Source organism: Pongo pygmaeus, chromosome 3 (genome assembly GCF_028885625.2).
Source record: "Pongo pygmaeus isolate AG05252 chromosome 3, NHGRI_mPonPyg2-v2.0_pri, whole genome shotgun sequence".
Lineage (NCBI taxonomy): Eukaryota > Metazoa > Chordata > Mammalia > Primates > Hominidae > Pongo > Pongo pygmaeus.
Window position 1 is genome coordinate 158,314,053 of NC_072376.2, and position 131,248 is coordinate 158,445,300.

The 131,248-nt window shown below is 39.1% G+C and overlaps 1 protein-coding gene and 1 pseudogene across 4 annotated transcripts; both read left to right on the plus strand.

Moving 5' to 3' along the window:
- Window positions 1–15,961: 15,961 nt before the first annotated feature.
- LOC129035610 (nicotinamide/nicotinic acid mononucleotide adenylyltransferase 1-like) lies at window positions 15,962–17,059 on the plus strand (annotated as a pseudogene).
- A 28,000-nt stretch (window positions 17,060–45,059) lies between these two features.
- SMAD1 (SMAD family member 1) lies at window positions 45,060–121,537 on the plus strand. 4 transcript variants are annotated; one of them, XM_054485525.2, is made up of 7 exons: window positions 45,060–45,150; window positions 77,796–78,371; window positions 102,851–103,108; window positions 105,014–105,130; window positions 109,113–109,334; window positions 116,155–116,411; window positions 120,149–121,537. In XM_054485525.2, the coding sequence occupies exons 2-7, from the start codon at window positions 77,972–77,974 to the stop codon at window positions 120,290–120,292; spliced, it is 1,398 nt and encodes a 465-aa protein (XP_054341500.1). In that variant the 5' UTR covers window positions 45,060–45,150; window positions 77,796–77,971; the 3' UTR covers window positions 120,293–121,537. The 4 variants fall into 4 exon arrangements, with proteins under 4 accessions (XP_054341500.1, XP_054341495.1, XP_054341498.1 ...); XM_054485520.2 differs by lacking the exon at window positions 45,060–45,150 and adding an exon at window positions 46,217–46,235; XM_054485523.2 differs by lacking the exon at window positions 45,060–45,150 and adding an exon at window positions 66,536–66,550.
- Window positions 121,538–131,248: the final 9,711 nt, after the last annotated feature.

Genomic DNA, 131,248 nt, shown 5'->3' on the forward strand with positions numbered 1-131,248 from the left:
TAAAGTAACAAGAGTCATAGTGGTTATTGAATTTTAAGCGAAAGAAGTTTGCCTTTAAGAGGTCATAATAAAATGTGATATACTTTAAATAATGGAAATTTCATGGACTTTCTCAAACCAATTACTGAATTGGATCTTTTATTTTTACATGGGCACATGGAAACATTTCAAAGTAAAATACTAAATGTGACTTGTTTATCCAAAACAGCTTATAAAGAATTAATAAAAACAATGTGAAAACTTGTACAAAATGAAACAGCAAATTAAATTAATCCGGAAGACAAATACTATTCCCGTCTTATAGATTCTCCACACCAGATGTGATAAATACTAATCAGATGGCAATTGTGTGACAGTTATGATGAAAATTCCTAGGAGCTATTTTTAGCTTTTTTGCCAACTGAAAATCATCTTCCAATGACTTCATTCAACAAAGTGAAGGTCTGGACAATCCTAACCTGTTGTTGGACAACTGTCATTGTCAGTCTTAGGACAACACGTGGTGAAAGTGAAACATAAGGGTGCAAACATGACTTTAAAACATTAACAAATGTGTGTATGTGCCACATAAGGCTCATTCCTTTAATCTCATTAGTGTTGGGTAAAAGTTTTCTGTCCTTCCAGTTTATCTTATCAATGAACTGTTTCAAATATGTAGGCTGTTTGTGGCTGAATTGTGTCCCCCTATACAATTTTAATATATTGAAACTCTAACCCCAGTATCTCAGAATGTGGTTGTATTTGGAGATAAGGTCTTTATAGAGGTGACCAAGTTAAAATGAGGCTGTTAGCATGGGCCCTAAACTGATCTGACTCATATCCTTATAAAAAGAGAGTCGGTCATAAAAAGAGACACCAGGCATGTGCAGGCATCCTGAGGAAGGGCCATTCCAGAGGAAGGACCAGGTGAGGACACAGAAAGGTGTCCATGCAGAAGGTGACCATCTGCAAGCCACGGAGAGTGGCCTCAGAGGAAACTAAACTGCTGACATCTCGGTCTAGGACTTCCAAACCTATGAGAAAATAAATTTCTGTTGTTTCAGCCACCAAGTATGATAATTTATTATGGCAGTCCTAGCAAACTAATACATAAGCAACTTGGATTTTTCTTTAAACTCAATGTATCCAGATGGTCTGTCCCCTATAAGACTTTTTAAGCCTTGCATTTTAAGGATTCTAGCCTATATTTTTAAAGATTTGGAAGATAAAACCAAACTCAAATGAGAAGTAAAATGTTTATTTTAAAAAAATTGATACAGCCAATTATCCCATTTTAACTATAATCTGTACAGATGTTCTGGAACATTAAAAATACCTGATTTGAACATATATGATCTTGTCATTTTGTCATCTTTAAATTTATATGTTCAAAATTTACAAGAAAAAAACAAACAGCCCCATTAAAAAGTGGGCAAAGGACATGAACAGACACTTCTCCAAAGAAGACATACAATGCAGCCAACAATCATATGAAAAAAAGCTCAGTACCACTGATCATTAGAGAAATGCACATCAAAACCACAATGAGATACCATCTCACACCAGTCAGAATGGCTATTATAAAAAGTCAAAAAATAACAGATGCTTGGCTTGTTGCGGTGACTGATGCCTGTAATCTCAGCACTTCAGGAGGCCGAGGCAGGCAGATCACCTGAGGTCAGGAGTTCGAGACCAGCCTGGCCAACATCATGAAACCCCGTTTCTACTAAAAATACAAAAAAAAAAAAAAAAAAAAAAGAATTAGTTGGGCATGGTGGCATGCACTTGTAGTCCCAGCTATTCAGGAGGCTGAAGCAGGAGAATCACTTGAACCAGGGAGGCGGAGGTTGCAGTGAACTGAGATCACACCACTGCACTCCAGCCTGGGCAACAGAGCAAGACTTCTTCTCAAATAAATAAATAATAACAGATGCTGGTGAGGTTGTGGAGAAAAAGGAATGCTTTTACACTGTTGGTGGGAGTGTAAATTAGTTCAACCATTGTGGAAGACAGTGTGACAACTCCTCAAAGACCTAAAGACAGAAATTCCATTCAACCCAGCAATCCTATTACTGGGTATATACCTAAAGAAATATAAATCATTCTATTATAAAGACACACGGGCTGGGCGTGGTGGCCCACGCCTGTAATCCCAGCACTTTGGGAGGCCAAGGTGGGCAGATCACCAGAGGTCAGGAGTTCAAGACCAGCCTGGCCAACATGGTGAAGTCCTGTCTCTACTAAAAATAGAAAAATTAGTCTGGCATGGTTGTGGGTGCCTGTAATCCTAGCTACTCAGGAGGCTGAGTCAGGAGAATCACTTGAACCTGGGAGGCGGAGGTTGCAGTGAGCCAGGATCACGCCATTGCACTCCAGCCTGGGCAACAAGAGCGAAACTCTATCTCAAACAAACAAACCAAAACACAATAAAGACATGCATGTGTATGTTCATTGCAACACTATTCACAATAGCAAAAACATGGAACCAACCTAAATGCCCACCAATTATAGACTGGATAAAGAAAATGTGATACACATACATCAGGAAATACTACGCAGCCATAAAAAGGAACAAGATCATGTCCTTTGAAGAGACATGGTTAAAGCTGGAGGTCATTATCCTTAGCAAGCTAATGCAGGAACAGAAAACCAAAAACTGCATGTTCTCACTTATAAGTGGGAGCTAAACTATGAGAACTCATGGACACATAGAGGAGAATAACATACACTGGGGCCTACCGGAGGGTGGGGAGTGGAGGGAGGAAAAGGATTAGGAAAAATAATTAATGGATACTTGGCTTAATACCTGGGTGATGAGATAATCTGTACAACAAATCCCCAAGACACATGTTTACCTATGTAGCAAACCTGCACGTGTACCCTTAAACTAAAAATAAAAGTTAAAAAGTATATTAAAAATAAATTTATATGTTCAACAACAGAAGAAATCTGTTAAGTTACTAAAATGTGAAAATGACAAAGATGAATTATAAAATCAATAGAAATTGTTTTGACATAAAGCAAATTATAACAAAAGTTTCAAATCATACCAGAAGCCATAATTCATTAAGAAATATAGATCAATTTTTTCAAATTGGAATAATGAATAGGTTCTTGGATTGTTTGGAAACACAATTAATGAAGAGAATGATGCATAAAAGTACATTAACAAAACAATAAACTCTTTCCTGATTTCACAATATTCTTCTAATATCACGCAAGATAACATACAATTCATAATATTCTTCTAAACAAGTATATCAGTCTGCTATGGCAAGCTAGTTACTGAGTGTTGTCAATTCAAAGAGTATTTGAAATTAGTCATTCATTAGAAATCTTGAAATACCCTGAAATTTTACAGCATATGCATAAAAGAATCTGGATTGAGGTTTTCCTAAATTGAATGACAATTCTAAAAATTTATGAGGCAGCATGAATAACAAAAAGATGAATAAAACCTGCATATGCTTAGAAATTAAAAATAGGCTACTAAATAATGCTTCAAAGAAAAATACAAATTAAATTTAAAAATATTTAGAAATTAATTAAATTGAATATCAAAACTGGGACATATCAAAACTTGTAGAATGAGGTGAAAATGCACTTTCAGAGGGTATTGTAGAAAATAATGATCGATTGAAAGGTAATGTGATAAGTGTCCAACTAATAAGTTAAAAACAGAACAATATATGCCTGCAAGAACATAAGAATAAAGACAAGAGCAGAAATCAACAAATTAGAAAACAATTACAAATAGAACAGCAACGAAACCAAAGGTGGCTCTTCAAAAACATTTATTTAAAAAATCAATCTCTGCTAAGATTAAGGAGAAAGAGAGAGAGACAGAGAGAGAGAGAGAGAGAGAGAGAGAGAGAACATGCCCAAATGAACAATACTAGGATTGAAAAGGGATATAACCTCTGTTGTACCCATGGTTGTAATATTAAAGAGTATTATAACCAAGGTTATGCCAATTTAAATTTGAAAATAAAGACAAAATGCACAAAATCTTAGAAAAATAGATCCCAAAACCAACACAAAAAGAAATACTTGCCTATTACATATATGCGTGAATTTTATCAAAATTTATGAAATGAATAATTCCAATTAGAATTATTATCTTACAGAACTTATTATCTTATACCAGCTTATACAGAACTGTCAAAAGGAAAAATCTGGAAATGCATTTTATGGGGCAGTTTAACTTTGATCTTAAAACAAAAACATTGTACAAGAAAAGAAAATTATAGGTCAATCTAATTTAGGAACATGATGAGAAATTCTAAACAAAATATTAGCAAACTGAATCTAGCATATACAGAAAAATGAACTACATCATGACTAACTTGGGCATTTATCCCAGAAATGCAAGAGCAGTTTAATATTAGCAAACTCATGAATATCAGTTATCATATAAATATATTAAAGGAGAAAGACATGATAATTTTAACAGATGTAGAATAAGAACTTTATGAATGTGTATTTCATTTTTTATTTTAAAAACCCATCAAATTAGAAGCAGAAGATTTTTTTTACTCTGATACAGAATAACTACCAAAAGTTTGTATAATATATCATATTAGCCAGGCATTGTCATATGTGCTGTTGTCCCACCTACTAAGGAGGCTGAAGCAAGAGAATCTTCCTCCAGGCTTGAGCCTGGTAGTTCAAGTCCAGCCTGTGCAACATAGCAAGACCCCCATCTCTAAAAAATAAAATGAAATTACGTAATCAGGATAAACAGGAAAACATTCACTTTTACTCAATATTTTATTAAATATCGTAAGCCAGTACAAAGAGTCAAGAGAAAAACTAATAGATACAAAGATTGGAAAGGAAGGAACAAAAACGATCATTTTTCATAGATGTTACGTATACATAGAAAACCCAAAAGAATCTGTAGAAAAAATATTGGAAGTATGAGTTTGGCAAAGTGGTTGGGCAAAAGATGAATTCATAAAAATCAATTCATTTATATACACCAGCGACAAAGAGCAAACGGCCTCTAAATATCCATTTACAATTGCAACAACAAAAAAAATGTACTTCAGAGCAATCTCACAAAAAATATGAAAGACCTTTATGGATAAACTATAAAACATTACTGAAAGATGTAAAAGAAGAACTTGATAGAGAAAGATTCCATGTTCATGAAAAGGAAGACTCAATGCTCTAAATATGTCAGTACTCCCCAAACTGATCCACAGTTTTAATACAGCACAATTCAAATCTCAACAGTGTTTTTGGTGGAAATTCACAAACTAATTTTAAAAGGTGTACAGAATAGCAATGTGCCAAGAATTACAACACTTCTGATGAAGAGGAATAAGGTAGATGTACTTGCCTACTAAATATTAAAATATTTTAAAACTCTAGTAATTAAGATAGTATTGTCTTGGTGCAGGAAGACAAATTGACCAGTGGAACAGAACAGAGCTCAGGAATCAGACATCTGATGTATGGTAGAGGTTGTATTGTAGTTCTGTGGGGGAAAAGAAAAGATAAGCTGGTCAATAAACATGTGACGATAACTGGCTATCTCTAAAAGAAGTTGGATTCCCACTTCATTAGCCCTCTAGGGCTGTCATAACAAAATACCATAGACTGAGCAGCTTAAACAACAGATGTTTATTTTCTCACAGTTCTGGAGGCTGGAAGTCCGAGATCAGGGTGCTAGCAGGGCAGGGTTCTCGTAAAGCCTCCCTCCTTGACTCACGGATGGCTGCTTTTTTCCTGTGTTTTCACCTGGCCTCTTCTCTATACACATGCATCCCTGGTGTGTGTGCATCTCTCTCTTCTTAAAAGGCCAAAGTCCTATTGGATCAGGGTCCCACCCTAATAACCTCCTTTAACATTAATTACCTCCTTAAAGGCCCTATCTCCAAATATAATCACATTGAAGGTTAAAGCTTCAATATTAAAATTTTAGGGGGACATGATTCTGTCTATAAACCTACAATAGACCAGTAGAAATAAAAATCTATTCCAGATTGATCAAAGATTACATGTGAGAGACCAAACTTTAAAACTTACTACAAGTGGATGTAAGACATGAAACAACAGTTTCTGTACATTGGATATCAGGCAGCTCAAGAAAGCAATCCCTGAGAAAATGGAAATTTAGAAAGTAAGCCCTAGAATTGCTCCCAAATTAATGCTTAAAGGCAGCTTCCAGGCTGCAGTGCAGCAATGAGGATCTCAAACAGCCTGCAGGCTCCCGGTGTTAAGGGGACAGGGCTATGGATTCGGGGAAGCCAAGGCAGCAAGAATTTGTAGGACTGAGTAGCAGAAAAATTGTTGCACAGAGAAGAGATCTGCACAGACAGAGCTCCAGATACCTGCAGAGGGTTCCCCTTGAATCTTCAGTTAATTAATGATCAGTGAATGTATATGCTGAGAACTGGAGAATCACCAGCAAGGAGCAGGTGCAATAATCCCCAGAGATCACACAAAGGGCTATTGCAGTCAGAATGGAAAAACCTGTATTAGACAGGGCCATAGAGTACTCAGAAAGGCATTGCTTCACTAATGGGGCCAAATTAGCTCTAGACTAAAAGCTGCTCTGTTCCCACCTGAATGACCTTAAAAGCAAGCGTTGAAAATATCAAATTGTTTTCAAGTAGCTTAACTGCATCTCAGAACAAAGTTCAAGAATATGTAAAGGAATGAAGAAATGTCCTGCAAGGAACAATATGAAATTCACAATGTCTGACATCCAATCAAAATTGCCAGGCATGCAAAGAAGAATATGATCTATAATGAGGAGAAAAATCAGTCAAAAAAACAGACCCAATGAAATGGGTTACAGAATTAGCGGACAAGGATGTTAAAGGAGCTATAAAAAGTGTACTTCATATGTTCTGGAAGATAGAGGGCAACATGAGCATTTTAAGAAGAGACATGAAAGAAATTTAAAAAATTTTTTTTTAATTTTAAAAATTTGGGTCTTTTTAGACCCAAATAAAATTGCTAGAGATGAAAAATACAGTAATTAACAAGATCTGATGCTGTAGAAGAAAAGGCTAGTAAATTTGAAGTCATAGCAATGGAAACCATTCAAAATGAAACACACAGAGAGGAAAAAAGACAAAACAAACCAAAAAGCACAGTGCATCATTGAGTATGTGACAATGTGTAACTGGAGTTTCTGAAAGAGAAAAGAGGAAGGAAGGGTTGGGGGGCATAAAAAGAATGGAAAAAATAATGGCTGAAAACATTCTAAATTTCATGAAATTTCTTGACATTTTATTCCAAATTTAATTAACAAAGATCTAGTGGATTCTTTCTTCTTTTTCTTTTTTTGAGACAGAGTCTTGCTCTGTCATCCAGGCTGGAGTGCAGTGGCACGATCTCTGTTCGCTGCATCCTCCACCTCCTGGGTTCAAAAGATTCTCGTGCCTCAGCCTCCGGAGTAGCAGGGATTATTGGCATGTGCCACCATGCCCAGCTAATTTTTGTATTTTTTAGTAGAGATAGGGTTTCACCATGCTGACCAATCTGGTCTTGAACTCCTGACTTCAAGGGATCCTCCCACTTCAGCCTCCAAAAGTGCTGGGATTATAGGCGTGAGTCGTATGGGAAGTGGCAGGTATCTCCTACTTCTTCAAAACAGACTTCAGGTGAGTTAATTCCAGCTCACTGATGATTTTAGATCTCGAACTTCTCCGAGAGATCATCTCATCTAATTTCCTTGGCTTATACATTCAAGAACTGAGAATCAAGATATTAAATGACTTGTCCAAGGTCACATAAAATGTTAGTTACAGAATTGTCACTAGCACTTAAGTTCCTTGATTTCCAGTACTCTAGACTCTAGTACTCTAGAAGCACTCTAGGCTTTCCAGCCAATCAGAGGACAAAAAAATCCCTGTCTCTCTCTCTCTCTTTTTTTTTTTTTTTTTTTTACCCTGGGCCAACCATAGGGTACCCCCAATATACAAGTAAAATTCTCTGATCACATTACTCATTTCAGAGAATAGCCACGAAAATGTGAATTTGCTTAGAGGATAGCCTGGTTTTAACTGGCTATGAGGTTTGGTTGAGGATCAATGAGACAAAAGTCCCTAGCAGTGGCTCTGGGGACCTGGGACATTATCACAGGACTGTGAGGGCAAAACTATTTTCTCAATAATGCTAAGATGCTATTTGCCTTTAATGCTCCCTCTTTTGTAAATACACAGTGGAATGTTCCAGAGTCTACATGATGTGTGATATCATAGCAGATTGAACGTACAAGCAGCTATGAGACTATAGCCGTCTTCTATTGTCAGCCATTAGAAAATTTGCAAAAATGAAAAACAATGCCATTCTTCTATTTTTTTTGTTTTGGAAAAATAATTTTTTCATAAAATATGTTAACATGTAATGGGTTTGTTATTGCTGTTTTAAAATATATGAGAAATAAATATGTTAAAAGTTCCCTCAGTCTCCTAATTTAATAAATAGTGATAGGTATAGTCCATATAAATAAAAGTTTCTTGGAGTCCTTGATAATTTTTAACAGTGAAAAGGGATCCTGGCCAGTCGCGGTGGCTCACGCTTGTAATCCCAGCTCTTTGGGAGGCCGAGGCAGACTGATCACGAGGTCAGGAGTTCAAGACCAGCCTGACCAATATGGCAAAACCCCGTCTCTACTAAAAATACAAAAAACTAGTTGGGCGTGGTGGTGCGTACTTGTAGTCCCAGTTACTCGGGAGGCTGAGGCAGGAGAATGGCTTGAACCCGGGAGGCGGAGGTTCCAGTGAGCTGAGATGGTGCCACTGCACTCCAGCCTGGGCAACACAGCGAGACTCCATCTCAAAAAAAAAAAAAAAGGATCCTAAAACAAAGAAGTTTGAGAATGGCTATTATACCAGGTTTCCAAAATCATGCCGAAGAATTTATCTTTCACTCTCAGGCTCGTTACTGAAGAGTTTTGAGCAGGGAAGTGTCATAATCAGAGTCGGGCTTTAGTGAAGACTTGCCTGGCAATTTATGGATGGATAGACAATGAAGAAGGGAATGAAGGTAAAACAATCAGAAGGCTATAAAAGTGCAATTGAGAATTGGGGAGATAATGGACTAGACATGAGAAGGAGGCAAAACATGTAGCAGTGGAACTTATGGGAGAAACAGTGATGAGATTCAAGGGTCACTGGAGAGAAAAATGACCAATATGTTACCTAGGTGACCAAAAGAGTGGCAGTACCATTAACAAAAATAAAAAATCAAGTGGATGAGTTTTAAGTTTTGAGCTGTTAATGTTGAAGTAAAATTGTGAATATGACCTGCAGAGAGTTGGAAGTGTGGGACTAGAATTTAAGAAAGGTTAGTTCATGTTGGACAGATGGAGTTAGATGGTGTTTGAGGTTTGGGGAGCTGAAAAATTCACCAAAGAGATGGAGGGGGTGTGGGCTGGAGAAAGAGAGGGGGAACAAGAGACCCCATAGGATCAGTAGGGGAGGTGCCAATCCTAAATGTAGAATTAGCACTGCGATTTTGCAATGCCTCTGAAGCCAGGAGGAGTGCTTCTAGAAGGAGAAAGAAGAGTTAATAGTACCCAGAAGCCCGTAGGGGTAGGAGCTAAAATAATTTCTGTGATGTCTCAGGAATCTTCAAATATAATTTTATTGGAGTGGTGGATGTGAGTCAGATTTCAGAGGCCTAAGGAATGAGCGTGGGTTGGGAAACTCCAAAAAGAAATTTGACCATAAGAAAACAGAGTGAGAGAAAATGGTAACCAACCCAGAGAATGGATAAACTCTGAGGATGAAAACATGCAGGGAAAGAAAAAAAACAATCCTAGAAAAACTTACTCTTTGGAGTCAGAAAGACGAAGCCTGAAAAAGGGGAAGGATTGGTTTGTGCCCAGGAAAATGAGATTGGCTAGAATGGGGGGGGGGAAATAACAGGTAACGATATCCAAGGCAGCAGAAGGTGTCTAGGAACACCTTGGAAATATCAGGATCAGATATGCCCGGATTCCATTCCTCCCAAAAATAAAACATGAAAAGCTTATATGCATAGAAAACTCCTGGAGGTTTTATAATAGTAAACTCTCACAAGTGGTTTCCTCTGAAAAGTAGGACTCATGGAGATTTCCTTTATAGTAATAGTATAATAGTAAACTCTCACAAGTGGTTTCCTCTGAAAAGTAGGACTCATGGAGATTTCCTTTTTGTATGTATTCTTCTGTATAACTGGAGTTTGAAATTTTTAAGATCATGAATATGTGTTTATTTATAATTTAAAATATTCAAATTTTTAACAACCTGTGTCAAGTTCAAAATTTTAAACAATTTGATCTTGATGAATTGGAAGGAAAAATTGAAGAAGGTATCTCTTACTATATATGTACACTTTAGAATTTCTTCATGTGTATAAACTTATTTTATAATTTAAAAAATTATAAGAGAATATATTGTCATAAGGAAGAAAAATAAATAGTTGGCATTGTGTTCTATAACATTCACCTTTTAGTTCTGGGCAGGAAGATATAAAGTTGCTGCCCTCAGAGAGTAAAGAGACAGGATATGATGCAAAATAGCTTCTAAATCCCAGCCCAGTGTATAGAGTAAAAACATCGTGAGACAAATTAAAAGAATTAACTCTAAAACTATATCTAAAGACTTTAAGGTGCCTGTCATATGGTAGGCACTCAATAAATATTAGTTATTATGATTTGTCAAGTTATATTTATATTTAGTATATTATAAAATATAAATGTAGTAGCCTTAGGCCTCTAATAATTCCATTAATATTTATAGAACACAATGCCTGCACATGTGCCAGAGATGAGAAAAATGAATGAGATATTATCCTTTCCTTAAAAGCTAATTGGCAAACAAAACACAAAAAGATATATAGTAATGCAGGTCAGTGTATGCCATGTTCCAAATATGTGATCCAGACAAAAGTGGTTCTGCAATTTGAAGATCAGAAAAATCACAGAGGACAGGAGCAATTAGGAAAAGCTTGCAGAAATAAGACATGAATGGACCTTGGAGAATATGAAAGGAGAGAAAAGGGCATCCTGGGGGGAAAATGCAATGAACAGAGACTAGAAACAAAAAAGATGTGTGGTCTAAATATAATTTGTTATCCTGGATGGGATCCTGAAACAGCAAAAGGACTGTAGTATGAAAACTGATGTTTAGTCAAAAGTAATATACCGACATTGTTTTCTTAACTTTCACAAATGTATCATGATAATGTAAGATTTTAACATTAGGGGAAACTGGATAAAGAGTAGACATATAGGAACTCTCTGTACCAACTTCATATTTTTTTCTGTACATCTAAAAATTATTCCAAATTAAAGTTTATCTTTAAAACTGTGCATGGTAATTTCATGAACTAGTGAGTAAACAAATACAGCCAAAGCTCAGAATTTAGTTAGAAAGATAATGATAAATTAAGACAAACAGGTGGGTAAGTCCTAGATTGTAGAAGACTTTGAATGCCTGGCTAAAGATTTCTGATTTAATTCTGCAGTTTATGTAGTGTTATTGAAAGTAGAAGAACAATGAGGTGTTTGAACGAGAAAGGAGCCTTCAAATAGGTGGCCCAGAAAGTCTTATGTCACCATCATCATTGACTTTCATTTGTCCAACATCATGCTTTCTAAAAGCCACCACAAATGGCACACTAACATATTCTCATTCATATTTTCCTCAGTTATTAAAATGCTGATGTTCAGTAAAAATACCAGGTGGTGGGAGAGAAGCAAACAATGTAGCCCTCCCCTCATGAATAATGAAGCCCTATGTAATGATGACTTGGTCTCACTCAATATCCATAGTGCTAGAAGCAGACCTTTCTCTATGAAAAGTTAGTGTTGTCATGAGCTTCCACTTCTTTTACTGTCAGCCAAAAACAGTTCCCTGAAGGATATTGCTTCACCGTAGGAAAATCATTTAAAAGACCCTCCAAGTTGTGAAAATGTAAGGCACACAGACAATCTTTGCCTGTGAGAGTTTGTGTGTAGGTGTAGGTGTCCAAAATGAGCATGTGTTTGTTGCTTAACAACATCTGGCTTTCTCCTTTGCATGCAACAGGGAGATTCATTGTTGGGGTATGCCGAGGTAGTCCAGTGGCAGGAAGAGATGCTAAGACAGACCAAACAAGGATTTATGGAGAAGACTTGTGTGCTCCAGCATGACAAGAGGCTGGGATTGAGTTCTTTTCTAGCTTTGGCCCACTTGGCTTGGTGCTAAGCATTGAAGGGAAAAATAGATGAGTGTGTGAATGTGACCTAAAACAGATGCGGTCTCAGAGCTCCAGAGGGACACTGGCGGGGTGATGGGAAGAAGAGAGCTGAATCAGTAGAAGCATCACAGCAGCCACAAACAAATGTCCTGATATCAGAATGTGCGGGACCCATCTTTAACCTCATGTGACAGAGACCAAGCCAAGGCGTTAGTGGATTGTTCATACTTCCCAGCTTTCTCTCTCATCCTGGCTTTTTGCAGGACTGATCGCCTTTGAACTGAGTAAGTTCCTAGTGTTCTTACTTAAGCAGGCTGGCTGAGGGAGGCCTTAGGAAATAAGTGGACTTCCTGTCACTAAGGGCAGGTAATAAATTGAATAAATAAATGTGAGGCAATTGTGTTTGTATTCCAAGCTAGCAAAGTGGATCATTCCAGATACACTATTGATGTAAATTTCTACAAAGTGAGTCATTTCCCCTATGGTCTTTTTTAACATTTCTTAAATGTATTCCCACAACACCTGCAGTTCAGTGCACTGTTTTTGAGAATGTAAGAAGCAGAGTGCACAACCTACCTATGAGAAAAATGGACCCAGAGGATAGGAATGAGAGCTTCATGAAGAGGAAACCTGCATGTACTAGTCTGATTCTTTTTTCCACTTGTTTAGGACACACTACCATGCTGCCTGTTTGAAGCCATCTCACAGGATATTTGCAAGAGCCACTGGGATGTTAGTTCCATGAAAGGAAGAGTTCTGTGTTGCTTATTGACCTATACCAGGGCCTGGTAGATGCTCAGTAAATATTTACTGAACAAACCAATGAATCTAGTGAACTAAGGGACATCAGAATATCTAAATACTACAAACTAGGATTGAAGACTGATGATGGTTAATGTCTGTCCACTGAAAACACTATTAGGGAGGGAGAAATTTTCTGGGAGAAGATTGTCAGGAGGAAAGAATACATTAATACAAATACACAGGGGAGAAAGCTTCTGTAATGGAGAGTTCCAGTCTAAGTCCCTTTAAGCTAAATTGAGCCAAGAGCATTGCCTTACTGATGAGTATTCCTTTGTAGAGGAAATAGAGATCTTTGAGAAGTGGAAGTAAATCTCAATTTTCTGGGCCTAATGTCAGATATTCTAGCAGATTAAAGATGACAGACAAAGGAGATGACACCTTAAGATTTATTCCAGATTGTACATTTTCCTCCATTTGTGGGTTAGATTGTATATTTTTCTTCTTTTGTGGGTTGAGAAAGTAATAGAGAATGTAGGGAAATAAAGTTTCTGCTGTTCTCTCTATAATTTTAGGAGCTACACTATCTGGGAAGCTTGAGGTCTAACTAATCCTGTGATATCTAGACTAAGTGAGAAGCAATGGGTGGATCTCCAGGTAAAGGAAGATAGTAAGACGTATCTTGTCCAAGGGTTCTTGTGGCTGAGTATGCACTAACAGTTGATTACCCCAAAGAGTAACTGAAAGGGCCAGGGTAGCTCTACTTACTGGGAAAGAGGGACATTTTATACTTGATTTGAAATGTTTGTTATACTGTCAGGAAACTCTATTGTTACAGATTTTCTGGGACTCTATACTACATTTCCCCCTTTATTCTAATGTTGAGAGTGACCTAGTAAGTCAACTGTATCTTGCCATTTATAATTTGGGAAGAATTTAGAAAAGACACAGGGTCTCTCTGGTCTACAAAGTTTATACCTCATTCAGAAAAAATTGGAGGCACCCAGGCGCAGTGACTCACACCTGTAATCCCAGCACTTTGGGAAGTCAAAGAGGATGGATCACCTGAGGTCAGGAGTTTGAGACCAGCCTGGCCAACATGGCGAAACCTCATCTCTACTAAAAATACAAAAATTAGCTAGGTGTGGTGGCACATGCCTGTAATCCCAGCTACTTGGGAGGCGGAGGCAGGAAAATTGCTTGAATCCAGGAGACAGAGGTTGCAATGAGCTGAGATCGTACCACTGCACTGCAACCTGGGCAACAGAGTGAGACTCCAACTCAAAAAAAAAAAAAAAAGGAAAAGAAAAAGAAAAAATTCGAGGCTTTTCTGCAACAACAGGCATTTCTTTTCTCTCTTTTTTTTTTTTTTTTTTTTGTTGTTGTTGTTGTTGTTGAGACAGAGTCTTGCTCTGTCACCCAAGCTAGAGTATAGTGACATGATCATAGCTCACTATAGTCTCAAACTCCTGGACTCAAGCAATCTTCTTGCCTCAGCCTCCCAAACTGGTGGGATTATAGGTGTCAGCCACCACTCCTGGTCAACTATAGGAATTTCAAAGCACAGGAGTTTGAAAGACTGAAATAGCTATGAGCTTCAAAAATCATGTGTGGGAAAACAAACACAGTTAGAAAATTTACTTACTCAGGGCTGGGTTCTCACTACTGTAAAAAAGTAGCGGTAAAATTTAACAGGTAATAATGTTCTACAATTTCTGTGCATTTCCTTTTTAATGAAAGTACTATTTAGGTGTCTGCAAAGCAATTTTGCTAATAGAATAACAGGTAGTGAGATCATTTTATACAATTAGCATAACTGACATTAGGAAAATGTAGATGGCACCAAGTGCAGTGGCTCACACCTGTTATCCTAGCACTTTAGGATTGTTTGAGGCCAGGAGTTCAATGCCAGCCTGGCTAACACAGTGAGACTCCGCCTCTACAAAAATAAAGTAAAAAATTAGCTGGGCATGGTGGCACACGCCTGCAGCCCTAGCTACTCAGGAGGCTGAGGCAGGAGGATCACTTAAGCCCAGGAGTTCAAGGTTACAATGAGCTGTGATCATGCCACTGCACTCTAGCCTGGGCGACAGAGTGAGACCTTAAAGAAAGGAACACAGAGAAAGACAGAGAGAAAGAGAAAAGGAAAGAGGGAAGGAAGGAAGGAAGGAAGGAAGGAAGGAAGGAAGGAAGGAAGGAAGGAAGGAAGGAAGGAAAAGTAAGAATGACCCATAGTCATCTTATGCATGTCTTGCTCCAGATGTAGAATCAGTCATTTCTCCAAAATGTTTTAGTTTCTTTAAATGGGGAATGCTATTTAGAGGTCGCAATCTGGGTGTGAAAGATGTTCATTGCTATTGCATTGGTAATTGTTTTTAAAACTTTTTCTTCAGAAGAGGCAGGGAATATGTATTTTTAGACAAAGTACATCATGAGTTCATACTTATATTCTCAATTCAAAATTAAGGTTAAAGTAGTTTTAATTAAATTGTTTAAATTTGTATTTCTATTGCTTTTCTCTTAAGTGGAAAAGCTTGGTTGATGACAATGTTAAAGCAATTACTTCTTGTTACCCAGTCACATGTTGCTAATGATACGGATACATTCTGAGAAATGCATTGTTAGGTGATTTCATTGTTGTGTGAACATCATAGACTGTACTTACACAAACCCAGATGGTATAGCCTACTACACACCTAGGCTATATGCTGTAGCCTATTGTTCCTAGGCTATAAATCTATACAGAATGTTACTGTACTGAATACTGGAAAAGGTCCAGTAAAAATACAATAGGAAAGGTGTTCCCCTCACTGGCGTCCTGGACACGGGTTGTCTCCAGGAGCACTCAGGCCAGTGGACAGTGAGGGCACAAGTTACAATTTGGATATAAAACCATTTTTCTAGCCCACCTTGGAGAAGACTGTTGACACACTAATTGGAATGGTTCCAATAGTCTACTTTGCAAGACACTTCAGATTCAAAGAATTTCCTTTGTAAAAACAACAAGGGAGGCATCACAGTTTTCCATTTACATCAACAACTTCGAGTTCTTACCATGGAAAATTCAGAGAAGACCGAAGTGGTTCTCCTTGCTGTAGCTCCTTCAATCCTATCACCAACAAGCACCTCAGGTTGTTTGAGCTGGCCAAGGACTATATGAATGGAAGAGGAAGATATAGAGTTGTCAAAGGCATGATCTTTTCTGTTGGTGATGCTTATAAGAAGAAAGGACTCATTCCTGCCCTTCACCAGGTCATCATAGCTGAACTCGCCACCAAGAATTCCAAGTTAGTGGAAGTTGATACATGGGAAAGTCTTCAGAAAAAGTGGAAAGAGACTGTTACTTTGCTAACATGCCGTCGGAAGAAACTGGAGGCTAGTAACTGTGATCACCAGCAGAACTCACCTACACTAGAAAGGCCTGGATGGAAGAGGAAACGAACTGAACAAAGACAAGATTCTAGTCAAAAAAAATCCCTAGAGCCAAAACCAAAAGGTGCACCAAAGGTCAAGCTGCTGTGTGGGGCAGATTTACTGGAGTGCTTTGGTGTTCCTAATTTGTGGAAAAGTGAAGACATCACCCAAATTGTGGCTGACTATGGGCTCCTATGTATTACTCGGGCTGCAAATGATGCTCAGAAATTCATCCATGACTCTAATGTGCTATGGAAACACCACAGCAACATTCATGTGGTGAACGAATGGATCATTCATGATATCTCATCCACAAAAATCCGGAGAGCCCTTAGAAGGGTCCAGAGCGTTCACTAGTTGCTACCAGATCTTGTTCAAGAATACATCGAAAAGCATAATTTGTACAGCTCTGAGAGTGAAGACAGGAATGCTAGGGTTATCTTGGCCCCTTTGTAGAGAAATACTGCAGAAGCTAAGGCATAGAAATCCTACGGCATGATGTTTTGCACTTCCCTTTTGAGTATTTGAAACAATCTGGGTGTTAGTGACAGGGGAAAGAAATTGTGATCCTGTTGCTTCAACAAAAGCTTTAAAGTTTAATGAAAATCAGTGGTAAGGTAAAATCAGCATCTTTTTTTTTTTAATTTTTATCAGAAGGTGCTAAGGTGAATGTTTTCTGTATTTTTTTTTTTAAGACAGAGTTTCACTCCATCACCCAGGCTGGAGTACAGTGGCGTGATCTTGTCTCACTGCAACCTCTGCCTCCCAGGTTCAAGCAATTCTCATGCCTCAGCCTCCTGAGTAGCTGGGACTACAGGCATGTGCCACAATGCCTGGCTAATTTTTTGTATTTTTAGTAGAGATGGGGTTTCACCATGTTGGCCAGGCTGGTCTTGAACTCCTGACCTCAGATGATCTGCCCACCTCAGCCTCCCAAAGTGCTGGGATTATAGGGCATGAGCCACCACATCCAACCTGTTTGGTCTTTTTAAAAAAATATGTATATATAAATCTTTTTATCTTTCAAACAAAAGATTAGCAGCACACTAAACCCAGAAGAATTTTCTGTGAAACTAACTACAAATAAGAAGTCAGAAAGAACATCCTAGCTCTACCACATAAAAGAAGCAAAGTGTGAAGCGCAAAAGTTCATTTAAAATTCTAACTCTGGGCTTTTTGGCTTCCAAGATGGCTGAATAGGAACAGCTCCAGTCTACAGCTCCCAGCGTGAGCAATGCAGAAGACGGATGATTTCTGCATTTCCAACTGAGGTACCAGGTTCATCTCACTGGGGCTTGTTGGATAGTAGGTGCAGCCCATGAAGTGTGAGCAGAAGCAGAGTGGGGCATCGCCTCACCTGGGAAGTGCAAGGGATTGGGGAATTCCCTTTCCTAGCCAAGGGAAGCTGTGACAGACTGTACCTGGAAGATTGAGACACTCCCACCCTAATACTGAGCTTTTCCAATGGTCTTAGCAAACGGCGCACCAGGAGATTATATCCTGTACCTGGCTTGGCAGGTCCTACGCCCATGAAGCCTTGCTCACTGCTAGCACAGCAGTCTGAGATCCAACTGCAAGACAGCAGCAAGGCTGGGGGAGGGGCATCCTCCATTGCTGAGGCTTGAGTAAGTAAACAAAGTGGCCAGGAAGCTCGAACGGGACAGAGCCCACCACAGCTCAAGCAGGCCTGCCTGCCTCTATAGACTCCACCTCTGGGGGCAGGGCATAGCTGAACAAAAGGCAGCAGAAACTTCTGCAGACTTAAATTCCCTGTCTGACAGCTTTGAAGAGAGTAGTGGTTCTCCCAGCATGGAGTTTGAGATCTGAAAACGGACAGACTGCCTCCTCAAGTGGGTCCCTGACCCCCAAGTAGCCTAACTGGGAGACACCACCCAGTAGGGGCCGACTGACACCTCATACAGCCGGATGCCCCTCTGAGATGAAGCTTCCAGAGGAAGGAGATCAGGCAGCAACATTTGCTGTTCTGCAATATTTGCTGTTCTGCAGCCTCTGCTGGTGATACCCAGGCAAACAGGGCCTGGAGTGGACCTCCAGCAAACTCCAACAGACCTGCAGCTGAGGGTACTGACTGTTAGAAGGAAAACTAACAAACAGAAAGGACATCCACACCAAAATCCCATATGTACGTCACAATCATCAAAGACCAAAGGTGGATAAAACCACAAAGATGGGGAGAAACCAGAGCAGAGAAGCTGAAAATTCCAAAAATCAGAGCACCTCTTCTCCTCCAAAGGAACACAGCTCCTCACCAGCAATGGAACAAAACTGGACAGAGAATGACTTTGACGAGTTGAGAGAAGACTTCAGATGATCGGTAATAACAAACTTCTCCAAGCTAAAGGAGGATGTTTGAACCCATCACGAAGAAGCTAAAAACCTTGAAAAAACATTAGATGAATGGCTAACTAGAATAAACAGCATAGAGAAGACTTTAAATGACCTGATGGAGCTGAAAACCATGGCACAAGAACTACATGACGCATGCACAAGCTTCAGTAGCCAATTCGATCAAGTGGAAGAAAGGGTATCAGTGATTGAAGATCAAATGAATGAAATGAAGTGAGAAGAGAAGTTTAGAGAAAAAAAAGTAAAAGGAAATGAACAAAGACTCCAAGAAATATGGGACTATGTGAAAAGACCAAATCTACGTCTGATTGGTGTACATGAAAGTGATGGGGAGAATGGAACCAAGTGGGAAAACACTCTGCAGGATATTATCCAGGAGAACTTCCCCAACCTAGAAAGGCAGGCCAACATTCAAATTCAGGAAATACAGAGAATGCCACAAAGACACGCCTTGAGAAGAGCAACTCCAAGACACATAATTGTCAGATTCACCAAAGATGAAATGAAGGAAAAAATGTTAAGGGCAGCCAGAGAGAAAGGTTGGGTTACCCGCAAAGGGAAGCCCATCAGACTAACGCTGATCTCTCAGCAGAAACTCTACAAGCCAGAAGAGAGTGGGGACCAATATTCAACAACCCAGAATTTCATATCGAGCCAAACTAAGCTTCATAAGTGAAGGAGAAATAAAATCCTTTACAGAAAAGCAAATGCTGAGAGATTTTGTCACCACCAGGCCTGCCTTACAAGAGCTCCTGAAGGAAGCACAAAACATGGAAAGGAACAACCAGTACCAGCCACTGCAAAACCATGCCAAATTGTAAAAACCATCGATGCTATAAAGAAACTGCATCAACTAACGAGCAAAATAACCAGCTAACATCATAATGACAGGATCGAATTCACACATAACAATATTAACCTTAAATGTAAATGGGCTAAATGATCCAATTAAAAGACACAGACTGGCAAATTGGATAAAGGGTCAAGACCCATCAGTGTATTGTATTCAGGAGACCCATCTCATGTGCAGACACACATAGGCTCAAAATAAAGGGATGGAGGCAGATCTACCAAGCAAATGGAAAACAAAAAAAGCAGGGGTTGCAATCCTACTCTGTGATAAAACAGACTTTAAACCAACAAAGATCAAAAGTGACAAAGAAGGTCATTACATAATGGTAAAGGAATCAATTCAACAAGAAGAGCTAACTATCCTAAATATATATGCACCCAATACAGGAGCACCCAGATTCATAAAGCAAGTCCTTAGAGACCTACAAAGAGAATTAGACTCCCTCACAATAATAATGGGAGACTTTAACACCTCACTGTCAACATGAGACAGATCAACGAGACAGAAAGTTAGCAAGGATATCCAGGACTTGAACTCAGCTCTGTACCAAGCAGACCTAATAGACATCTACAGAACTCTCCACCCCAAATCAAAAGAATATACATTCTTCTCAGGACCACATTGCACTTGTTTCAAAATTGGCCACATACTTGGAAGTAAAGCACTCCTCAGCAAATGTAAAAGAACAGAAATTATAACAAACTGTCTCTCACACCACAGTGCAATCAAACTAGAACTCAGGATTAAGAAACTCACTCAAAACCACACAACTACATGGAAACTGAACAACCTGCTCCTGAATGACTACTGAGTACATAATGAAATGAAGGCAGAAATAAAGATGTTCTTTGAAACCAACGAGAACAAAGACACAACATACCAGAATCTCTGGGACACATTTAAAGCAGTGTGTAGAGGGAAATTTATAGCACTAAATGCCCACAAGAGAAAGCAGGAAAGATCTAAAATTGACACCCTAACATCACAATTAAGAGAACTAGAAAAGCAAGAGCAAACACATTCAAAAGCTAGTAGAAGACAAGAAATAACTAAGATCAGAGCAGAACTGAAGGAGATAGAGACACAAAAAACCCTTCAAAACATCAATGAATTCAGGAACTGGTTTTTTTGAAAAGATCAACAAAATTGATAGACCGCTAGCAAGACTAATAAAGAAGAAAAGAGAGAAGAATCAAATAGATGCAATAAAAAATGACAAAGGGGATATCATCACCGATCCCACAGAAATACAAACTACCATCAGAGAATACTATAAACACCTCTACGCAAATAAACTAGAAAATCCAGAAGAATTAGATAAATTCCTGGACACATACACCCTCCCAAGACTAAACCAAGAAGAGGTTGAATCCCTGAACAGACCAATAACAGGTTCTGAGATTGAGGCAATAATTAATAGCCTACCAACCAAAAAAAGTCCAGGACAAGATGGATTCACAGCTGAATTCTACCAGAGGTACAAATAGGAGCTGGTACCATTCCTTCTGAAACTATTCCAATCAATAGAAAAAGAGGGAATCCTCTCTAATTCATTTGATGAGGCCAGCATCATTCTGATACCAAAGCCTGGCAGAGACACAACAAAAAAAGAGAATTTTAGACCAATATCCCTGATGAACATCGATGTAAAAATTCTGGCAAACCAAATCCAGCAGCACATCAAAAAGTTTATCCACCACGATCAGGTTGGCTTCATCCCTGGGATGCAAGGCTGGTTCAACATACGCAAATCAATAAATGTAATCCATCATATACACAGAACCAAAGACAAAAACCACATGATTATCTCAATAGATGCAGAAAAGGCCTTTGACAAAATTCAACAGCCCTCCATGCTAAAAACTCTCAATAAACTAGGTATTGATGGGACATATCTCAAAATAATAAGAGCTATTTATGATGAACCCACAACCAATAACATACTGAATGGGCAAAAACTGGAAGCATTCCCTTTGAAAACTGGCACAAGACAGGGATGTCCTCTCTCTCCACTCCTATTCAACATAGTGTTGGAAGTTCTGGCCAGGGCAATCAGGCAGGATAAAGAAATAAAGGATATTCAGTTAGGAAAAGAAGTCAAATTGTCCCTATTTGCAGATGTCATGATTGTATATTTAGAAAACTCCATTGTCTCAGTCCAAAATCTCCTTAAGCTGTTAGGTAACTTCGGCAAAGTCTCAGGATGCAAAATCAATGTGCAAAAATCACAAGCATTCCTCTACACCAATAAAAGACAAACAGAGAGCCAAATCATGAGTGAACACACATTCACAATTGCTTCAAAGAGAATAAAATACCTAGGAATCCAACTTACAAGGGATGTGAAGGACCTCTTCAAGGAGAACTACAAACCACTGCCCAAAGAAATAAAAGAGGACACAAAGAAATAGAAGAACATTCCATGCTCATGGATTGGAAGAATCAATATCATGAAAATGGCCATGCTGCCCAAGGTAATTTATAGATTCAATGCCATCCCCATCAAGCTACCAATGACTTTCTTCACAGAATTGGAAAAAAACTACTTTAAAGTTCATATGGAACCAAAAAAGAGCCCACATTGCCAAGTCAATCCTAAGCCAAAAGAACAAAGCTGGAGGCATCATGCTACTTGACTTCAAACTATACTACAAGGCTACAGTAACCAAAACAGCATAGTACTGGTACCAAAATAGAGATATAGACCAATGGAACAGAACAGAGCCCTCAGAAATAATACCACACATCTACAACCATCTGACCTTTGACAAACCAGACAAAAACAAGAAACGGGGAAAGGATTCCCTATTTAATAAATGGTGCTGGGAAAACTGGCTAGCCATATGTAGAAAGCTGAAACTGGATCTCTTCCATACATTTTATACAAAAATTAATTCAAGATGGATTAAAGACTTAAATGTTAGACCTAAAACCATAAAAACCCTAGCAGAAAACCTAGGCAATACCATTCAGGACATAGGCATAGGCAAGGACCTCATGTCTAAAATACCAAAAGCAATGGCAAAAAAGCCAAAATAGACAAATGGGATCTAATTAAACTAAAGAGTTTCTGCACAGCAAAAGAAACTACCATCAGAGTGAACAGGCAACATACAGAATGGCAGAAAATTTTTACAATCTACCCATCTGACAAAGGGCTAATATCCAGAATCTACAAAGAACTTAAAAAAATTTACAAGAAAAAAATCAAAGAACCCCATCAAAAAGTGGGCAAAGGATATGAACAGACACTTCTCAAAAGAAGACATTTATGCAGCCAACAGACACATGAAAAAACGCTCATCATCACTGGCCATCAGAGAAATGCAAATCAAAACCACAATGAGATACCATCTCACACCAGTTAGAATGGCGATTATTAAAAAGTCAGGAAACAACAGGTGCTGGAGAGGATGTGGAGAAATAGGAATGCTTTTACACTGTTGGTGGGACTGTAAACTAGTTCAAGCATTGTGGAAGACAGTGTGGCAATTCCTCAAGGATGTAGAACTAGAAATACCATTTGACCCAGCCATCTCGTTACTGGGTATACACCCAAAGGATTATAAATCATGCTGCTATAAAGACAGATGTTTATTGCACGTATGTTTACTGCAGCACTGTTCACAATAGCAAAGACCTGGAACCAACCCAAATGTCCATCAATGATAGACTGGATTAAGAAAATGTGGCACATATACACCATGGAATACTGTGCAGCCATAAAAAATGATGAGCTCATGTCCTTTGTAGGGACATGGGTGAAGCTGGAAACCATCATTGTGAGCAAACTATCGCAAGGACAGAAAACCAAATACTGCATGTTCTCACTCATAGGTAGGAACTGAACAATGAGAACACTTGGACACAGGGTGGGGAACATCACACACCGGGGCCTGTCATGGGGTAGGGTTAGCAGGGAGGAATAGCATTAGGAGATACACCTAATGTAAATGATGAGTTAATGGGTGCAGCACACCAACATGGCAGATGTATACATATGTAACAAAACTGCACATTGTGCACATGTACCCTATAACTTAAAGTATAATAATAAAAAATAAAATAAAATTCTAACTTTGGTTATGAAGTGAATTGACATTTTATGCATGCCTGTTGGTGGGCAATCTGCAGCCAGGGTAGACAAAAGAAGGAATTCTTAACGTGGTGATCTTGTAAAATGCACCATTGATAAATCACCTCCAGTTACACCAAATAAAGACTGTGCATACTCCTGGCAGAAACATTGTACCAATAGTTAGTTCTCTGCCAATCAGAATTGCCAATTCAACTTTAGCAAGACCTATCTCCCTGCAGCTCCACCTTTGGAGGTAGGGAGTGAGGTCCAAGCCCTCATATGTTTAGAAACATACACAAGTATTTCTGATGCCCACCAGAGGTAGAGAGCTGCTGCCTTATGCTTTATACACATTCACTTAGCTTTGTTGTGGATCATGATCTCACTGTGTCACTCAGGCTGGAGTGCAGCGGCATGATCTTGGCTTACTGCAACCTCTGCCTCCCAGGTTCAAGCAATTCTCGTGTCTCAGCCTCCCAAGTAGTTGGGATTACAGAGGCAAGCCACCACACTGGGCTAATTTTTATATTTTTAGTAGAGATGGGGTTTCACCATGTTGGCCAGGCTGGTCTCGAACTCCTGACCTCAAGTGATCCACCCACCTTGGCCTCCCAAAGTGCTGGGATTATAGGCATGAGCCACCACGCCTGGCCATCATCTGCCCTCTATTTTCAAGAGCAACTTCAGAGATGACAGATTGCTACCTTGAATTGAGAGAACCACAGAGAATGAGGGGTCTCATTCAAGGAGTTAATAAGTCTGAATGTTCTTAGCCTTTATTGATAGCTTAATCAGCAGACCTGACTGGACTTCTCTTACACTGTCATGCCTTCCTACTTAGAAGTACCCGTGGCCTGCTCAGCTGTGACTCTACTGACCTCAGGACCTCACTGGTCAAGGCATGTAGGGACCCTTGCAGGAGCCTTGGTAATGGTGAAATGATCCTATCGTTACACTATCTATGGAGCAACGACTTTGTACAGAGAACAAGATGCTTGGCTTTTTCTCCCAGTGCCCAGGATGCTGCTGATGCGGCCGTGTAATAGCATAATTTTGGGTGTCCTCAAGGACAGAACTTCCCCTTGGAATGGAAGTTAGAACAATGTACTTCACAGGGGAATAAATATTAACGACAGCCATGATTTTCTTTAAGGAAGAAGAAAATATGCCATTGTTGGTTCCCTCTCGCATCATTTCCATAATTTGCTTTTGTACTGTGAATTTAGAGGAAATGAGTGATGCTGGTGTTTTGTTCTGCTTGTTTGTTTGATGCTGGGGTTTTATGTGTTGTACACTTTTTACCCCTTACATTGTGTCATTTAAATACAACAAACCTGCAGTAAAAGTCCTTTATTGGCATCTTCATTCAGATGAAAAATAAAATAAAATAGGAAAGATTTTTAAATGGTACACTTGTATAGGGCATTTACCATGAATAGAGCTTGCAGGACTGGAAATTGCTCTGTGTGAGTAGATGAGTGAGTGGTGGGTGAATGTGAAGGCCTAGGACATTACTCTACACTACTGTAGACTTTATAAACACTGCACACTTAGGCTACACTAAATTTATACAATAAAGGTTATCTTCAATGATAAATTAACCTTAGCTTACTGTAACTTTTCGATTTTATAAACTTTAAAATTTTTTAACTTTTGGATTATTTTGTAATCACTTAGCTTAAAATACAAACACATTGTACAATTGTACAAAAATATTTTCTTTCTTTATATTATTATTCCATAAACTTTTTATATTTTTAAATTTTTTGCTTTTTAAATTTTTTTTTGTTAAAAATTAAGACACAGACACACACATTAACCTAGGCCTGCACGGGATAAGGATCAGTATCGCTGCTTCCCACTGTCACATCTTGCCCCACTGGAAGATGACATGCATGGAGCTGTCACCTCCTATGATATCAATACCTTCTTCTGGAATACCTCCTGAAGGACCTGCCTGAGATTGCTTTATAGTTAACTTTTTTTTAATAAGTAGAAGAACTACACTCTAAAATAATGATAAAAAATATAGTATAGCAAACACATAAACCAGTAACATAGTCATTTGTTATCAAGTATTATGTACCACACATAATTGTATGTGCTATACTTTTATGCAACTGGCAGTACAGCCAGTTTGTTAACACCAGCATCACCACAAACAGGAGTAATGCATCATGCTATGACATTATGATGGCAACGTCACTAGGTGACAGGAATTCCTCAGCTCCCTTATAATCTTATGTGGGACCACCATCATATAGGCAGTCCATCATGGACCAAAACATCACTGTGTGTTGCATCATTGCACATTTTTATGATAATTTCAAATTTAAAATGCCAAATATTATTAATAATGATATGACTACTGAAAGTTTTCTTTTCTAGTTATTTTTGCCCTTCAATTATATTCCACGAAGGATTTACAGATTGTTGCTTTTTTTTTTTTTTTTTTTTTGAGATGGAGTCTCGCTCTGTCGCCCAGGCTGGAGTGCAGTGGTGCGATCTTGGCTCACTGCAACCTCCGCCCCTCCAGGTTTAAGCAATTCTCTGCCTCAGCCTCTGGAGTAGCTGGGATTACAGGTGTGTGCCACCATGCCCAGCTAACTTTTTGTATTTTTAGTAGAGACGGGGTTTCACCATCTTGGCCAGGCTGGTCTTGAACTCCTGAGCTCATGAACCACCTGCCTCAGCCTCCCAAAGTGCTGAGATTACAGGCGTGAGCCACCACTCCTGGCCTTTTTTTTTTTTTGAGATGGAGTCTCACTCTGTCGCCAGGCTGGAGTGCAGTGGTGCAATCTCAGCTCACTGCAACCTCTGCCTCCTGGGTTCAAGCAATTCTCCGGCTTCAGCCTCCCAAGTAGCTGGGACTACAGGTGCGCGCTACCACACCCAGCTAATTTTTTTGTATTTTTAGTAGAAATGAGGTTTCACTGTGTTAGCCAGGATGGTCTTGATCTCCTGACCTCGTGATCTGCCTGCATTTTTAAAGTCATTTGAAATAATTCCTTTCTGTATCACAAGCTTGATTAACAGGTTGATTTTTTTATTTTAGTTTGTATTGATTCTTTTACAAAATGACTTTCACTTTATAAGTAAGTAAAATATTTCCAGGGTTCAAAGTCAAATCCACAAAACACGGTATATTCAGAGAAATCTAGCTTCCATCCTGTTTTCTCTACCTTTCTTCCCCTCTGCCCTCTATGTAACTTTAAAACATTTTTTGTTTATCCTTCCATTATTGTTTTTTATGATCAAACATGTATATATTCATATCCCTCACCTTTTAAAAATAAATGATAAAATACAATACATATTTTTCTCTACTCAACTTTTTTCGCTTAACAATATATCCTGGCAATTACTCTCTGTAGCATATAGAAAACAGTCTTAACACTTTGTTATAGCTTCAAAGTACTCCATTGTGTTAATTCAGCTAGACCTCTAGGAATGGACAGTTGTGTTGTTTCCAGCCTGTGACAAAGCCAAGGTTTTTGAGAATGGAAGAATGACTAGTGTTTAATGAATCTGAGCCATGCAATAGAATAAAGACAGAAAAGTATTTATTAGATTTGGCAATACAAAGGTCAATGAAATTTTAACCAGGGAAAAACTGTATATACACAACCTACCCAGCAGTATGCAGTGGCCCTGCCTCAGCAAGAATAGTTTCAATGGCATGGAGCAGACAGAAATTGGATTTTAGTGGGTTATGGGATGAATGTGACTTATGAAAATGAAGACAGTGGGGGCCTAAACTACTTTTTCTGGAAGTGTCAATGAGAAGAGAAAAAGAAAATGGCTAAACCTAGCTACATATTTAGGAGCAAGAGGGGTTTTATTTTTGTGGCTCTGTTTTGTGTATTTATAAGCATGTGCATATGTGTTTATTTTTAGGATGCTTACTGTTTGGGGAAAGGAGCCAATGGAGAGAAAGAGTTGAGACTACAGGAAAAGAAAGGTTGTTGCTAGTGAAGAAATTGTGTGATTCTTCATTTTTTGAAGAGAAGACTCCTGAGGTCATTGGGAGTATGGTTGAAAAATATAAAGCTGTCCACCCTCTAACATCACTCTCTGTTACATTATCCTGTTTTATTGTCCTCATAGCTTAGATTTCACATCTTATATTGTGTTCCAGTGTTCACTGTTGCTCTCCTCAATTAAAATATCATTGCCAACTTAAAGTGGAAGCTTCTTGCTCACTGCAGTCATCCAGTGCCTAGAACTCTGCCCAGCACGCAGCAGGTACTCATTAAACATTAGCCAACTAAGTTAATATTGTTCTTTCACTGTCACCAGGACTTTCTATAGTAATGTTCCCATGTTTTTACTTATTATTTTATCTCCTGTGATTTCACACAAAGCATTCCAACTTAGCCATTGCTTTTGGGGACAATACAATCCATTTGAAATGGATACAATTTGAGCTTAAGCACCTTAAGAAGAAAACACAAACTTGGTTGGCTGTGGTGGCTCACCTACATCTGAATCCTTCTGGATTCTACCCAGCACTCTGGGAAGCCAAGGCTGGAGGATCGTTTGAGGCCAGGAGTTCAAGACCAGGAAGATCCTATCTCCATTAAAAAATACATATATATAGCAGGTTGTGGTGGCATGCACCTGCAGTCCTAGAACTACTAGGGAGGCTGAGATGGGAGGATGGCTCGAACTCAGGAGTTCGAGCCTGTAGTGAGCTGTGATGGCGCCACTTCACTCCAGCTTGGGAGACTGAGTAAGACCTCAAAACAAACAAACAAAAACAACTTCAGGAAGTGTTATTTAGGCAAAATGGAGCCTCCCTTGGTTAGCTGGGGAAAAAAGTGATCACCTTGTCTCAAATGGAAAGGCACAACATTAGCCTGTCTTTTGAAAGATGAGGTAACTTAGGGTATAAACTGATACAGAGTGGAATAATCTTTCGAAAAACCAGAAGAAGGGCATTTTCTCGTGACAGAGTGACTTTTTATGATCCACAGTTATTGCAAATAAATTGCAGCCTGTGGCTGTTCCACTATGGTAGTATCCGAGACTTATTAATTTAGAGGTAAAGTATTAGCAAGCAAATTTGGCCACAGATCTAAGGCCAAATGTTCCAGTCCACTTTTTAGATAATAAAGATAATATTTAGACTTTATCTCTCTGACTTCTGATTTTTGTTTGTTTGTTTTGTTTTTTTGGGACAGAGTCTGCCACCTAGGCTGGAGTGCCCTGGTGCAATCATAGCTCACTGTGGCCTTTAACTCTTGGGCTGAAGCGATCCTCCCGCCTTAGCCTCCCAAAGTGCTGGAATTAGAGGCATGAGCCACCGCACTGGGCCTGATTTCGGTCCTTATTTGCCTTCATACTTAGGAGAGCAAGCAGGTGTCATTTATTGACCATCCTCTAAAAACCCTCAATAGACAGTGTTCAAATATGTATAATTCAGCTGCATAGCCAATCCTTTCAGACTGATCATTATGGATCTTTTTTTTATTTAAAAAATTCTTCATCATAACTACTATAGTTGGATAACATTAAAGGAAGTCATACAAAGGAAGATTTTTCAAAGAAACATCTAAGGTACATGTTGCAACTCTAACTGATACATACCTTTGTTTCCTGTGCTTCTTTCTATATATCCTAAATACTGTCTTGGATGCAAGACCCCTTAAGTAGGTTCATGCTCACAAAACCTTGAGGCTTTCTTCTTAATTTCCAGCTCAGCTCCTAAAATCTTTCTTCTTATTGCCTTCTTTCAAGCCAAAACGAAAGCATTTTTTGTCGTTGTCAATGCTGTGCTTTTAAGTACCTGTTTATATTCTAAAAAAAGGGGGAAAGACCTATTTAGGAAGTCTCGGCTTTGAGAGTGAAAAGCCATTGACTCTTCCTTATAACCAGGAGGAGACAACATTCTGCTTTACCCTTTTCTCAGGATTAAATTTGGGAAGAAAAACTACTGTAAGGTTTTTTTTTACTACCTCAGTAAAATCATACCTTAGAAAAGCTAATGGTCTTAGCAACAGCTTGAGATCACAATTGTTTCAGATATAAAATTAAGAAGCTATTTCTGAATATATCTGAATCTTTCTAGATCAGAATATTTTAAAATAAAACCTTTTAAATGTCTAGAGCAGAAATTCACAATATTTTATGACTCTCCTAACTTACTACCAAGAAACAACTTGTACATTCTCTGCAGAAAGAATAAAACTCAATAGACTAGAGAGAGGAGGATTATTAAAACAACAAGTATTTCAAAAGATTACCTACCTATGTGTTAATAAGTCTCAACCAGTAAAGTCAGAAATAAGTGACAAACGTAGTAAGACAAAAAAAAAAAAAAGCCTTCAGTAGCAGGGACTCCCATTTACCTATCCAATATTCAGTGGTGTGCTGGTAAAAGTTTAACAACTGCCTCTCCACAAAAGGGGGCAGGGCCTTAATTTTCAGTGTTTGACAATTTTTGCAATGTAAATACTCCCCCCATGGCCAATTTCAGTCTACCAATGTGTTTCATGATAAGCTTGCAAAAAATCTGAAAATGTCACCTTCAGCTCTCACAGCCAGTACAAGTCATTTGGAGCAAACCACTGCATTCATCCTTTACCTTCTTTCTCACTTTGTCATTTTGTTGCTTGGATTAAAAATAATTTGCTTAGATTAAAAACCAAAAATGATATTTCCTAGCCATCCTTGCAAATAGGAAAAGCCACATGAGAGTTCTCACCAAGGATGCACAGGCAGATGTTGTAGTAGTGATGACAGCCTATCACACATGGTGGTGGTAGGTGGTGTCTTCCTTAAAGGGACTTCAGGCTTGGTCCATCCCTCTTGTCCTTGCCTGTTTATTTTTCCTGTCCAGAATAAAGAGGTGACTGGAGCTACAGTGGCCATTTTATAATCAACAATGAGGGAGAGGCAAAGGGAATCACAGAGACCTTGGCCTAACACCTCTGAGTCGATTACTTGGGGTTTTTAAAATTTACCTGACACACATTCAAACCCCTGGTTTGTGCCAGATATGGCCCTGAGCTACCCTACTGAACTGTCCCTGAAATTCCTTTTTCTGGTCTCTTTCTACAAGAGATGAAGTAAATCCTATCTTGCTTAAGCCACTGTTATTTAGGTTTTCTATTAAATGTAGCCAAAGCCAATCTTTCAGCATGGAAAACCTTGCCAATGGATGAAGGCCTAGTGAAGGGAAATTACTTTTGAAAGCAAAATTCCTCGACACATACACTCTCCCAAGACTAAACCAGGAAGAAGTTGAATCTCTGAATAGACCAATAACAGGAGCTGAAATTGTGGCAATAATCAATAGCTTACCAACCAAAGAGAGTCCAGGACCAGATGGATTCACAGCGGAATTCTACCAGAGGTACAAGTAGGAACTGGTACCATTCCTTCTGAAACTATTCCAATCAATAGAAAAAGAGGGAATCCTCCCTAACTCATTTTATGAAGCCAGCATCATCCTGATACCAAAGCCGGGCAGAGACACAACCAAAAAAGAGAATTTTAGACTAATATCCTTGATGAACATTGATGCAAAAATCCTCAATAAAATACTGGTAAACCAAATCCAGCAGCACATCAAAAAGCTTATCCACCATGATCAAGTGGGCTTCATCCCTGGGATGCAAGGCTGGTTCAATATACGCAAATCAATAAATGTAATCCAGCATATAAACAGAACCAAAGACAAAAACCACATGATTATCTCAATAGATGCAGAAAAGGCCTTTGACAAAATTCAACAACCCTTCATGCTAAAAACTCTCAATAAATTAGGAATTGATGGGACGTATCTCAAAATAATAAGAGCTATTTATCACAAACCCACAGCCAATATCATACTGAATGGGCAAAAACTGGAAGCATTCCCTTTGAAAACTGGCACAAGACAGGGATGCCCTCTCTCACCACTTCTATTCAACATAGTGTTGGAAGTTCTGGCCAGGGCAATTAGGCAGGAGAAGGAAATCAAGGGTATTCAATTAGGAAAAGAGGAAGTCAAATTGTCCCTGTTTGCCGATGACATGATAGTATATCTAGAAAACCCCATTGTCTCAGCCCAAAATCTCCTTAAGCTGATAAGCAACTTCAGCAAAGTCTCAGGATACAAAATCAATGTGCAAAAATCACAAGCATTCTTATACATCAATAACAGACAAACAGAGAGCCAAATCATGAGTGAACTCCCATTCACAATTGCTTCAAAGAGAATAAAATACCTAGGAATCCAACTTACAAGGGATGTGAAGGACCTCTTCAAGGAGAACTACAAACCACTGCTCAAGGAAATAAAAGAGGATACAAACAAATGGAAGAACATTCCATGCTCATGGGTAGGAAGAATCAATATCATGAAAATGGCCATCCTTCCCAAGGTAATTTACAGATTCAATGCCATCCCCATCAAGCTACCAATGACTTTCTTCACAGAATTGGAAAAAACTACTTCAAAGTTCATATGGAACCAAAAAAGAGCCCGCATCGCCAAGTCAATCCTAAGCCAAAAGAACAAAGCTGGAGGCATCACACTACCTGACTTCAAACTATACTATAAGGCTACAGTAACCAAAACAGCATGGTACTGGTACAAAAACAGAGATATAGATCAATGGAACAGAACAGAGCCGTCAGAAATAATGCCACATATCTACAAGTATCTGATCTTTGACAAACCTGACAAAAACAAGAAATGGGGAAAGGATTCCCTATTTAATAAATGGTGCTGGGAAAACTGGCTAGCCATATGTAGAAAGCTGAAACTGGATCCCTTCCTTACACCTTATACAAAAATCAATTCAAGATGGATTAAAGACTTAAATGTTAGACCTAAAACCATAAAAACTCTAGAAGAAAACCTAGGCATTACCATTCAGGACATAGGCATGGGCAAGGACTTCATGTTTAAAACACCAAAAGCAATGGCAACAAAAGCCAAAATTGACAAATGGGATCTAATTAAACTAAAGAGTTTCTGCACAGCAAAAGAAACTACCATCAGAGTGAACAGGCAACCTACAAAATGGGAGAAAATTTTCGCAACCTACTCATCTGACAAAGGGCTAATATCCAGAATCTACAATGAACTCCAACAAATTTACAAGAAAAAAACAAACAACCCCATCAAAAAGTGGGCGAAGGACATGAACAGACACTTCTCAAAAGAAGACATTTATGAAGCCAAAAAACACATGAAAAAATGCTCACCATCACTGGCCATCAGAGAAATGCAAATCAAAACCACAATGAGATACCATCTCACACCAGTTAGAATGGCAATCATTAAAAAGTCAGGAAACAACAGGTGCTGGAGAGGATGTGGAGAAATAGGAACACTTTTACACTGTTGGTGGGACTGTAAACTAGTTCAACCCTTGTGGAAGTCAGTGTGGTGATTCCTCAGGGATCTAGAACTAGAAATTCCATTCAACCCAGCCATCCCATTACTGGGTATATATCCAAAGGACTATAAATCATGCTGCTATAAAGACACATGCACACGTATGTTTATTGCCGCATTATTCACAATAGCAAAGACTTGGAACCAACCCAAATGTCCAACAATGATAGACTGGATTAAGAAAATGTGGCACATATACACAATGGAATACTATGCAGCCATAAAAAATGATGAGTTCATGTCCTTTGTAGGGACATGGATGAAATTGGAAATCATCATTCTCAGTAAACTATCGCAAGAACAAAAAACCAAACACCGCATATTCTCACTCATAGGTGGGAATTGAACAATGAGAACACATGGACACAGGAAGGGGAACATCACACTTCGGGGACTGTTGTGGGGTGGGGGGAGGGGGGAGGGATAGCATTGGGAGATATACCTAATGCTAGATGACGAGTTGGTGGGTGCAGCGCACCAGCATGGCACATGTATACATATGTAACTTACCTGCATATTGCGCACATGTACCATAAAACCTAAAGTATAATAATAATAATAAAAGAAAAAAAAAAACTTTAAAAAAGGGACTAACCCACTAATTGAGTCTACCTAAAATACTTCACTTAAGTACAACACTATGAATGTCCAGTGAAAAGAATATTGGCTACATTTGCTGAACACATATATATGCCATATACCTCATTAAGTACTTTAGAGGCATTAGCATACTCGCTGTGTGACCTTGGGAAGTCACGTAACATGTTGATGTTTCAGTTTTCTCATCTATAAAATGGAAATAGCATAGTCTCTATCTCATAGGATTGATTTGAAGAATAAAGGAGTTTATAACATATATGTAAGGTGCTCAAAACAATGTCTGGCAAATAGTAAACATAAGTGTTAGCTATTATTATCACTATTATTATTGTTCCTCACAAACTCTATTCAATAAACACTGATACTATCCATAGATAAGGAAGATGGCGTCTACCTTGTATGGAGATTTGAGACTGAAAGAGATGATGCCTCTCAGGTGTTTAGTATTGTGACAGGTAAATGCTCTGTCAACTCTAGCCATTATAAGTTTGATATGTAACAACACTTGAAAAAAGCTCTCATTTCAAATTTATTTCAGTACTTTTTGGGGAACAGGTGGTTTTCATTACATGGATAAGTTCTTTAGTGGTGACTTCTGAGATTTTGGGGCACCCATCACCTGAGCACTGTACACTGTACCCAATGTGTAGTCTTTTATCCCTCACTCCCACCTCCACCTTTCCCCGACAAGTCCCCAAAGTCCATTGTATCATTCTTACGTCTTTGCATCCTCATAGCTTAGCTCCCACTTATAAGTGAGAGTATACAACAATCGGTTTTCCATTCCTGAGTTATTTCACTTAGAATAATGGTCCCCAACTCCATCCAGGTTGCTGTGAATGGTGTTATTTTGTTCCTTTTTATGGCTGAGTAGTATACCATGGTATATATACAAACACACATATATATATATATCACTTTTTTTTTTGAGACAGAGTCTTGCTCTGTCACCCAGGCTGGAGTGCAGTGGTGCGATCTCGGCTCACTGGGCAACCTCTGCCTCTGGGTTCAAGCGATCCTTCCACCTCAGCCTCCCAAGTAGCTGAGATTACAGGTGCCTGCAACCATGCCCAGCTAATTTTAGTATTTTTAGTAGACACGTGGTTTCTCCATGTTGTGCAGGCTGATCTCAAACTCCTGACCTCAGGTGATCCACTCACCTCAGCTTCCCAAAGTGCTGGGATTACAGGGATGAGCCACCATGCCCAGCCCACATTATCTTTATCCACTGCTGTTTGATGGACATTTAGGCTGGTTCCATATTTTTGCAATTGCAAATTGTGCTGCTATAAACATGTATGTGCAAGTGTCTTGTTCATATAATGACTTCTTTTCCTCTGGGAAGATACCCAACAGTGGGGTTGCTGGATCAAATGATAGTTCTACTTTTAGTTCTTTAAGGAATCTCCATACTGTTTTCCATAGTAGTTGTACTAGTTTACATTCCCAATAACAGTGTAAAAGTGTTCCCTTTCACCACATCCATACCAACATCTATTATTTTTGATTTTTAAATTATGGCCATTCTTGCAGGAGTAAGATGGTATCTCGCTGTGGTTTTAATTTGCATCTCCCTGATAATTAGTGGTGTTGAGCATTTTTTTCATGTTTGTTGGTCATTTGTGTATCTTCTTTTGAGAATTGTCTATTTATATTTATGTCCTTAACCCACTTTTTGATGGGATTATTATTATTATTCTTTGCTGATTTCTTTGAGTTCCTTGTAGATTCTGGATATTAGTCCTTTGTTGGAGGCATAGTTTTCAAATATTTTCTCCCACTCTGTGGGTTGTCTGTTTACTCTGTTTTTGTTAGGTGAATTTAGGAGCAACATTTGAACAACATATATAAAATGATTGAATTAATAGAGATCAGATAAGTGAAGAGAATGCTGTTAGTCTATATCAGGAATCCAGTAGCATTAATATTCTCTGTGATGTTTTGGGGAATAAGGACATTGAGGTATTGAAGTTCCACGTTGCAGGAAAGTGAGTGAGGGAATAAAACATCCTCAAAGGTCTGTGTCTAAATACTACAAATACTTCCTGACTTCACTGACAATGTAGCACAAGACAATAATTCCATTAAGCAAAGAGTATAGAATGGCCCATGTATTAGTCTGTTCTCACACTGCTGTAAAGAACTACTTGAGACTGGGTAATTTATGAAGAAAAGTGGTTTAATTGACTCACAGTTCTGCAGGCTTAACAGGAAGCATGGCTAAGAGGTCTCAGGGAACTTATAATCATGGTAGAAGGTGAAGGGAAAGCAAGCCACATCTTACCATGGTAGAGCAGGAGAGAGAGAGCCTATAGGTGCTACACTTTTAAACCATCACATCTCATGTGAACTCACTCACTATTATGAGAACAGCATGGGGGAAATCTGCCCCCATGATTCAATCACCTCCTACCTGGTCTCTTCCCTGACATGTGGGGATTACAATTCAACATGAGATTTGGGTAGGGACACAGAGCCAAACAATATCATTCTGCCCCTGGCCCCTCCCAAATCTCATGTCCTTCTCACATTGCAAAATACAATTATCCCTTCTCCATAGTCCCCCAAAGTTTTAACTCGTTCCAGCATTAACTCAAAAGCTCAAGTCCAAAGTCTCATCTGAGACAAGGCAAGTCCCTTCTGCCTATAAGCCTGTAAAGTAAAAAAAAGTTAGTTACTTCCAAGATACAATGGGGATAGAGAAATTGTGTAAATGCTCCCATTCCAAATGGGAGAAATGGGCCAAAACAAAGGTGCTACAGGCCCCTATGCAAGTTCAAAACCCAGCAGGGCAGTCATTAAATCTTAAAACTCCAAAATAATCTCCTTTGACTCCATGTCTCACATCCAGGTTACATTGATGCAAGGGGTGGGCTTCCAAGTCCTTTGGCAGCTCCTGTGGCTCTGCAACTCCAATGCCTCTGTGGCTCTGCAGTGTACAGCCCCCTTTAGCTGCATTCACAGGCTGGCATTGAGTGCCTGCAGCTTTTCCAGGTGCACAGTGCAAGCAGTTGGTGAATCTACCATTCTGGGGTCTGGAAGATGACAACCCTCTTCTCACAGCTCTGCTAGGCAATGCCCCAGTAGGGACTCCATTTGAGGGCTCCAATCCCACATTTCCCCTCTGTACTGCCCTAGTAGAGGCTCTCCATAAGGACTCCGCCTTGGCAGCACACTTCTGCCCGGACATCCAGGCATTTCCGTACATTATCTGAAATCTAGGCAGAGGCTCCCAAAGCTCAGCTCTTGTCATCTATGCACCTGCAGGCCCAACACCACATGGAAGCTGTCAAAGCCTGGGCCTTGCACCCTCTGAAGCAACAGCCCAAGCTGTATCTTGGCCCCTTTTAGCCATGGCTGGAGCTGAAGGGGCTGGGTTGCAGGGCATCATGTCCCAAAGCGGCACAGAGCAGCAGGGCCCTGGGCATGGCCCACAAAACCTTTTTTCCCTCATAGGCCTCCAGGCCTGGAATGGGAGGGGCTGCTGCAAAGGTCTCTTACATGCCCTGGAGACATTTTCCCCATTGTCTTGGCTGTTAACATTTGGCTTTTCTTTACTTATGCAAATTTCTGCAGCCAGCTTGAATTTGTCCCCAGAAAATGGCTCTTTTTTTTTTTTCAACTATGTAGTCAGGCTGCAAAATTTCCAAACTTTTATGCTCTGTTTCCCTTTTAAACATAAGTTCCAATTTCAGACCATCTCTTTGTGAACACATATGACTGTATGCTGTGAGGAGCAGCCAGACCACATCTTGAGTGCTTTGCTGCTTAGAAATTTCTTCTGCCAGATACCTTAAATCATCTCTCTCAAGTTCAAAGTTCCATAGATCTCTACAGCAAGGGCACAATGCTATCAGTCTTTTAGCTAAAGAACAGCAAGAGTGACCTTTACTCTAGTTCCCAATAACTTTCTCATTTCTGTCTGAGATCAACTCAGCCTGGACTTCACTATCCATATCACTATTAGCATTTTGGTCAAAATCATTCAACAAGTCTCCATGAAGTTCCAAACTTTCCCACATCTTCCTGTCTTCTGTGTGCCAAATTGTTCCAACCTCTGCCCATTACCCAGTTCCAAAGTTGCCTCCACATTTTCAGGTATCTTTATAGTAATTCCCCACTTTCCTGGTACCAATTTTCTGTATTAGTCCATTCTCACACTGCTATAAAGAACTACCTGAGACTGAATAATTTATGAAGAAAAGAGGTTTAACTGACTCACAGTTCTGCAGGCTAAACAGGAAGCAAGGCTAGGAGGCCTCAGGAAACTTACAATTATGGTGGAAGTTGAAGGGGAAACCAAGCACGTCTTATTATTGTGGAGCAGGAGAGAGAGTGAAGGGGGGAGGTGCAACACTTTTAAACTATCACATCTCAGGAGAACTCACTCACTATCACAAGAACGGGGGAAATCTGTCCTCATGATCCAATCACCTCCCACCAGGTCACTCCCCTGACACGTGGGGATTACAATTCAACATGAGATTTGGGTGGGAACAGAGAGCCAAACCAAATCAACCCACAAATTTAAGAAGCTGGAAATATAAAGTTCTACTGTCATCATTATGTTTATCATAGAATTTTCACATGGAGCTTTGTAATGTATAGACCATTACAAAACTCTTAGGAAAAGGGCTGACAACTTTTTATTAATTCCTACAATTTATAATTAGATCTGAATTTCAGACTTGGGAGCAATAATGAGAACAATTACTAACTGTAATTAAGAAAAAATACCAATTTGTATTTGACCGCAACAGTTGTATTAGAGATTTATTCTTTCAGCAAATATTTGAGGGTCTGCCATGACAGGTCTGTGCAAACTTTGGGCTTGGAGACGGGAACACAAACTAGATATAGCTCTCACCCACATATTACTTAGAAGAGCAGTGGGGTTTTCTCACTGGATATTCAACAATTTGACTAAATACACTTATAATTACAGAGAGCTATGAGTTCTTTGGAGCAAAGGGTGTGATGAGAGAATAAAGGATTTCAACAACAACAACATTTTTTTCCGAGACAGAGTCTTGCTGTTTGGCCCAGGCTGGAGTACAGTGGCATCCTCACAGCTCACTGCAGACTTGACCTTCCAGGCTCAATCCATCCTCCTACCTTAGCCTCCTGAGTAACTGGGACTACAGGCATGTACCACCACACCTGGCTAATTTTTTGTATTTTTTGTAGAGATGGGGTTTCACCATGTTGCCCAGGCTGGTCTTGAACTCCTGACCCCCACCTCGGCCTCCCAAAGTGCTGGAATTACAGGCATCAGCCACCATGCCTGGCCAGCATTCCTTTTAATAAGGAAAATAACACACCAATGATCCTTGGCAGGCTCATTCCAGGAAAACTGAGTCACTTAAATTCCCTGAGGAAGCTGAACTATAAATCATTACATTTATTTTTCTATTGAGTAGAATCATCTCTTAAAACAGGTTTTTGGATTTACATTTTGCCTATATAAAATTTGCAGCCAATTTTAAGGGCTCGTCTTATTGTAAGTGATTAGTAGCTGATTTTTTCCTGATAAACTGATTACACAACATAATTAATTTGCCTTCAGTTCCTTAATATCTCCTTTTCTGGAAGGATCTTCTCCTCCTCTCTACCTCAGCCATCCGCTATCTCTGGTCACACCCCTACATCTTGGCATTGCTCAAAACTGCCCCAGCATCGTGATTTCAATTTCAAGTATCTCATTCCCAGACTGCTCCCCAGCTTTTGGGAAAGGCTCCCAACTCCAGTAACTCATAGACCCCACTAGGACCTTCACTCGGTGGATCCTATCATCTTTCCAACATTTCACATTACTATATGTTCTCGCCTTCCTCCTATCACAGACCCGACTGTCACTCCATTGCCTATACCTTCTGCTGTCTGATCACCTTTCCTTCCATGACATACACCTGCAAAACCCCAGCCCTAGTTAAACTCAGCTCTGTCCCCTTAGGTTAACCGAGGCTGGAGAAAAACCCACAGCCATGCTGACTGGTCTTACTTTAAATTCATAGCCACTAGGCTGGGTGTAGTGGCTCATGCCTGTAATCCCAGCACTTTGGGAGGCTGAGGCAAGTGGATCACCTGAGGTCAGGAGTTTGAGACCAGCCTGGCCAACATGGTGAAACCCCGTCTCTACTGAAAATACAAAAATTAGCCAGGCATGCTGGTGCATGCCTGTAATCCCACCTACTAGGGAGGCTGAGGCAGGAGAATCACTTGAACCTGGGAGGCAGAGGTTGCAGTGAGCTGGGATCATGACAATGCACCCCAGCCTGGGTGACTGAGCAAGACTCCGTCTCAAAAAATAAAAATAAAAAAATAAATGAATGGCCACTAACCTCAAATGGACACTTAATAGTAGCAATCTTACCACATTTCCACAGTTCATTCACTCTCAAACCCTCCCAGATGACTTAGATATTACTCCTCTCTCTTCCAACCTCCAGCATCTCTTCAATCCCACCATTCTCAGGAAACAGGTTCCCTGGCAATTTCACCAAGATGAGAGAGTGGTGAGAAGAGACCATCCCTGTGTTCTCACCTCTGCAAGCAAGCACCAGCTTGTGTGCATCTGGGTCCACACACTCTGCCTTCCCTTCAGTCACTAGCTTTTCCTATATCACTGCACTGTCCCCAACCCTGCTGCCCAGCTTTTCAGTGCATGTGTAAAGTAGACTCAGTTTCTAGGTCTTTACACTTGCTCTTTCTTTCTCTTGGGAGGTTGGGAACGCATCCCTCAGAGTGTGTACTGTGCTTCCTTTCCTTCCTTCAGGACCTCTTGCAGTGAGGTTTCCTCTGCCCCTTTAGAAATGGTCATCTCTCCCATTCTCAATCCCTCTTCCCGTTTTTTCCATCACCTGTACCACTGCCTAGCATATTTGTGTATTTATTTATTTATTTTTTGAGATGGAGTCTCGCTCTGTCGCCCAGGCTGGAGTGCAGTGGCACAATCTCAGCTCACTGCAACCTCTGCCTCCTGGGTTCAAGTGATTCTCCTGCCTCAGCCTCCCAAGTAGCTGGGACTACAGGCACATGCCACCATGCCCGGCTAATTTTTTTTTTTTTGTATTTTTAGTAGAGATGGGGTTTCACCATGCTGGCCAGGCTGGTTTTGAACTCCTGACCTTGTGATCCGCCCACCTCGGCCTCCCAAAGTGCTGGGATTACAGGCGTGAGCCACCACATCTGGCCGTGTATTTATTTATTATCTGTCTTCCTTAATGAGGGCAGGGATTTTTTTCTGCTTGCCACCATATCCCCTGCTAGAACAGTGCTTCATTTACTCATTCATTCAACAGGTATTTAATATGCTCCTGTTAAATACCAGGCACTGCTCAGGTGCTGAGGTTATAGCAATGAACACAGAAGACCAAAAATCTTGCTCTTTTGGCTAAATAATATGGAGACATTTGAGTGAAGGCTTGAGGGAGATGAAGGAGTGAGCCATGTGGACATCTGTGGGAAGAGCTGTCCAGGGAGTGCTATGGTTTGAACGCATTCCCCAAAGTTTATATATTGTAAACTTAATTCCCAATGCAACAGTGTTGAGAGGTGAGAACTTCAAGAGGTGATTACATCATGAGGGCTGTTAAGTTTAGGCTAAAGCTGCCTCCATATATATATATATATATATATATATTTTTTTTTTTTTTGAGACAGAGTTTTGCTCTTGTTGCCCAGGCTGGAGTACAATGGCATGATATTGGCTCACCGCAACCTCCGTTTCCCGGGTTCAACTGATTCTCCTGCCTCAGTCTCCCAAGTAGCTGGGATTACAGGCGTGGGCTACCACGCCCAGCCCATACATATTTTAAGTTAGGCCTAAAGGTTTCTCTGTACACAGCAAACTGTAACCTAACTGGATATGCAAACAGACTGTAACCAACTCTTGTACCAATCACAGAGTTTTGGTCAATCACAGGCAGCCAACTGTTCAAACTGTGTTAAAATAAGGCAAATATTTAGTTCTAACAAATCCAGTTTTTTCTGTACCTCACTCCATTTTCTGTCACTTTTCTTTCTCTGCCCATAAATATCATCTGACCCCGTGGCAGCCCCAGAGTTGCTCTGTTCTGGTTCTGGGGGCTGCTCAGTTCTCAAATTGCTCTTTGCTCAATTAAACTCTGTTAAATTTAATTTGCCTAAAGTTTTTCTTTTAACAGGGATCTGTCCTCATGAATGGATTAATGGCATTATGGGAGTGCGGTTTGGTATCTCAGGAGTGGATTGCTGATACAAGCAATCTACCCTCCCTCTCATGTTCTCTCTCTTGCCATGTGATGCCTTCTGCTATGTTGTGATGAAGGAAGAAGGCCCTCACCAGATGCAGCCCCTTGATTTTGGATTTCTCAGCCCCCAGAGCCATGAGCTAAATTAACTTCTATTGTGTATAAACTACCCAGCTGGTGGTTGTATTGGTCCATTTTCATACTGCTATGAAGAAATACCCAAGACTGGGTAATTTATAAAGAAAACGTGGTTTAGGGCTGGGTGTGGTGGCTCACGCCTGTAATCCCAGCACTTTGAGAGGCCAAGGCAGGCAGATCACCTGAGCTCAGGAGTTCGAGACCAGCCTGGCTAACACCACAAAACCCCGTCTCTACTAAAAAATACAAAAAAAGATTAGCCAGGCGTGGTGGTACGTGCCTGTAGTCCTAGCTACTTGGGAGGCCAAGGCAGGAGAATTGCTTGAACCCTGGAGGCGGAGGTTGCAGTGAGCCAAGGTTGCATCACTGCACTCCAGCCTGGGTGACAGAGTGAGATTCTGTCTCAAAAAAAAAAAAAAAAAAAGGTTTAATGGACTCACAGTTTCACATGGCTGGGGAAGCCTCACAATCATGGCAGAAGGTGAAGGAGCAGCAAAGGCACATCTTACGTGGCGGCTGGCAAGAGGGCGTGTGCAGGGAAACTGCCCTTTATAAAACCATCAGATTCTCATGAGACTTATTCACTATCATGAGAACAGCATGGGAAGAACCCACCCCCATGATTCGATTACCTCCCACCAGGTCCCTTCTATGACACATGGAGGTTATGGGAGCTACAGTTCAAGATGAGATTTGGGTGGGGACACATAGCCAAACTCTATCAGTGGTATTCTATTACAGCAACACAAAATGAACTCAGAAAGGGAGGGAACAGCTAGCACATAGATACTGAGGTGATAATGTGCCCAGATTGTTCCAGAAAAGTGAGGATGCCAGTGTGACTTGGGGAAGTGAGTAAGAGGAAGAGCAGAAGTGCAGGTCAGAGTGGTAAAGGAGGGGAAGGAAAGATTATGTACAGTCTTGTGCTTATTATGGGAACTTTTATTCTGAGTGAAATGAGGACCCAAGGGAGGATTTTAAAAAAATTTAATACAACGCTATTAATATACCGTCCATATTTAGGTTTTTATAATGGTCTCATCAATGTCCTTTTAAAAAGAATATCCAAATTTTTATTATCATTTAAAGAAATAACTTGCACAATGGGCAAAATCAAATTTTGCCGCATACATAATAATATTAACAGTTATCATTTAAGACTACTAGGACTGCACTAAGAAAGGCCATCTAGGCTGGGCGTGGTGGGTCATGCCTGTAATCCCAGAACTTTGGGAGGCTGAGACGGGTGGATCACTTGAGGCCGGGAGTTTGAGACCAGCCTGGCCAAAATGGTGAAACCCCGTCTCTACTACCCCGTCTACTGGGCATGGTGGTGTGTATCTGTAGTCCCAGCTACTCGAGAGGTTGAGGCAGGAGAATTGCTTGAACTCGGGAGGCAGAGGTTGCAGTAAGCCGAGATCGCGCCATTGCACTCCAGCCTGGGCGACCGAGCGAGACTCCGTCTCAAAATTAAATAAATAAATGCCATTTTTGATTTTTTTAAAAATTAACAACTTTAAAATGACAGTTTATAGCTCCCCCTCCCCATTCAGGATCCAATCAAGGTCATATACTGCATTTCATTGTCATGCTTTTTTTTTAATAGCTTGAGGTAAAATTCACATACCAAATGATTGACCCATTTAAAGTGTGCAATTTAATGGCTTTTGGTATATCCACAGAGTTCACATACCAAATGATTGACCCATTTAAAGTGTGCAATTTAATGGCTTTTGGTATATCCACAGAGTTCACATACCAAATGATTGACCCATTTAAAGTGTGCAATTTAATGGCTTTTGGTATATCCACAGAGTTGTGCAACCATCACCAAAAACTAGTTTTAGAACAATTTTGTCACCCCATAACCTTTAGCTGTCACTCCCCAGGTTCCTCATTTCCTCAACCCTATGCAAACCACCAATCTACTTTCTGTCTCCATAGCCTTGCCTACTCTGAGCATTTCACATATGTGGAAGAATACAGTGTGTGGTCTGTCTTCTTTCCCTTCACGTTTTGAAAGGTTATCCATGTAGCATGCATCAGTATCAGTACTTCATTCCTTTTTATGGCTGAATAATGTTCTCTTGTATGGGATACTTTATACTATTTATCAAGGGAGGGTTTTCAACAGAGGAGTGGCCTGATCCGAGTGGCATTTAACAAGGTTCACTTTCCTGTTGTTCTAAGGAGCAGAGAATGACCAACTGCGTCAAACGCTGCTTTCAGGGAAAATAAGATGAAGCCCAAGAATTGACCAGTAAGTGCTCAAATAGGTTAAGGGAAAAAGGAATTTAATTAGAAGACATATTCTGATATACATTGCTGGGAGTGATTTTTTTTTTTTTTTTTTTGCTTCATGTGATATTTATTCTTCAAAAAAAAAATCATTTTTTCTAAACGTAACTCAACATTATCGTAATTATGCAAGATTTTATGCAGCTTCAAGAGTTAGCCAAGAGAAAAGTTGACTCTTGCAAGAAGATATTTTCAATGTCTACGCAGATCGGGTAGGTAAGAGTTAAGTGCGGGGGAGTTGGCATCATCTGAAAGACTGTAGAAATTGGACCAAAAATGTGGAGTTCTAAAGCAGTATCTCCTTGTGGCATGTCATTATTTGGAGCAACAAGGTTACCTACTCGAATCACTGGATCCTGAGTTGACACAGAACGCATCTGTTGACTCAGGGTTTGTATAAGCACGTGCAGTATTTTACTAGGCTATCCAATTCTGGGTATGTACAACTTCTGGGGCCTGCAAATTATTGGAGAGTGAGTGAGGGGCAACGAAAACTAGACATAAAAGGGCGCGTCTCGAAAGATAACTGTCAACATGCACTCCACGTTTATAGAACGATTCGGTGGGTGCGGTGGAAGCGTTAATGAACATTTCAGAAAATAAACATATGGAACATCGAAATTCACTTGCAGATAATGGACTAAGTCCACTCCACCGGGACTAAAAAGGCAGGGTTAGGAAAGCCTGAACGCCGCCACACTGTTTTTTCTCCAGGAAGAAACGGGGCGTGGGGCTGCGGGTAGAAGGGGGTGGCTCCGGCCGCTCCCCCGCGCCGTCCTCCGGCCCTGGCCGCGCTGCGCTCACGCCCGCCGGGCCGGGAATTTGGAGAGGATCCCTGGTCGCGCGGCAGCGGCGGCGGCGCGCGGGTGAGCGGGTGAGCGTGTGAGCGGGCGGGCGGGCAGGCGAGTGCGCCGGGTATTGGCAGCCGAGGAGTGGAGGCTGGGCGGCTGCGACTCCCTGACGCCAGCGCGACCAGATCAATCCAGGCTCCAGGAGAAAGCAGGCGGGCGGGCGGAGAAAGGAGAGGCCGAGCGGCTCAACCCGGGCTGAGGCTCGGGGAGGGATCCTGGGAGCGGAGCGTGGCGCAGCGCCCGCCCGGCCGGCCGGACCCGGGCCGCGGGACCCCGCTCGCCCGGCCACTCGTGCGCCCGCGCGGACGGGCGCGCCGCCAACCCGGTAAAACGAAACAGACCCGAACCCAACTTTCCCTTCATGCCGCGTCCCAGCCCTCCCCTCGGCGCCCCGGGCTTTCCAGCGCCGCCGCCGCCGCCTCTGCACGCGTGGGGCCGCCGCGGTCGTGCTGGGCTGGGGGCGCGGGCGGCGGCGGGAAGGGGGCTCCTTCTGCGCGGGGCGGGCCGCGAGCCCCCCACCCCCCATGATGGCGCCTCCCGGCCGCTCGGAGGAGCGAACCTGCCACCGCGTCTTCTCGCGCCCAGCCCGCCGGGCTCCCCTGGTGTCTTTGTTGGGTCTTCTGCTGTGGGAAGCCCAGTTCCCGGGCCCCCGAGCCTCGGCTCCCGGGCCTGACCGCGCTGGGACCTCCCCGGCCGCGCTCCCCTTCCGCGCGCTCCTCACATCTCTCCACTGCTGCCGCCGGGCCGAGGCCCGTTCGCGCGGCCGGCGGACCCATTGTGTCCCGCGCCCCGGCGGGGCGACCCCTGCGGGAGCTGGAGGACGACCGCCGGCGCTGCTCTCCAAGGCGCCTGGTGGAGCGGGTCTCGCGGGCGGGGGACCCCGGCGCCCCGGGCCCCTCCACATCCCTCACGGGTTTTCTTCTCGGCCCCAGCGAGCCTCTTTGGGGTCGAGGTCAAGGAAAGTTCGCACCGAGATCCCTCTAATTTATTCAAAGGTTTGGCGGCGGCGCGTAATTTTTTCCCCCTCTTCCGCCTACACCCGCTGCGTCTCCTGGTGTCTCATTCCTTTCCCTTTACCGGAGTCGATTGCCTCACTGCATGTGTATTCGTGAGTTCGCGGTTGAACAACTGTTCCTTTACTCTGCTCCCTGTCTTTGTTATTGTTTATCGGGGTTGTTTCTGTAGGAAGGTGGGGGTGGTGGGCGTGAGAGACAGACGTGGGCTTGTTTTTCTAGTTGCTGAATCTGTATGAAGGCTTTAAAGGGAGAACGTTTTCTTGATGTGCTTTAGGAGGGAAGGAGGAACAAATGCCTGCCAGATCTCACAACTACAGTAGCTGAGCTTTTGTTTATTTTGAAGCGCATGCAATTTTTAAATACACGGTGCAAGATAACCAGTAAAGGCGCGTTCCTTCTGAAAATTGAGGCCGGTCTCAGAACCATCTCCTGAGAAAGCATCCTTTCGTGAGTGCTGAGACAACTGTCCTTTTTCTCTGCCCTCCCCCCCTCTTTTCTTTCCATTGTATCTGAAGTTTCAAAGTACGTGGAATGATACAGAAGTTGCATGATTTCTGTTACGTCTTCCTGTTGCTGAAACTCTCAGCCGCTAAATCTCAGAATGCCTCTATTTCAGAACATCTCTGGGTCTAATTGCCTGTTGCGGATAACTTGCCCACACCTCAGTAACACAATGAGAAAGCTTCCCTGCCCATGTTGATTTTTCAAATTGTTTGTAATTACTTTAAATTGTATTGAAGGTGGGTGAACTGTATTAAAAAAGAATCGGAGCAGAAGTGTTCACTGCCCCAGCATTTTCAATTGGTATAAATATTGTTGCATCAGTGTTATTCTGATGTAGGTGCCAGATCTAAATATGCTGTACTGATTAAAGTGTTTGTTCTGCCCTCTCCCACTCTCTTTCCCATTTGCAGTTATTTGCTATTTCTGTGCAGGTGGTGTATCATTGGTGTAATACTGCAGTTCTTAGGAAAGTGTAACTAGGGTCGTGAGAGATGATTTTTCTGGAGGTGGGTGATGCCAGAGCCTCTGGAGGATCCAGGCAGGATCGGGTTTCTTCTGAGGGTAGGGATTTGTCCTTGATTTAGTTGTGACCCCTACAACCGTAGGTATGTAACCAAATACATTTTACCTCTTGCGGTATCCTTTGGTTTTGTATCCTTGAAGAGCTGATGACCTTTGTGTTTTAGAGAAATTAAAATTTTTAGGCAATTAAAGACATTGACCTCTTACACTTCTTGGAATTTAATTTTATTTCTACTAAGTTCATTAAGGCATTAAGAGGAAGTTGTCACATTTTCTCAACTACGTTTATTACATTTATTAGTTAAAAACTAAATTTCACTTTAATTTTGATTTCTAGCAATTCTGGGTTAAATATAAAATCTAATAACCTAGTAGATTGGAAAAAGAAGTAACTTGGGTGTAATTAGACTAGCATGTTTAAGCTGCAGTAGCCTACATAATCAAGGCCAAGTGTGTGTGTATAAAAGATCTCATTTGTGTAGTCTTACAAGGCTAATGGAGGCATCACTGAGGCTTTATAAATAATGTAAGTTGGGTATAATGTAGAGTCTCCAGAGACGGCAGAGAAAGCGTCATTACCAGCCTTTTCAACCTGCTTGAGATCTTAAATTGATTTACAGCACTGAACTGGTGCAAAATGATACATCAGGATGACATGGGGTCAGCCTGTAAAAGTCTATGATGTCAGCCTATTAGTTCAGTCATCATAATTAAACCATATTACAGGAGTAGCTAAGCAGGAGTCTGGCGTTATACTTCAGATATGGGTGGTACATGGGTTTTGTTTATAGTGGAAAGGCTGAGATGGCCAGGGACACCAGTGTGCGTGAAAGAGGGAAAAGGCTTACAGAACTATGAATTTCTGTAGAAAAATTTAAGATAAATGCAGAGATATTCAGTCTGAATTGTATAAATAGCTTTTCATTTGGTAGAGGAAAAACAGATGCTTTAGGGATGCTGATAAGGACCTTTGCAGCTCTGATATGTGTACTGAATGCTTCATGTGAGTTTGAATTTAACTTGGCCTTAGGGACCTTCTAAAATATCAGTGGACCACATACTTAACTCTGATCCTTTTATTACCCCTGAATTTTCACTGTATTGATGTATCAACTGACATGTTATTTCTTTAACTAGTCAAACTTACCAGGCCTATACCAGAAACAAAGATATTTGAATTGAACATATAAACAGTTCAGGAAAAGAAGATCCTTGTTTTGCTTAAATTTCTGACAATCCTTATTTAGCTTATGGATTATCTAGGGCTCTGCTATCCTAGCCATAGTCACATGTAGCTTTTTTGAAATTTTATTTTATTCTATTTTTTTGAGACAGGGTCTCACTCTGTTACCCAGGCTGGAGTAGAGTGGCACGATCATGGCTCACTGCAGCCTCGACCTCCCAGGCCCAGGCAATCCTCCCACTTCAGCCTCCCAAGTTGCTGGGACTACAGGCACTGCCACCATGTCTGCCTGACTAATTTGTTTTTGTATTTCTTGTAGAGACAGGGTTTCATCATATTGCCCAGGCTGGTCTCGAACTCCTGGGCTCAAGCTGTTCTCCCGCCTCAGCCTCCCAAAGTGTTGGAGTTACAGGTGTGAGCCACTGCACTCGGTTACGTATAGCTATTTAAGTTTAAATTAAAATTAAATAAAAATTCATTTTCTCAGCACTAGCCACATTTCAAGTGCTTAGTAGCTGCTTGTGGTTAGTGGCTGCCATACTGGAAAGCGTGTATATAGAATAGTTCCATCATCACAGAAGGTTCTGCCAGCCAGTGCTGCCCCAGGACCTTTACCTCTTCTCACTTGTTACTTCTACTAGTGAGTTTGTGGAGTCAAAGATGGAAAGACATATATAAACTAATTTTCTCACTAACTAGCTGTTCTTTTTAAAATAAAACACAGTTTGGAAGGGACAGTTGAAGCTACTGGATAAAAGGAGTTTGACTTTTCTGTAGATCTTATTTATTATTAGTGTCATCGATTCTCATTTGGTTTAGAGCCTTAGAGAGGAGAAATAATTGTAGCTAACCTTTTTTTCTGAATTTTTACTGTATGTATGCCAGGCATTGTTTGTAATACCCATATCTCATTTAAGCCTCAAAACTTCCATAAGTACTGTTGTTGTCACATTTTACAGGTAAACTGAGGCCAGAATGATTCAGTATCTTGCTTCAGGCGGTACAGTGAATGATTATGATTTCTAATCTTACCTGGGATATGATCGAGGCAGTCCAACTCTAGAAACTCCATCTTAACTATGTTTTTTGGTCTTTCGTTCAGAAGACCCAAATCGTCATTGTTCTGCTGTGCTTTACTATGCCAGTATAGACATGACTTGGCTTGTGTTTTTTGTAGGTGTTTAAATAAATTTACCTTCTATTGTGGGTAAATTTATTCTGGGCTATCTTCTGTCGTCCTTTTGTAAGTGTTTAAGAAAGGAAAAATAATGCTCATGTAAGCAGCACATAATTTGAAGAATAAATCTGGCATGAAAATAATGCATTTCAAAGCCAAATTAGTTTTATCTCTGCTTTTCTGCGTAATTGTCACTTTCCTCTTGCATTTTCTTACATAATCACAAACTGATATTAAGTTAGGAGGAAAGTTGTAGTAATTCAGTTTGTCTGTCTTACCAAAATTAGTCTGTCTTCCCTGAGCTGTTAAACACTGTAAGAATAGTAATTGCAGATTCATTGAGGATTTTTAAAAAAACATTTCATATCTATTTTTATAAACGTTTACAAGGTCAGGGCTGTTGAAGAATCTGATGAAACTATGGATCTTGTATCTTCTTATTCCCACCTTCCTATCCCAAAATGCTTATATGCCATGGTGAATTAATGTGTACACTTAACTATCCAAATCTCATGGTCTTTCGGGTGAAATATGTCCATGGGACTGCCCTGCCAAGTGCTTTCATAAACATTAAGATTTGTAATTTCCTTTACAGAGAATAGAGATATTTAGTATTAAAAATTGCTTTAAAGATTTTCTGATCTGGTTGGTTCATATCAAGGTGAACAATCTGAAGTCCAGAGAAGGTAACTGACATCCAAAGTTACCTGTCTAGTGATTGGAAAAGGGAAAGCCAAGATCTGGACTCCTCTTAGCATTAAGTGCCCTTTTGTTTTTGGGTTTTTTTTTTCCCCCCTACCACACTCACTCTACTTCTGAGGCTTTGGTGTGAGTATATCCAGCGTAATTTAGGGAAGGGAGGAAAGAATTTTTTGGCCTGTTAGCGACTTTTTATACCTAACATTGTTTGAGCTAAGTAGAAATCAAATCTGACAACCAGAGAGAAATGCTTATTTTCTACATATTAAAATTGATTCTTTTTCATTCTGAAGATGGAAAAGAAAAGCCCTATATCTAATTTAATCAATGGGACCTTATTAGAAAATGGGAGATCCAAGATTTTACAAAGTTCAAATTAAAGCAGGCAACTCTGACATCTAGCAAAATATACGAATCTCCTCTTGACTCTCAAAAACAAATCACATTCCTAACCAAAAGCTAAAGTTTGGGGTATTTAGGGAATACTAGGGAGCTAGGGAGTCCTAGGGAGAGAGTTGGACAGGTCTGAGGAGAAAAAGGATAATTTAAATATAAAAAAGTGGAGAAAATCAGTTTTAAGTCATAGCATGTCTTTGAGGTTGATGAAATGTTCTGCTACTTCTATATGTGGTTTTACTCTTTGGTACCAAGATTTTAGGACATACTTTGATAATAAATAGGGGCATCTCCTCTTTGCCCCAATCTGAAACCTCTTGACCCTTTATTTTCCTTTCCTGCTGTTACCTGGTAGTACAAATATTCAGTCTAATCTGTTGATCTGTCATCTGATTTGCAGCAAAAATACCTGAAGTATTTTCATCACTCTGCTGTAGCCACCTTTAAAAAGAAAAGGAAAGAGAAGAAAAAGGCAGAGCCAAATAGTATTAATGTAATTGCTTAAAATCTAAATTAAAATACTCATCTTGCTGTGCGTTATTAAGATGGTGTCAGTTTTAGAGGTGCAGGGCTAGTCCTATATGCAAAACAGTAATGTCTATGGCTATTGTGGGCTGACTTGCAGAAATGAGCGGCTTCTCTAGAACATTCATTTGCATAAAGGAAACTATCTTTCATAAAAGAAAAGCCAAATGTTTCATAAGCAGTTTCACTCCAGTGACTATTTCAGAGTTTTAGTAATGTACTGGGAACTACAGTATTTGAACAGTTCAGCATCTTTATAATTTTTGTTATAAGCTAAAATCTGAACTTTAGAGAAGACTCTCTCTTGAAAATAAAGCATTAAATCCTCTAAGGTGTGAGGAAGTCCTTACCTGGTGATTCTCCCAGATCTCTTCTCTGTTCTTAGTGTTTGAAAAAGGAGCTTTTTTTTTTTTTTTTTATAAGAACCTAGGTTTGCAGTATAGATTGGTTTCTTAACAAAATTTTTTTTTTGAGACAGTAAGCCTGGATCTGAAGAAAGAACATACAGTTGTTAATTATGCATCTATATGCTTTTGAGTTCAGGATGTAAATGAATATTCACTAGGTCCTGTTTGAGAAGAGGAGGAGAGAGGGGTCTCTCTGTTGATTCAGAATATATTTTTATACGTAAGTTTTAATGCTTTATTTGTAGTTTCCCCTTAATTGCAGGGCTGCTGTACTGTGGATATTTTGCTCTACAATCTGAGATTGTTAGGATATAGTTACTCAAACTATTCATTTATTATCCTCTCCCTGTCTTTTTTTTTTTTTGTGGTTTCTTTGTGGTGTGCTTATGCAAAGTCGAAGTATTCCAGACCTTTATAGCTTTTTTTATTTTAGTTTCAAACACTGCAAGAAAAAAGGTGGGGGGGAGACTCTCTCAACTGTTACAATTAGGCATTAATTAAGCCATTATTCAGTTAACTAAATGCAAGATCTTTTGTTTGTTTAGATTGAAAAGAAACGTATCTTTTTAATGAAGGAGGGATATTAAATGGGCCCTTATTTGATCATTTTGCTGCAGTATTGTAATAAGTATATGCTTCATTTATTCCCTGAATATTTATTAGTTCTGAGGCTCGATAATTAGAGGGTACACAAACATGAAAAATTAAATGCAGCAACATTATAAGAGCCATTACAAGGTAGTATAGGAGTAAATTGTACAGACAGCTCACATCAGGACCACTGTGGCCTGGAAGGACATGTGAGTTTGCATAGGCAGAAGGAAGAGGGACATTATAGGCAGAGTAATGACATGAAAAACTAGGAGATAAGCATGAGTGTTGAGTATCTGTAGAGCAGCACTGTCCAATAGAATTTCTGCAGTGATGGAAATGTTCCACATCTGTGCTAATACAGTAGCTGTAGCCACACATGGAACAGCATTTTTTAAAAAATTAATTTATGTTTCAGTAGCCATATGTGGTTATCATATCAAATAGCACGGATCCAGAGGCAGTGAGCAGCCCTGCCTGACCTCAGTGGGTGTTCCTCATGGAGCCTAGTATGGTGGTGTGGAGGAGATGCTCAGAAACTTGAGTTCCAGTGAGAATTTTAGGGCCTTTCAGAGTGCCAGAATAAGGAAACACTGGGAAGTCACTGAAAGTGTTTGAACATGCAGTTTGCACTGGAGGGATAGAGCCCAGTGCCAGGAGATTAATAAGAAAGCTGTTGAGTTATGTATGAGATGATAAATCTCTGGTAAAGGTAGACATGGAAAGAAAAGGATTTTAAAAAAAAAAAAAATGAAGGCTTGGTGATTATGTGGCTATAAAGTAATGAGAAAGAGATGTTGGAGCTATATCCTTAAGTTTCTAACCTTGGTGGCTGGAAAACTAATAAAGATGTTACTTAAGAATAGGGAAGAGCTGGTTGTAGAAGGAATAAAAATTGTGCAAATGATAAATTAGACTTGATGTGTTAAATTTAAGGTGCGATATCTAAGTCAAAGTATGCTACAGGCAGGTAGGAGATAAGGTTTGGGAGGACTTGAAAGCTTTACGTTAGACTCTCTGCAGTCATCTACTGGGTATTCTGAGAGAACCACAAAGAGAGAAAGAACTGGTGGATTGAATCTTCCATTGGAGCCCACAGTTAGGAATTAATAGAAGGAAGAGGCTAATTTGAAGTAGACTATCTGAGAGGCTGTTTGACATAGACCAAAGAAGAAACTGGAAGAAAGGCATGGGGTCAGAGGAGTGGGAAAACCAGGAAGCCACTGGAAGAGAGATTCTAGAAGTAGGTTTGGAGGGAAAAATGTACAGTGTACAGTTCAGGGTGAAGGAGAAGAAGTCAGATCATCACGTGAATGCAATTTCAGAGAAGACTGAATACATTAAGAAGTGAGAAATAGAGTCTTATATTGCCTTAAGTGACTTGAATTTTAAGATGGATGAGACCTCTTCATATTTGAAGGTTGAGGGGAAGAAGTCAGTGGACAGAGAGCAATTGGAGGTGATGGAGTTAGCCATCTGGAGCACAAGTGACAAAATGTTGACCATGGTAAGGAGGGAGAGTTGTCTGAGAAAGAAACAGAATGGGGTCTGAGTGAGAGGAAAGCATGTGGCAGAGCTCCTGTGCAGTTTTGCTGATTTTCCTGTATTTAGTTGGAGGTAAGTCCTTTCACTGGGATGATGAGGAGGAAGATCAGCACATGGTAAGGGAAGAAGAACCACCGTAGGTAGTGTGCCAGGCAATCTATAGAGAAGTCAAATTCTAAACAATTGGGGGGAAACCTGGGGTGAAGTGTGGTGAGGCTGCTGTATAGGAGACTAGGTTAATTGTTACTTTTTGTTATCACTTTGTGGCCTGGTAGGCTTAGGGATAGCAAATGGGTTCAGAGATAAGGCTCCAGAGGCAGATTGCCTGGGTGTAAGACCCAGCCCCAACACTTACTTGTTTTATAAGAAACCTGATGAACTAAATGAATTGAGAAGAGGTAGGCAATGAGAATCTTGGTAATGAAGTAGTGAAATATCAAGTTTGGGAATTTGTAGATAGAGCATTTCCCTAACAATTCTAGATAAAGGTGTCTAAGAAAAGTATAGAAATTAAACTAACAGAAGAATCCCTTTAATGATTTTAAAGGTTATTTAAGTTAATTAAAACTTAAAAAAATAAGTATTATATTCTGAAGTTTTCTATGGCTTTTATTGCAGCATTCATTACGGTTAAAAACATTTCTTTTTTATTAAACCAATACATGCTTAATGCAGAAAGATTCTGCAGTGGATTCTTGTCATAGTGTTAGAAGGAAAGGGGAGATTGATTTATGCCATTGGGGGGAGGGTTATTAATAGCCAGCCACAGAGCCCTTCAAAATGTGGCTCCAAAGGCAGAAACAATAAAGGAAACTTTTTATAGTTTGATAGCATTTATTATGTGACCAAACATACTCAAAAACAAAACCTGAAAGACAGATAAAGAGATTTGCAACAAGATATTGTTCTTTGCAAGAAAGACTTATATCAATAGGAAGCACCACCCCAATAGAAAAATTGGTAATGGATGGGAACAAGCATTTCACAAACAAATGAAATGCCAACTGCTGACGGGAAGGTTCTGCGCCTGTAATCCCAGCTACTCTGGAGGCTGGGGCAAAAGGATCACTTAAACCCAGCAGTTCAAGGCTGCAGTGAGCTATGATTGTGTCACTGCACTCCAGTCTGGGCAACAGAGCGAGACTGTCTCAAGAAAAAGGAAAAAAGAAGTACAAACTACTAATGAACACACAATGTTTTGGTTATGTCCTGGATCAGACTCTTGATTGAAATGGGGATGATGTCTTCCTTTTTCCTGTATTTTGTTATTCTTTGTATACTAGGAAGTATCAGTCTGGGAAGACTGGGCTTTTCTCATTTAAGGAAAGGAAGCCCGAATTTCCCAGCCTCCTAGGAGAATCTGGAGTGTCAAGGAGGTACAAGATATATATAAAGTAGAGTTTTAAGAGGCAGGCACCCTGCTTCCCTCCATAACATGGTTTTTGTCCAGAAGTTTCCTTATTACAGTGTGAGGGGCTATCAGTTATACACAGTTTCTCAGTCACCTCGCGTAGATGGTGAATCTTGAAGACACCAGTGCTTCCTAGAGCATATTGAAATAGGCCCCTTTCTCTCCTACCTTAATTGCAGTATTAGATTTTATAGTGGCATTTACTCATTGATGTGAGATGCAATGATGGTCTTGAAGTATAATTTTGATTATTGAGATGGACGAGTTTATGAGGTATTAAATAAAGTGAGAAAAGTTCCCCTTGTAGTAAAACCTTATAATGTTTAAAAAAAACGTAAAAGTTAGGCATCAGTGTTTAATTTTACAAATTTTTTTTAAAGGGTAATAGAGGTCATGGGTTTTCTGTCAGTAGAAAACTCAAACTGTTTTTCCCTCTGCTCTCACACTACAACAGTCAACATAAAATACTTTTGTGACTGAATGTGTGTGGGTTTTTCCCTACACACCAAACACTGGCTGGGCTGAGTGTCTTCCAATTCAATTTTGACACTACCTGGAGATACCTCAGATCCCACAGATTGAGGGTTCAGTCCCACCCACCTCCAGCATAAGTCCAGGCTTCTGGAACTTCTGGCTGACCAGCTTCAAGTTGGGGCTCCTATGACTCCGCTCTTTGGATTCAATTAATTTGCTAGAATGGCTTACAGAGTTCGGGGAAACTTATATTTACTGATTTATTATAAAGGATATTAAAAAGGATACAGATGAAGAGATGCATAGGGCAAGGTGTGGAGGAAGGGGCATGGAGCTTCCATGCCTAACCTGGGTGTGCCATGCTTCAGGAACCTCTGCGTGTTCAGCTGTCCAGAAGCTCTCTGAACCTTGTCCTCTTGGTTTTTTATGGGGCTTCATTTTATAGGCATGATTGATTATACCATTGGCCACTGGTGATCAGCTTAACCTTCAGCCCCTTGCCCCCTCCCTTGAGGTTGGAGGGTGGGGCTGAAAGTCTCAATCCTCTAATCCTGCCACCATCCTAAAGCTAGTTAGGGGCTGCCAGCCAACAGTCAATCATTAGCATACAAAAAGACATCACTTTGGAGTCTCCAAGGATTTTAGGAGCTGTATGCCAGAAACAAGGTTGAAGCCCAAATATATATTTTACAGTACCGCAGGTTTAAAAGGCTATTCATATGCTGCCCGTAAAGGAATGAGTCTGCTGGTTATTGGTAGGATCCTTACCTTGCCACTAGACAGAGTCAGAATTTGTCTGCGTCTTCTGTCTTACCGTCTCCTTTCTTTTAAGTGACCTGCAAACATTTTAAAGTTGGATAAAAAAGGCTTTTAAATCTCACCTTCAGGCTCACAACTTGGCCCACTAGCATCCCCTGCCCATCGTTGAGTCCTTTCTGGGTGAGTTGTGACTGGGAGTACGGGCCCTTAAGTGATATGCATTGGTGAGACTTGTCACTCAAGCTCTTTGAGCTAAGTGGTAGAGGGAGGAGAAATGCCAGGAAAATCGGTCTTAATTTTATCAGAGACAGTAGTTTTTCATGAAAGAGAATAATGATACAGTGGATATTGCTGTAGAAGTTATACAGCTGGTTGTGTATAGCTTGCCATCTCATCTGTTGCAGCTTCCTGTTTTGCTTTTTGCCCATTGCTGGCTTTGCAGTCCAACATATTTAATAACAACCTCTTTATTTTTCATGTGTTTATGTTTGTGTGCTCAGGACTTCTATTTAGTTTATTCAGGCTTGAGGGAATATTTGATTAGTTTTAAGTGTTTTTCTGTTAACTGAACAAAATTAACTTGATTATCATTTAAATGTTGGCACAAAAACTGTATTTATAGCATTTATTCGCATTTATTTATAGCATATATTTGTTGAAGAGTTTTGTCAATTTGTGTGGGCTGAGATGTTCTGTATTCTAGAAAAGGCTCCTTTAAAAGGGGTGTGTCCTCACTGTGGAGTTCTCCTTTTTCGTTAAGCTGATATTAATCAATTCAGCAAGTATTACATGCATTCCTGCTGTGTGCATCCAGCACTGGACTATGTTTTGGGTGGGATAGAGAAAACTGTAAGTCATTTTCTGCCCTGAAGAAGCAATCTAATTGGTAAGAGGAGATTATGCATTTGAAGCTGTTTCACTTCAAAATCAAGGGATTGGGGAAAAAAGTCTGATGCATTTGGTAGAGCTTTTTGCCTCTGGCCCACTTCTACCTTAGTTTATTCTTTATTTAATAATTTTTTTTGAGATGGAGTCTCACCCTCTCGCCCAGGCTGGAGTGCAGTGGCGTGATCTCGGCTCACTACAACCTCCATCTCCCAGGCTCTAGTGATTCTCCTGCCTCAGCCTCCTGAGTAGCTGGGATTACAGGTGCCCGCCACCATGCCCAGCTAGTTTTTGTATTTTCAGTAGAGATGGGGTTTCACCATGTTGGCCAGGCTGGTCTTGAACTCCTGACCTTGTGACCCACCTGCCTCTCCCTCCCAAAGTGCTGGGATTACAGGCGTGAGCCACCGCGCCTGGCCCTGGTTCATTCTTTCAGCAAGCTTTTGAGTGTCTGTATTTCTATTTATGCTTATGTTCATAGTATATCTCTTAGACAGCTTGATAAAGTTGGGGATAAGGAATTGTAAGTATAGGACCTGCACTGAGGATCTTCTAACTTTAAGGAACAATACAAACCTGCTTGTCTAGTCTAGCATCTGTTGTAATGCCTTTTATTACAATTACCTTATTAACTCTTTAGACTGAGTTCCTTGAGGGTATGGCCAGTGTCTTTATGATCTTTGTGTTAGCACAGTGCCTAGTGCAGTGGTTCTCCCTTGTCTACTCATCAAAATCATATGAACAGCTACCACCACAAAAATGCCTGGGCCCATCCTATTGAAGGGTTATGGTAAGGAAGCTTTTAAAAATATTGTTAATATCCAGCAATATTAAGAACGGTTGGGCTGGCACACAGTAGGTACTTGATGAATGAATTTTTTCATTTTGTTGTTTTTAGAATTACATCAGGAAATATGGTATGTTGTGAGTTCATTGTAGTTATGAACCATGTCTTTTATACTCTGTAGCACCCAGCGCTGTGTGATGCCAGTTGTGGGTGCTCAGACACACCAGTTAAGTTCTGAGGATTGACTGCTTTGCTTCCCCTTTTTTTCATTGAGGAGAACAGAGACAGAAAGGGTATGTGTGTTTGACATCTCTCCCTTTTTCCTCTGTGGAAGAATCAGCAGTTCTGTGAATCCCGGAGTCTGCAAATGAGTTATAGAAAGCTGTTGAGGCCTGAGGTGCTTAGATTGCAAAGAGAAAAGGAGAGGAAAAGTGGCAGAATAGAGCTGTGGCTTATCTGGCTATGTCAGAAAAATTTTTGGTTGTCACAAATTGGAGGGAGAGGCTGGAGGGTTGCAAATAGCTTCTAGTGGGTAGAGGCCAGGGATGCAGCCAAACATCCTGTAATGCTAAAGTTGAGGAACCCTGAAATAGAGGATAAAAAAAGGGGATCAGGAGACAGATGGGATAACTGAAGTGGTAGTGTCATGACCGTTTCTGCCACACCAGCACACGGTTTGTGTGCTTTATCTTCCCACTTTCCTTACCCCCTTACCACAAATCCTTCAGAGTACAGAGTACTATTTTTGCCATTATCTATAAGTAGCATTGTGACTTACAACTGTGTACTAGGTGTTGAAATTAATATCTTAGCATCTTATCTATGTTAAAATATACCTGAAAGATTCCTTTAAATTTTCTTTATCTCTACATCTACTTGATTGGAAAACTATTAACCTCAAGATAAAAAGAGCTAGCAGTTTTTGTTTTGTTTATGTTTTCAATAAAGGATCTTAAAATAATCAGTGGGAATGTAAAGAAAATTAATTTCTTTGTTTTTTTTTTTTTTTTTTTTTTTTACTAGACAGGGTCTTGCTGTGTTGCCTAGGCTGAAGGCTGGTGATCACAGCTAATTGTAACTTCGAACTCTTGGGCCCAAGTGATCCTCCTGCCTCAGCCTCCCAAGCAGCTGGGACTACAGGCGTGCACCAGAGTGCTTGGCTTTTTTTTTTTTTTTAAATAAAGGCTATGTTGCCCAGGCTGATCTCAAACTCCCAGCCTCAAGCAATCTTTCCACCTTGGCCTTCCAAAGTGCTGGGATTACAGGTGTGAGCCACTGCACCTGGGTCAAGAAGATGAATTTCTTAAAAGGAGTTTAATTTTAGTGTTCTACAGATTCATCATGAGAAAAGGATTATTAAGATTTGAACACATACAAGAGCTAATGGTGCCAATTTTCTGATGTCTTGTTGAATGATAGCTTATAACGTCTTATTCTAAGCTCTTTAGATTAAAGTGAATTTAATTTTGTCACTGCTGCCCTGATAAAACTCTTGTTTTTTTCATGTTCTGGGTAAGTGGGAAGATATCAAGAAGGAAAGCAATAGCAAAAACAAGAATAAATTAGAAAGGGACAGAAGGAGATGGAGGGAATTTTTTAAAACTATAAGCAAATCCTTGCCTGTTACTCTGCCTTATGCATCAAACCAAGGAGGGGACTACTGTGGAGAAGCAGTAGAGAGGTTACCTTGGCAGTTTCCTTAACTTTTTTTGTGCCTCAGTTTTTTCATCTATAAAATAGTACTTATTCTATAGGACTTGTGTAAGGATTAAGAGAGCTATTTAATTAAATTTAAAGTTCATTATGGTTGTGGTTGTGGTGATGAGGTTGATATAAGGATGATTTTTGATTGTTTTTGAATAAAGTTGACCCTTGACCAATAGGGGCTCGAACCGCATGAGTCCGCTTATACTCAGATTTTTTTCTCAACCAAAAGTGGATAGAAAATACAGTATTTGCAGAAGGTGAAAGCTGAATATGCAGAGGGCAAGCTTTTTCTTTATGCACGTGTTCCATAGGGCCCACTGAGACCTGTATGCAAGGATTTTGGTATTGGGTAGTGGGGTCTGGGAACAAGTGCCCCAGGTATACTGAGGGATGACTGTACTTCTGTTGAAATTTGATGGAGACCATGGATGCACTTTTATACAGTGTTTCCCATAAAACCACCTACCACTTTCTCCCTTTGAAGTTGATGGTGATAGTGATAAAAGTTTCTTGAGTTTTCAAACTAGTATGTTTCAGGTGTTCTGTAAAAGTCTGTTTTTTTTTGCCTATACTCTGAATTCCAAGAGAAAGAGTGATTTATGTGACATAAAATGTTTGCCTTTATGTTTTTATAATATACTAAAACACTATAGTTAACCATCATCCATTTACAGATTTTCCACAGCAATTTTTGAATCTTAAATAGGCATTTCTCTAGAATTTACTATGTTCTCAGGGCATATTGTAGCTTTATTAATAGTGTAAGCAAAATATAAATGATTAAAAGCTTTGATGAATCATAATACATTGTAGAAGCAATAGTTAATTACTAGTAAGACTGCTTTGGATTATCCGTTCCACTTTTCATACCCACTGAAACAGCTGGTTGATATTTGGACCATTTGGATTTCCACTGTAGGGTAAGTAACACAGAGCTCAGGATGCGTGGAAGATGTCACTGTAGCACAGACTGTAGGTCACTCTGTCTGCATGTATGTTTCTCCTTAGATGAAAAGCCTCAACAGGCGGCGGTCCTGTGACTCTTATCATAGTCTACCATATAATATGGTTCTCCCATCTCTCCCACACACACTTCATAACGATAAGCTTGATGGTGATGGGAACTGTGTTATACTCATTTTCTTTCTACTGCATCTTTATGTTGGTGATAAGGGCTTAAAAATTTGTTTAGTTAAATACTGGATTAATAGAAATGAAAGCCGTCTTAGTAGCTGAGCATGTAAAGGAGGAGAACTTGGGTTCTGAAGTCTTCTGAGAATATTGTCTTGGGTTTTTCCATTGTAATTGGTAAATAAATTACTTTAGGGAAGTCAGCAGATAAGACTGTACTGAACGAGTGATCAGAGGTAGAAAGGACTAGATTCATGGGCACAGGTCTCACCTAATTCTGTAGGTGATGCTTGCTTATGTCTAAAGCATTATTTCTCTAAAACCAGTGAAAAAGTTTGCATTTGCTTCTTTTAGCTCTTAGGTGGACGGAGCTCTCACATTCTGGAAGAGGGGGTTGCTGCTATTTGTACAGTTTCTCCTCCGAGGTGGCCAAGTGAATGTTTGCAATTCCAGTCCAGTTTTTGGCAGATTGAAAAAGTCTGTCATTGATTGTCATACGAGAGTGAAATCTGGCCGATGTCAATGTTTGTTTCAGTGGTTAGATAAACTTTGATTTTTAGAAGTTATTCTTTCAAATAACAGATTTCTGTAATGGAAAAAGGACAGGACCAAATTGCTTGTGAAGATATTTGAATAATATAGAACATTTTTATTTTAGTAACAAATTCATGCATTGAAAAATTTGATGGATATTTGAATAGTTAATAGAAAGGGGAGTAAGGGTCTAAAATGGGAGGGAAACTTACTTTTTTGCTGTAATATGCCATTTTGTGAAGTGGAATTTTTTGATTATGTGCCTGAATCCTTAATAAAAGAGTACATTTCATTCGTATCCATATCATATTAACCCAGAATAGGGTCATGTATTTTACCAAAATACATTTCTCTGAAAATCCTATGCAGATACACTTTCAATTATTTTTTTTCCTTTATGAGAAGATATATCTTGCCACCTGTTGGTCATAATGCTGTCTTCTAGAGCCATGTAGAAATAACTCTCTTAGCTACTGTCAGTTTTTATTTATTTTTGTTATTGTGGTTTTAACTTTGAAAACAGCAGTTGGTTAAAAGTAAAAGTAGTTGGCTCTCCTGCACTCCCTTGTACCCAGCTCACTCCTAAAGGTAACTACTTGTTCAGTTTCGTTTATTTTTTTCTAGGCCTTTAAAAATGCACATGTATATACATAGACAGTTTTTGTTTCTATTTGTGTTTTTAAAAAGAGATCATCCTATAGATACTTTTTACCACTTCTTACTGAACAGTTGTGGTATGGTTTTCTTTTCATGGTAGTGTTGTACACGAAAGTCCATCTGCTTTTTCTTATTTTGTTAACAGTTACATCATAGTCAAATGTATCATAATTTATTTAATCATTCCATTATTGTTAGGCACCTGGGTTATTTAGAACACGAATATACTTGAACATAGATCTTTGTGTGTGTTTATCTGAGGGAGCTATTTCCCCTGTGGCTCTCAAGCCGTGGCTGGTTTCTCCCATAAACCTTTTACCTCTTATTGCCACCTTCAGACCATTCTTCTACCATCCTCTATAAAAAACACCCAACTTCGACTATCATGTAAAATTATACCACTCATTACCCTTCCTTGTTAGTCATTTTCTGCCCCACTGCCCATATCATTCACTCTAATTCCTACAAGATTTAACTCCTAGTTGTTATTCCCTTTATACTATGGGTTGAGTCACCCTAATCTGAAAATTCAAAATGCTCCAAGATCCAAAACTTTTTGAGGACTGATATGGCACCACAAGTGGAAAATTGTGCACCTGACTTCATCTGACAGGTCACAGTCAAAACTTTTTTGTGCACAAAATTATTAAAATTATTTTATAAAATTGGCCAGGCATGGTGGTTCATGCCAGTAATCCCAACCCTTTGGGAGGCTGAAGCAGTGGATCACTTAGCCCAGAAGTTCGAGACCAGCTTGGGCAATGTGGCAAAACCCTGTCACTAATAAAAATCCAAAAATTAGCCAGGCAAGATGGCACTTGCCGGTAGTCCCAGCTATTCAGGAGGCTGAGGTGGGAGGATCACTTGAACCTGGGAGGTCTAGGCTGCAGTGAGCCATGCCACTGCACTCCAGCCTGGGCAACAGAGCAAGACCATGTCTCAAGAAAAAAAGAAAAATTTCAGCCTGTGTGCATAAGGTGTAGATGAAACATACATAAATTTTATGTTTAGGCTTGGGTCCCATCCCCAAGATATCTCATTGTGTATATTCAGAATATTCCAACATCCAAAAATATCTGGAATCTGAAACACCATCTGGTCCCAAGCATTTCAGATAAGGGATACTCAACCTGTATTCCTGTACAGGAATTATGGACATTTAGTCCATAATTCTTGGACTACTTCTCCTCCAGTGGCCTTGTCGTTGGTCCTACCTCAGATATTCAATCTCTGGGTAGAAAGATTCCATAAAAAAAGAAAAAAAAAATCTCGCTCAGTCTTACAGTCCCCGTAATATGGGATTTCATACTTCTAAAAATTAAACAATTCTCCAACCTTACAGTTAATTATTTTCTTTATATAAGTAGTAAAGTATTATTTGTTCATGTCTGTACTTTGAGAATATATCCAGAATCTGACAACTTCTGCCACGCTGGTTGAAATCCTTATCATCTTGTACCTTAACAATTGCCGTAGCTTCCTAACTGGTCTCCCTACCCACCACTCCCTACTTCCATTCCTGTGTCTTTCAGTATGTTCTCAACCCAGCAAGCCACAGTAATTCTATTAAACTCTAAGTTGGATGATGGCTCTCCTCTGCTCAGATCTCCCAGTGTTTCCATCTCAATTTGGGTCAAAAGCTCTGAAGTCTCTGTGGGTCCTGCACATACCCTCCCCTGTGACCTCTCTGGCCTCATCTCTCATTTCTCTCCCCTCACTTAATCCATTCCAGCCTCAGTGAGGACTCCTTGCCATTCCTTGAACATCTCAGGATCATTCTTGCCAAATGGCTCAAATGGCTTTTGCAATTGCCCTTCTCTCTGCTTGGAATGCCCTTCCCCAGATAATTCCTTTTCAGGGGGCTGTTCAGATATCACATTCACAACAAGGCTTTCCTTGACCACCAGAATGTAGGCCCCACCAAGGCACAGGAACAGACTTTGAAAAACTTTTTGCGTCTCTTTCAGTGCTGCGTTTCTAGTGCTTAGAATAGTGCCTGGCATGTGATAGCTGTTTGTTGAGTGAATTGAATAACTGTAGTGGTTACTAGTTTTTCTCTTTTTGTATGAAGTTAGAACTTCATTAAACAGACAAAAACTAGACTGTAAACCTCATTTTTTTGGATATGCAAAGTATTAAAATTAGCCTTATTTGTGAACCTGCTTTGTTAATCACTTTGTTTTTCAGCATGTTATAATTTTGAAGTAAGCCTTTCATATTTATGTTTAATCTGCATAACCCAGTGGATTGGGTGATGGTATCACAATTTTGTGGAAAAGCAAATTGAGGCTCAGAGTTGTTTTTTTCAAAGTACAGCTACTAAGTGGACAGCTGCAGTTCAAACCTATTCAAGTTAAGGACACTTGTTTTCTAATTTAGAAACCATCTTAAAATGACAAAAAAATAGGTAGAGGTTTTATTTGAAAGCATGGAGAATGTGCCCCAATTTCTCATTCTGGGTTTTGTCTGTCTTTTGTTTCCATTTTGAAAATATGTAAAATAAATGGTTAACTTTAAAATTCCTGACAATGACAGATCAACAAGTTTTATTTCTCTCACCTGTGGAGGAAGTGGCCTCCACCCAGTTTTACTGAATTAGGAGGGAAGTGATTTTTTCAAGTGATAAAAAGAAATAAAATTCCATGCTCTTCCCAGAGGAGGAGTTCAACAATTGGGAAAGTGGCGTGAGACCATATGTTGGTTTGTAAAAGGATATAACTTGTAAAGATGTTTCCTTTGATGCCTGTGATGAATATGGATGTGTTTCCCTTCTAGAGGGTCCTGATTAAATTATGCAATTAAGAGCTGAGCTGAAGGATCTAAATATAGGAAGAGAGTTCAGGCCGTCCTGCTTTGTGTCTGTCAGTTCACCCCTACAGATGTGCATGTTTGTTGTCATAAACAGCACCTGTGAGATCAGTGGAGAGAGAGAAATATGTTCCAAAACATGAAATACAGCAGGTTTTTTGTTTCTTTTTTTTTTTTTAAAGGGATAGTTTTTTCCTCCTGTAGTTGATTCCATTTTCATCTGTGAATTTGATATTTGGATTACTTTTTTGTTTTTAAACTTGACTGAGGGACTTTAGTATTAGTCAGTACTGGTTTAAAATATAGATCTACTACTTACCAGAATATGGTCTGGAGAAAGTTACTTTAACCTCTGAGTCTCAAGTTTATTAGTAAAATTGAGATAATGATTTCTACCTTGAAGGATTGGTGTGAGGAGTCAATGTAATAATGTTTGTAAAAAACAACCAGTATAATGCTTGTATAAGTTGGTAACTCAATTAAACAATTTCATTTATTAGCTACTGATGAATCATTCATAACTAGCCACTTACGGAAATCTACCACATTTAGCATTTTTTGTAGTCTAAAATTGCTATTTTAGGATAACTGACTCAAAGAGAATAGTTTTTTCTGAGAGACAACTACCGCAGACTTTTTCCTGGGGTAGTCAATAAAATTAAATCTTAAAATGTCTGTGGTCTTCATTCTTTCCTATGTTTGAGGAGTGAGCATTTGTAGGCCAGGAGTCTTTACAGTGTTTGAGTTGACATGAATGTGAATGGACTTTATCAGGGTGAGCTTATGGGGAGCTGGGTATCTTGAAAGGCTACCATGTCCTGAAGGACAGTATGCTATTACAAGCATGAATTTGGGAATGGGGGTTCAATGGGATTAAGGAATGTTGTACAACTTTTAGAGGAAATGGCAAGAAGATATAGAAAAGCCAACTTTGTTGAAGTTGGGGACAATAAGAAAACTTTCAGTTGCCTTAACTATGCAAGTAATCATCTAATCAGACAAAACAGATGTGACAGCTGCTATTTTATAGGGAATCTCTATGATTAAGAAAAATTAACCAGGTACTCTATTAGCAGCCTAGATTTGTCAGGATGGAAGGATTTGTGTATGCAGAACAGAACCAGAAATAACTCTTTTTAAAGAATTTTCTGATATAATGAAGATACGTTAATAGCATACTTGGCACACCTAAAATACATAAACTACAGTTATATCCTTAGAGACTCTTGTCATTGTGACATCCATAAGTTCCTTGCTTTCTTTTCATCAAGGAGATTTTACTTTTGAAATTGTTTGGCTGAAATTTCACAGCTTCAGTGAAATTACAAGTGGTAAGTAGTAAGCTGAAATTCAGTCTACATGGTATTCCTTTTCGATTCCTAAGATTTCTACTCACTTAACACTGTTGAGGGACCACATTGCATCTCTTGCTAGCATGTCACTTAAGTTGTACTGGAGAGACTGGAAGACTTGCTGTCAGTGTCTGCGCTTTAAAGGCAATAGTACCTGCATTATTGCATCACTATAAATAGGTTTTCATGAGCTGAACCTCTCTCTTACCTCCAACCCCCAATTTCTCCAGATTTAGAAAATCAATCTCCAGCAAAAATAAATTTTCAATGGGAAAAATGTCAAACTAGCTATTCTGCATCATCAGTCCCATGTTTGGAAGTAACCAGATCAAGGCTGAATAGTAAGAGGCTCAGTAAGATGGAACTTTACTTGTGGTGTTTGTGACGGTAGGACTCTCCTGCTGCTGTGAACTGAGAGCAGCAGAGTTCTGTGTTCTCTGTGGGTCTCCATATGGCTTTCTTGTGTAGGGATTTTGTTTAAATACATTTTTCCCCTAAGGACTAAAGCGAAATAGAGTTCATTATAGCCTTTTTAGCAATGAAGTTAAGCACTGTACTTTATGAAGTACGTTAGCATCAGTAAAGAGCAAGGCTTTATCCATTTTCATTTTTCTTTCTGTTCTAGGGGTTTTTTTCTCCCTTATTTTGCTTAGTGGTGAGTTTTATTTAGCTAAATTTGACTCATTTGAGATTGAGACAAATGTTGAAAGTTGAGGGCTAACTGCTGTTTTAAAACAGGAAAAAGGAATGCAGGCACTTCACCTGTTTCCTCCTCCAATACAAATACAGCAGGTCCTCAAACAACCTCATTTCATTCAATGCCATTTCCTTACAAAGTTGATGAGAAAAAACATTACCAGCCTAGGCCACTGTCTGTGTGGAGTTTGCACATTCTCCCCATGTCTGCTTGGGTTTTCTCTGGCTACTGTAGTTTCCTGCCATATCCCAAAGGTGTGCACGTTAGTTGAATTAGTATGTCTACATTGTCCCCATTGCAGTGAATGTAGGTGTGTGTGTGAGTGCCCCTGCCATGAAATGGTGTCCTGTCCAGGGATGGTTCCCACCTTGTACCCTAAGCTGCTGGGATCGGCTCGGGCCACTGCGACCCTGAATTGGACTAATTGGGTAAATAATTATCTTGTTTCTGTTCATCTTTCTTAAATGTATAAATGGCTCACATTTATTTCAGTGTTAATTTTAGAAGTGTTTTGGGTCTTAGAAGTTTGATGATGTTTTTGTGACCAGAAATGTCCTGAAGGAACTTAACTCTTGTTTATATAAATTAGCCGATGCTAAAATTAATTTTGTTTTACATCATTTCACTTAAAGCCACAGTTTGCAAGAACCAGTAAGGACTTTACTGTATCTGAAAACCTGGTTAGCTCCTAATTGGAGTAACTGGGTTAAAGAAGCATTTGAACATATTATTTGTTGAACTAGATCAAAGAACATTGCTACTTTAGGGTATTTTCTGGAACTGAAATAACTAGATCCATTTCTGTTTTTATATTCATTGTAATGGCATTGGACTTGTATAGCAAATTTTAACTTGTGTTTTGCCTGTCTGCCTTAACCTTAAGGGTAGATATTTATCATTTTCCTTAAGGAGCCGTGCAATAATCTTTCATGCTTTTTGTTAGGAACCATTTGCAGTTCCTACTGTCTACTACTTATCATTGTGTTCTACTTGTTCTAGAGTTCTGTCTCCACCTGTCTTCATTTTTAGGGGTACTATTTCTCTGTTTGGAAGTGTGAGCGGATGGCAGTTTCTGCCTCAGCCCTCTTGCTGGGCCATTGTCTCATGTGTGTTGTCTGCTGTTCCGCATTTAAGTAATAGTTATTTCAGCTTTATCAAAAGTTTGTAAGTTCCCAGTTCTTCTGGACTTCTGATTAATTCGGCCCGATTTTATTTAGGGCAAATGATTATGATCCCCTTTCCATTTTGTGAATTTTTCATCTTTTACCAATAAACCTCATTGCAATTCTTTGCTTACAAGATGGCTTGAAAGATGCAAGCAATGATGGATTGCTCTTTATTGTTTTAAAATATTTATTGGCCTTAAATTGCTGAAATAATATGGTTTTTGCAACCTTTGTGTTTTTATGCATTTTTAACCCTACATCTTTAGTATATAATCTTCTGTGAGTCTGTGGTTTCTCTAAGTGTCAGGAATTTTTCAGGTGTCTTTATTATCCTTTGGAATCATGATCTATTTGAACAATTCCATCTTTGTTCAGACTATACAGTTGACTTGAGTACCTAAGTGAAATGGAGCAGGTTAGAAAAAAGTAGTTTGTTTTAGAGTAATGAGAATTACATTACAGGTCCCCTGGCATGATCCCCTTTGACCTTTTTTGATGTTTTAATTTAAGCATCTCAAACAAGGCAAGAGTTGATCTCACCAGGCCTTGAATCCTATCCAAAATTGGATGTTAGGATAGATGGCACATACATTTCTGTAATACTAATGAATATTGCCAGTTAATATTGATCACTTTCTACAACATGTCTCTGAGATATCTTGCATCTCCATGGCATCTAATGAGGTGTATTGTGAAATAGTTTCATATATTAAAAATACTGGAAAATAATATAAAAAATTAGCCGGGTGTGGTGGTGGGCACCTGTGGTCCTAGCTGCTCTGGAGGCTGAGGCAGGAGAATGGTGTGAACCCAGGAAGCGGAGGTTGCAGTGAGCCGAGATTGTGCCACTGCACTCCAGCCTGGGCGACAGAGCAAGACTCCATCTCAAAAAAACAAAACGCTGAACTACAAAATTCGTGCAGTTTGCTTATGATCACTCTGAAGCCCACCATAGGTCTACTCTGGGAGCTCAAGTCTTACTTTTTCTGTGTATTCACAAGACCAGTCTATCTGTTTAAGGAGATATCTGGCGATGTAAGTCTGGAAATACGCACATAGGTGGTTTTGTTACTTGGAAATACTTGTTTCCAAAAAGAAAAAAAAAGGTCAAACAATTTTTGTTTTTTGATGCGGAGTCTCGATCTGTCACTCAGGCGGGAGTGCAATGGCACAATCTTGGCTTACTGCAACCTCCACCTCCCTGTTCGAGTGATTCTCTTGCCTTAGCCTCCCAAGTAGCTGGTTCTAAAGGTGTACACCACCATGCCCGGCTTATTTTTGTATTTTTAGTAGATACAGGGTTTCACCATGTTGGCCAGGCTGATCTTGAACTCTTGACAGGTGATCCCCCCTCCTCGGTCTCCCAAAGTGCTGGGATTATGGGTGTGAGCCACCACGCCTGGCCAATCAAACAGAATTTTTATAAAGTTGTCTTTAAAAAAGAGAAAAAAAAGTATCCAGCTGTTAAACATTTTCAAAGTGAAGTTAATCAATACCCTGTACTTTTAGTTCCTTAATTCTTTTGTTCTTTGTGCCATGATTTTTTACTGTTAGTTAAGAAAGAGTAATGAACCAAAGAACAAGAAGTAGGGGGAGAAAAGAGTTGCCTGCTTCATTTGACAATAGACCATTTATCTTCTGTTATTTGCCTTTCTAAAAGTACTGAGAGTTTTTGGATTTTTTTCTCCCAGTCACTTTTTGTAGCCTGTATTTTTTGTTTATTTTATTGAATAATACAATTATTCCCTCAGTATTTAATGGGAGCATTTATTTAGTCTGTTGAATTCCATACTGGTGCAAGAATTATAAAACAGCCTCTAGTCTGAAGCTGATACAGAGAGTGGTTGGACATTATTTGTCTCCTCATCTTTTTATTAAAGGTACTTGGGTTGTAACATTTGGTGGTTACTCCATCCTTTAAAAAACAATTATATCTTCATATACAAATTAGAGTAATTAAAAAAACTTTCTGTGGGAATTTGGGATCTGTAACATATTAAATGGAAGAGAGTGTATTTTGTTGATATTCACAGGAGTTGGATAATTTACTTGTTGCTTTACTAGATGAGGCCAAGGTGAAGAAAATGCCCATTTGTTCTGCAATTGGCTGATTAGGCTTCCTTTAAATGTAAAGAAAGTTACATAGCAGTTAAGAGTATTTTAACATTTTTTTCTTTTAATATTAAGGAATAACACATAAGCTGGAAAATTAAATAGCCATGTCGAGTAGTATAAGAGTATTTTTCTAATTTCACTTCTGGCATTTCTGATAGAAATCCTTCCCATGGGTGAGACTCGTTAGGAAAACTTTCTGAATTTAGAACACTGCTTTAAACTACATTATATATTTTTTTTTTACTTCTCAAACCAGATCACACTATAAATCCAACTTGATTTCTAAGTAGAGTATAGATGTGGCTTGAGATAATGAATTGATTTTTGTGGGTTTTTTTTTTTTTTTTTTGTAATTAACAAATATTTGCATCGAAAGCCTTTTTAAAAAAAAATCGAAAGTTACATTTTTTCATTAAAGAATGTTTGAAAAGTTTAGAAAAGGAGGAGAGAGACACATTACTAATCTTCCAAACCCAGTCGTGGTTAATATTTTCATTTATTTACATAGTTGTTCATGGTACATATAACCAATAATTTCATGTTCTGCTTACAGTTTTCCCCAAATTATTACGTAGTCTTTCTGAACATAATTTTTAAGGTCTGTATAATATTCCATTGAGTGGATGTATGCAGTTTACTTAGCTATTTTTCAATTATTAGATGTTTCTCTTTTTTTCCCTATTATAAATAATGCTCTGATGAAAATCTTTGTGCAACAACTATTTTCCCTTTCCGGTTCAGAATATTTCCTTAGAGTAAATTTCTGAAGATAAAGTTGCTGGAATAAAGATCTCAATATTTTTAAGGCTGCTGGGTTTTTTTTTTTACTAGATGAATACTTTTTTGTCAGTGTGAAATGTTTATATTTGGACAAGAGGGAAGGAAATCTGTTTGCTGACTCATGTTTTTATTTTGCACTTTAAACTGATAAGGCCACTTAGCTTTGGACATAAACTAAGGCAGGAAGTACAAAAAGGGGCAGAAAAAAAAGTAGTTGTCTTGCCAAGGCCATAGTACCATGGACTCATTTGAGTTCCTTATATGAGGTAGGTTACCTGTTTGACTTGTATATTAAAAAATGCTTAACTCAGGTAAAAATTAGTCATCAGCCTGCATTTTGTTTTGTCTGTGCATGTTTATATGCAAAGTGCTGTGATCCTTTCACTTTAATTTTTGTGAGTGGCCTCAAGACATTTACCACGTAACTGGCTTCTATAATGTTTGGATGCCCTTGGTTTAGAATTGTTTTTTTTTTTTTTTTTTTTTGCTCCCAGTATGAAGAAATCTTTCTGTATTGAAGATATTACCTTAGTTGTCTTTCTAAAATGTAGATCTAATCATGCTAATTCTCAGATTTAAAACCTTCCACTTGTCCATATAAGATTCTTCAGTCTTGCCCCTTCCTTCTTACCAGCCTTGTATCATCTCCAGCTGGATTAAACCCTAGCATTTCTATCATGTGTCTGTTGGAACAAGCCATTTGGAAAAGTGGTTTAAAAATTCTGGCTCTAGAGCCAGGCAAAATAGGTTCAGATCCAGGTTCTGCCACTTATAGCTGTCTACATAACTTTGGACAAGATACTTAACTATTCTATATTTTATTTTCCTTATATGTAAAATAAAGAAAATGATAGTATTTACTGTGAAGTAAATACTAAGGTATTGTTGCTAAGATTAAACTGGTTAATGGATAAACAGCAATGAACGGTGTTTGTCAAGTAATGAACACACAAAATGTTTGCTCTATTGTTTTGCAAAATTCTACTTATCCTTTAAGTCTGATGTTTTCTCTTGGAAAAAAATGTTCTGAAATCTCTGAAATTGTTCTTTCCTTTTCCGTTTTTATGTATTATTGTCTTAGTTTGTAGGCCGCTATAACAAAATACCATAAGACTGAGTGGCTTATAAACAACAGAAATTTATTTCTCAAAGTTATAGTAACTGGGAAATCCAAGATCAAGGTACCTGGATGGCCTCTTCTCACTGTAACCTCATGTGGTGGAAGGGAGGAGAGATCTCTCTGGGATCTCTTTTATGAGGGCACTAATTCCATTTATGGGAGCTCCGTCCTCATGACCTAATCACCTCCCAAAGGGCTCACCTTCTAATTCTATCACCTTTGGGGTTAGGATTTCAACATGTGAGTTCAGGGAGGGGATACAAATATTCAGACCAGGGTGTTGTTGATACTTGTTTTATAGCCTTTATCACATGATATTAGAGTTAGTTAATAGTAGGTAAATGCACAGCACATGGGCCTCCTCTTCGGTTATTCTTGTGCCCATGGGCAGTGGTATAATCATAGTATTTCTTCTGACTGAGTCCCTGGAAGGTCACCTAATAAAACATCTGAGCAAAGTCCTTTAGAATTAGCATGCAGGTTAGCAATTTGCTTTATGGGAGTTAGTTGTTTACACACTGGCTTTCCCAATGGATTGTGAGCTCCTCCAGTATGTTAGACATGTTTGGCTCTGTCTCCCCTGTGTCTAGCACTGTGCTAGGCATACTTAGCAGGTGCTTAATACAGCTTTGTTGAATGAATGTCGATTTGAATAGTTAAAACAAAAATCTGAAATGGTGGTTCTTACATACTACATTGCCCAACACCCTTGCCTTAAATAAATACCCCCAAGTGATTTTAGGGGTATTTGTTTAAATGTATTTGTTATTTATTTTAAAATAGCCCCAAGTTATTTTGATACAAACTTAGCCATTCTGTTTAAAAATTATTGCTTAAAATGTTAAAAAGCTGTTTTTGAAGAAGAGATGGACATATAGAATATGAAGAAATACACTCCCTCTATAAATTGTTCCTAGAAGCCTAGAAAAAAGTTATTGTTGTTTTGCAAAACTAACCTTTTAGTAAAAGGAAATTATCATATCAATAGGTACACTCTGACCAAGTGTGACTTTTGATAATAGCATAGTTTTGTTTTCTCTTTCCTTTAATGTTAAATGAAAATAATACCAACTTCAAAAAAACTAGTAAATTTGGGTGAACTCTTTAAAAAGGAAAACAGCGGACGCCCTGTAGCCTCCCAAATAGAGTTGACGCTCCATATTTGGCTTTCTAAGTTCTTCAGGGAGCTAAATTATTCATCAGGCATTTAGTGAGAATCAGCTATGTGCCAGGTACTATGCCAAGTTCCAAAGGTAAGAAAATAATAAGTTGGAGTCCTACATCATTTCCTGTAGTGAAGATGACAGATGTGTAGATTATCACAATGTAGCTATAGACATGCAGTTTGCCGTGACAGCTATTTATAATAATTATATTTTTTAATTTCTGAGGCTCACTAATGATTTCCCCGGTAATTTGTGCCTTCAGTTTTGCTAGGGATTTATCCAATTTTATTAGTATTTTCAAAGAATCAACTTTGATTTTATAGGTTTTCTTTAGTGTGCTTTAAATTTCTGCTTTCATTTTCTTCTACTTTCTTTGGATTTATTTTTCCTTTTAAAAAATATTTGGTGGGTATTAGAGTGTTAGTTTTCAGCTTTTTTCCTTTTCTAATGTATGCATTTAAGACTGTAAATTTCCCTCTGTGCCTTGTGCCACATCCTGCATTTTTGATGTGATATTTTTACAATCATTCAGTTAAAAATATTTTCTATTTCCGCTATAATTTCTTCTTGGACCCTTGTGTTATTTTAAAGTTTGGTTCTTTTCAATAACAATGTTTTTATTGATTTCTTAGTTATACTAAAATCAAAGAATATATTCTATATGATTTTAGTATTTTGATACAGATTCAGATTTGCTTTGTTGTTCATTATATGGTCAATTTCAGTAAGTATTCTTTGCGTATTTGAAAGTGTTATGAATTGTACAGTTGTTGAGTGCTGTGATAATATGTATATGAATTGGATCAAGTTTTTAAACACTTTTTTTTCTGTAACTATTGATTTTTGTTTGCTTGTTTTATTATTTACTATGTTAATCTCCCACTAGGATTGTGGGTTTGCCTGTCATTGTAATTGTTAGTCTTTTGCTTTATGAATTTGAGGCTGTTATTATTTACATGAAATTTGGAATTTAAAAACTACATGGTGGCTCAACTTGTCACTATAAAATGTCCTTTTTTTCTTTTTTGTCTTTAAAAATCTCTGGTGATACCTCTTACTTTTAAAGTCTATTTTATCTGAATGGGTAGCTATGCCAGCTTTTTGGGTAGAATATGCATAGTATATATTTGTCCACTCTTTTGCTTTCAATATTGTGTTCTTATATTTAATCTGTGTCTCTTTTAAGTACAATATAGTTAAATAGTGTTCCCCACAACTCTCTCTTAGTTGTCATATTTTAGTCATTTATATTTAAGTAATTGCTTATACTTTGGGATTATATCTAAATCTTAACTATTTTCTATTTGTCTCATCTGTTGTCTCCTTTTCATATGTTTTGCATTAATCATTTTTAAAATTTTTATTTGATTTTTAGAGACAGCTCTCACTCTGTCACTCAGGTTAGAGTGCAGTGGCACGATCATAACACCTATCATAACTCCTAGGCTCAAGCAGCCCTCCTGCCTCTGCCCCCTGAGTGGCTGAGACTACAGGCACATGCCACCTTGCTGGACTACTTTGTTACTTTTTGTAGAGATAGGGTCTTCCTGTGCTGCCCAGGCTACTCTGGAACTCCTAAAGCCATCCTCCTACCTTGGCTTCCCAGAGTGCTGGGATTACAGGCATGATCCACCACACTGGGCCAATCATATATATTTTTTTAATTCCATAATTTTAACCCATCTATTAGCTTGTTATAATTTTTAACTTATTCTCTCAGTTGTTGCTTTATTATGTATGACATGAATTCATAACTTATTGTACTAATAGTAAATTATACTTTACCATGGCCTGGATAACACAAGGACCTTAGAATGCTAACTTCATATATCTCTTTTTGCTGTTGCCATGCATTTTAATTGTACATATATTTTAAACATCACAAGACATTCCTATTGTTGTTTTGTGAAGTCAGTATTCATTTAAACTTACCCTTATTTCCCCTTCAGGAGCTCTTCCTCATTTCCTGCAGTTCTTTGCTTATTTCCAGTCTTTTTCCTTCTGCCTGAAGAATTCCTGTTAGTATTTCTTTTAGTGACAATCTGCTGTAAACGAGTTCTCTCAGATTTTGATTGTTGGAAAGCATCTTTATTTCACAATCATTTTTTGAATATGTTTTTCCTCTAAATGTAGAATTTTAAGTTACCAGCTATTTACATTTGGCACTAACGACATCATTTCATTGTCTTCTGGTTTCCATTGTTTATGCTGAAATGTCAGCTGTCAACCTGATTGTACTTACTTGAAGGTAATGTGCCTTTTTAAAGAGTTTTGTCTTAGGTTTTCAGGAATTTTACTGTAATATGACACATTGAAATTTGTGGATTTCTCTGTATGTATCCTTGGAAGGTGTAGGGCTTTGTGAATGTATGGTTAGATGTCTTGACAGTTTTGGAAAAATCCTTGGCTAGTATCTAAAAATATTGCTCTGTTACAGTCTTTCTTCTTTTCCTTTAAGACTACTTACGCAGTGCTAGACCTTTCTCTAGAGGCATTATGTCTCCTCAGTTCTTTATTTTTCATTTTTTCCCTCTCTTTGCATTAGTATGAGCATTTTTTACCAGTTTTCCTACTCACTAATCTTTTATTCTACTGTATCTAAACTGTTGTTAAGTTCATCCTATTTAAAGTCTCATTAGTTATATTTTTCAGTTCTAGAATTTTTATTTCATTCTTCTTTATGGATTCCAGTTCTCTGTTAAAATCTTCAATCTTGTTTTCTCTTTCCTTGACATATTAAGTAGTAATCATTAATACTTTAAAGTCTGTTTCTGGTAACTCCATTACCTGGGTCACCCGTTAGGTCTGTTTCTATTCTGTTTTGTTTTGCTCATTTGGTCCTGTTTCTTGGTATGCTTGATAACTTTTGGTTCATTGCTATACACTGTGAACTTAAAATTGTAGTGGCGAAGGTTGATGTTGTCTTCCTCTATAGAGAATTTGTTTTTCTTCTGGCAAGCTGTTAGAGAGCAATACCCATCGCCTAGACCAAGGCTAGGATTAAGATGATTCTAGGTTGGTTGTAAAGACTGTTCCATTTCATTTTTGCCCTTAGATTGGGGCATATTCCTCCAGGAGCTTCCATTGAAAGCTTAGACTATTTACCAGGGTTTCTCCTCAGCAGGTCCTCAACTCCATTTGTTGTTGTGTTGTTATTTTGGGGTTCCTCAGCACTATGAGGCTACTAGAAGCTCGTTTTTAGCCTCTTAGTTACCTCTTTCTGCCTGGCTCCTAGACCTTTTGCTGCTTATAGCATAGCTATTGGCAAATCCCTGGAAAGAGTGGTGACGAATATTCAGCTCACTTCATTGCATTTCCCCTTTCTCCAGGATCTTGGCCCCCTCAAGTCCTGAGTGCCTTGGTTCCTCTTTGATGCCTTTAAAAAGCTGGGCTTTTGTTTGTTTGTTTTCTGGCTTGTTTGTTTGGAAGGAGGTTGGTCTGATACGTGCTACTCCAGTTTAGCCAGGGTTTGTACAAAGTTAACCTCCTTAAGCTTTTTCACATTTTATGTTTTCATGTGCTAAAGAGTAAATAGAAAGTTTAAATGAGGCAACTTGGCTAAAGAATTTGGTACAGTATGTGTCCATGTGCTTTATTCCTTTTATGTCAATAAATAACAAAATTTTTAAAGCAGGAGATGTATTTCCTATCCTATTTGCCCTGTAGCCCATAGACACATAGGCTTGTTCACTGACCCATAGGCTTGTTCACTGAAGAAATACCCTAAAATATTACTACATTTATATAATAGGAATTTTCTTTTAGCCTAAGAAATATTTGTAGAACAAACCAAAAAACAGAGATATTAGACTAATATTATTTTTTTCTCCCTGTTGCTTTCAGTTTTTGTTGATTGAGGTGTTTTGAAATAAATTTTTAGAGGTTATAAATGAATCTAAATCTAAAATATTACAATATCTTTTGAGAGCTTGGACTTTTTGACTTTGTTGCTTTTATCCCAGAGCTTTTGCTAACAGTGGCTTACTTTTTAAACTGCTTCTCAGTCTACTCATCTGTAAAGTGGCAGCAATTGTATTACCTAACTCAAAGGATTGTGAAAAGCATTAAATGCTATATATTAGTCTGCTTTGGTTGCCGTAATAAAATATCATAGACTGGGTGGCTTAAATAACAGAAATATATTTTCTCTTTGTTCTGGAGTCTAGAAAGTCCAAGATCAAGGTTCTTGACAATACAGGCTCTGGTGAGGGCTCTCTTCCTGGCTTGCAGATGATCACCTTCTTGCAGTACCCTCAGTGTGTGTGCATAGAGGCTGGAGGAGGGAGATAGCAATCTTAAGATCACCAGTCCTGTCAGATTAGGGCCCCACCCTGATGACCTTATTTAACTTTAATTACTTTCTTAGAGGCTCCATCTCCAAATACAGTCATACTGAGAGTTAGGGCTTCCGCATGTGAATTTTAGGGGTCACAATGCAGTCCACAGCATACTGTATTACATAAAAGCACTTAAAATAGTACCTAGCACATGATTACTTAATAAATTTGGTTGTATGGTAAAGATGATTCTAACCATTCTTTTTTTCTTTTGTAGGTGCTGACTGGGTTACTTTTTTAAACACTAGGAATGGTAGTTTCTACTTTTCTGTACTTCAAACTAAGAAGTTAAAGAGACTTCTCTGTAAATAAACAAATTTCTTCTGCTGTCCTTTTGCATTTGGAGACGGCTTTATTTCACCATATCCAAGGAGTATAACTAGTGCTGTCATTATGAATGTGACAAGTTTATTTTCCTTTACGAGTCCAGCTGTGAAGAGACTTCTTGGGTGGAAACAGGGCGATGAAGAAGAAAAATGGGCAGAGAAAGCTGTTGATGCTTTGGTGAAAAAACTGAAGAAAAAGAAAGGTGCCATGGAGGAACTGGAAAAGGCCTTGAGCTGTCCAGGGCAACCGAGTAACTGTGTCACCATTCCCCGCTCTCTGGATGGCAGGCTGCAAGTCTCCCACCGGAAGGGACTGCCTCATGTCATTTACTGCCGTGTGTGGCGCTGGCCCGATCTTCAGAGCCACCATGAACTAAAACCACTGGAATGCTGTGAGTTTCCTTTTGGTTCCAAGCAGAAGGAGGTCTGCATCAATCCCTACCACTATAAGCGAGTAGAAAGCCCTGGTAAGTGAGTTATTTTATGTCGATGTGCTTTGTGTGCCCAGTACCGGATTTGTGTTGTTTAGAACATCAAAATAATCCCTTTCCTTGTTTTTAGTTGTAATTTAAAAATATTTGGGGAAACTTTGTGTGTGTGTCTGTGTGAATGCAAGAGAGAAGGCCTTTGAGTGTTTCATACATTTTAACAGCTTAGTCATCTCTAGTTAACATTATGTCTTGGGAGCAGGCTATGACAATTGTCATTGCAGTACTAATACCTCTAATTTTTAATAAGTTGTTTTCTTTCTAAATTTATTTTTTATGTCTCACATGGTTCTCTGCATTTCTCTAGATAAAATTAGCTATGAATTGTAATCTCAGGGAAGAAAATTAGGAAAGAAATGCATTATTGCTGTCTATATGCTTGAGGGAAGTACATCATGAGGGTAGTTGCCAGTGACTTAAACCATTTTGAACTTAAGAACAGCACTTTTTATCATCTCTGGCGGAATTTTGCTGTGGCATATTTCCTGTGGTGAATATGAAGGAATTATATCCTTCTATGGAATCATTTGATACTATTACTTTATAAAATATACCAAGTTTTTACATGTATAGTCTTTTGGGAGGGTACGGTAAAGGATATATTTTAAAATTTGTACGGTTTTGCCCTCAAGTTAGAATCTACGTTCTAGACAGTTGGATCATTGGAAAGTGATTAGATATTCAAGCACTTAAATGTTTCATTGTCGATTGGGACCAATTTTGTTGATGGATTGGCTGTTACTAGTTCCTGGGTTACTAAGGCTGTATATTAGAATCACATGGCTCTCCTCCCAGAAATCCTGATCCTGGGATAGCCTGGTAATCTTTGTTTCTAACAAGTACTTTAGGTGTTACTGATGTAGCTATTGGATTGGTGTTTGGGAATTACTAAACTAGATCATGTAATAACATGGTTTTCAAATAAAAGGCATTCTGTATTTTTGTGGAATATTTAAGACATATTTTTAAAAAAAGATTTTAAAGACCAATAGTATAACAAACATATTTGTATCCACTACTCATTTTAAGAAATAAAAGATTATGTGTAAACTGGAACCCCTGTTTTTGCTCCTCTGATTCTGCTCCCTTTGGTAACCACTGTTCTGAATCTGACGCTTATTATTCTCATGCATGTTTTTATACTGTTATTACATATGTATGAGTCCATGACAAAACGTAATATTTTATATATTTAAAAATGTTACATAATATTGGAGTTTCTTTGTACAACTTGTTTATGTTCATCCAACATTACGTTTTTGTGATTTCTAGGTTATATACTTTAGGATTACCTTGTTAAGTCCTGTGAAAAGCACTTTGGGAATTTATTGGAATTTCGTTGATTTCATTTGGGGAAGATTGGCATAGTATGCTCTTGAGCATAATATTATTTAGTGCACTTTTAAGTTTCTCCATACAGCTCCTGCACATACTAGATGTATTTCTAGATAACTGGTTTTTATTGTATCCTTTTAAAAGTTACATTTTGTTACAGTTGCTCTTGGCTAAGAGAGCATTGCCTTTTTTCTAACAACTGTGCTGAATTCTCCTTACCAGTTCCAATATAGACATTCTTTACTGCTTGTTATATCAGCTGTGATGCAGTGTTCTTTTTTCTAAACTCAGCACAGAGGTACATGTCCCTCTTCTAGCCAGAAATGGAAATGGAGCTAAGAGTTTTGGAGAGTAAAATGTAGTAGATAAGTAATATGTACCAGCAATATTATTTAGGCACATGATTTTTTTGATCCTCATAGTAACCTTAAAAAGTATTAATACATAGGGAAGATTTTAATTCTACTCCATATGCGATGAAACTGAGGCCCCTACAAATTAAGTGCCCTGTGTTAGAACTAGAAAATAGAGGCATTTGACATGAAAGCCAAAATTCACTATTTAAAAAACACTATGAATATGTCTTCTCCATCCATATTCCCCCTCACCCTGCGCTAACCTTCCAGCATTTCATCTTGCAATGCAGCAACTGCCTCCTGACTGGTCACCCCTTTCAGTCTATTGTCTACAGAAAGGTATCTTTTAAGATGCAGACATGATCCTTTTGTTGTCCTGCTTTTCCCTACTCTTGAGAAGTCCTGTAGAGAGGTCTGCACATTCTGGTCCTTGCCTCCCTTTCCAACTTCCTTTGTACTCTTGCATGCTTTGTGTGCTTGAGTTCTCTGGAAACATTCCATGCACGTTTCCTCTATCTGTACCTGTTTCTCCTCCCTCTTTGCCTAGCCCACTCTTATTTATCGTTCGTGTCTAGCACATGGTCATTACTTAATAAACTAAGTAATTGTGTGATGAGGTCAGTTTCATTGGGAAACCTTTCTTGATACCTCCTTCTTCACACATATCTCCCTACTCCGCTTGGGGAGGTTAGGTCTCATTTCCCATAGCAACCTGAATTTCTTTAGAATGTTCTTCACACTTGTAATGATTGTTCTGTTGGTCTTCTCTGCAAGATAGCAAATAAAGCTCCATGAGGGCAGGGACTATGTGTATTATTAACATCTCTATTTTTAGCAACAAGCATAATTTGATAAATTTTTGCTGTTAAATGATAATGCTGACTTTTAATTTAATATCGTCATTTGGCCATTTTTTTAGAGCTGAATTTTCAGTTTGTCTATACCTTTTGACCATCTTCTTCCCTTCTTTGGTCATATTATGGCTATTACACCTCTGATACAAGGTGAAAAGTTAAAACCAATACTGAGATGAATTTGTTACTCTTAACATATGTGCTAATAAAATAATGGGGAAGAGGTGGAAAACTGGCTTACATAGGCATTTTGAGACTCCACAAATGCCATTTCAGCCTCTCCTTTACCCAGGAATCTTGTAAGTCATGGATAGAATAGAACAATTCTGGAAAACATGGAGGCTGAGGCTAAGATCTATTTAATTTGAACATATCAAGATTTTATGTATATTTTTCACATTATGAAGTGACTGATGTGGGAATTGGAACAAAGGACTTTTTCCAGAGACCACTATGAAGCAGTCCCTGTACCTTCTGAAGAGAAACTCTACTAAATCAAAGTGCAAGAGGCAGCCAGATGTGGTGGTACATGCCTGTAGTCTCAGCTACTCAGGAGGCTGAGGTGGGAGGATCACTTGAGCCCCAGAGTTGAAGGCTGCAGCACATTATGATCGTGCCTGTAAATAGCCATTACGTTCTAGCCTGGGCAGTGTAGTGAGACTGTCTCAGAAAAATAAAGTTTAAAAAAAATGCAGCATAGTAAAACCCCATCTCTACTAAAAATACAAAAATAAGCCTGGCAAGGTGGGGGGCACTTGTAATCCCAGCTACTCGGGAGGCTAAGGCAGGAAAATCACTTGAACCTGAGAGGCGCAGGTTGTAGTGAGCCGAGATCATGCCATTGCACTCCAGCCTGGGGGACAAGAGTGAAACTCCATCTCAAAAAAAAAAAAAAAAAAGTGCAAGGGGACTTAGCCCCTCACACTGCCAGAATTGAAGCCCTCTATAAAGCCGTATGGAGTACACCTGGGTATTTTTTCTGTGAAATCAGAAAAAGGGGGTCTGGTATTCTAAGGTGCACATATACACAGCTCAACACTGAATTATTTTGAACTTTGTCACTGTTTTACCTCTGATGAAGTATCTCAAAGAACAGTTTAGCAGTTTAACATATTTAAGTCTCCCAAACTTGGTGTTTTCTGCTGAGGTCTCAATGACTCTTGAAAAAAACTCAACAATTGAGAATATTTAGGTTTAGGGTAGTGGTTTTCAAAGTGTCGTCCACAGATTAGTAGCATCAGCACCACCTTGGAACTTGTTAGAAAAGCTAATTATTATTTTTAAATTGACAAATAATTGTGTGTATTTGTGGAGTACAGTGTTATGTTTTGGTACATGTATACATTGTGGAATGATCAAATGAGGCTAATTAACATACCTGTCACCTCCCATGCGTATTTGCTTATTTCTTTCTTTTTCTTTTTTTCTCTTTTTTTACTGCCTATTCTCTGAACCCTTTTTTTTGTTTGGTTGTTGTTTTTTGTTTTTTTTTTTGAGGTAGAGTCTGGCTCTGTTGCCCAGGCTGGAGTGCAGAGGCACGATCTCGGCTCACTGCAACCTCCGCCTCCCAGGATCAAGAGATTCTCCTGCCTCAGCCTCCCGAGTAGCTGGGATTACAGACGTGCATCACCATGCCCAGCTAATTTTTGTGTTTTTAGTAAAGATGGGGTTTTACCATGTTGGCCACGCTGGTCTCGAATTCCTGACCTCAGGTGATCCACCTGCCTTGGCCTCCCAAAGTGCTGGGATTACAGGCGTGAGCCACTGAGCCCAGCTGAACCTTTTTTTTTTTTCACCATACTAATTTCTTTTTGGTGAGTACGTTTAAAATCCACCCCTAGCCTAAGCAACATAGCAAGACCCCGTCTTAATTTTTTTTTTTTTTTTTTTTTTTTTTTTAATTAACGAGGCATGGTGGCATGTGCCTATAGTCCTACCTATTCAGAAGCTAAGTCAGGAGGATCACTTGAGCCTAGGAGGTCAAACCTGTAGTGAGCTATCATCATGTCGCTGCACTCCAGCCTGGGTAAGAGAGAGACCCCGTATCAAAAAAAAAATAAATAAATAAATAAATAAAGAACACTTTTTTAGCAATTTTGAAATATACAATGTATTATTAACTATAGTCACCATGCTGTGCAATAGATCACCAAAACTTACTACTCCTAGCTTAAGGTTTGTACCCTTTAACCAGCATTTCCTCTTTCCGTGTTCACCCCGCCCTGCAGCCCCTGGTAAACACCATTCTAATTCTACACTCTACTTTTATGAGTCTGACTATTTTAGATTCCACATGTAGTAAGATTGTGCAGTATTTGTCTTTCTGTGCCTGGCTTATTTCACTTAACAATAATGTCCGCCAGGTGTCACAGTGACAATTTCCTTTTTAAGGCTGAATAGTATTTAATTTGAAAAAAAGTTCAACATAAGTAATCATCAGGGAAATGCAAAAACTGCAGTAAGATATACCTTTCACCTGTTAGAATGGCTCTTATCAAAAAGATGAAAGATATCAAGTGTTGGCAAGGATGTAGAGAAAGGGGACAGCCATTTTGGAAGACAGTATGGAAGTTCCTCAAAAAATTAAAAATAGAACTACCATATGATCCAGCAGTCTCACAACTGGGTATATGTCCAAAGGAGGTCAAATCAATGTGTCAAAGAGATGTCTGCACTACTAAGTTCACTGTGGCATTATTACAATAGCCAAGGTATGAAATTAACCTAAGTGCTCTTCAGTGGATGAATGTGTAGAAATGCAAATTCTTAAACCCTTCCACAGACCTACAATACTGAATCAGACTCTGGAGATGGGGACAGACATCTGTGTTGTAACAAGTTCTCCAAGTGAAAATGATACTGCAAAAGTTTGAGAACCACTGGTTTAAAGTATCCAGGCAAGTCATCAAGTCTGATTGTCTGGATGAAGTTGTCTTGAATTCAGAAGAGATGCTAATGAGCTAGTCTTTTAAATCTTCCAGCATTTTTAACTTTGCATGTTTGGATACAGATAGCAAATTGCTCTTTCCAGAGTTTTCCTTCTGATATTCATTAAGATTAGCCCTCTGACAAGATGGGATAAGTTGTCTTTAAGTGGGTGGGGAAGTTGGGGAGAAGTCTATGCTTTTGTTATTCGGCTCAGTGCAAGTTTTGGAATTGTTCTTCAGAGTGTACTATCTCTATCTCTTTGACAAAAGTAATATTACAGACTGGAGCAATTTTTGTTTTTCCTTAACCTATGCCATTTATTTTCTTATAAATAAAACAGTGTAAAACAGTGTAAAAAAATGGTAGTGGGGAAAAACAAATTTATGAAAACACTTTGCTACAACTTGTATTTATTATAGTTAACAATGACAAGTGTGCAAGGAGAAAAACCTTCCTTTTGTTGAAATTTGCTACTTTGGCCATTGCTGAAAAATAGATCTTTGGGAAAGTAGAAAATGTTAGGAATTTCTTTTTCTGCAAATGTGTGAGTACTTACAGGAAAGAGAAAGTTCGTGGAGCTTCTGAAGACTATGTCCCTGCTGATGATTTAACAGGTGGACTGTTTACTTGGACTTTTACTAGCCTTCAGAATCAGGGCTACTTAAATGTAGGGTTTATTTTTTCTTACCAGAGTAAATGCTGACAGTGGTTAAGCAAGCAATCTAACTGTGGTATTGAGAAGACCATTCAGTTGCTATCTTCTGCTATTAAAAATGTCTTAATGGAGACTACCTGCCATTGGCCTTTTTTTTTTTTTTAATGTTTTTCACATGGTTCTTGAAAATTATCTTCTGCACTTTGAACTTAATCAGCTTGAAAGGGCATATTAAATCTGAGCTTGAAATTCTGAGATTTCAGTTTTGATCTTTAAGGCATTAGCTTCCAGGTGCTTTCATTTTCAGCATGATGGCCGCCAGCTGTTTAAAATTCACGTAAAATCCTCTTCACCTGTTGACTGAATGCATGGTTTCACTCTTTGGCTGCCTCAGTCAGTGTGTAATTTGTGTCTTGGTAAATTTTACCTTGAAGAGAAAGTCTTAAAATTATAGAAATGGAGGACAGATTAGTTCTCACCAGGGACCAAGAAGAGGAAAGAGGGGAAGGGGAGTGGGTGTAGCCATAAAAGGGCAAAGTGAGGGATCCTTGGGGTGACAGAAATTTTCTGTATCTTGACTGTATCAATGTCAATATTTTGATTGTGATAATTTTATAATATTCTGTGATAGTCTAATATTCTGATTCTGTAAGTAGGATTTCTCTGTTATCCTTAAAACTGCATGTGAATCTACAATTACCTTGATTTAACAAATGGTTTTCTGTAAAAAAAAAAAAAAAAAAAAAAAAAAAAAAAAAAAAAGCAGCTAGTTCAGCTCACAGCTCACACTGGTGCTCTTTGTGCACTTTTCATTTTGTCACACAGAATATTAAAAAGACGAGAGGAAATGTAATAAAATTAATATTTTTAAAAAACAGGCTGGGCGTGGTGGCTCACGCCTGTAATCCCAACACTTTGGGAGGCCGAGGCGGGCGGATCACGAGGTCAGGAGATTGAGACCATCCTGGCTAACACGGTGAAACCCCATCTCTACTAAAAACACACAAAAAAAATTAGCCGGGCGAGGTAGCGGGCGTCTGTAGTCCCAGCTACTCGGGAGGCTGAGGCGGGAGAATGGCGTGAACCCGGGAGGCGGAGCTTGCAGTGAGCCGAGATCGCGCCACTGCACTCCAGCCAGGGTGACAGAGCAAGACTCTGTCTCAAAAAAAAAAATGGTCTGGGTGCAGTGGCTCAGGCCTGTAATCCCAGCACTTTGGGAGGCCGAGGTGGGCGGATCACCTTAGTTTGGGAGTTCGAGACTAGCCTGACCAACATGGAGAAACCCCATCTTTACTAAAAATACAAAATTAGCCCATGTGGTGGTACATGGCCTGTAATCCCAGCTCTCAGAGGCTGAGGCAGGAGAATCGCTTGAACCTGGGAGGTGGAGGTTGTGGTGAGCGAAGATCATGTCATTGCACTTCAGCCTGGGCATCAGAAGCGAAACTGTCTCCAAAAAAACAAATAGAAATCTTTAAAAAATGTCTCGCTTCACCACATTGTGAATGTGTTTTGTTTTGTTTTGTTTTGTTTAATTTGAAATGGAGTCTCGCCCTGTCACCCAGGCTGGAGTGCAATGGCATGATCTCAGCTCACTGCAACCTCTGCCTCCCGGGTTCAAACGATTCTCCTGCCTCAGCCTCCTGAGTAGCTGGGATTACAGACGCCCGCCACCAAGCCCAGCTAATTTTTGTATTTTTAGTAGAGACAGGGTTTCTCCATTTGGCCAGGCTGGTCTCGAACTCCTGACCTTGTGATCTGCCCGCCTCAGCCTCCCAAAGTGCTGGGATTACAGGCGTGAGCCACCGTGCCTGGCTGTGAATGTGTTTTTATATGACATGTCTGTGATAACAAAAAACTTCAGTCTAGTTGAAATTTTTTTTAAGTTTTTAAATATTTGGGATTAATTAGCAATAATATTAACTATAAAAATTAAAATAAGGCATTATGCCTTGTATTTCTGCATGTCTAAATTTCTTTTTATTCAGACATTTAAAGCACATGATAAACTAACTCCTCAGGAACTGTGCCTGCCCCAGAAGGTTAGCATGTAATTACAGCACTGTATTCTAAATTGAATAGAGGTGTGGACAGAGACTGCAACTAACTCTTACACACCCAGGAGTCACCACAGAAAAGCTTGCTCACTCTGACACATATAACACATGGTGTTGCAATCTCTGTGTTGATGGGATATATGTGTATGTTTCAGTGCAGAAAGGACTTAAATCAGTTTACAGGTGGACATACAATAAAATAGAAAAGAATTACTAATAAAATAGACCAGGGAAAACACAATGAAAGATCAAGACTGAGAAAAACTAGCATAAAGGTGTTCCATAGGAATTACTATCATACAAATATACTATGTGTATTTGTATAACTATAAACAAAAATATGTATAGTTATTATATGTTTGTAATCCTAGTTTGCATGTTTCTCATAATAGTTTTGGTGTGGGGGAGAGGTGTATGTATTAATAGCTTGGAAGTGAAGGAAGAAAGTTTTAAGAGTTAGGAGATAAAATCAGCTTTTGCGCTTGAAGTTTGGGTTCCGGGCAGAGCCACTGAGGCAGTTGCAGAGGCTTCTGGCAGGAGGGGTGCCTTAGGGTGGGGTGGGTGCCCCCTGGCTTTTGCAGTTGCTCTTCCACAGTCCTCTCAGGGCTTCATTCTTCAGTCTACATGGAAGTTCTTTTTTGGCTTTTTGTTTTGGTTTGGTTTTTTGAGACAAGATCTGGCCCTGTTGCCCAGGCTGGAGTGCAGTGGCGCAGTCATAGCTCACTGCAGCCTCAAACTCCTGACTTCAAGGGATCCTCCCACCTCAGCTTCTCAAAGTTCTGGGATTACAGGCATCAGCTACCATGCTCAGTCTGGAAGTTCTTTTTTGAAAAAGCACAAGGTCACTACTTAGATTTCTATCCACACAGCCTAGTGGACATGGAGATAAGACAGTGAACGCTTTCCAGGATTTTGTCATTGGCATTGGCTTATGGTTGATAATTTTATCATTTTCATCTATAATATTACTAGAAACAGATGAAATCATATAGTCATGAGTAGGATTTTATACCCAGATCTTTTAGTGGATTCCAGTGTTAAATCCTAGGCAAAATGTGAAGCTTGTTATTTTAATTTTTTTTTGTTCTGAGTAACTGTTCTTAAATGCATTGTTTGTGGCATTTGTTTTGGGTTATTAATTGATGAATAGATACTGTTTCAGCCATTACTATATGTTACTTTTACATAAACTGTAAAAGTACATAAGTTGTTATACATCGATGGAAGCAGACATTTAGACAACTACAATGTGATTTGTTTCTGGGCAGAATTTTTCTATCGCCAAATCTACTTTAATTTGAAATTTTAAGACAGTAGTCTATAGATCATACAAAGTACCTTTCTCATACTTTTGCTTTCCTGACGTTTATCTTCTGCTTTATTATTTTTCTTCTTATTCTATTTCTGCAATATTAGGTGGGCAAGAGAAGATATTTTCAGATCTTTCAGATTCATTTAAAGTGCAGCTGTCTTCCACCCTCCATTGCTAGTTCATAGAGCAGAAAGAACACCAGCCAGCCAGCAGCTGTTAAAGAGAAAACGAAAAAAAAAAGTAGCTGAAGAAAAACAGCAATTTTGAAAACCATAGAAAAATATTTGTCATATTTTAAATTAAAAGAAAAAAACCAGGCTAATATTTCCAAGACTAGCTTTGGGTGAAATAATAATTAAGACCTTCTGAATTGTGCTTTTTGGCTTATTATTCCCACATGTGGATCATCCTGAAACAATGATTTCTTGGAGGTTTGAGTAAGTTTTATATGTGGTTGAGTTTAGGAGGAGTCACAGGTGATTTGCCTCATGTGGGAGTGCTCTGTGGCCTTTCTGGATACTTGGAAAAAGGAGAGAAATAGAAGAGGGTGGTCAGCTTATGTAATGATCTCAGGCTGATTAATTTGGTTTTACTTTCAGCCTCTTTGGTGCTAGATATCAAAAGGCCAGAGAACAGACCAGAGATTGCTTTCTCTCAAATATATGTTCTATCCCCTTGCCATTTTCCCCTTAAAATGAAAATATTCTCCGTAAAGACTAAGCATCATGACTAATAAGCATGAATTAGCCAGATCATCAAACCTCTGCCCTGATATTTGGAAAAATGAGATTTGTTTGGGGAGGAGATGGGGAAACAACAAGGGTTTATTTGTTTTGAAGAAGCAGAGCTGGAGGATTTGGAGCAGCTGTAGGGTGGATACCATGAGCACTGTGGTAAAAATCTAAGAGGGCTTGCAGAATAGTAGAGCTAAAACCCCCACATTTTGTTAATTTGCCAGTTTGGCTGGGGATTGGTGTAGTTGTTTGATACTGGTGCTGAATCTAGTTTGAATGTCTGCATGCAGACTCGTTTCCCCTGGGTTTGGGCTGGGCTGGGTTGGGCTGAGCTGGGCTGAGCTGGGCCAGGCCTCCCCGTGTATGGGAGATGGAGAGATAATCGCTTGCTGCTTACCCACTCCACTTTTCTAATTATCATTGCCCTCAGTCCTCAACAGGATTTCTCTAGCACTGAAGCCTGACCATAATACTCAATTGCAGGTCTGCTCCACATAAAACTATGTAACTAGAGGTAAATGTAATTTCCTTGATAAAAGATCTAGGGTGTTGGAAACACGTTCTGTGGCTTAAATCAAGATTTAGGTCAACAAAGGAGTGTTTGGCAATTTTCCTCCAGTTCTCTAAATTGTAATGTTCATGCTCTGGAATCTTAGCAGGTTTTAAAAATGGAAGATCAGGTTTATATTCTGCTATATCACTACCCTGGTTCTAAAACAGCTCTCCAAGAGATACTGCTCTTCTTAGTTCTTTATTCTTTCGCATGAGAAAAGCCATTTTTTATCTAAATTGTGGCCTGGCGTGGTCTGGCTTATGTGGTCGCACATCACCTTCACTTGACTAATTGCCCAGTGGCCTGTCTGGGATGTTCAGTGAGAATAAAATAAAAGAAGAGTGATTTTATAAGGAGTATTTGGACAGCTTATTGTAAACTAAAAATAAACATATAAGTAACAGAGTGAAATTGCCTTATATGTTTTTGCCTTTGTTTCCCTGTAGTTTCCCTATTAGTTCTAGCTAGCTAGCTTTGTGGCAGATTTTGCAGTATTTTTTGTGTGTGACAATACCTTTCTTTGAGCACCTGAGAAGTTTACCCAGGGTATGGTGGTGTGCTTGACAGATATTTAAGTAAGATGATCAACGTGGGAGAAAAGTTGTAGATAAATGTCTATTCACATATAACTTACAGCTTTTAAATAGGAAAAATAATAGCTAATCTTAAAATGTTATTTAAGAGAAAAATGATGGGAGCATGTCACAAGGACCCAGAGGCCAGCTTGTGACAGATCTGAGACAATTTGATCAACAGAATAATTAAGGACAGAAGTGAATTACAAACCACTGGGAGAAAAACAGGAATCCATGCTGATGATGAATGGGGGAGAAGGAAAAGGCTCTTGCTCACTGTAGAATGCCATTGCCAACCAGTAAATGTGGAGTTCTTTAGGATATTCTGGACAATAAGGCCATTTAAAGGAGATATTTATTTCTCTTTAGTAGTTAAAATATGGTGGGAAGAATCTAGGGCTAGAAGGCCTGGACTGAATTTTGGCACTTGATAACTTTGACCTTGGGTTAGTCATTTGTCCTCTTTGAGCTTGTGTTTGCTAACCCATAAAATGGGGGAGTGGTTACATCTACTTTTCAGGTTGAGGATAAAGTTAATGCATGTGAAAAGGCTTTATGTACTAATGCATTCTTGAAACAATATGACTGAAATAGTGATACAAGGAACATCACTTCTGTGTATCTTTCTTAGAATAGAAACAAAATTTGTAATGTAAACAACTTTCCATTAAACAGATATTCAGAAAAGGAATGATATTATTAGAATAAAATATTAACAAAGTTAAAATAGTGACTTTTTATGCTTCCTGTGTGCTGGACACTGTGCTTATCACTTACCATCTATTCTCATTTAATCCTAACCACGACTGCCAGAAGATGGTACCAACGTGGCTACTGAAATGTAGAATTTGAGTAAATTTTTCATACAACTTGTATCTGCAAAGCCAGGATTCAAATTAAAGCCTAACTGCAAAATCCATGCTGCTAACCACTGTACTATACTGCTTCCCAAAAGAAGTCTTTTCTTTAATCAGTTTTCTCTCAACAAAAAGGAGGGGCATCCAGAGTTTTTGGTAGTAGAGAATGTAATCATATGTATACCAGCTGCATGAGTTTTGAGTTGCGAGTCTGCATCTGCCCTTGAAGTGTTTATGGAGGCTTCTGTTTATTTCCCGTTGATCAGTAATTTTTTTTTTTTTTCAAGACAGAATCCCACCCTGTCACCCTGGCTGTAGTGCAGTGGCGCAATCTCAGCTCACTGCACCTTCCACCCCTCCCCGCCCCGGCCCCGGCCCTGGGTTCAAGTGATTCTCCTGCCTTAGCCTACCGAGTGTCTGGGACTACAGGCATGCACCACCACTCCCAGCTAATTTTTCTGTGTGTGTACACACACACACACACACACACACACACACACACACGCGTATATATTTTATTTTATTTTTTTTGAAATGGAGTCTCAATCTGTCACCAGGGCTGGAGTGCAGTGGCACGATCTTGGCCCACTGCAACCTCCACCTCCTGGGTTTAAGTGATTCTCCTGCCTCAGCCTCCTGAGTAGCTGGGATTACAGGCGCCCGCCACTATGCCCAGCTAATTTTTTGTATTTTTAGTAGAGTCAGGATTCACTGTGTTGGCCAGGCTGGTCTCGAACTCCTAATCTCGTGATTTGCCCGCCTCAGCCTCCCAAAGTGCTGGGATTACAGGCGTAAGCCACTGCGCCCGGCCTAACTTTTGTATTTTTTAGTAGAGACGGGGGGGTTTCACTGTGTTGCCCAGGCTGGTCTCAAACTCCTGACCTCAAGTGATTCACCCACCTTGGCCTCCCAGAGTGGTAGGATTACAGGCGTGAGCTACCCCGCCTGACCATAATGTTCTTTATTAGATACCAAGTATGTCATTTTTGTGGAATATATTTAATTGTATCAAATATAAACTCAGAATGAGCTGAATATAATTAATTCAGCTGCAGTTACAAATCAAACAAAGATGTCTGGGTGACACCTAGGTTAATCATTTACATATCAGTCGTGCAATAGATGATTAGACACCATAGGCTAACTGCTCTTTGTGTAATGACTGCCTCTCACTGAGTGCTTATGGAACTTTGTTAAAACTAACTTGTGCAACATTGAGAGACACCATAGCACAGTGGCTAAGAACTTGGATTGCAGTGCCAGGCTCCCTAGGTTTGTATCCTGTCTCCCCTGGTTATTGGTGATACATTCTCTATCTCATTCTCTGTATCTCATTTTCCACTTTTATAAAGTAGGGGTAATGTAGTACCTAGGATCAGAGTTATTAAGAGGATTAAATGAGTTAATATCTGGTACAGCTTGGTATGTGTCACTTGGTACACACATATATAAGCACCATATTAAAAGAAAATCTGAGAAGTACTATTATTCCTATTTTACTATTAAAAGTGAGGTTTAAATAGTAAATTGCCCTAGTTAATCGGCTAGTAAATAAGCAGAATTTCCAATTTTGGAACTGAGAAACTAAAACCTGCTTCTGACTGTTACTATACTTCATGTGTGGCTTTTGAAGGTATTTTTTTTTCTCCTGATGTTTTTAGGTTATACCCTGAAGTTTTTTTCTACCTCTAACAACTTTCGAAGTCTCTAATAACATAGCACCTTCCTTCTGTTGGAAGTAAAGCAAATAAATACTTGGCAAAAGAAAGGAAACTACTAGGGTGAAAGTAGGAAGAAAAAAGACAGAGAGGGAACTAGGTTTGACAAACTGCTGTGTGCCACCATTCTTGATTCTCAGAGTGCTGTTAAGGGCTTGCTATCCCTTTGGGGAAACTGAGGTGAGAATTTATGCCACCTAAATTCATACAGCTAAGACCCTGGGCTATCTTGATCCCAAGCCAGTGCTTTTTCATGACAACGTACCTCTTGACCAAAAAAACTGGGCCCTATAAATTTTCTGTAAGCTTACTATAAAGCCATGCCAGCCTTTTCCATGTCATTTGGATTTATATCTGTATACTATCAAAGAATCAGGACCAACACTCTGTAGAGTTTTTTGTAAGTGAAAGAGATGATCTCTAGAAATTTGACTTAAGATGAGAAAAATTGAAGTTCAAGTTCCACAGCTACTTAGAGACATAGATAGAGCCAGACACCTAGCTCTCTTGCCAGTGCATGTAGTAACCATTTGTCTTCCTGTACCTAGGCTGTATTCACCCATAATTGCTGAAGGTTTTGACTTCTTATATCTGGGATGAGGTATAAGAATCTGCCTTTTTGAATAAGTATCTAATTCAGGTGCAAAGAGTCTGAGGGCCGAACTTTGAGAAAGACTGGTTTATATAAACCCACTTATACTAGACAGGTCAGGAATAGCAATACAATTTACAAACATACAATAATTGAAAAAACATTCATTCAGGACCTGTTAGGTGCCAGACACTGGCACCTATTTCCTTTCAAAAGAAAGAAAATCAGTTCTACCCACAAAGGCATTACAGTCCAGGTGAAGTAAAGTCAACTTAGCAATAAAATGTTGCAGATGCTACAATGAAAGTCTGTGTAGGGCACACTGAGGCACAGGGAGGAATTCTTTTCTACCAGGGGTGGGTAGAAAGACCAGGAAAGGCACCATGGGAGTGCTGTTAGAACTGAGACTTGGAAATATGGCCAAGTGAGCAAAGGTGCAGAAGTATGAAACTAGCAGATGAAAACTGCAAAAAGCCACAAAGGTAGGTTGGAGCAGGAATCTGAACTAGGTCATGGAGTCATAGCAGATGTTCTGTGGGTGCCCAGAGAAGGTATTTTTCAAGAAAATAATCTGTGGTATACAAAAAGAATTCATTGGCCTGGCATTATCTAGGAAATTGGATTCTCAGAAGTTGAGTTAGATTTAGGTGATTTTTAGGTAAATTTAGTGGCTTTTGTTTAATGCTTGATGATATTGTTGAATGAAATTCATTTCTCTATGTCAAATTATGTTCACATATTTGTCTTTTAATATATTTGTAGTTGAGTAACTATACTCCCAGAAAGTAAATACTACAGTGTTGCTACCTTTAGGCAAAGCTATCATACCTTTTAAAAAGATCTTGCCCCCCAAAAAACAAACAGAAGGATGGAAAAAGAATTTAAAAAACAACTTCCACAATCTCTTTCCAGTTTTATAGTACTGAGTGATTGTCTAGTGGTTATGAGCAGACCTTGATTCACATCCTGGCCCTCAGTTAGCAGCTGTGCGACCTTGCATGGGTTACTTAGCTAGGCTGAGCCTGATCCTTCACCTGTAAAACAGAGATAACTGCTGTGAGGATTTAGTGATAGACACTTTTCCCAATGGGCAAGGACAGTGTCTGTCCTCTTGACTCATACCTGCAGTGCCCTGCATGATGGAGGCATATATGGTACCCGGTGAACCTTATATTATAGACCCTCCATACTATCACCTCATCACCAATAAGCAGACAAAAAAAGTGCCACCACTCAGGGATTTAGGCTGTTATATATTTTCATTAAAATTTAACCTCTATTGAGGTTCCAAGAATCATTTCTTCAGCATAAAATTTCCCTGACATGTGCTGAGGTAAGGAATTTTATTTCATAAATGTGTATACTATTAATTTTAAGTGTTCTTACTCTTACCCTTTCTGGCACTTCCTATTTGAAGTGTCTCTGTTTAGAAGGTCACTGAACACATTCTACTGGGGACATCTGTCTCGTGTAGGCATCATATTGGGCACAGCTGCTCTGGCAGCTTGCCCTCCCTTTCTCACGAGAATTGCTGCAGCTGACTGGCTCTGGGGCCATTTTTCCCCTAGCCCTGGGCCTCCTTTCTGCTTGTAGGTGGCCTCACTGAAATGTCCTGAGATTCAACTTAGATGCCATCTGGAGCTGAGCTTTGGACATTACGAAGGTCCAGGTGTACATGAGCAGCATTCTCATCAATCAGAAGACTTGCAGAATTTAGAGCAGGAAGACCCTGTGGAAAGCAAGTTTCTTGCTCTTTTGTGTGAGGAAACTGAGTCCCTGAGACATAAAGTGATTGGCTCAAAGTCACAAAGGTAGTTACGGGAGTCAGAACTAGAACTAAGGTGTCTTGACTCTAACCTAAATGCCTTTTCCACCTTGTCAGAACTAGAAAGCATTTCTGTACTGCCAGGTAACAGGTAGCTTGTGTCTGTTACTTCTTCTTTTTTTTTTTTTTCCGTTACTTCTGTATGGGCAAACATACATCAGAACTCTCTTGTGTGTTTAAAAAAGAAAAAAGCTGCTTTCTCACGAACATTTGGTGGGTCACAGCCCACGTGGGGATTTGTCAGACTTTGTCTCATTACTAGACTACTTTACCACTGACAACTTGGTGATAGAATTTCAAGCAGTACTTCAAAATCTTAAAAAAGCTCTCACATCTAGAGTTTACAGGAATCCTTTCCAGAGCTCAGCCCCTCTCTACAATTTTAACTGTTCTTTTTCATTCTTTTCCTTGTACCTTAGCAACACCGAAAAGCTGAGTGTGATAGCAGAATCACAAATATCTCTGAAACTTTTGCTTCCTGAAACATTCTTAGTTGGGTTTCCCTGTTGACTGGAAAAGGGATTTTATTTTTAACAGAGATGCACAGTTTGAAAAGCAGAGTTAACGTCACTGAGAAAAGGCAGAAATCTGAAGATTTTTTTCTCCTGAGAGAAAAGGAAAAGAGATCAGGAAAAGAAGATAGCTTCAGCCTTTTAAAGACATAACACAATTAGACATTTTCAAATGAGTGGAGAGGATTGGTGAAATCACGTAGGGGCCTTTTTTCAGAATATATTTGAGAGGTTAGGGTGGGAGAAAAGATTTGGGTTTTTACCAGAGTTAGAGCTCCTAGGATACAAGAAGGGCATACATGGTCTGATTTTTAAATAACTCAGAAGAAATTCATGTGTACAAAGAAAGATGTTTTAACATTGGGCTTCTCTTTGAAAGCAGATTCTTATTCAAATTAACCAATAGGAGCAACCCTTAAAAGAGGGAAGTCCCACACTTCAGCCATATTTTGAAGTTACCAAGCAAGGGTCACCTTAGTGCACTAAGAAAATGGTTCCCCAGAAAAGTCTTATGTTCCCATATTTGTTTTCCATAAAATAGGAACAGCCTGAGACATAGAACAAGTCAGAGGGAAACACTGCTGACCCTCTCTCCCTTCCTATTGGTGACCTGAGTTGGGCCTGCAGTTTGCAAATCCTCATTCTTTAGGCTGGTAAATCTCTCATCCAAGAAATGAGAATTGCACAAAGAAAGTGTGCTTAAACATGAATAATTATCTGAATGTTTCTTTCCTTTTCACCTAATAGAAAACATATTTTAATTATTCTTTACTGAAATCTTGCTGAAATGAAAGGAGCATGAAGTGGGGGTAGAGTGAGAGACATCTGGGAGAGAACCACAGCATTGTCGTTCAGGATTCCACACAGGGAGAGAGGCCTGGGCCTTGTTATTTTACAGCAGCACGTGTGTGTAGGCTTAACCCAGCCTGACTAACTTCTATGTGTCTCCTCTCTGCAACATTAATACTTCTTTCTAGGGCTGGCAGCTGTTCCAGACCTGTCTCTTTACTTTCCTGAATTTAATTAGTCATTGCTTATAGTTAATGTGAACATTTACTGTCCAAGCCAGAAGGCTTGAAATTGACAAGAGTCACCTATTACTAATTACATCGGGCAACAGGTACAAATTGGGACTATCCCAGGCAAGCTAGAACTTACAGACACCCTACTTATACAGTCTCCAGGGTGGGTGTGGTGGCTCATGCCTGTAATCCCAGTGCTTTGAGAGGCTGAGGCAGGAGGATAGCTTGAGACTAGGAGTTTGAGACCAGCCTGGGCAACACAGTGAGACCCTGTCTCTACAAAAAATAAAAATTAACTGTGCATGGTGGCAGGCACCTGTAGTCCTAGCTGCTCAGGAGGCTGAGGCAGGAGGATCGCTTAAGCCCAGGAGTTTGAGGCTGAATTGCTCTATGATCATGCCTGTGAATAGCCACAGCACTGCAGCCTGGGCAACGTAGCAAGACCCCAGCTCTAAAAATAATAATAAAATTTGTTTTTAAAAAAGCAAATAAGAGAAGGAAATTTTTGTAAGTGCTGCTGTGGACCATGTGGTAGTAATTACCAGTTAGGAGATACATTGGAGAAGAAGCCTCATTTAATCTCATTGAAAATAGCAACAACTTGATAAATTTAACAAGAAATATACAAATCCTATATGTAGTGTTAGGAACTGAGTTGCGTGCCCCAGAATTGACATATTGAAGCCCTAACCCCAAGCACCATAGAATATGACTGTTTTTGGAGATAGGGCCTTTAAAAGAGGTAATTAAATTAAAATGAGACCATGAGCATGGGCCCTAATGCAGTCTGACTGGGGTCTTTATAAGAAGAGGGATGAAACATTCAGAGACCTCAGGAGAAAAGGCCATGTGAGTACACCCTGAGGAGGCAGCCGTCTGCAAGCCAAGAAGGGAAGCCTCAGGCAAACCAACCTGCCACCACTTTGACTTTGGATTTCCAGCCTTCACAGCAACAGTGAGAAAATAATTTTCTGTTGTTTAAGCCGCCAGTCTGTGGTATTGTGTTACAGCAGTGTTAGCAACTAATACAGACAATACTTGTAGAACACAAAGTAGGCTTGAATAGACCTTCCTACATCTTCAGAAGGGCATTTCAGCATCATCAAGATATTAATCTTTACTTAATTTATGAATATAATGTGACCTCAATGAAAGTATTAATAACTTTTTTTACTGGAGGTAAACAAGGTGATAACTAAGTCATATGGAAAGCTTAAGCATGCAAACAAAACACTTCTGAAAAGGAAGAACTGTGAGAGGGGCTGGCCCTATCAGATATTAAAATCTCTATAAAGCCTTTATAATTAAAACAGAGTGGTACTAGGGCACAGACTAGAACAGGATGAAGTGTAGTGGAATTAAATGTCTAAAAGTAGACTCGAACATTTATGGAACTTTTTTAAAGTGGCAACTCCAATCACTTGGTCAAAGATGGGCTTTTAATGAATGGTGTTGGGGTTAACTGGCTAACCATTTAGAGAAAGATAAAATTAGATCCATTCCTCGTACCACAAATAAAACTAAACTCCAAAGGGATCACAGAGCTAAATAAATTATGAAGCTTTATATGCACTAGAAGTATGCATGGATGAATTCCTCCTTATAATCTGGGTATAGGAGAAGGCTTTCTAGGACTCAGAAATAAATATACGATAAAATAATATGTTGATAAATGTGCCTACCAAAAAATATACATAAACAAAGTGAAAGGACAAATGATAGTCATGGTAAAATATCCACAACATATATCACAGGCTAGTATCTCTAGTATGTTGTTTTTTTTAATGAAGGATGAAAATACCAAAAATGGGCAAAAGGCATAAGCCAACAGTTCAAAGAAAAAGATAGAAAGGCACTCTCTGAAATACATGAAAAGATGAGATCAACTTTCACTATAAGAGAAATGTAAATTAAAATTGCACCAAAATGTCATTTCTCACCCATCAGGTTGTCAGGATTCAAAAGCTTGACAGACTCTATTCTGGAAGGTATGGGAAAAAGGCACTCCTATGTGACAGTGCAAAATGGTGCAACCATTGGAAAGGGGTACTTGGCAATAACAAAGTTATATATACATTTACCCATTCACCCAGCATTTCCACATCTAGGAATTTGCCCTGAAGATACACCTTTGACAATGCTACCATATATATGCACAGTCATTGCAGTATTACATTTTATGGTAAAATATTGTGAAGTACCTAAATGGCCAGATATGGGAGATTGTTAAATCAACTTTGGTGTTATTATCTGTCAAACCACATGAGGAAGACCTCTGTGCACTAATATGAAGTTGTTTCTCATATATAGGTGAAAAAAGCAGAGTGCAAAAGAGCATATATAGTAGGCTACCTTTCTTTTTAGCAGTTAAGACGAAATAAGAAAGCATCCATTTATCTGCTTGCTTTTTTTCAAGAAGAAACACAAGATAAGCCAGAAAAAAATGAAATTGATGACCCTAGGAGGATGTTAAAATTGGAGGACTAAGTTAGAAGGGATGTGGTAGGGAGTATATTGTTTTGACTTTAAAATCATGTTAATATTGTCTGTATTTAAAAAGTAAAATTAAATCAACAAGAATGAGAGAGGGGAACTCCTAAAACTAAGCGCAAACAGCAACAGATGTATTCAAATAAACTAACTGTGAAAGGGAGAAATTGAATAAAATTTCAAAGTAATAAAATAACACTGAAGAGAAGAGAGGGATGAATCCAAGTAGATTTTGAATGAATTTGAATGAATCCAAGTACTTAGTATACCAAAAAAAAAAAAAAAAATTAAAGAGAATAAACCCAAAACTTGTCTTAGTAGGTTTATTTTATAATTTCTGAAATTTTTTCCGTGTATCGTAGAATTAAGCACATTCATAAATACTTTGATGTTGGTAGCCAAGGTTCTCACTGTTGAAATAAGGAGATACAGATAGGAAACAGAGAAAGGCAAATGAAAACCCTGTGGAGTTGGCTTACACTTGGATGTAACAGCATAACCCAGTTTCCAGTACACACACGCACACACACAGGGCTTAGAATCAATGTGGCTCCAGTAGACATACAGAACACAGCCAAATCCCAGATTTTGGTTTCTAAATACTATTCCTCACTAAAGGGAACCAGAGATTGCTGGAGTGGCGGAAAGGGAAGGTAAGAGATAAGCCTGGAATGTCTTGTTCCAGAAATTAAGAAATACTCAAATAATTGGAACATGTTACAGAGGCACAGGGACTAGCTTGAACAGGCACCCAATGGCCAAATCTAAGACAATATGACCATCAAAATAGATATTTATAGATTATAGCTCATTGATTAAGAATCCATGAAGCCATACTGATAACTGTTATATATAGGCATATAGACACAAGAGATGGAAAAGCACGTCCTCATCTTAGAATTCTGACTAATAATGAAGGAATAATGGAGTTAAAGAAAATTCAGTTCACAACCATTATAGCAAAAATTTATTCAAGCAAAATGGATGCTAAATATAGGGGATAACGCTTGATAAGGAACGGGATATTTACACAGTCTCATGGTATCTCTTACTACTTATTAATTACAAAAGGAAAGATAGAAACTGTCTACGGTGGAAGAAATGCACAATACCTTAACCAAGTGATCAGGATTAAACCTCAAACAGGCAGACACATCGTGTGCTTCTGTGCGTATGAACTGAGAAGGGAATAATACCACTTATCTAGTAGTCCAACCAAAAATCTCAGAGTTTAATCATGGGCAAGCATTAGAGGGACCCAAATTGAGAAACAGTCTGTAAAATAACTGCCTGTATTCAAAAATGTCAGTAGCATGAAAGCAGGAAGGAAAAAAGACGCTGAAGAACTATTCCAGATTACAGGAGACTAAAGAAATATGACAACAAAGTACAATATGTGATTCTACCTTAGGTCCTGTATCAGGAAATTGCTACATAGGACATGGTTGAGACAGTTGACAGAGTTGGAATATGATTTTATATTAGATAAAATCATCAGTGTTAAATTTCCCAAGTTTGATAACAAATGTGTGTATGTAAGTTAATGTTCCTTTTGGGAGTTACTCTGAAATGCTATAGGGTAAAGGGACATGTATGTTACCTGCTCTCAGATAATTCAGAAGAAGTGTATTTGTGTTCTAGGGCTGGAGAATGGAGGAGAGAGAATGAGTAAGTTAATGCGGCAAGATGTTAAAAATTGGTGAATCTGGGTAAAGGGTATTTGAGTGTTCTTCGTACTGTTGCAGTTTTTCTGTAAGTTTGAAATTATTTCAAAATAAGTTAAATTTTTTAAAGTTCATAGAAGTTTTTATAACTGCCTCAAACTGGAAATAACCCAAGCGTTGAGTTGGTTTTTTTTTCCGCCAACCCAAGTATTTATCAGCAGAAGATAAAATTGTATCATCAGATAAATTGTAGTTTATATATATAACAAGATGCTACACACACAACATTGGATGAGTCTCACATTTTGAGGAATACATATGCAGATTATAAACTTGGGAAGCAGAAATACATTGCCCTTTGCTGTGGCTATCGCAAAGGCTAGTTCTTCCTCCCTGACTGCCCCCATCTGCAAGTAGTAGGAACAAGTAAGTCCCCAGTTCTAAAACTGTTAGGAAACAAGAGCTGCTAAAACAGATGCTCCGCTAAGTGTTAGGTTGGTGCAAAGTTGCTGCAGTTTTTGCCATTAAATGCAAAAACTGCAATTATTTTTGCACCAACCTTAATGGACTCTGTTCGTGTGTGTTGTGGGAGGGAGGGGTCCTCTGAAGGATAGAGGACATGAAGGATTGCTGTCTGGTGTTGCGTTTGTGGGGAGGGGTTTAGGGGCCAATGTTTCCCCTTTTTAAGGGTAAAAATCATAATTAAGACCATAGCTAGATGCCTGTAAAAGGCAAGTTGGGAAATCGTAACTCAAGTCACAGCAGCTAAAAGAAAAGGGAATGTTTGTCATTGCAAAGGTAATTGAAAGGTATTGGATTGTTTTGGAATATAAATTTTTATTGGCATTGGGGATCCCTTATCAGGAATGTTTCTTCAACAAAACAAAAGCATTTTATAGTTCAGATGACTATTGAAAAGTAGAAGAAGAATTTATGCTTTTAATGGTTTGGTTTGGGAAGATTCCATCACTGTACTAAAAAGAAAATACATTCATTATATACTCAAAAGATTTGTCCCTGAAGGATCAAATAGGGAAATAACAAATCTGATGCTATGGGATTATGTAGGAGTATAAAATATAGCACATGAGAAATTTTAATACTTTTTAAAAAACCTATTTTTATCTAAAAAGCAATTTTCAGCTCATAAAAAAGTGATAATCCAAGTGTTAAGAGCATTTTTACTGTAGAAATGATATAAATTATGCACAGATTCCCTGGAAAGCCCTCAAAAGTCTGCTAAATTCCTATTGCCACCAAATTTTGTTTCTTTGGGGATATATATTCTGATTCCTAACAACCAACAATAATCATAAGTTTTAAATCTCTCCTCTCTCCTCTCGTGCAGTTTATGAAATGGGTTGCTTTTCTCTTTGTAGCTGAGGCCACAGGAGCTGGAAGGATTGCAAAGGCCTTTATTAGAGCATCCATCTGGTGACCCTGGCAGGGAAACTTAGGATCTAACCCTAGGATCTGGCTAGGGCTCTGTAACTGACTGTTAGCCAGCCCTGCCTTTCTAGGATAATTATATTTATAGTGGCTTTGCCTCAGGAGGTTTCTGGAGGTTGATGACCATGCCAATTATTAACTCCTTAGGTTCCTAATATAGAACATTTAGGAGTGACAGGAGTCGTTTTCTTTGCTTCTCAACAGGTGCCTACCTATTGGGCTGCCTTTGTACCTTGAGTTTTCAGTTAGCAGAATGTGAATTGTATGACCTATTTCTTCCTTGACCTCACAGGTGGTGTTAAGGATTCTTGAAAAGTGGGTAAGATCCTTAGAAAAAAGATGTTCATAAAGTGTGACTCCTAGGACAGGATACAAGATAAATTCTGTCCCACAAAACACCTCATATTTTGTATAATTAACTGTATCTTCATGGCATTTGCGTTTTCTACGGTTCACTCATTTTACCTCTTCAGCTTTATTTACTATGCTGCTTTTTTGTGTTAAAGTGAACTAGTATGTCAGCTTGAAACACTTGTGGTGAATAATTCATATTGTTCAATAAGCATTAACTCTTAAATGTGAAGTCTTATCAGCCAGGGCTATGAAATATAATTGTCAGTGGTGATAAACAATTATGCTTTGGTTTTTAGTGAATGAAAAAATTAAGAATGAGGGAACCTTAACATTTTTAACCTAAAAGATTGTATTTTGCCAACTTTCCTTGGGCAATTTGTGAATGCTGCAAATCTCAGGCATATGTCATCAGTGATTCTAAAGGGATTGTATTTGTTCCTGCATTTGTTCTTGAGGGTAAAATAGCGTTTCATTTGAATGATGCTTTTGAGTTGGCAGCAGGACAGGGATCAGATAATTTGTTGTTGCTTACAGATTATGTTTTACTTTATTGTGATGTAATTATAGATCATAATTCTCATTTTTGTCCTTCTCTTTTTTCCCTTCCTTTTTCTAGTACTTCCTCCTGTGCTGGTTCCAAGACACAGCGAATATAATCCTCAGCACAGCCTCTTAGCTCAGTTCCGTAACTTAGGACAAAATGAGCCTCACATGCCACTCAACGCCACTTTTCCAGATTCTTTCCAGCAACCCAACAGCCACCCGTTTCCTCACTCTCCCAATAGCAGTTACCCAAACTCTCCTGGGAGCAGCAGCAGCACCTACCCTCACTCTCCCACCAGCTCAGACCCAGGAAGCCCTTTCCAGATGCCAGGTAGGTTGGAATGTTCAGTGATGTTCTGTGGTCATATCAGACAGTGTTATCACAGTGTCACGGAAAAGCTGGGTCAACCTGCAGTGGAGGGAGGTTTTCAGCCCTGGTATATGACAGTGCTCTCGCACTTTTAGGATACAACTTTTGGAGAAAGGAGACCTCATAATCAAGTAAGCAAATGTCTTATTTTACTTGTCAGGCACAGATGCTTGAATAAGCTATATTTTTCCCTTGTTTTTAAAAGGTTTTGAAACAGCTGCATCCTTCTGAGAGTGGCGTAATTGTTACAGTCTTTACTCTTGATAAAAAGAAAAATAGTGTGTTACACACATTTGCTGTTATGAGAACACAACCTCAATCAGCATCGTTCTCATACATGGAAAAAACTCCTGTTGTAAGTGCAACCTCAGAAAAAATATTTCCTGAGGGATCCCACCCCCTACTTAATTAAATTCATTTAAATGATGATGTAATCCCAAGAAACGTATACTTTAACAACAAAGGAATTACAACAGAAGTACTGGAAACCATCTGCTTGTTCAACTTAGCAAAGACAAAAAACAATTATCCTTTTTTTAGACATAACTAATGGTGTAATGGTTATCAAAATAAATGATTAATAAGGACATTATATATTTTTAAGTTACAGGTTAATGAACAAGCATCTCCAAAAAAAAAAAAAGAGTGCCAAATTTCTTGCCAGTAGACCTTAAGAAAGATACCCTAAACAAAAATATACAAATATACTTAACATCTATTAATGTTTTCGGAAGGGAAAATGACCGGGGAAGTGTGTTTATTGGGCTGCTTGAAATGTTTTTAAGTAAATTTGAATTCAACATCAGTGCTAGGCCTTCAAAAATTGAAAAGTGGTCCACATTTATATTGCTTCCTTTTATTTATGTATTTATTACCTTCTTTTATTTAAATCTTGTTTATTTCACATTGTTTTGTCTGTTTTTCACTCCAAAGCTGTTTGGGATGAGGGTTGGGAGATAGACTAGTTTAAAAATCAAAGTAACTGGTGACTTCCTGTCTACCTCTCTCCCTTCCTCCTCACCACTAACCTGTATGATGGGCAGCTTATGCTAGATGTATGATGACACATACGCTAGATGGACTCATGATAGCTAGTGAGGAGCTTGCTTTTGAATGGAAAAGGATTATTTGTGAGAAACCTATACCCTTTGTTTTATATTAAGAAAATGCAAGACTTGTGTTAGTGTTCTTTGTTTAAAAAATCATGTTTGCCTCTTATTTGCCAGAAGAAACATATATGTAAATTCTGAAATAGAAGATAGCTGTGATAAACTGATTCATTTTCTATTATTCTGTTACTAGAGATTTTAAAGCTAGTGATTATTTAAATGGGTAGGGAGAATGTGGTCCTAACAGATTCCCTAAAGTCATGGAAAATTAACAGTTCTAATCAGTAGGCTATAATGAAACTGGATAAATTTTCTAAAAGCCCATAGATTTAATGCAAAAGACCCTGAAGGTCCTTTTCTTAAGAAGTCCAGTGAAGCTTTCAGAGGTTTTCCATCTACCAGTGAAACTGAAATGCAGAGGTCCTCTCAAAGCAGATTATATTAAAGTGTGCTTAAAATACTCTTCTGATTGCTTTTAAACAGCGTGATCCTGGATAGGCAAACAGCTTCTGGAACTGGCATATAGTATAATACTTTTCCTCCCACTGAATTTTCACAAAAATGTATATGATTGTGGCATGGTTAATACTTTTCAGAAATTGTACGTCAGGACCAGTGCCTGTAGCCTTTAGTCTTTTAATGGGGAGATTGAAATGGCAACTTGATCTCTTGAGAATTTCAGTACAGAAGAGGATATGTGTTTTGAGTGTGTATGTTTACTAAGGGTTAAGAAATAACCTCTTTAAAACCTTTGTAGCTGATACGCCCCCACCTGCTTACCTGCCTCCTGAAGACCCCATGACCCAGGATGGCTCTCAGCCAATGGACACAAACATGATGGCGCCTCCCGTGCCCTCAGAAATCAACAGAGGAGGTAAAACTAATTGCTCCCTGTTCCCTTTCTTAGAGTCTAAAGTTTGTCCAGATGTTACTTTCTCTCACGAATTTTTATTAGTCTTTAAAAAGAGCTATTTGAGAAAAATAGAGCCCAATGTTAAGAGAAGCTCAGTAGAATTCCTGGATAACAAGTCTTTAATTTAAAGAACAAATACACTGACTTAACTAATGAAGACCTGAGAATAATTTTGCAGTTATCTGTTTAGATCTTTAATACTTAATAATTTTTAACTGATGATGAAAATTTTTTTTGTTTGTTTTTTTTTGAGACGGAGTTTTGCTCTGGTCACCCAGGCTGGAGTGCAATGGTGCGATCTTGGCTCACTGCAACCTCCATCTCCCAGGTTCAAGTGATTCTCCTGCCTCAGCCTCCTAAGTAACTGGGATTACAGGCGCACACCATCACGCCCGACTAATTTTTGTATTTTTAGTAGAGACAGGGTTTCACCATGTTGGCCAGGCTGGTCACGAATTCCTGACCTCAGGTGATCCGCCCACCTTGGCCTCCCAAAGTGCTGGGATTACAGGCGTGAGCCACCACACCCAGCCAAAAAGAGTATTTTTAAATGAACAAAATGGTATTTAGAAACAATAACAGTACTGAAGTAGAGTTTTCACTGGTGATTTCCAAAGTTGGAAGTTGGTATAACTGGGCTGTCCAAAGGCTTTCTTCTGTAATTAGGATAGATACTCATAAACCCCATCTATTTTTCAGCTCTTATGTATGTGTAACTACAACTGGAACAAACTAATAGAATTTCTTGCTATTTGTTTCTAACTTTGTTTAAAAGAAATTGAGGCACAAGTTTTTCCCCTTCTCAGCCTGAAGAACTTGCAAGCAGAAATGAAAATTTCTTTCCCCCTTTAGTTAAGGATGGGTCTTTGATTCCAGCGCTGTATATATCCTTAGCAGTGACCGAGTGGGGGATGCCATCATTCTTCCAGCTCTACATAGGCAAGTAGAATAGACTTAAGTGAGCAGAGAACTCAGGTAAATAAGTTTGGTAGACTCTCTGAGAATCTGTTAGAATCCACAGCCACCTTGGCAAATAAAACTGTTCCTAAATAACCTCTCATGAAGGAAAGTGCTTCGCTGCTGCAGTCAACACATGGCATGGGTCATGCAATTTATATAATGTTTATGCAAATTGAAGTTAAAGTGCAATTTGGTTACTAGGTATGTCTTGTTTCATTTTAGTGCTTTTTTATTAAAATAGGAGATACTTATTAAAATAGGAGTTGTTTATATTTTTAAGTACTTAAAATTGATTTTGTCTCTATGACACATTATACCGTGGTAACTGCATGTCATTATACATTTATCCAAACCCATAGGATGTACACCATGAGTGAACCCTGATGTAAACTGTAGACTTTGGTTGTAGGCCTGTTCGGTTCATCATTTACAACAAATGTGCCACTCTGGTGGGGGATATTAATAATGGGAGAGGCTAGGAAGGTGTGGGGGTAGGGGGCATATGGAAAATCACTCTATCTTACACTCAGTTTTGCTGTGAACCTAAAACTGCTTTAAACGTCGGTTTAAAAATTGGTGATGAAGGCTGGGCGCAGTGGCTCATGCCTATAATCCCTAGCACTTTGGGAGGCCGAGGCTGGTGGATCACCTGAGGTCAAGAGTTCAAGGCCAGCCTGGCCAACATGGTGAAACCCTGTCTCTACTACAGATAAAAAAATTAGCTGGGTGTGGTCGTGGGCCCCTGTTGTCCGAGCTACTTGGGAGGCTGAGGCAGGAGAATCATTTGAACCCAGGAGGCAGAGGTTGCAGTGAACAGAGATCACACCATTGCACTCCAGCCTGGGCAACAAGAGCAAAACTCAGTCTCAAAAAAAAAAAGAAAAAAAAAATGGGTGATAAACTCAAAGGACCTTTCTTGGATGTGCAGTGTCATAAATTGGAATGTACACCATTTTAATCATTATGATCTTTTACATCTTTTTTATTGCCTCTGTATTTTATGGTTGCTGATTATCTCTTGAACATCTTATCAAACATAATTCTGAGTCAATGAACACTCTGGTTGGGGGAAATAACCCCTATCTCACACATCTGTGGAATTTATATTTGGGGACCAGGATACCAGGAGAGAATAGGCACAGTACCACACTATTAGGAGCATGTGGACCCAGTAACTGTTATTACTAAACCCAAAATGTCTGATTTCAGGAAACAGATCTTTAAATTGCTTTAAGATTTTTTTCATTTAAATAGCTTTAATTTTTTTTCCTTTATAGTTTATAGTCAGTTAATATTTTCATGAGAAAGGAATGTTGGCCATTTTTTTCCTTCCCCCCCCCTTTTTTTTCAACTTCTTTTTAACCTTTGGTGATTTTACTAGAGCAGGGGTCAACAAACTACAGCCCACCGGCCAATTCAGCCTGCTATCTGTTTTTGTAAATAAAGCGTTATTGGACCACAGCTGTATTCATTCATTACATATTGTCTATGACTGCTTCTGTGTTACAAGGGCAGAATTGGATAGTTGTGATAAAGATTATACAGCCCGTAAAATCTTTCTGGCCTTTCACAGAAAAAATTTATCAACCTCTGACCTAGATGAATAGTATTTTGAAGTATCCTGATGGCTGATAAAAACCTTCTGTTAATAATGTTGCAGTCTGCTTTGAGATTTGGCACTTGTAAATCACTAAAGTTTTGCTCTTTGAATTATAGCAAATTGACGTGGTAGAGTTGCTTAGCAAGCAGGGAAGATAGTATATGTTTTTAGCTAACTACTTACATATGTAAAGCAACTAACTTATGTGTGGGTTTTTTCATGAGTATTTTCCTTGTGTGTGTGTGTGTGTGTGTGTGGTTGTTTCGTTTTGTTTTTTACCAAATTCTAAAGTAAAGTGCATTTAGTATTTGTGGAATTTGATGTTAAGAACACAGAGGTGCTTCTCCCTTAGCAGTTATAGTCTGGGCTTCTGATGTGGACTTTCTTTTTTTTCTTTCTTTTATTATTGTACACCCAAGACGTCATAAACCTCAGATCATTATATATTGGTATGCTGGAAATATATGGTTTGTATTCCTGGAATCTCTAAAGCAGTGGTACAAGAGGTTTTACTACAGAAGGAATTCATCTTTAAAACCTTTTAGTTGCAAATGTTTAGAACCATGTTCTGTTTGGAGATTTGTTAGTCTTAAGAGATTTGACTTAACAAGCTGCATCCTGTCAGTAAAGTTGGGTAATTTCCATTGTTGGCCCATTCTGGGAATGGAGAGACAAAACACACCTGCTCTGCATGACTTAAAGCAAATATAAGGAAGTTAGCATGAAATCTGGATGAGAAAGATATGATTCATTCTGTAAGAATGGCCAGCTGGCAAGATTTCTTCCTGAGTTTGAGAACTGGAGCAACACTGTAGCTGTGATAGTTATTGGCAACTTAATATGAGGTAAAGTAACTTCTTATCAATAATTAGAAACTGATTTTCATTGCTTTGAATAAGCATAGGCATACTTAGTCTTTGCCAAAAGTAATTCATTTTTATGCCAGTACCTTTGGCATATTTCCTATCTTCTATTGTTCTCTTCCCACTTATTTTTTCACTTGTCACTTGTTGTGTTTCTTTAGATGGTGAGCCAAAGTCTGTGGTAGGGGTGATTTCCATTTCTGCATATTACAGAGCAATTAGCATATTGTTAATATTCAGCAAAAGTTTTTGCTGTGCTTCCTTAGCTGGTGTTTTGGTTATTTGATAGTAATTGGAGAAAATTGTTTTCCAATTTTCTCCAATTAGGAGAATAAGGAGAATGTCATATTTAGTAAGAAGTACCTGCTTTAAACATCATAGAAAAACCGTATACATTATAATAGCAATTGCTTTTCCAATGTCTTCATTCCATGATCCTGAGCCAATTCAACAACACGGTTTCAGTTTTTGAGAGCCTGAGGCACTAACCTTGGTTGATATAACATTTTCTTTCCTCTAGATGTTCAGGCAGTTGCTTATGAGGAACCAAAACACTGGTGCTCTATTGTCTACTATGAGCTCAACAATCGTGTGGGTGAAGCGTTCCATGCCTCCTCCACAAGTGTGTTGGTGGATGGTTTCACTGATCCTTCCAACAATAAGAACCGTTTCTGCCTTGGGCTGCTCTCCAATGTTAACCGGAATTCCACTATTGAAAACACCAGGCGGCATATTGGAAAAGGTGAGTTTTTGCTTTAACCTCTTTCAGATGTTTATCTGTTGTATCCGTGTTCCTCCAGAGCTGACTTAAAATCATTCCTGCAACAAACTATTGTAGCAAAAACCAGGTAATGTTCACTTGCTGCAGTTTGTAAATATTTTTCCAGTTTCTGCTATCTGGAAGCTCTTGCAGTCAGTGATTTTTGTGGTCGATCAACTCTCATAGTATTGAAATTAATTAGTTGAAATTATGATTTGCCATTTTAAGACACTATTCTGTATGATATTTTGCTACAGAATAAATTGGCTGTTATAAAATGAATCACAACCTAAAATTAAAAGCAAATTAAAGTTAATTGCTTAATTGTATTTCAAATGAATACCATAACTTAGTAAATAGAAAAGAAAGAACTAGATTCTAGCACAAACATCGTGCAAGGTGGCACGATAGAACCCTGCAGTGATTATACCCCCACAGGGACACCAAATTGAATAACTGTCCATATAAGATAGCACCTTCAAAAGAACAAAAAATCAGACATGGATATATTTATAATAAGAAAAAATAAAGACCAAAAAACAAGCCTAGTAAGTTATGAATATAGTAAGTGACTATATATCCTCAGCCTAGGCTGAGTGGAGTAGATAGAGTAGGGCTAGGATTTCAAATAAATCCCGAACTCTTTTTAGTAAACTTGATTATTTCATAGCAGTATGAGTGAAACCATTCTGAAACTTTCATATGTAAAGATGAAGCAAATGACTAAATGTGTGGATATTGTTGGGAGCCTGGGTTTCCACTGTGGAAAACAGACATATAAATGCGGAGGGGAGCAAAAAATAAACCCTGTGAAGGAGAATAGAGGTATCAGTGCAAAATTCTGATTTTAGTAATACATATGTGTATGTATGTATACATGTTTATGTTCTCATGTATTACCTATGTGCATATGCATGGGTATGTATATTTGTTTTTACTTGTGTATAGTTTCTGATCTGCCTGCTGAAAGGGCCCAGAAGCATACATACCCAGTAGCAATAAGCACATCTAGTGTTCAGATCATCATTGCTAATACCATGTCCCACTAAAAGGAACTAGGGCTCCTTGAAGAAATGGCTGACCCCTAGGCTGGGATAGGTAGGCACAGGAGGACCCTGGAGCATCTTGTTGTGGCAGGAAGTAAAGAAATGCTTACGGAAATCATGGGGCATGCCTCAGGAGCCAACTTACAGGGCCTTCCACTGGCCAACTCTCAGACAATTTGAGCTCCAAAATAATTACAGTGATGAATTTTACTTCATTTTATTTATTTATTTATATATTTATTTATGTTTTTTTTTTTTGAGACGGAGTCTCCCTCTATCACCCAGGCTGGAGTCCAGTGGTGTGATCTTGGCTCACTGCAACCTCCACCTCCCAGATTCAAGTGATTCTTGTGCCTCAGCCTCCTCAGTAGCTGGGAGGTTACAGGTGTGCACCACCACGCTCGGCTAATTTTTGTACGTTTAGTAGAGTCTGAGTTTTACCTTGTTGGCTAGGCTGGTCTCAAACTCCTAACCTCAAATGATCAGCCTTCCTTGGCCTCCTAAAATTCTGGAATTACAGGTGTGTGAGACACTGTGCCTGGCCTCAGTACGGTATTGAATTTTACACCATTGAAAAACAATACAAATTTATAAGTCCATACTCATAATAAATAGATAAATAAGTGAATGGGGAAGGCTGGTTGATAAATGTAGAGTCAGTGGTAAAGTTTGAATATCATTTTGCAACCATCATAGTAAGGATCAGCAAGAATCATCAATGGATGCTAAATATAAAGAAAATGTTTATGAGAATCAGTATATTTGCATGGTCTTAAGAGTGTTTATCCTCAGACTGCCTGTTAGTACAAAGGAGAATAAAAAGCATTAACTAAACAGTGGAGAAACTGTATCATTTGTATTTTAATTGTAATTGTATAATTGATGCCCTGTTTTGACTGGGAGATCAAAATTATCATCACCAGTGAGAGACAGATGGGTATCATATACCTCCAGATGTCATACCCTGAGAAGGCCATAACATCACCTATGCAGGATTCCAGCTGAGAATGCAAATCCAAATCTAATCCTGAGGAAATATCAGACAGACTCAAAGCAAGAAACATTCTATTAAAAAGGGTAAAGAAGGGGGACTAATTTTTTGAAAATATCAGTGTGAAAAGACAAAGGTATGGAAAAGTTCCAGATTAAAAGCAGTTAAAGAGATATGACACCTGCATGCAATATCTGACCCTGGGCATGATCCTGTACTGAACAGGAGAAAAAATGTTAATACTGTAAGGGACATTATTGAGGTCAGCAGGTAAAACTGGAATATGAATGGTAGATTAGACCAATGTTAAATGTATTAGCATTGCCAACTATACTATGGCTATATAAGAGACTATCCCTATTCTTAGGAAATACTTAAGTATTTAAGGAAGTGGTTCAGGAAGAAATTAGTATATAAAGATACCTGTCTACTCGCCATCTGTCTATCCAAAACCTGTGTTACAATACATACATACATACAGACACACACATGCACGGTGCGTGTGCAGCAGCAGTGGGGAGGGAGGGCCCAAGTAATCAAGCAAATGGAGTAAATTGTCACAATAGATGCATCTGGATAATGGTTATATGGGTGTTCTTCTGTTTTTCTTTGTTCCCTTTCAAACTTTTCTACAAATTTGAAATTATTTCCAGAGTAAAAGTATGAAACAGTGACCTACTATGAAATTTAGAACAGTGGACCAGATTAAAAGGTTATTTATTAGATGCTTTAAAAGCACTCAAGATAAAGTGTAACATTTAATCCTGAGGGGAAGAAAACTCCAACTCTTAAATTAGGAATTGATAGATATTCTTATATAATTAAAGGAAAAAACGCTGACTGTAAATTTAATAATGAAATGCTAGAACCTAGGTTCATAACATACATAGATATCTTTCTGTGGTCTGTAAACCTCTGAAATTGTATGTAAACACAATTTTGCATACATTTGGGAGGGAAAGACATACTTTTCGTTAAACTCTAAAGATGACTCTTATCCCAAAGTAGCAAAGAAAAATTGTACTATGGGACATTTCCTCCTAAAACATTATTAAGAAAATAAAAAATCTTGGAATGCTGTTATTTAAAATTGTTCCAGATGCCCTTAGTAGTGTACTCAAATATACAATTATAGATAATGGAAATAAGGCAAAATTATCATTATGTGTAAATGATATGTTTGATTGACAGTATTCTCGGGATAGATTCTTGAAGTGAAATTAGTAGATCAAAATCTATTGATATATTTCACCAAATTACTTTCCAAAAAGTAATTCCAGTGCTTTGGGAGGCTAAGGCAGGTGGATCAGTTGAGGTCAGGAGTTCGAGACCAGCCTGGGCAACATGGTGGAACCGGGTCTCTACTAAAAATTAGAAATTAGCCAGGTGTGGTGGCACACGCCTGTAATCCCAGCTACTCGGGAGGCAGAGGCAAAGTTATCACTTGAATTTGGGAGGCGGAGGTTGCAATGAGCTGAGATCAAGCCACTGCTCTCCAGCCTGGGTGACAGAGAGAGACTCTGTCTCAAAATAAATAAATTAATTAAAATAAAATAGATAAATAAATAAATACAGACATACATAAAATGAATTTGCACTCCCACCAGAAATATATGAGGGCCTTTCTCCCTTCATCCATGCCAGTATTATGGTTGGGCATTGTGCCTATTCCAATGATACGATTATTTATCTAGAAACCTCCAAAGAATCTATCTTTTAAAAATTATGTAAGTCAGTTTCCTTTAATCTGGTAATAACCAGTTAGAAATATAATGAAAGGAGAAATCCCCTTCCCAATAGCCACAGAAAACATCAATTTCTTGGAAATAATCTGAACCTGTAATATGTGAGAATTACATGAAGAAACCAAATTTTACTGAGAGAAAATTTGAATAAATAGGCAGTCTGTATTCCTTAAAGGGAAGACTTAATATTGTGAGAACATTTTAAGCATATTAATTCCATCTAATTTAATTTATAGTTTAAAACAACTCTTTTCAGACTCACAATGTGATTTTTTTGAAAACTGGAAAATGTTTTCTGAATATTACCTGGAAGGATAAACAAGTGAGGCTAGCTAACTTTGTAAATGGAAAAGTAAAGAAAAAATTATTGGCATTAAGGTTAATAAAACATTGTAAAACTACAAGTAAACCAGTGTGTAGACAAAACAGTAGAATGAGTTCAAAACTCAGACTATACTGTATATAAAAATATAATGTATGTTAAATGAAGCATAGCAAATCAGTAGAGTCTTCTAATGGTTCTACAATAACCAAGTTAGCTTTTGGGTGAGGCTGGGAAAGAGAAACCCTGACCTGATACCATATATGCAAACAGATTAATGAGTTGAATGTTTTTCAAGAGGCAAACAATTAAAAAGCTAGAAGAAAATATGCTTGATCAGAGAGGTAGAAATTTTCTAAGCATAAAAAGCAACAAAAGACCATAAGAGGTTTGACTAAGAGATTGCAAACTTCTGTAGGTTAAAAATATGTCACGAATAAAATTAAAAGACAAAGGACTAACAGGAAAACAAATAAAGTATTTATATCCTTCTTACATGAACAGTTCATTAAAAAATAATAAAAATAGGACCCCAGTGAGATAAATACGTAAGAAATGTGAACAGTGAATTCACAAGAGAAACACAGATGGCTAATAAACTACGAGAGCATAGCCTCACAGGCGAATTAAACAATTATTTGTCAACTATAAATTAGGGACATTTGGTTTTTGCTCTACCCTCAAATTCAGTACTGGCACGGGTGAAATGAGAAAAGCATTCCTACACTGCTGGTGACAGTGTAAATTGATGCATTCTGGAAAGTCATTTGGTAGAGTTAATCAGCAGCCTTCGATCCAATAATTTAACTTCCAGGAATCTCTCCTAAGGATATTATCAAAAATTGTCCAGAGACATTTATCATGGCATTACTATAAAAGCAGAACATTGCTATCAACCCAGTGGTCCACTAATGGGAAAATCATTTTAAAAACATTCATACAATCATGCAGATATTTTAAATGTTTGCAAAGACATTTTATTGATACCCAAAACCGAATACAGTGTATCAAACTATTAATAATTATTGCCTCTGAGTCACTAAAAGAGTGATAATATTTTCTGCTTCTTTATATTTTGATTTACTTTCTGATTTTCCAGGATGAAAATTTGTCATTTTTATCATCAGGAAAAATTAGTAGCACACACACTCTTAAATTGTTTTCTCTACATCAAGCCAAAAAAATGGGCTTCTGCTCTAGCAGCTATTTAATTATTACAGAAATCCTAACCGCTGTGTATACATATAAACACAACTTGTAATGTTTTCTATGAGACACAATATAGCCTTGACTAAGCCATACCAGAGTTACCTACAAGGTGGATCATTTAAACCCACATGGGATCTAACGCTGCTGGGTGACCTGTATAAAGTCATCTCCCATAATGGTGTGGGGCTTTGTGAGAATGAGTTTTTTTACCCCTACTTTCCTTTTTTTAAAGGCAGGGTAGGCCCAATTTCCTACACTTTAAGCACTCTGGGTCTCACAGGAAGAAATTCGGAGCAGGTGATAGTTTAGTGAGATCTAATTTTACACACACAGTATGACTTTTCTAGTTTCATTTTCATGTTTTTTTTACTGGATCGTATATCTTACAGCTCTCGGCAATACTTCTTCTACCTGTGGCTTTCCAGTTCCTCTCTTCTCTTTTTCCTCTCTTCTCTTTCTAAAATTTTCCAAACATCTTAGCTGTACAATAAATGCAAGAGCACTTTATAGTGAATACATGGTATCCAGGTTTTATTATGCTATATTTTTAGAGTGAAAATATACTTTCAATGTGTGGCCAAATAGGACATTAATCACTTACCAAAATGAAATTGCTACATGTTGTTGTTATTTGAGATGGTCTCACTCTGTCACCCAGTCTGGAGTGCAGTGGCTCAATCACAGCTCACTGCAGCCTCAACCTCCTTGCCTCAAGCAATCCTGCCACCTCAGCCTCTGTGTAACTGGGACTACAGGCGTGCACCACTATGCCTGGCTAATTTTTCGTATTTTTGTGTGTGTGTGTGGAGATGGGGTTTTGCTGTGCTGCCCAGGCTGGTCTTGAACTGAGCTCAAGCAATCTGTCCATCTTGGCTTCCCAAAGTGCTGAGATTACAGGCGTGAACAACTGTGCCGGGCCTATTACTATTTTAAAAACATTTTGTTATGTTATTTTCTAGAAACCTCCTAGATACTGTATTAACTAATACAGTTAACTAATTTTATCAGTCATACATCAGCCATCCCCAATCTTTTTGGCACCAGGGACCAGTTTCATGGAAGACAATTTTTCCACAGGGGATGGGAAAGGGATAGTTTCAGGATGAAACTGTTCCACTTCAGATCATCAGGCATTAGATTCTCATAAGGAGCACGCAACCTAGATCCCTCACATGCACAGTTCACAATAGGGTTCATGCTTCTATGATAATTTAATGCTGCCGCTGATCTAACAGGAGGTGGAGCTCAGGCTGTAATGCTTGCTCACTCACCTCCTGCTATGTGGCCTGGTTTCCAACAGGCCACGGACCGATACTGGTCCATGGCCCCGGGGCTTGGGGACCCCTGTTGTACAGGACCTAGAGAATAGCTATCTGACTAGCCAAAGTTTAAAGCCAGGTAAATGTAAGTTTCTGTGTTGAAGCTGCACAGGTGCCTTTGAGCTATAAAAATTAATAATAACTAAATGATATGCTTTGTCTTCCTATAGGAGTTCATCTTTATTATGTTGGAGGGGAGGTGTATGCCGAATGCCTTAGTGACAGTAGCATCTTTGTGCAAAGTCGGAACTGCAACTACCATCATGGATTTCATCCTACTACTGTTTGCAAGATCCCTAGTGGGTGTAGTCTGAAAATTTTTAACAACCAAGAATTTGCTCAGTTATTGGCACAGTCTGTGAACCATGGATTTGAGACAGTCTATGAGCTTACAAAAATGTGTACTATACGTATGAGCTTTGTGAAGGTAAGTGAGCTCTGACTCCTCCATTTAGGGCCTAACATACTTTTGCTGTGCTTTTTTTTTTTTTTTTTTTTTGGCAATATATGAATCTATATCCTCTTGATAACATATTAGCTGACTTATCTAGGCATTTTTAAACTTTAACAAAAATGTCAATTATTAGGAAAATATCATTGGAACATAGGAGTACTTGTATTAAATATCAATAGCAGTAGGTTTTAATAGCCTTGTCCTTATTCAGATAGCACCGCTTTAGCTATTGTATTACCAATAGAATATGTTATGTTATGTATTTAACATATAATTTAAATACATGGTTGTTTTACGAGATCAGTTGAGTAAGCCTATCTTCCTTTTCATTCTTTGTTTTTAGTACTTTTATGATGGTAATGCTTGTTTTTGTTTCAACAGTAAGCAAGTGATCTTTCTGTAAAAATTAAAGTTCATCACATTGGAAATTGTGTTTGGTCAGGTTTTTTTAGTGGTTTCAGTAAGCCTCATGATTTTCTTACAATTCAAAAGTTAATAAGGCCCTTGCCCAAGATAAATAGATGCCTTAGCTCAAAGATTGCATTGGAAGGTTTGATGAGGGAAAAGGTTAAAGACATTGCTCATAATAATTGATCTTTTTGCTGTCTCATCTTCTGCCTCTGAGAAATAAAAATTTTTAAGATGCCATTGAAATCTAAAAAACCTTAAATGTCTGATTAGATTTCATGAGTCAGTGACTTATTCTAGTAACTGACCTGTCTCTGAATTCTCAAAAATAAATTTCATCCTCTCGTACTTTGAGAAACAGAAGTAATTATATATTTGAGTGAGGCAATTACCTTTTATGTCTTCTCTTCAGAAGCTCACCAGACTTGTTGTTAAACCTGTTTTGTAATGTATTTATTACTGAGGATAATTTTGGAGCCTTGTTAATCATCCCTTAGATCAAAGATATCTTTTCCTGAATATAATTACTTTTCCTACTTATTTAAAGCATCTTAGATTTTCAGTGTGTTCCCTTAGTGTTTGTTTTTGTGTGTTTTGTTTGTTTGCTTGCTTGCTTTTTGCAGTGTACTTCAACAGTTATTTGTAGCTGAGTCTGGTACCTTGTTAGTATTAAGAAAATTTTTTTACCCTTTAAAGAGGTTGACCCATATGCTATGTACATATGGGACTACAAAGACCTATCTTATTCATTGTTAACATGTGCTGTTTAATTTTTGACTTAGCATTTGGCTCAAATGATTTTTAAAATAAGAACAGTGACCTGCCAGAAGTGTTTTTGTTTATTGTTTTAATTGGTATGGAGGAAAGAACAGCTCTTGAGAGTCAAGATGCAGTTTCCAGTTTTTTCTGCCGTTTTAACTGTGTGATTAAGGCACAGATTTCTTCTCTGGTTCTCATGTTTATCATCTTTGAAATGGGGGTGGATGGAGTTGAGAACTGTGGTAATTATTATTAAGGTCCCTCAGTGAGTCTGTTATTGAAGGACCACTCTAAGAGAATTTATGACTTTAATGTTCCAATTAGCTTTCTGCTCAAACTCATTTCTTATTGTTTACCCAATCAATTTTAATTATTTTACTTTTGTAGAGTTTTAATAATTTACTTTTACACAAGTAAAAACAACCTTTACACTAATAAAAGGTATTTATAATGCAAAGTTATGCATTCAAAATTTATTAGATTTCATTCATTCAGCAGATATTTTAGCACTATTTCAGAGAAGTAATACAAAGATGAAAAAGCACTTAAAGTCTCTATCATCAAGATCCTTATGCCCTAGTATATCTTTAATTATAATCCGATAAGCACTAGAATGGAGAGTTATACAAGATATAATGAACTTAGCCTGGAAGTTGGATTTGGAGAGCTGAAGGTAAATATTATTTAAAAATCCTGCTGAATGTTAAAGAGAAGTTGTTTATCATATATTAGCAACAAAAAATTTGCACACTGTTTTTACAAAACTGTTATTATAAGGACTGCATACTTTATCCTCTCCCATTCAACATTTTAAAGAAATTATAACATAACATTTTACTAACAATAGCCAATCTTATGCTGTTTTTAAAATGATCATTTTTGGATGTTAACATAAAACACATTTTATAAATTATTTGTACTTTAAACTCTATGTCTGAAAATTCTGAGTCAGCTCAGCTGAACACATATTTATAGAGCTTCTGCTTTCTGTCATTATGCTATATATTGGAGGTAAAGATAAATTCCTGCCTTCAAAGATCTTGCTGTCTGATGGAGGAAACCTGCACATAAGCCTGTAAATTAATTTTAGGAGTTTGTTTATATTTACAAATGCATGAGTGTACATACATCTATGTAGATATATATATCTATATAGATGGAATTCATACAAGTTCTGATGTTCAGATATATTTTCTTTTTTTTTCTTTTTTCTTAAGACGGAGTCTTGCTCTGTCACCCAGGCTGGAGTGCAATGGTGCGATCTCGGCTCACTGCAACCTCTGCCTCCCAGGTTCAAGCAATTCTTCTGCCTCAGCCTCCCAAGTATGCTGGGATTACAGGCATGTGGCCACCGCACCCAGCTAATTTCTGTATTTTTAGTAGAGACAGAGTTTCACCATGTTGGCCAGGCTGGTCTCAAACTCCTGACCCCAAGTGATCACCTGCCTGAGACAGTCTCTCTCTGTCACCGACGCTGGAGTGCAGTGGTGTGATCTTGACTCACGGCAACCTCCGCCTCCTGGGTTCAAGTGATTCTCATGTCTAAGCCTCCCAAGTAGCAGGGATTACAGGGATACACCACCACCCCTGGCTAATTTTTATATTTTTAGTAGAGACAGGGTTTCGCCATGTTGGCCAGGCTGGTTTCGAACTCCCGACCTCAGGTGATCTGTCCATCTCGGCCTCCCAAAGTGCTGGGATTACAGGTGTGAGCCACCGTGCCTGGCCCCAGATATATTTCTCAAAACTACTGGAGTAGATAGATAGCAGAAATAAATAGAACCCAATCTTCTCATATTCCTCATGAAACAGTGGTTAAAGGATTAATCAGAACTTCACATTCATTGTCCACCCTCACCAATGAGTTTTTGATCTTTGCAGTAGCAGTTACTTTTCTCTTTTTCATAGTGACTTTATTCTATGGAACTGTACTGTCTTAATGCACTAATTCTGCCAGGCTACCTTCTTGTACAAATGAATGTGATAGAATGTATTTATTCATGGCAATGGCTAGGTGTCAATTATTATAGCTTTTTGGATACTTGAATGTACTCCTGCCCGTTTTGCTTAGAGATTGAAAGATCAAGAGCTGTGTGTTGATAGGAGGACCTTCAGTGGCTGAATAGGGAAGAAATTGAATGTCAGTCTGTCTAGCATAGCTTTTTTGTTTTATTTTCTTGATGATAAAATGAGAATTTAATAATAGCTATTACATTACTATCAGTAATGGGCAATTAAAAGTTTTAAAGTGTCTTTATTAAGACAACTTTATAATGTATTTTAAAACCTTCATTCCTCAAGACCAGTAATTCTTATTGGAATCCATGGATGGACCCTGGGGAGCTAACATCCATCCCTTGAAATTGCCTGCCAAATTATGTGTGCGTTTGTGCATGTGTGTTTTTTTCTCCCCAGGGGTGGAGGGTCAGGGAGGAAAGATGCATAGCTTTAATCAGAGTCTCTGGTTATGTGAACTCTTCTTACTTAATAAGTTTAACCACTGAGTTAAACAAGTTAAATGACCTCCAATATGTTTTTCCTAGGGCTGGGGAGCAGAATACCACCGCCAGGATGTTACTAGCACCCCCTGCTGGATTGAGATACATCTGCACGGCCCCCTCCAGTGGCTGGATAAAGTTCTTACTCAAATGGGTTCACCTCATAATCCTATTTCATCTGTGTCTTAAATGGCCCCAGGCATCTGCCTCTGGAAAACTATTGAGCCTTGCATGTACTTGAAGGATGGATGAGTCAGACACGATTGAGAACTGACAAAAGAGCCTTGATAATACTTGACCTCTGTGACCAACTGTTGGATTCAGAAATTTAAACAAAACAAAACAAAAAAACACACCTTGGTAACATGCTGTTGATATCAAGAACCTGTTTAGTTTACATTGTAACATTCTATTGTAAAATCAACTAAAATGCAGACTTTTAGCAGGACTTTGTGTACAGTTAAAGGAGAGATGGCCAAGCCAGGGACAAATTGCCTATTAGAAAACGGTCCTAAGAGATTCTTTGGTGTTTGGCACTTTAAGGTCATCGTTGGGCAGAAGTTTAGCATTAATAGTTGTTCTGAAACGTGTTTTATCAGGTTTAGAGCCCATGTTGAGTCTTCTTTTCATGGGTTTTCATAATATTTTAAAACTATTTGTTTAGCGATGGTTTTGTTTGTTTGTTTTAAGTAAAGGTTAATCTTGATGAAATACATAATAATCTTTCTAAAATTGTATGCTGACCATACTTGCTGTCAGAATAATGCTAGGCATATGCTCTTTGCTAAATATGTATGTACAGAGTATTTGGAAGTTAAGAATTGATTAGACTAGTGAATTCAGGAGTATTTGAGGTGGGTGGGGGGAAGAGGGAAATGACAACTGCAAATGTAGACTATACTGTAAAAATTCAATTTGTTGCTTTAAAGAAACAAACTGATATATGAATTTTGCTGTGTTTCCATTTTTTAGAGATTTTTATCATTTTTTTCTCTCTTGGCATTCTTTTATCTCATACTCTTCAAAAAGCAGTTCTGCAGCTGGTTAATTCATGTAACTGTGAGAGCAAATGAATAATTCCTGCTATTCTGAAATTGCCTACATGTTTCAATACCAGTTATATGGAGTGCTTGAATTTAATAAACAGTTTTTATGGAGTTTACAGTACAGAAATAGGCTTTAATTTTCAAGTGAATTTTTTGCCAAACTTAGTAAGTCTGTTAAATATTTGGAGGATTTAAAGAACATCCCAGTTTGAATTCATTTCAAACTTTTTAAATTTTTTTGTACTATGTTTGGTTTTATTTTCCTTCTGTTAATCTTTTGTATTCACTTATGCTCTCGTACATTGAGTACTTTTATTCCAAAACTAGTGGGTTTTCTCTACTGGAAATTTTCAATAAACCTGTCATTATTGCTTACTTTGACTAAAAATTTGTCATTTCCTTTATTCACCTATTAGATTTTAGGATCAGTAAAGTTTGCTACTCTTCTGAGAGTTTTTTTCTCAAATATCCTCCACCAAACATGAATGAAATTACTAATACAGAGACTGGAACACAGCAGCATGAAGAGACTGGAGCCAATTTAAATCACAAAACAAAGGACATGTACACCTTGAAAAATTGAGAAAAACTACCAAAATCTAAGTGTATAAACTTTTTAATTTTAGAAATTACAGCAGCAGCACTTTTTGGTTAGTACCATGCAGTCAACCAAAGCAACAATTTCTAAACTTCAGATGAAGATACAAGCGTGACTATGGGAGGAGGTAATAAAGCAGGAGGGATGAGAACTCACACTGCAGCAGGAGAAGATGACTGCCTTTGCAGTCTACTTAAGGCTGGGATGATCCCAACACTACCCATTCCCCCACAAAAAAGTTTACCAATGAGGGACACAGATTGAAGGACACTTAGATTGTTTCCTGGCCCAATAGATGCTATTGTTTCTCCTTTACATTTTTATGTATCTTTCCTGGAGTGTGTTTATGAGACCTGAAATTTAAGGACCCTCCCTTTTTAAACCTAGTTTTAAAGAAAAGAATGCCTTGCTTTTTCACCCCCAAAATACAACATTTATTCCCTGAACTATGACCAAGGAAAAATTTCTACTGCTGCTTTTTGTGTCCAAAAAACATCATGATATAAGTAGAAAAAGCCCCAGACAGAAGTCCCACATTACAACACAAATTCACGCACATCTTTGCTGGGTCACTTAACTTCTATGAATCTGTTTCTTCATTTGTCAAGTGGAAATAATATAGTTGTGCCTTGTCACAAAATTGAGGTGAAGATGACTTAAAAACGCATCTGCCATGCAAGTCTGGGGGTCACTTGAACTCTCCCATACACTCTATTTTCCACTTACCTAAGTCATTTCAAGCTCAGGCGATCTAGATAATAGTGATTGGTGAGATATAATCAAAGTTCATATTAAAACTATTAGGCTTAACAATGAAGTAAAGAGATAAAGAGTGCAGGCTAGGATTCCTCATCCTTTTCCTAGTGAAAAGCCAATTTTGAGTTCCCATGGTTGCCTGGTGCGACAGTTAGGCAAGTTGTTAGTTGGGTGTAGCAATGCTGGTAGCCAGCTTGAAGTTCTATCAGGTAAAACACCAGGATCATCCAGTAAATTGAAATCTCCTGGTTGGGGACCTGTGGAGTTTGCAACATGGGGCATAAGTAGGTCCCTCATGGTTAAGTGCAACTCTGTATTTTTGGTGAAATCTTAGGAAGACCATTGTCATCAGCCATAGGAGGCTATTAAGTCTCTTGGAAAGGTTTAATTAAAGGAATGGAAAAAATCAACTGTTAGACGTGGAGGGCCCTAGAACTCTTGCTTCATTCTTCATTTAATAGTATTTGACTTCCATCAAGTTTTTTAGTTTTTCTGCACCTGTTTCCTTATCTGTAAAATGGAGACAATAAAGCCTACCTCCTGGGGTTATCATGAAGATTAAGCCGATACATGCAAAGCAGTTAGAACCTCTCAATAAGTGTTAATACAGCCAGCTAAATCTGGCTGGGAAGACACTGAAAGGAGTTTCGTTCAAGAGACATTTGATGAAAACCTACTTACCTTTGAAGTATTTAATAAACACAGTGGCAGATTTTATCTTTGAGGAACTCAGAGTCTAGAGAGAGAAACCTGGAGAAAGAAAACTAGCAATGCTTGAGTGCCTAGCCTATTGTGTTCCAGGACTCTGCAAACATTGTCTGTCATCCTCCCAAGGACATATGAGATACTACTCTGTCCCCAACTCCTTATGCCATTTTTCTTGCTTTTTTTTTTTGAGACAGAGTTTCGCTCTTGTTGCCCTGGCTGGAGTACAATGGCACGACCTCGGCTCACCACAACCACCACCTCCCAGATTCAAGTGATTCTCCTGTCTCAGCCTCCTGAGTAGCTGGGATTACAGGCGTGCGCCACCATGCCTGCCTAATTTTGTATTTTTAGTAGAGACGGGATTTCTCCATGTTGGTCAGGCTGGTCTTGAACTCCCGACCTCAGGTGATCTGCCCGCCTCGGCCTCCCAAAGTGCTGGGATTTCAGGCATGAGCCAGTGCACCCGGCCATCATTTTTCTTATAAATGAGGAAATTTAACTCAGAAGCTAAATAAGTTGCCCAAAGTCACCTAGCTAGTTAGTGTGGAAATCAGAGTTTCAATTCAGATCCGACTTTAAAATCTAGAGTTAATTCTATTAAATACTATATTCTTCTTTCTCTTGTGAGTTTACAGTCGTGTGTGCTTACTATAAAATAAAGTAGAATGAAGAGCACAGTGGGAAGAAGAAGTAGTTCAGGCTTGGTTGGATGGAGATCAGTGGAGTTTTTACAGAGGAAGTGGCATTTAAGATTGAGCTTGAATGATGGGAAGCATTTTGATAATTGGAGGAACTTGTGGGCAGGAGAAGACTCCTAGACAGATACCTGTTGTTTGCCATGCCCCAGCATCTACCCCCCCCCCCCCAATTTTTAAAGATGTGCCACCTGGCCTCAGGGTGACTGGGATTTATCATACTGCATGACATATCCCCTCTGGCCACTGTTGGGTGGAATCTGCTCTTTGGGAATTCTGGAGCTAGAAGTAAAGTCTCTGTGTGGCTGAAGATACAGTAAACCTTGGGAATTGTCCCCTGTCATCTCACCTGCTATATGGGCTGGAGACAAGAAAGAAGAGACTGAAATCTCAGGGCATCCAGTGTCCTGGGTCTAGGATTTACCAAGACCTGCCACATTTCTGTTCTTTGCTGTCCTTGGATACACCAGAATCTGTACAGATGCCCCCCTCCCCTCGCGTTTTGCTTAATGTAGTTTCATTTGGGTTTTTGTTCCTTAGAAGTAAATGAAGATTGAGTAATACAGTTTGACGTTTTTTAAAAAGATAGATCCTTTTTTAAATAGATCATCTTCTTTTAACAAAAATAATACTTGTTCACGAAAGATTTTTAAAGTATGGAATAAACAAGCAGAGTCGCGCAGCAGAAGCGTGCCAGGCCCATAAAGTACGGGATGAACAAAAAGAAGAAACCTAAAATCACCTGTATTAACCCATGATAATTGAATTAGTTTATCCTTGAACTAGGTGATGATAACCTGGCATAGAGATAGCATGCTATAGGAAACGCAAGTCTAGAGGTTAGTTGGATTACCTGCTTAGTAAAGAGATGATGATTGACTCCATTTTTAAAGCGGTTACTGAGTACCAATCCTGTGTCAGCCACTGTGTTAGGTGATAAAAGTGAACAAATCTCAGCCCAACCTTCAAGGGGCCTGAACTCCAATGGGAAAGACAGACAAGTAAATAGACTGATGGCACAGCGCCATGATAGCAAGGGGCACAGAACAGTATATAACCCAGACAGGAGTAAGGGGAGACTTCTCAGAGGAGATAGTGCCTCAGAACTGAGTCTTGCTGTGCTAATAGGTATTACACAGCAAGGGATAGGGAGGGGGAAATGTGTACCAGGCAGAAAATAAGGCAAGACTGTTGGGAACAACCAGTAATTCTGCATAGCTGGAGTGTAGGACAATTATATGCAATGGGAAGTAAGAGAATGGAGAGGTAGGAAGGGGCCAAGCCATTAAGAATCTTGTGTATGTTCTGCTAAGAAATGGGGTGTTTCCCAAGGATTTTAGCTCCTAGGGATCTCAACCAAAGGATCAAACAGAACAGGGGCCAGAAGAAAACCAACAGCCAAGCATACACATGAGGAGAAAGGAGCTAACAAAGAGTGGGAAATAATCATAGAAGCCAAGGGAGGCATTTCAACAAGCAGGGCTTGATTTACAAGATAGAGAAGGATGGAACTTAGAAGAAGTTTACACTTAGTAACTAGGAAGTCTTTGATAACCTTAAAGTTTTGTAGGAGTGCGGCATAAAGCCAAATTACAAGGGACTAAAAAAAGGTGGAGGAAAGAGTTTCTTTCTTTTGTAAAGATGAGGTCTCACTATGTTGCCCAGGCTGGTCTCAAATTCCTAGGCTCAAGTGAGCCTCCCACCTTGGCCTCCCAAAGTGGTGAGATTACAGGCGTGATCCACTGTGCCCAGCTCAAAAGCATTTTGATTCTAGAAAAGTTTATTGGTGAGAAAGACACAAAGAGAATAGAATGAGGTGGCTGGAGAGATGAGTAGCTGTGGAGAGAGGCTCTGTTAGAACAAGGAGCTATGGACATGCCTGTTCAATGATGTCTGCCTCCTTGGTGAGGTCATCCACTCAAAGGGGACTAAGATCGGGCTGAAGAACAGAAAGGTCAGAGCAGCCAACTGTGAAAAGAGGAGTCCACTAGTAATAAAGCAAAGCACTGTCAAGAAGTATCAGTGTGCACGGCAGAGGTTGGGTGATATGAACTTGAGGTGGATTCAGTTCACATAATCATACAAAGTCTCTGGAATTTGGGGACCAAATCAGAGAAAAAGAATGGTGAAGTGCTTAGAGTTGAGGATGGGCAAAGCAGTCCTGGGGAAATGTCGACTAATGACCATCATTGGAATGATGGCCTATGTGGAGCAGGCTAAGAATCAAACTAGGAACAAGAAGCCAAAGGGAGTTGCTGGGAAGCTGAGATGAGAGCAAAGAGTGCATTCAGTGTGAGTGTCCACAGTCTTCAATCATTACTTCCCCCAGAGAAATTTGAGAAGACCAGCATCTTGAAATTCTCAGAGGTAATAAATCCTGAACGAAGGCCATTTCACGAGGGTTGCTAATATGAAACAGAGTTGCGAAAGTCATTGGAAGAGGGGAAAATCAAGGAACCAAGAAGTAGGCTGAGTGGAGCGAAGTGTTTTTGCTCCTCCTTGCATCACCAGATAGTGCCTAACTCACAGTAGGCTTTCAGTAAAGAATGAATGAATGATATTGTCTAGCCTCATAGACATTTGAGTTATCTATGGTGATACAGGAGACACTGTGAAGGTTACAGTGGAATTAGGGAAAGGGAGGGGCAGAGCCACTATAGTGAAGAAACAAAAGTTAAACCATCAACAATCCAGAACAAGGGTCTGAAAAGGAAGATAAATGAGAAAGAAAACCAGGGCAAATCAGTAACATCTGTCATCCTGGGATCAGAATGATCTTCTCTATGTTTGGCAGAGGCAGGTATTATACCAGAGCACAGTAGACATTCATCTTCTGTCTTGTGTATCTTTTAAAGATTCTCTATACCTGAGGTTTTAGAAGGATTTCTGAAGAATTTGTAGCTTGAGTTCACAGAGGTTGTGGTACTGTTAAATAAAGTAGGAACTCAAGAAAAAGGAAACAAGTGTGGGGTGAAGAAAATTAGGTTGGTGAAGCACACTGGCTAAGAATTCCCAGGCTCCTGAGAGTCTCCTTCTTTCTCATATTTCAGTTATGAACTAGTTGCTTCCCCATATGTTACTATGTCAGTAATATGCAGAATAAGAGCACACCCAGCAAGTGGAATGAATGGAATGTAGTGAGAAGGTCATAGAGAGAATAGCAGGAAAGGAATATGGTGATGGGGATACAAGATCTTTTCATCTCAGCCAGACCTCTCTTCTTCCCAAAGCACACTGTATTTCTAGCCACAAGTGAAATAATAGTGAATCTCTGAAAACTCATTGTCTATTGCCAACTCTAGGGACCATAAGCATAGGACATTTGGTATTTCCTGGGCTGATATAATCATTTAGAACAGTAGGTATTTCTTAAAAGAATGTTTCATTTTATGCCTGCATTTTTGTATACTACCAGGACTTATTAAAAAGAAATAATTTTCTGAGTGTCTTAAAAGTGTGCCAAATTTGGCCGGGCATAGTGGCTCATGCCTGTAATCCCAGTACTTGTAACCCAAGGCAGGTGGATCATTTGAGGCCAGGAGTTCAAGACGAGCTTGGCCAACATGGTGAGACCCTGTCCCTACTAAAAAAAATTAGCTGAGTGTGGTGGCGCATGCCTGCAATCCCAGCTACTTAGGAGGCTGAAGCAGGAGAATTGCTTGAACCCAGGAGGCAGAGGTTGCAGTGAGCCAAGATTGCACCACTGCATTCCAGCCTGGGTGACAGAGCAAGATGCAGTCCAAAAAAAAGAAAAGAAAAGAGCCAGATTCAGGTTTCACCCAATATAAAAGATGAGCTGTAGGCCACAATATTAATTTTTACATATACATGTGTTTGTTTTTACTTTTTCTGGGATAATTGGGATTGCACAAATTGTAGGCAATTTACTGAAAAGTCTACTTTTTATTGAGTCTGGTAAATGTGTACCATGTGTAGTTTCATAATTCTTAAGTGGTTTCAAAAGCAACGGCTCCCCAAAGAGAGTGCTGTAGGGAAACCTCAGGCCTGCAGTTTTCAAGCACTGGAACTGTCAAACCACCTCAACAGATCTGGAAGCTCAGTGTTTGCAACTGAAAGGCCATGATCTATTCAGACTAAATGTTGGCTGATAATTAAAAGGCAGAGAATTTCCATATTTAAAGCTTGAGGAGAGATGGCAAGATGGCTGACTAGACACAGCCAGGAGGAATATCTGCCACTGAGAAACCAGGACATTGGGAAGACTGGCATATTTCTAACAGATCTTCAGAAGGAAGGCATTGAGAGTGGATGATGAGAAGACACAGATGCTGGGCTAAAGGGGGAGGAAGCTGGGAACCCTGCATGGGGCCACCACACACTGGGACTTGGTCCTAGCCCCCAGTGACTCCTGGGGAAAGGGTGAGATGAACAGGCAAGGAGCAACCCACTCTCACCATAGACCTCCAGAATCCTGATAGCAGGAGACTCCATGACCACCATGGACACTTGAATTGACAAGGAGAGCTGCTCAGAGAAGTGTTAGGGGCAGAACTCCAGCTGGTGCGGAGCCCAGAGGGTTTTGTGCAGGAGCACATGTAGTGGAGCATAGCCAGGGATGCCCATGACCATAGGCTCCACTCACTCCCACATGGGACTTTAGCCCCAGTAGAACCATCAGGCCTGAACTCTGCAGGGTGATCCTGCCCATAAAATGGGGCCAGTCTGACCTGAGCACCCCTTGGTCTGGTAGCCTCTCCTGGTACCCCAGCCTGGCCATGCTCACTTGCAGTGCAGCCTCGGGTGCCCAGGGAGGATACCTCCTGGGGGCCCACATCATGGTTCCTGTGCTGGCAGACCATGCCTGACTGGAAGAGAGCTCCAGCAGAGCAGCTCCCACAGACACGCACCAGCCCATTCACACCCTTTCCTCACTGCAGCCTCTCCTGCACTGCTTTGCCCACATGCATTCATATACAGCCACCCCCAACATCACTATGCCAGTGCATGTGTGCATCAGCAGACCTTCCTTCCTTTTCCCCACCAGCAGGCATGTGCATGTGCACCCTGTCATGCCACTGCTGCTGGCATGAGTGCACCCTGCCCCTTTCCCCCACCACACTGCCACTGCTGTCAGAGTGTTGGCAGACACGGAGCCTGCCAGCCATGCCCCCACCAGTGCCTCATCCCTGCACTGTCACTGCCACTGGTGCAAAACTAGGCACAGAAAACAGTGGACGTGCCCCCACCCTAAGTAGCCACCACTGCTGGTGTGAACGTGCACAGAGGGTACATAGTCCTGTGCCCAACAGTGCCCTGCCCCATGCTAACACCACCACTGGCAGGAATGTATGCACAGGCACCAGCAGAATCCCTCATGTCCCCCACACTAGCGCCTCTCAGCCATGCTGCCACCACTGCTGTTGCAAATGCCCACACAGAGACAGGCACCTTGGTATCCACTAGCAACCTTCTGCAGCCAATGAGTGTGCACCCTGCCATGCTGCTGCTGCTGCTGCTGGCTTGTGCAAACGAGGATAGATCCCACTGCTACTGCCCTACAAAGCACTTTCGCTGGCACTACCCATTGGAGTGTTGTGACTAGCTTATGACTAGCAGCCGGAGAATACATCAGCCCCTCCAGTGCAGCAGGTTTCTAACTTCAAGGAGCCAGAGAACAAAGCCAGGATCCAATATCAGTCCCCCAGAGTTACAGCATGCAGTCTAGGAGTCCTGAGCTGAGGCCTGGCTCCCTAAAATCTTCCAGAAATGAAGCCAGTCAAATGAATCCACCTTATACCACAATCAAACCCCCAAGGTCATTACATAGGATAAATAAAATAAAATAAAAACCACAAAATAAATAATAAAATAATAAATAAAATAAAATAAAGACCATCCAAAGGACAGCAACTTTAAATACTGAAGGAACATCAGCCCACAAAGATGAGAAACAGCACAGGAACTCTGACAATTCAAAAAGCCAGAGTGCCCTCTTTCCTCAAATGACTGAACTAGTTCTCTAGCAAGGGTTCTTAACTTGGCTGAGATGGCTGAAATGACAGAAATAGATTTCAGACTATGGATAGGAACAAAGATGACTCAGATTCAGGAAAACATTGAAACCCAATTGAAGGAAGCCAAGAATCACAACAAAACGATACAAGAGCTGACAGACAAACTGGCCTATATAGAAAAGAATGTAACCAACCCAAGAGAGCTGGAAAAACACACTATGAGAATTTCATAATGTGATCTCAAGTATTCACAGCAGAGTAGATGAAGATGAAAGAATCTCAGAGCCTTAAGACTGGCTTTCTGAAATAAGACAGTCAGACAAGAATAAAGAAAAAAGAATGAAAATAAACAAAACCTCCAAGAAACATGGAATTAAGTAAAGAGACAAAATCTATGATTCATTAGCATCACTGAAAGAGATGCGGAGAATGGAAGCAACTTAGAAAACATATTTCAGGATATTATCGATGAGAATTTCCTCAACCTAGCTAGAGAGGCCAACATTCAAATACAAGAAATGCAGAGAACCCCCTCATGATACTTCACAAGGAGATTATCCCCAAGACACATAATCATCAGATTCCCCAAGGTCAAAATGAAAGAAAAATGTTAAAGGCAGTTTGAGGGAAAGGTCAGGTCACCTACAAAGGGAAGCCCATCAGACTAACAGTGGACCTCTCAGCAGAAACCCTACAAGCCAGAAGAGATTGGGGGTCAATATTCAACGTTATTAAAGACAAGAAATTCCAACCAAGAATTTCATTTCTGGCCAAAATAAGCTTCATAAGTGAAGGAGAAATAAGAGCCTTTTCAGACAAGCAAATGCTGAGGGAATTCGTTGCCACCAGACCTGCCTTACAAGAGCTCCTGAAAGAAGCACTAAATAAGGAAAGGAAAGACTATTACCAACCACTACAAAGACATACTGGAAGTACACAGACCAATGACACTATAAAGCAACCAGAGAAACAAGTCTGCATAATCACCAGCTGACAACACAATGACAGGATCAAATCCAGATGTATCAATGCTAACCTTGAATATAAATGGATTAAATATCCCAATTAAAAGGCACAGAGTGGCAAGCTGGATAAAGAAACAAGATCCAGTGATATGCTGTCTTCAGGAGAAGATATGCAATGACATCCACAGGTTCAAAATAAAGGGATGGAGAAAAATCCACCAAGTAAACAGAAAAAAGTGGGGGTTGTGATCCTAATTTCAAACAAAACATTTAAAACCAACAATGATTTAAAAAGACAAAGAATGGCATTACATAATGGTAAAGGGTTCAATACAACAAGACCTAACTATGCTGAATGTATATACGTCCAACACAGGAGCACCCAGATTCATAAAGCAAGTT

Bases quoted from the DNA above. Each gene is read 5' to 3' on its own strand.
- SMAD1 (XM_054485525.2), top strand. From the start codon at position 77,972: ATGAATGTGACAAGTTTATTTTCCTTTACGAGTCCAGCTGTGAAGAGA. The intron at 78,372-102,850 runs GTAAGTGAGTTA...TCCTTTTTCTAG, and splicing joins TAAGCGAGTAGAAAGCCCTG to TACTTCCTCCTGTGCTGGTT. The intron at 109,335-116,154 runs GTGAGTTTTTGC...GTCTTCCTATAG, and splicing joins CAGGCGGCATATTGGAAAAG to GAGTTCATCTTTATTATGTT.